This window comes from Sceloporus occidentalis, unplaced genomic scaffold (genome assembly GCF_023333645.1).
Source record: "Sceloporus occidentalis isolate IW3139 unplaced genomic scaffold, rSceOcc1.0.p SCAF_21, whole genome shotgun sequence".
NCBI lineage: Eukaryota > Metazoa > Chordata > Lepidosauria > Squamata > Phrynosomatidae > Sceloporus > Sceloporus occidentalis.
In genome coordinates, this window is record NW_028317001.1 from 12,389,346 (window position 1) to 12,533,524 (window position 144,179).

The window sequence follows — 144,179 nt, forward strand, 5'->3', positions numbered from 1 at the left end:
TCAAGTTTGTACACAGACAAATACAGATATACTCTTGGTTACAATTAGTTAGTTTGTTACATTAAGTATAATCCCCAGTAGAAATAGGACTCTCAAAATTCTTTGCCAAGTATTTATGCCAAACAATTCATTAAATGTCCCCAGCTGATAATAAAAATTTCATAAACAAGTTACACTATTGGTGGAAGAGAAAGATTTAGTAATTTTAACTCTATTTTTATCCCTATGAGTCACAGTCCAAACTTACAAAATCAGGTGCTGGAGATAGGTGTGGGCACCATATCTTCTTCTTTCACTCTCACTCCTTAGACCACGTTTCTCCACAACTATTTCCCCTTCATTATTGTCCAACTAACGTCAAGCTCCACCTTATCAAATCAGCTTAAAAGTCAGTATTTGTTTCACCTTTAGTTTCCCTCCTTTAGATGTTAATAATAGTTCCTTTCAGACCTAGAGTTCACTTTGTTTAAGAATATGTAGTAGCTTTCTGTTTCTTCTCTTCTCTTCGTCCTCGCTAGCCTCCTCTCTCTCTCCTCCCACGCCTTGCCTCCTTGCTGATTCAGCTTCTTAACTTACAGCTGGGCTCATTGACCTTCCCTCCGCACCTGTGAAATAACAAAAAGGCAAGAAGAGGAGAAAATGGAGGACAGGGGCAGAGGGGGAGGGGAGGAGAGGAGAGGAAAGGGAGAAAGAAAGGAGGGAGAAAGAGGGAAAAAGAAAAGCCAAGCAGAGAGGAGAGGGAAGACAGTGCTAGGCAGCTCCAATCTGGACAAAGTTGTCTTGTTCTCCTAGTCCTCGGGGAGTCTCCTCTATAAGTAGGCTTCCTTAAGACTGGTTATCCCTCAGGTTTGCCCAGGACCACAGGCTGCTAGGGCTGGATCCTCCTGCAGAAAGTACTTTTCAAGATAGGTTTCTTCTTCTTCTTTAGTTAGGTTTCTTCAGTTTGGTGTAAAGTGGTGGCGGTGCCTCTGCTTTCAAGCCACGGCTTGAAGCACCTCCGCTCGCAGGCGTGGCTGCTCGAGCCCCGCGCTCTTCCCGGCTCTCCTCAGTGCCTGAACTCTGAGTCAAATGGGCCGTTTTTCCCCGCCGTTTTTGGCGTTTGGGGGTTTGCCGAGCCCCTCTGCCTCCCTCTTAATAGGGGGATTCTTCTGGGTAGGGGTACCTTACCCCACCTACCCCCGTCCCCGCGAGCTGTTAGCGTCCTCCGGTGCCTTTCCTGGAGGAGGCTATTCACGCCGCCATCGCCACCGGAAGTCTCCTGTCTCTCTCTCTCCCTTGAAGGCCTCAAACTGCCAACTGCCAAGCGCTGAGGAAGAGGCAGACATTTTGTGTGCAGTTTATGACTGTGAACTAGCGAATTCTGGCCCCACTTTCTTTTCATTCGAAATTAAGAGAAATTCCTCACATGTGATAAAGTCCTTAGAAGGGAAAATTTTCTGTGGGGTTTTTAAGGATTTGCTTTTTTAGCTTTGCCTCCAGCCCCCAAAGCTGCCTCCCTACAGAAGACCCTCCAACCTCCCATTATTGATCCCAAAATGGGGGCCCTTCCCCCCTCAGTCAGCATTCTCACAGAGGAACCAAATTGGGGAGTCCTCCATCGCCACCTCAATCAAGGCACCTGCCTTCCCTTCCCTTCCTGTCAAGGAAACCCAGAAGGAGCCCTTCTTCTTCCTAACCAGCCAACAGTCAAACCCACCAGCCTTCTAGAACCCTATTAAGAATCCAAGTCAACCGCCAGCCTCCCAGAATTCCATGCTCTCCCCTCCCAGCAGACTCCCCAGAGACCGGGAGATGGAGCTATGGGTGCAAACCCTGGAAAAGGGATCCTTCCCCAAGATTTCCCCCTTCTTCCCATTTCATGTCCCTTCCATGTCTATCTGCTTCCACTTTCCAGAGGGAGAGCTGAGTTGATTTAATACTGTTTTAATTTCTACGTTTCTATGTTTCAATTCTATTTTAATAAATTTGTAATATGCTGTGTGTCCCCATGTGGGGGAAAAGCATTATTATTATTATTATTAGTCTCTTGCTTCCAAAACCACAGAGCCTTGTGAAAACTCAAAGACTAACAGAGGTCCAAAAGACACTGCATAAATAATCTACTTTGGGACTGCTTTAATAGCCTTGGCTCAATGCTAGGGAATTCTGGGAAGTGTAGTTTTCTGAGACATTCAGCCTTCTCTGTTAGAGAGATCGAGTACCACAACAATTCCCAGGATTTCCTAACACTGAACAAAGGCAGTTAAAGTGTTCTCAAACTGGATTATTTCTGCATTCTGTTTTGGACCTCTGTTAGTCTTCCAGCTTTCATAAAGACCTGTGGTTTTGAAGGGAAGACAATCATCATCATCATCATCAGCAGCAGCAGCAGCATTTCTGCAGTGTGGTTTGAACCAAAGTTCACTGGGATCTAACTTCCAGAAAAAGGGGCCAGGATTGCAGTCCTAGGGTTGGTCCAAGCCTTCCTCATCCCAAAAAAGTCAATGGGAGGAGGGCTGGTAGCACTCATGTCTTTCATTGATTTCAATGGATCCATTTCTTTTCTTTTTTATTCCAATAATCTATATTAAATCATATTGTACAGATAATCAGACAGCAATAATAATAACTCAACAAGAACAAGAATAGTAAATGTAAAATTTAATAGATAGATTTATATTCTAACATTTCTTCCTAGTTTGTTGTTAACTTTCTCAATGTTTAATAAATTGTTATGATTACATTTTTGTGACTCCATTATAAACATTTTTCCCCATTTGAGTTCTATCCACATCTAATAGCTGAACCTCATCTAATCTAGAAATGGTACAATCTATAACAATTTTCCTAAACACAAGTTGAGAGGTTCGTGTATCAAAGAGAAACTTTTCAATGGGTCTGCTTAAAGCATGGCTAAAAAATCAAACCAGGAGCAATGGAAATGGAAATGAAAATGCTGATTCCTTTTTCTTCGTGACTTAGAGTAAGGAAATACCTTCCGTTTCTGAATCCTGAATCCTTTGAAGACGCCTTTCGTTGGTCCATGAAATGCTTTGGACGGAGGGAGCGGTGAATGCCTCAAAATGCCTAAAAGAGGAAGATATAAAACCTTTAACGCTCTGTAATGGACGTTCTCTGTTAATGTAGGTTTTAAAGGTTGTTTTAAAAATGTGTCTTGAATACAGATATTATATAAAATATACTTCATGCATGTAGTTCTCTCTCTCTTCATGCAGAGACATGAATGGATAGATTATAGATAGATAGATAGATAGATAGATAGATAGATAGATAGTATCCCCCCCCCCCCCGAAATGTATACCAACTGGGCAGCTTTTTTCTCTTAAGAGTCAGAGATATTGCCACAGAACCCAATGAACTTGGGGAAGAAGGCAAGACAAAAAGGGTAGAGAAGGGTTTTGTGGAATTGGAAGGGAAGCTTTTTTGTGAGGTTTTTAAGGCTGTGCTTCTTTGGCGCAGGGAGGGCAGCCCCAAGGCCTCCCAGAAAACCCTCCTTTTGGATGGGGCCTGTCCCTCTGAAGAAACCCTCCCCATGGCACTGGTTCTCCCATACAAGTGCATTGGGAGCCCAGCCACAATCCCACAACCCCCATTTGGACAATATTGGAATATTTTGGGATTCCAGATCAGGGAGATGCAATCTGTTCCTCTTCCTGAAATTGCAAACCCCCAAATTCCCTCAAATGGAGCCATGGCAACCAAAGAGGTATGTATCTGAGAGAGCCCTGCAGCCTGGATCTGCCCAAATCCCAAATATTGCCCTCTCAGCAAAGTATGGAGAAATTAACTTTTAAGGACCAGAACGCCTCAAAGGCTGACTTTTCCAATCTCTCCTGAGAGACCCTCCTGGCCCCAGAGCAGCCCCAAAGGAAGGGGTCCCATTGAATGGGGGTTCATGTCTTTCTGAGCCTGTGGGTCCAGAGAAAGAGGACTGCGTTCCAGGACCCTTTTCCTGAACTCACAAGGCAGCTCTTAGCATCTGCCCAAAACTGCTCTTGAACATGGAAAGCTCAGGCAAGGAATGGCAAAGAATTTTGCTCTTTGCAAAAAAGATGGGAAAACAATGGGCCCTTGGTATCTGCTGGGATTTGGATAGCAGAATCCGTGGGTGCTCAAGTCCCATTATATAAAATGGATGATCTTTGGCAAGTCACACTGTCTTAGCCTCAGAAGAAGACTAATGGCCAGCAGGAAGGTGCATAGATGGTACCTCACACCATACAACTTGCACTTACTAAGAGCTCCACCTATGCTGTTGGAGAGGATGCAATAATAGAGGTACCTTCCTGCACAGATTCAAAGTGATCCAGTATGATCTCATTCACAGAGTCACTGGACACCTGACCTATGGCCTCTGCAATAATGCTGGCATCCAAGTCAGCTCTTATCATTTAAAGCCTCAGACTCCACCCTCCAGATGTTTTGGACTTCAGCTCTCAGAATCTCGGATCATTGGCCAAGCTGTCAGGGAGGGCATTATGAGGTAGGAAGGAAATTTGCATGTGGATGGTGATTGGCTGAGGGACAAAGAGGAAGGAGGAGCCTTTGTGGGGCTCTGGAAGTCTATTCAGATTGACTGTAGACTACTGAGGTAGGAAGGAAATTTGCATGTGGATGGTGATTGGCTGAGGGACAAAGAGGAAGGAGGAGCCTTTGTGGGGCTCTGGAAGTCTATTCAGATTGACTGTAGACTACTGAGGTAGGAAGGGAATTTGCATGTAGATGTTGATTGGCTGAGTCTTCTGGGAGATGAAGTCCAAAACACCTGGAGGGTTGGAGTTTGAGGACCCCTGATTTAAAGCATCACAGTGAGCTGTGATAGCTCTTACAATGGGTCCTGGGGGGTGGGTACATCAGTCTGGTCCAGGATACCCCCACCTCGCTCCAATAGTCCCATTATGCTTCTCTTCCCTTGGCACTTTCACTCCTTCCTTCCTTCCTTCCTTCCTTCCTTCCTTCCTTCCTTTCACCTCCAGCCAGCCAGGCAGAGAGCTGAGCCAAGCCAGAAGCAACCCTTTCTCTCCCCCAATTCCTCCAGGGGCCAAGGAAGGCATCAGAGGCAAGGCAGCAGTGAGAGGGGCATGACCAGGACTGTAGATACCCCCGAAGCCAGAGGACGCTGGCCAGGAGACAGCCTTCTCCCTTAACATCCCTGGCTCCCAGTGGCAGGGATGAAGTGGTGAATGGTGGGTGAGGCTGTGGGTGCCACTTTAAAGGGTCCCTTCAGTCTGCCCTGGGAACAACCCTCACCCGTCCGTGGACAGACGATGCCAACTGGCTGGTACCTTTTTCCTTGTGTACTTTTATTTCATATGTTCTTGGACAGATCTGTGGTGGGACACTTGGAGGGAGATGGGCATGGGCCAGGAGAATATCATTCAGATGGTGAATTGGGGGGGGGGGGGGGGAGATATTGACTGTGGAGCGGCTATACAAGATGTACATGGTGTGCTAACAGAGTGAAATGTCCTTACAGCGGAAGGAGAGATTGATGTTTGATATCTATCTCCCCTTCCATTCATGCTGCTATCCCAAAGGAACTGGAGAGCATACCAAACCAGCCCCAGAACCTTTCCCTGCTCTTGTGTAATGCCAGGTCTGTCAAAAATACAACGCAGATAGTCCATGATCTCCTACTGGATGAAGAGGCTGACCTGGCTTTTTTCACGGAGACCTGGCTGGGTGATGAGAGCTCAGCCACCTGGGATCAGGCCTTACCAGCCAGGTTCGCTGTCAGTGAGCAGGTAAAGGGACGTTGCTTTGGCCAGGATACCTATCTGTAAGATGGACCACATCGAATGTATTTGCCTCAGCTTAAAGACTAGGGAAAGTCTGGGGATTCTATTGGTTTAATGTCCACTTGTTGCTTAACATAAGTACTCCTTGGAAAAGATAACATCAGAATTAACACAAACCAGGGAAAGAGTGACATTCCTGGAGGAAGAAAATAAAAAATTGGCGAAAGAGATAGAGAGATTATCAAAAGAACATACTGAAGATACAGCAGAAAGAATTAAAGTAGAGCAAAGATTTAGGGAGAGATGTCTTAGAATAAGAAGTCTTTCCGAACAGAAGGATCTATATAAAAGGATAATACCAGCCTTGGCTGAATTTATGGACCTAGATAATGAAACTTTTCTCCTTGAGGTGGACAAGATGTTTAGAGTAAGCTCCTGGGTCGCAAAACAGAAGAGACTGCCCAGAGATATCGTGATTTATTTTGTTAGGACTCAAATGAAAGAAGCAATTCTCCAACAACACTTTCATACAAGATTCAAAACTGAAGAAAATGAAATTTTAATGTTTAAAGCTATCTCTGGGATACTGTTAAGGAAGAGGAAGGAATATGGACCACTGAGTAAGGTGTTGCGCTGCAATGCAATCTACTGCAAATGGGAACTAAGGGCCTATCTTTACAATTCAAGCAAAAAAGATACCAATCAACTCGGTACAAAAAGGAAGACATTTTCTACATGAGAATGAAAAAGAACTTAATAAAAGGGACAGTCAGAAAAAAGAAAGAAACAACTCCAGAAAAGGAGAAGAGGAAAAGGAGGAAGAGAGCTTAGAAGAAGAAACAGAAGAAGGGGAATTGCTTAGGAAACCAGATCCAAACACAAGAGAGGACGATATAGATGGAGAATATGACGATGAAATGGGAAAAGACGGACATCCTATCATCGAATGTTAAAGGAATTAACAGCCCAAAAAACCGAGGTAAACTTTTTCATTATTTAGGGAAACAGAGACTTGATGTCATTTGCCTTCAGGAAACCCATATAAAGAAAGAGGATATAAGATTGCTGAAAAACGCCAAATTGGGGAAAGAAAACAGAGCAGCCTCAAAAGAGAGGAAAAAAGCTGTAGTGATATATGTAAAGGATAAATGAGAATCTAAAGAGGTATTCTCAGACCCCAATGGATACTTGGTTGGTGTAGAAGTTACTTTACAGGACCAAAGGATCCTAATGGTGGGAGTTTATGTACCCTTAGGAAATAAAGGCCTGTTCTTTGAAAAATGGAAAAGACAAATGCCAGAACGTATGTGCGATAGGACCTTAATGATGGAAGACAGGAATAGACTAATAGACCCCCAGATAGATAGAAAAGCAGACAACAAAACATACTCAAAGCAAGGGAAATCTTTCTTTGAGTTAAAAGCAGCCTTTGCATTAGAATCAAGTATGGTCTGTCTAAGGGATTCACGTTCTTTTCAAACACCCATCAATCCTGGTTGAGAATAGATATGTTCTTCACTTCCCCGACTATTAGCACAATGGTGGAAGCAGGAGAAACCCTACCAAAAATCCTGTTGGTTCACAACCCAATTTTATTGTCTTTGAAGAATAAACCTAAGGAACTGATATGGAGACTAGATGAGACTTTGTTAAAAGACGGAAAAAATCTAGATAAAGCAAAAACAAACCCACTTAAATCCTTCTTTGAATAAAATCTGAATGGAGAAGTCAGCCCAGAGATCGTCTGGGACACAAGGAAAGAGGTAATGAGGGGTTTCTATATGAAGCAATCTTACGAAAGGGAAAAAAATAAAGAATGGGAAAGAACTACAGGAAAAGTTAAAGGATAAGGAACAATTACTTAAAGAAAACCCCCAAAACAAAATGATTCAACAACAGATTAAGAAGATTCAAACGGAAATATCCAGATGGCTAATAGAAGACCAGGAGAAAAAATCAAGATACATCAAACAGAATCACTTTGAGAATGATAATAAACCTGGCAAATTGTTAGCATGGAAACTGAAAAAGGAAAAGGAGAAATGAATCTTTTCAAGTGTTAAAGAAGGGGACGAGATTTATTCCAACCAAAAACATATGAAAGAATGTGTATATAAATATTTCACAAATCTATACAAAGAAGAATATATTTCCCAGGAGAGGATACAAGAATCTTTGGACAGAAAAGGTGTAGTAAAGATTGATGAAGAACAGAGAATCGAACTTAATAAACCAATAACGGCTCCTGAGGTGCTAGAAGCAATCAGTAAAACCAAGGTATCCAAAGAGCCAGGGCCGGATGGCCTAAGCGCAATCTATTACAAGAGCTTACAGAAAGAGCTAATTAAACCCCTAGTAGAAATCATGAATAGAGTCTCACAAAGAAGAACGCCTGACTCTTTGAAGATAGATGATATTGTACTGATTCCTGAAGAAAGTAAGGAGCTGCTGGAGGTGAAACATTTCAGACCCATTTCTCTCCTTAACAACGATTATAAAATCTTTGCAATGGTCTTAGCAGAAAGATTTTTAAAAACCCTACAAAATATCATAAACGAAGACCAAACGGGATTCCTCCCAAAAAGGCACCTTAGAAACAACACGAGGAATTTACTAGATATTATAGACTTCTATGAGAAGAAAACAGATTAAAAAGCAGCTATGATTTTTCTTGAGGCCGAAAAGGCGTTCGATGAAGTTAATTGGAGCTTCATGTTGGAAACCTTAAGAAAAATGGTTCTAGGAGATAACTTTATCAGCTGGATAGATGCAATCTATAGAAAACAAACAGCAAGACTTATTATTAATGGGGAAAAGCGAAGGTGTTACCTGTAAGGAGAGATACCCCTCTCACCTTTGTTATTTATGGCCACTTTAGAGACTCTGAGTCCTAGCATTAAAGAAGATAAGAAGACCAAAGGCCTGGAAATGAAGCAGGAAGAGTACAAACTTAAAGTATACGCGGGCGATGCGGTGATATACTTATCTGACAAAGTAGAAAGTATTAATCCCCTGCTTTATAAATTAGAGGAATACGGACAGCATTCAGGTTTCCAGATTAACAGGGATAAGACAAAAAATTTACCAATGGATTTAACAAAAGAATGATCAGGAAAATCTACAAGAGGTGACTGGCTTTAAAGTAGAAAAAAGGTCAAATATCTAGGTGTTGAGTTCACCTCTAAAAACTGAGACCTCTTTAAAAACAACTACAAGAAAATATGGGGTGATATCAAACAAGGTCTCGATAGATGGGCTAAACTCAACCTGTCCGTCTTGGGAAGGATCGCGGCAGTTAAAATGAACATACTGCCTAAATTACTGTTTTTATTTCAGACTCTACTATCCTTCTTAATGACAAGCCATTTTTAGAACGGCAGAAGGACCTGCAAAAATCCATCTAGGCAGGGGAAAAAAACCTAGAATCAGATTTAAGTCTCTAATAGATGATAACAGGCAAAGAGGAGGTTTGGGTTTACCATCTTTACAAATCTACTTTTGTGCAGCTAGTCTACAATGGCTTAGGGAATGGATTACTCTAAGAAACAGAAAACCTTTACAATTAGAAGGTGTGGATAATTTCTTTGGTTGGCATGCATATATGTTTTACAACAAGGTGAAAGCCAACAAAGAATTTTTGAACCAGTTTGTCAGACGAACATTGTTTAGAGCCTGGCAGAAATGTAGAAACCATATTAATAGGAAGATCCCATTATGGGTCTTTACCAATGAGGCGTTTTATCAAAGAGAAGAGGCTGTGAAAGGAAGATGGGTAACGTATAAGGGATTACTAAGAGAAGACGAATTAGGTGACCTTATTATGAAATTCCCTGAACGATGGGAATCACAAGGTCTCAGGTACCAGCGGTATATTTATAGACAACCTTCTGAAAAATTAAGATTAGACAAGAAGACAGAAGGCCTATCTGGGTTAGAATCAGAAACAGAATCAGAAAAGATATTACTGGGAAATGAAGATAAGATTATTTCCATGTTGTATAAAGAACTACTTAAATTAGACACAGAACCATAGACTATTAAAGACTCTTTGGTAAAATGGGAGAAGGACTGCGGGGAAAACATTTTACTAGAGGAATGGGAGGAAACTTGGCCAAAAAGGCTCAAACATAGGCTCTCTATGGATCTGAAGGAACAATATTTTAAGATGAGTTCAGGTGGTACTTGACCCCCTGAAGACTAGCCCATATGTATAAGGACACAAGCGACAGACGCTGGAAATGTGGGGAAGGAAGAGGGTCCATGAGACACATCTGGTGGAACAGCTGAAAGACCACACAATTCTGGGGGAAATACAGGCAGCTATGTCAGAGATCCTTCAAATAAAGATTCTAAAACATCCTAAGATATTCCTACTTGGAATACTTAGTAAAGAAATGGAAAATGAATTTGGAAGGATTTTGTTTTATTGGATCTCTGCTGCCAGACTGATATACGCGAGAAGATGGAAAGAGTAGAGATACCGGGTATTTCAGATTGGGAAGAGGAACTCTACGATTTAATGGAGAATGATAAACTTGCTTGTCTGATCAGATCTGGTTCACTAGATAAATCCAGGGAGGATTGGTATCCGGTGCAGGCTTATTTGGGAAAACAAACTTGTGAAAGGAACTAGAGAAAATACTACGCAGTTACTGGTTGAGCGAGTAAATAGATGAGGTACTTAAGATTACAAAGATATCTGATAAGCGTTAAAGTTATCTGCGTAGATATAAGAGGATACTCTTGAAAGCATTATGCGTTTATTTTTATTTTATTTTATTTCTTTTCTCACCATATTATATCATATATTTAGATAGTATCAGTAAAATAAGGGAAATCTATTGTATTGAATATTTGAATATTTGAAGGATGCAATGGAGGAAAATGATATTCTCATTTTTGCATATTCGTAGTTAATAAGAAACGCAAAAGCAGTACTGAAATTAAGTACAGTTGTGTATTTCTTTTCTTTTCTTTCCCTACTAATACAGTTTGAAAATCAGGAGATCGATTTAAAGGATCAGTCAAATACCCCAAATAGCGACTGCTTTGGACTTTGGAAGCCATTTTAATTTGTGTGACCGTTTGATTTTGTCTATGTTTCATGTATGTATGTTATATTTGATGTTTGTACTCTGTTTTTAATGCAATGAACTTAAAAAAGGAGGAAAGTCTGGGGATTCTGTAGGTTTAATGTCCTCTCCGTTGCTTAACAGATTCCCTAGCGGAGCTGACACAACTGGTCTCAGAGCTGCTGCTAGAGTCGCCTAGGCTTTTAGTCCTGGCCAACCTCAACATCCCCCTCGAGGCCGGTTTAATGAAGCTATCTGGTGCAGATCGGGAGTCCATGGTCAGCATGACAAAATGGGCAGAGGTAGTCAGTATCTCCACATTGTCATGGACCATGGATCATTTCCTGGTCAAGGTCGGGCTGAAAGCCACTATTTCCCCCATTGGGGGTGGAGGACCTATTAAAATGGTCCGCCCTCGAAGGTTGATGGAACCCACTAGGTTCCCAGAGGCCTTTGAGGGTTTGATGGCTGGTAATGCTGGTGATTCTGCTGAAGCTCTGGTCAATACTTGGAACAATGGTCTTACCAGAGCTATAGACACTATCGCTCCCAAGTACCCTTTCCAACCCTCTTCAAATCACATTTAGTGGTATACTAAAGATCTCAAAATCATGAAGGGGGCTGGACAACAGCTAGAGCACTCTGGCAGAAATATCGACTCTTACCTGATAGGGGTTTTTCTTAAATCCTATGGAGTGGCAATAGATGCAGCTAAGAAGTCCTTCTACTCTGCATCTCTTGCGTCTGCAAAGTCTCGTCCTGCAGAGCTATTCAGGGTGGTAAGGGACTTTACTCAAATGCCCCCCTTTATTAGAACTCTTTATTAGAACTTACAAAAGCCTGCTGTGATGCTTTTAATAACTACTTCGCAGACAAAATCTCTTGGATAAGAGCCAATTTGGATGCCAGCCTTACGACAGAGGCGACAAGAGAGATATCCAGAGCCTCTGCCCATACTGTTCTTCTGGATCAATTTGAGTCAGTTAGTACAGAGGATGTGGACAAGCTCCTTGGGAGTATGAAAAAGAGGACTTGCTCTCTCGATCCTTGCCCGTCTTGGCTGGCTGTCCAGGAAGGAGATACTATCAAGATGCTGCTAAAAAACATAACTAATGCATCCTTGAGGGAAGGCTGTCTTCCATCTTGCCTCAAAGAGGCGGTGGTTAAACAACTTCTAAAAGAGCCTTCCCTTCACCCACTGGACAGAAACAATTACAGGCCAGTTTGGCTCTTACCATTCTTAGGAAAGCTAATCAAGATGGCAGTCGCCATTCAACTTAAAGCAGTCTTGGAAGAAACAGATTTTCTAGATCAATTTCAAACCGGATTTAAGGCAGGTTACGGAGTTGAGACTGCCATGGTCGCCTTAGTCGATGATCTCCATCTGGGCATCTGTAACAGAAATTTCAGGAAACTTAAATTTCTAGGACTGACAGAGCAAGGATTGGCAAGAGGACCTAGTAATTGAAAATCCATAAGTTTATTTCCAATTGTCGACAAAGGAAAACAATGAACTCAGTGGAATTCAAGTTCCAAAAGCTGAGACCCCGAACAAGACAAAATGGCTCTTTTTATATTATTCAAGACAAAGAAGCTTCTTCAATACACCTGATTGGCTAATTACAATTTAAACATACAGAATTCTTACAATCAGAACAGAAATACATGCATACATTAAAACTGCATCATCACTCCTTACCCCCTCCTGTAGCCTTCCTCCTAACCTTGCTTCTGAATGTCCTTATCTCAGTAGTTTATGTTATGTCTTTTTACTGGTGCCAGCTTCCATCCAGGTCAAGATGCACTCCTTATTCCTTTGCTCTAGTTTTCTAAACTCCAAGCCTTTATTTCAAAAACCATCTCTCTGGCTGACAAAGGTGACTCCATCTTTCTATAGCTTTTTTATTTCAACAAGGAATATTTCCACCACAATCGAAAGCTCTTTGAAAAGGGGAAGTGTGACCCTGCTGGTGCTCTTGGACCTCTCAGCGGCCTTCGATACCATTGACCACGGTATCCTTCTGGAAGGCCTGGGAGAGTTGGGAATTGGGGCACTGCTTTCCAGTGGTTCTGGTCCTACTTCTCGGGCAGATTCCAGATGCTGTCACTTCAGCTCAAGTTAAGCATCCCTCAAGGCGCGATTTTGTCCCCAATGCTATTCAACATTTTACATGAAGCTGTTAGGTGAGGTCATTCGGAGACATGGGGCGGGGAGCAGGAAGACCTTGAAACAGTAGCACATGCGCTGGTCACTTCTCGGCTAGACTTCTGTAACGCACTCCACATGGGGCTACCCTTGTGCCAAGTTTGGAAACTTCAGTTGGTACAGAATATGGCAGACAGGTTGGTTACTGCCACTTCTAGAACTGCCCACATTACACCGGTTCTTAAATCTCTCCACTGGCTGCCCATCAGTTTCCGGGCAAGATACAAGGTGTTGGTTTGATCTGGATGGACCTACCAGATGAGATCCGTCCTATTAACACCTTGGAAGCCTTTAAGAAGGATATTAAGACGGATCTCTTTCCAGACTAGATTAGATCTATTGACTTTCCTCTCCCTACCCCTGACCCTTACCCTTGCCATCATTACTGTTATGAAAATTGTTATCTATCGTTCCTGCCCTCCCCCCTCCCCCCTCCCCTTCAGAAAATGACCCATTTCATGCACAAAAAAACCTTTTTTACTATATTGTGTTTGAAATGTTTAATAGCTTTTTAGGGGTTGATTAATGTTTTTATAATTGGGAGGAGTTTTGGAGGTTTGGGGTTTTTAATAGTATTTCTTAAATTGTATATTATTTTATTACTGTAATCTGCTTTGATTCTTTTGAGAAAAGGCAGAAAATAAATATATTATTATTATTATTATTATTATTATTATTATTATTATTATTGCATCCCTTCAAGGGGGTCCAAGGCCATTTCAGTAGGCTCCCAGAACTAGGAGGGGGGGACAATCTTTCTGGGGCTGTGGTTCTCTCTGTTGGTCCTCCTCTGCAAGGTTGCTGTGAAGGAAAGGGTAAGTATTTGAGGGGGGTGCCCAATCCGGATCCTGTGGGTCTCTAAGCCTAGTTCCCAGGTTGACAGGGGATTGCCAGAGTTTTGAGGTCCCTCCATCTCCCTCCGCTTGGCTTTGGACTAGATTTTGGCTCTTCTCTCCCCCCCAGAGCCCCCTCCCCCAGGACACCAGAGAAAACTCCTCCCCCCCCCCGAAAAATGTTGCTTCCAATGCTATTGAATCCTATTCTGTGTGATGCTTTCTATTTGGCACAATACTCTTCTCCAAATGAGGCATCAGAAGGGAGGGTCTCTCCTCTGCCCCACTTTCCAGGAGGGAGGGAGCTCCTCAAAGCCCCTTTTACCTTTGGATCCCCCTCCCATCCATGGCCATGCCTCTCTCCAAGGGTCCCCCCCTGCCCTCTCTTATCATAATAACTCCCCAAGTACATGGGCCCTAAGGAATCCCCTGAGGAGGGGACAGGGAAGGAAAAAGGGACAGGAGGCCTGGCAGGACCCCTGCCTTTCTTTGGTGGGGGGAGCAGAGGGGCTTCCTTCCTTCTTATAACCCCCTCAAGGTCCCCCCAGAAGACTCTCCAGCCATTCCTCTGAATGAACAAGGGCTCTCCTCCCATCCCTCCCTCCTCAGAACAGATTATGAGGGCAGCAATGTATTTAGGGGCTGAGACTGTGCATGCACAGATGCTCCCAAAGGCCCCTCCTCAGCATGTGCAGGGATTGCCAGGGCCTAGCTGCTGCTGCTTATCCCACTATCGGCCTTTGCGGGAAAGGAAGGTATGCGCTGGGGGTTCAGTGGCCTCCCCTTCCTTCCCTCCTTTCTTCCTTTGAGGAAACCGCAATAGAGCCCAAGGTGCAGAGCTGGACTCAGGAGGGAAAGGCAGGAAAGGAAGGCTCTAGTTTAGAAATAAAGCTCTCTCTGTGTATCCTGTATGTTTGTGTGTTTGTGTGTTTGCCTCTGGTGAACTTATGTCTGGGAATGGAGCTAAGGGCTGAGGAGAGAAGAAAGGGTCAGTTTTGTGCAAATTCAGAACTTCTGTGCATCAAATTGTCCAGTGTGTTGAAATAGCAAAGAACTTCATTGAGAACACATATAAATCCAGTGTTTAAGCCAGAACTGCCCACTCCAATCCAAACAATACATTAAAACCCCAAAATTAAAACATCACCCTCTTTCAAACCTAGCCCCACCTCCAATTCCCACAGTCTATGCCCCACAGCTAACAAGGACCCTTTGCCATTCCCAGAATCTAGCCCATTCTGTTAATACCTGCCCCCAACTTTCTTAAACCAACATCCCACGCATTGCAAAAGCTATCATTCCCATAACTATTCTGGACAGCTGCAACAAATCCCAGCCCCCCATTTATCTAACCTATATCATGACCCACAATCCCCAGCCGAATTTACAACCCAAAGCCATTATCTATACTATTAGCAATTAAAACCTAATCTTAACAAAATATAACTTTAAAACATAAATAGACATATGGACAAACATTACAAACAAAACCACAACAGCCTTTTCTTAGCACTGCTGGACTGAAAATATATTGTTTGCATTCCTTACTGGCAAAAAGAGTGTTAGTTCATTTCTGGAATTCATATGGCTTCTCTCCAGTGTGGCCTCTCTGATGTTTCACTAAGTGAGACTTCTGAGAAAAACATTTCCCACAATGCTGGCATTTGAATGGCTTCTCTCCTGTGTGGACTCTCTGATGTGTCACTAGGTTTGATTTCAATGAAAAGCATTTCCCACAATGCTGGCATTTGTTTGGCTTCTCTCCTGTGTGGACTCTCTGATGGTTCACTAGGTCTGACTTTGAAGAAAAACATTTCTCACAACGCTGGCATTTGTATGGCTTGTCTCCTGTGTGGACTCTCTGATGTCTCACTAGGTGTGACTTCAAAGAAAAACATTTCCCACAATGCTGGCATTTGTATGGCTTCTCTCCTGTGTGGATTCTCTGGTGTATCAGTAGGATTGACTGCCAAGAAAAACATTTCCCACAATGCTGGCATTTGTATGGCTTCTCTCCTGTGTGGATTCTCTGGTGTATCAGTAGGATTGACTGCCAAGAAAAACATTTCCCACAATGCTGGCATTTGTATGGCTTCTCTCCTGTGTGGACTCTCTGATGTCTCACTAGGTGTGACTTTGAAGAAAAACATTTTCCACAATGCTGGCATTTGTATGGCTTCTCTCCTGTGTGGACTCTCTGATATCTCACTAGGTGTGACTTCAAAGAAAAACATTTTCCACAATGCTGGCATCTGTATGGCTTCTCTCCTGTGTGGACTCTCTGATGCAGGACAAGGATTGACTTGTAAGCAAAATGTTTCCCACAATGCTGGCATTTATGTGACTTCTTTCCTGTGTGGACTCTCTCATGACTCAAGTGTTCTTCTGCAAAGAAAGACAATGACAGATGAGACTGAAAATCTGAGTTAAGAGAGGAGGGTGTTACCTCATGATTTAGCCCTCATTAATCCCTCCTTATTAGAGAGTAAATTAAGCAAGTTTCTCTGAGTAACTGAAGCATGACCCTGCTGTTTATGGCCCTAAATCCATGGAACAATTTACAAATTTACTTATAGGAGTTAACAAAGAAGAGATTGGAGCGGGTCTACCTTAAGGGAATCACTGAAAGGAGATATTCATACAAAGGACTGTAGAAAAAATATACCATTAAACATGTGCAAAAATACTTTGATTGATAGGCGGCATCATATCCTGCCATAGAGTCCTGAGTCAGAGCCCAAGGCATGATGCAAGCTAACTGCAGAGGTAATTAGCTACTTGCTAATTAGCTTACTTGCTGTTCACCGCTATGATCTTTGGAATAGCGGTATATAAATAAAACAAATTATTCAAATTATTATTACTTCATGCTGCTTGGCACCAGGAGATGACTCACAACAATACAGTATGCAGCTCACATGTGGATTGATCTGCAAGCGTCAACCTCAGATTGTAGTGTACATTGGCTTTTGAAAGCAATCGAAATTCAGAGCCAAGAAGGACCTGAGAGTCAGTGTGCTAATCATTTTTGTCTGAGATATTTGCACCAAGAACCCATTGCATTCAAATTGGTTTCAGAGCATTTCCCCCCCACAGGAAACATTCTAAAGTGACTTAAACCTTTTTGAACACTTGGGTGGGTTACAGCCCGCCAAAAAGTGGCAGCCTGTGCCCGCCCCTTTCCCCGCCGGATTAGGGCCTCAGTGGCCAGAGCGGCAGCCGCTGAGGCCCCGATACGCCGCTTTCCAGGCCGCGGGGAAGCTGCAAAACGCTGCTTCCCTGCTGCCTGGAAAGGAGTGTCCTTGGGGCTCCAAGCCCCAAAGACACCCCGCGATGGCAGGGAGGAGGAGAAAGGGGCCGCTTGGCCCCTTTCTCCTCTGCATCGCTGGGTGCAGCCATCTAAAGGCTGTGCCCAGCGATGCAAAGCCAGGAAGGAGCTCCGAAACGGAGCTCCTTCCAGGGTCGCGGAAAGGCGCAGCCCCAATACGTCACAACTGCGCCGCCTCGTTTGGAGGCAGCGCGGTCGTGACGTAATCATTGCAGCGGCCGTGTGGAACGGCCACCGCCATTTTGTGCATGCGGAGCACGTACTAGGGTTAGGGGGTACGTACTTTATGGCGGTGTGTAACCTGCCTATATTACATGGATTTGTAATTGGTTGACTGGCCGAAACCAAAGGGTGCTCAATAATGGCTCCATTTAATCCTGGAGAGAAGTGACCAGTGGGGTCCCACAGGGTTCTGTCCTGGGCCCAGTGCTATTCAGCATCTTTATCAATGACTTGGATGACAGAATTGAGGGTATACTTAACAAATTTGCAGATGACACCAAATTAGGAGGAATAGCTAATACTCCAGAGGACTGGATCAAACTTCAGAATGACCTGAATCGACTAGAAAGCTGGGTCGAAGCTAAAACAATGGATTTCAACACAGATAAATGTAAGGTACTGTACTCAGAGCAGAAAAATGAAATGCACATATAGGATGGGTGACACCTGGCTGAATGAGACTAGATGTGAAAGGGATCTAGGAGTCCAAGTAGACCACAAGTTGAACATGAGTCAACAGTGTGATGCGGCAGCTAAAAAGGCCAGTGCAATTTTCGGCTGCATCAATAGAAGTATAGTGTCTAGAACAAGGGAAGTAATAGTGCCACTCTATTCTGCTTTGGTCAGAGCCCACCTGGTGTGAAACTTGGAATTGCTCTGACCAAAAAATCCACAGCAAACTTCAGTTAGATCCAAAAGTTTATTGTAAGAACTAAGTAAGTAAGAAGCATTCTTGGTCACGTCTTTGAAAAGTCTAAAGCACACAAAGGAAAAGCCTCATTTTAAAAGGACACATTCCCCCCACCCTTTTTTTCCCATTCGCTCCCAGATGTTCTCTCCAAATCACCCCCCCCCCTCACTCAGCGGATGCTTGGAGCCCTATATCAAAGCAACCCAATGCGGACACCATTTGGTCTGCGGAGATCCTCTGTCTTGTAAAAGCTATTCATGCTTGATTGATGGCTTGTACCTGTGGAACCTCTCTCAGTCGTAATTCTTCCTCAGGGTGTGAAAGAAAGATTCCTTATCTTGTTAGCCTATGTTTTACTTACGTGACACCTTTGACTACAAATCTTGGCTGCAGATGGGCATTTCCCATAATGCTTATTCAATTGAGTCCTACCGATAGATACTTTTATTTAATCCATATATATATATATATATATATTGCTAAGACACTCTAATATCTATATTTATATATGATAGTATATATATATGTATGTATGTATATATGTTCACTACTAAATATGATCAACAGCTTTACCCAATCTGCCTTCAAACATTCCAACATACAACAAGGTAAAGATGGTATATACATATCATCAATGTGCATGTAACTAATTACTAACTTAGATGACTTAATCTAAACTCTTTACACCATCATGACAGAACCCAGAATGAATAAATGAATGAAAGGGTTCTGACACCTGGAATATTGTGTCCAGTTCTGGGCACAACAATTCAAAAAGGACAGAACAATGGAAGCAAGGCACAGGAAAAGAGGTTCCACCTAAACATTAGGAAGAACTTCCTGGCAGTAAGAGCTATTCAATAGTGGAATATACTCCCTCAGAGCATGGTGGTGTCTCATTATGGTTATTAATATTATTATTAATTTCTAAAGCACTCATTCTTTGAAGGGTTTTAAAGGTCTTTGAAAGTCTTTAAACAAATGCTGGGTGGTCATCTACTGGGGATGCTTTCAATGTGTATTCCTGCATGGCAAGGGGTTGAACAAGATGATCCTTGTGGTCTATTCCAGCTCTATGATTCTATGATTTTAAAGTGGAATCATAGTGCCATGATAATGTAGTATGAAAGGGACCTCAGTCTTCATAGGACAATGAAGTCAACTTCCTTACCCACAGAGGCCACATTCTTGTAATTCTCCATCATCACATAATTGTACATTAGTCGCTGCTTCTTCGTCAACAGATTCCATTCGTCCTTGGTGAAATATATCGCCACATCCGCAAAGGTCACCTGCAACAGAAAATAGCCCTCATCCACAGAGTGACTAAGCAAAAGGGGAGGAAAGGACATGGTGCATCCAAATATTATTTGATCACTTTAGAATTCAGTCCAGCAAATAAACTTTAAATTCTGTCAGCAAGAAAAAAGCTACTGCCTTTGAGATCCAGTTTGTCTCGAATCTTTTCAATATAATACACAATATAATTTAGGCCATAGCTGGGATATTGAAGATGGATTAGGATACTGACTATCCCAACACATACACTACATTTAGCCACCAAAGAATTATGGTGCATTTAGACATTTCTTGCCACATTTCAGAGGCAAACATCATTTTTAATAACAGTTCTGGGGAGCACTCTGGGCTTGAAGGCCACTGGGCCCACCCCATATTTAGATCCAGAGATGTTCTCCCATAGCTCCCAACATTTCACAGATTGGAAAAGTAAGACACATGTGGATAAGCAATCCAGAAGGCAATGAAGATGGCCAAAGTTGTTTATGAGGAAGATCACACAAGCTAGGAAGGGCACAGCAGTTTCCTTTTGCTTCAGCCTCCTGGGAAGGGCCATCTCCTTCTTTCCTCTTCTCTCACCACTTTTTTTTAATTAAATTTTTAATTTTATTATTAAAACAAACAAACAAACACACACACACACACACACACACACATATATATATATATATATAGAGAGAGAGAGAGAGAGAGAGAGAGAAACATTACAATCGATTTCATCTATATACATCAGACAAACAAATAACAAGTAAACAAATAAATAAAAAAGGGGGGAAAAGAGAGAAAAAAAGAAGAAAAAAATATATAGGAAGGGAAAAATAAAAACAAAAAGACACATAAAATGCCAGATATACAATTATCCCAACGATCCATTCTCACTTATTTACCAGGATACACAAGAGGAAATCCTTCTTATGGTTACATTTACCCTCCGAACTTTAAACCTTCCACACTGTACCTTTCTCAATCTGTCTTCTTCCTTACTTCCCTACCACCTCTCCTTCAACTATCCTAACTTCTAATATTTAACCTACTCAAACCCTCTACACTTACTTCTCCTACCCACTATAATATTTTAACATTCCCATTTTTTCCTCTTGGTGATTCTTCAGTAAATAGTTAATACCCAACCAATCTAATTCACGTTCACACAGACACAGAACTTCCCTTCACCAGCATTCGCATTATTCTTGATTAGCATTGCCTTTCTTAAAATACAACAAAATAACAATCCAGATCCACTCACCCTTATTAAAATATATCTTCATTAAAGTATATCTAATGTACTGTTTAGAATACCATTTGTAGAGTGGTACTATACAATATATCGTATCTCATCTCAAATATATAGCCGTAATACCCCACTTAAGATCCAAGAATTTGAAGAAACCTTCCCAGTTTTCTTCTATCTTATTTGTAGATTTGTCCCTCAAGATTTGAGTCAGTCTGTCCATCTCTATCCCTTCGTAGATTTTATGAATCCATTCTTCAGTTGTCGGGTTTGTTTGACATTTCCAGTATTTTGCATAACATATCCTGGCCAAGACCACTAAATAGTACAATAATTTTTCTTCTTTCCCCTTTATATTTTCCTCAAATATTCCCAACAAAAAACATTCTGGTTTGTGTTCGATTACTCTACCCATAATAAGATTGATTTGATTGTTAATGTTTTTCCAATATTCCTTAGCAAATTTGCATGTCCACCAACAATGATAGAAGGTTCCCACCTCCTTCCTGCATTTCCAGTATATATTGTTGGAATTTTTGGACATCTTAGCAATTTTAACTGGGGTTAAATACCATCGGAAGAACATTTTATAAATGTTTTCTCGTAGATTCTGAGAGACCGTAAATTTGAAGTTAGTCCTCCAAGTTCTTTCCCATTGACTCAGGTATATGGGGTGCCCAGAATTGTTGGCCCATGTAATCATTGGCTGTTTTACCACTTCTTCCTCCATTTCCCAATTTAGTAATATTTTATAAATCTTCCCGATCATTTTCGTCGTGTCGCCAATTATACATTGAATTAGATCTGATTTGTCACTGGGGGAGGCAAACCCATATTGTTTACCATCTTCTCGAAATCTTCCTTGAAGTTGTTTATAGGTAAACCAATTTATATTCCATCCCTCCATATTTAATTGATCCTTAGATTTCAAATTTGTTACAGAGTTCCCTTTATTGATTAAATCTCTATATCTAATCCAATCATCCTCTTTTATCATTTCTTTTCTATAGAAAGCTTCTTGAGGGGAGGTCCAATCTGGGATTTTTGGAATTGGCCCAGCCCTGCATCTGCTCCAGACCCCAATCAAAGATCTTCTTATACAGTGTCTAACAAAGGATTTGTTTTGTTTTTCTTTTCCATAGATCAAATAGGCATGACATCCATAACTCATCCCATCTGCTTCCATGTCTAACAAAGTGTCGTTTTCCAACAAAATCCAATCCTTAATCCATAGCAAGCAGCATGCATCATAGTATAGCCTCAAATTGGGTAAATTTAGTCCACCTCTCTCCTTTACATCCTGCAATAATTTAAATTTAATTCTCGGTTTGTGACCTCTCCAAATGAAATGAGATATATCTTTGTCCCAATCTTTAAATGTTTTGTTAGAAATAAAGATAGGTAGGGTCTGGAACAAGTACAGAACCTTAGGGAGTACCATCATTTTTATTGTTGCAATTCTCCCCATCGGAGATAACTGAAGTTTGTTCCATTTAATCAGGTCCTTTTTAATGTTACTTCACAATTTCTTGTAATTGTTTTCGAATAATTCCATTGTTTTGTTGGATATTTGAAGCCCTAAATAATTGGTTTTTTTGACAATTCGAATACCGGATTCTTTTTCTAGTTTTATTTGATCATCTTTATTCAAATTTTTAACCAGAATACCAGATTTACCTTTATTTACTTTACATCCGGACACTTCACTAAATTTGTCCAATGCTTCTACAATATTTTTGATGTTGTCTCCTGGATTTCCACAGAGAAGAATGATATCATCCGCGAAAACCCTGATTTTATAATTATTTCTTTTCAGCTTTAGTCCCTCAATTTCTTTAGTTTCACTGATTTTTCTAATCAAGATTTTTCTAATCACCACTTTTGAGTTGATGGGCTGCAAACTCAATTGCACTCAGGAAATGAAGTGAACTGAGAAGGAAAAAGTGGGAGGAGGAGAGAGCAACCGGGACATTTTTAAAAGCCGCTGAAAAAGTGGTTTGACAGAAGATTAACCAGGACTGTCTCTGCCAAACTCGGACAGTGTTTTATTTGCTTCCTTTCATAAATTGGCCCAGCAGTGGCACAGATGAAGCTAATAAGATAGTGACTCACCAAAGGCTTGTTGTACCTCGGCATCCTCTTTCTGTTGGAGCCCAACTCCCTCTGCTTGGCCTCTGTGTCAGCCATCAGGTGGGCAGGGGTCCTGGTGGCCCTGAACTTGGTCACTTCCAGCAAGAGAGGCCCCAAAGCCGTGTAGAAGGAGGCCGAGATGAAGTTCCTAAGAAAAGGGACCAGGCTTAGGATTGGCTTGGCAAGAAACCCTGCAGCACTCAAAGACACAGAGAACAGCATCCTGCTGGTGAGATACGCAGGTGACATATAGCTCCTTTGGGCCGATGCAGAGGTGGGCATCCTCTTCCTTTCTCTGCACCAAACAAAGCCCCTGGACTTAGCATAGATTCACTGCAGCTCCCTTACACAACAGACACTCCATGTCTTCTTAGAGTGGTGGGGGATTAGGGGATGGGGAATTGGAGAGGGCCCTGGTTATGTCCCTGTAGCTAGATGTGAAATGAGTGTATCATTTGTTGAAACCTCCCCAGAGACCCTCAGAGGAAGATGTCTTCATTTTGCTTCTCACAACATAAACATAGCTGGATGCTTCTTCAATAACTCACACCCAACACTCTCACTAGGCATGAAATGGCCATGTGGGATAGCTACCACAATTCTATGGTAGGACCTGTGTTCACTTAATGGCCAGTTGTAGCCTGATTCCACCTGGAGCAATACTGGAGAATAGAGGGTTCTGCTGGGTCAGGCTGTCTGGCCTGCTGGCCTCTCATTCTCCCAATGGCTCACTCTCTTTCCATACAATCCTGGACTGAAACATTTAAACAGAGGTCCTCTTCCAGCTCCAGGAATAAAGGCCTACCTTCAGTACAAAGACCCCGATTCCTGCAGCCCCAGAAAGGCCTCTCCTGCAGTCCTTTATGGCTGGAGCTTCCCTGGGTCAGAGGCCGTCTCCTCAGCCATAGAGAAGGGTTGCTCTGAGTGCGAAGGAGGCGGAGGTCCAAGGGCTGAGGGAGGGAAGGCAATGGGAAAAGGTCAGTGCCAATGGCCATGGAGGGCAGAAGGTGACGATGCCTAGGAAACTCCTCTGAGTCCCAGCCATTCTAGGAATGAGTGGCAGGAGTGAGTCCAGGGGGCTGAGGAGGTCTCCTTTCCCAAAGGGGGAGGCAAGGACCGATGGACCCTCCCCAGCTAGGGCCCAAAGGGAGGGTCTCTTTCCCAACTCTCTCTCCCAGCCCCCAAAGCCCAGCCTCCCCACTGGCCCAGTCCCTGCCTCCCCTTCCTCAGACCCCCACAGGCCCCTTCCTTCCTTCCTTCCTTCCTTCCTTCCTTCCTTCCTTCCTTCCTTTGCCCCAAAATGGAGGGCCAGAGGCACAAAGGGACACACTTCTTTCCTTTTGGCCCAAGAAGCCTGGCCTCCTTCTGACCCTAGAGCCTCAGGAGAAAAAGAGGAGCCTTTCAGTTCAACTGAGGAGGCCTCAGAGAAGGTTCCGGAACATTATTCCCCACAGTCACAAGAAGCACAAAATGGCTGTTGGAATACAAAATGACTTCTTCTGCCTCGGCGCTTGGCAGTTAGCAGTTTGAGGCCTTCAGGGAACCCAGAATAGAGGATGAAAGGGCCCCAAAGTCAGAAGGGACCCCAAACAGGATTTCTGAACCTAAACAACACAGAAAGGTTTTCCAGATGGCACCCGATGGCTGTGAGAACACAAAAAGTCCCCAAACAGGATTTCCAAACCTTACCAACACCTAAACATTTTCCTGATGCTATTGAAAGGAGGAACCTGATCCCCTCCTTAATTACAATCAATAGTGAAAGATATTACTATTAATATTAGCAGTGCTCATCGTCCACAACCCAGCTCAGGTCTTGACCGCTCAGGGAGGCCAGTCCAGCTGCAGGTGGCCCTCCGTCCGTCCATCCTCCTTTCCTTCTGCATTCCTCCTCTTTTCCCCAGCATCAACCCCTTTCCCAAGAAGGCTGCATCCGCACTATAGAAATAAGACACTTTGACACTGCTTTAAGCGCTCAGTGCTATGGAATCCTGGGATTTTACCTTTGGACACTTAGCCTTCTCTGCCAGAGAGCTCTCATGCCACAACAAACTACAAATCCCAGGATTCCATAGCATGGAGCCAGGAGAGTTAAAGATGATTCGAACTGGATTATTTCTTCTGTGAAGATAAATCAAAAGTCGGTTGTAAAAGGATAGAAGCACCCAAGTTGAATTTTTATCCTGTTTAATATGGTTTTGCTTTTTTTAAATATAAGCAGTTTCTTTTTCTGTCTAATCCTTATTCTTGTTGTTGTTGTTGTTTGTATGTATGTTTGTTTGTTTCATTCTTGGTAATATGAGTTATTCTGGTCTGTCTCCTTCCTTCTTGCCTGAAAATCCATTAATAAGGAAACTGGGGCGACTTTTAAAACCTCCCAAAGGAGCCACTTTTGGCCTTGTTTGGGGGACTAGCCTCCTCTTAGAAGCCAAAGCCCAACGTTTGTGAAGAAGAAGAATAAGGATTGTCTTAAAACTATCCTCCCATTTCTGATCCCTTTTAAAACCCATGTTCCCCAGAAGGAGCAGAGCTGTGTAATAAGAAAACCCTCTCAGAAAAGAGACACAAAAGACACACAGAAAGACACACTTCCTTCCTTTTGGCCCAAGGAGCCTGGCCTCCTTCTCACTCTGGAGCCTCAGGAGAGAAAGAGAAGCCTCTGTTCAACTGAGGCCTCAGAGAAGGTTCCGGAACATTATTCCCCACAGTCACAAGCAGCACAAAATGACTACCAGAACACAAAATTGCCGCCAGAACAGATTCTGTATGCCAGAACACAAAATGGCCACCAGACCACAAAATGGCGGCCTCTGCCTGAGCGCTTGGCAGTTGGCAGTTTGACGCCTTCAGGGGAGAGAGAGAGACTGAGGGGAAGAGTGCAGGGACATAGCCTTAAATTCCTGAAATCTTCCTTCCTTCCTTTCTCCCTAGCTGCATTGTGTTAGTGGTGTTACTGCTCTTGTTGTTGTGTGCTTACAAGTTGTTTCTGACTTATGGCGACCCTTCGCAGGGTTTTCTTGGCAAGAGTTGTTAAAAGGAGGTTTGTCGTTGCCTTCCCTGAGGATGAGAGAGTGTGACTTCTCTCCCAAAGGACCCAGCTGGTTTCATGGAGGAGTGCAGCACTCCTTAGTCACTCTCTGGATGCACTGGCTCAGTGCTAGAGAATTCTGGGAAATGTCATTTTGTGAAACATTGAGCCTTCTCTTTCAGAGACCTCTGGTGCCACAATAAACTCCAGTTCCCAGGATTCCCTAGCACTGGGCCTGGGCAGTTAAAACACTCTCAAACTGGACTATTGCTGCCGTGTGTTTTGGACCTTTCTTGGCCGCAAACTGTCCATAGCCTGCAATGCATCTCCTAATTCTGTTGGCAGTCCCTCCCTCCCAACACTTTCTCATTTCCCCCAAAACCAGCACAAAGCTGACAGATGGAAAGAGGTTTTAAAGCAGCATTTAAATCTGCCATATTTGTTTTTAAAAGACTAAATGTCCCAAATGCTATTATCAGTTTTATAGCTATTATTACAGAAAGACGCAGAGTGCAAACTCCTCAAGTACCTTTATTTTCAGGAGTGAGATGGGCTTTTCCAAATGACTCACTGTGATGATCTCCGGTGGTCCAAGCAGCCAAACTGCGGCCCTGTAACAACAACAATAATAATAATAATAATAATAATAATAATATGTTATACCCCTCTTCAGCCAAAACCCTCCCAACACTTTCTCATTTCCCCCCAAAACCAGCGCAAAACCAGCGCAAAACCAGCGCAAAACCAGCACAAAGTAGTAGTAGACACTCTAAGGAGGTATTTATTATAAGTAACAGAATATTACTAAAATCATACAGGATATTAAGAATCTTGCAGGTACAATATTTGTAAGTATATAATATTCAGTTCATACAAGCTATTAAAATAACAAATAAACCCAATTGTCCAATTCTGAGACTAACTTCCAAGATCCGCTCTTTAACTCTCTCTCTCGATCTCCAACCGACACAATTCCCCCAACTGTCTCTTGGTCTCTCAGGCCTTATACCTCCTTCTCACGGAAGCTTCCAGAAGAACCTTTATCTTGCTCTCTGATTGGTCAAGAGAGCCTTCCGTAGCAGTGATGTCATTCTGCATTTGCATAAACCTCCCTTTACTGCCTGAAGAAGACCTCCATTGAATGGAGCCCAGTCATTACACTTTCCCAAGGCAAGGCTTGCACCTCTTTCCCAATGTTGTTCTTGGTGTCTGCCTTCCAGTTGTTTCCAGGTCTTATGGTGACCTTATGGGAGTCTCTGAAGGGTTTTTCTTGGCAGGTTCCTTCAGAGTGGGTTTCCCATGGCCATCCTCTGAGGCTGAGAGAGTGCAACTTTATCATCATCATCATCATCATCATCATCATCATCATCATTTATTTCTATAGCGCTGTAAATGTACACAGTGCTGGACATACAAATGATCAAGTCAATAAAAATAAAACCTGCCAATCTACAAAATATGTATAAAACAATAGGCAATAATATAAAATAGAATTGGTTAAAATAAGCAAGCAACAGTTACAAACATCAACATCAACATGAGGGACCTTTTCGCCATGCTTCTGGGAAGCGAGCGGAGGACACCTCATCTTATGGCGTTATATTGACCCAGGGGTCCCACAAAACATATGCCCCTCACACCCCAAGATCACAAAAAGACCCCAGACATTTTTGACTGCTGTGGGTTACAGAGAAGTCCCTGATGCATGGAGCCGTGGGTCATGCTTTGCCCACCACATTTTAACCTGAAAGGGAAGCCCAGGTGGGATGGGGAGAATCCGGTGTCACTTTTAAGGCATGTATTATTTAAGCATGAGCTGTTTTGCATGATTTCAAATGTGTATTTTTATTTCTTGCAACGTAGTAGGGCCCAGGGCAGTTCACCAATGCTCCCAGAAAGGGTTCTTGGTGGGAAGAAGCAGTTGTATTCAATGGGCACAAAAGGAAGGTCCCAGAAGGTCCAATGCTTAGACAGCGACTCCTCCCCAACCGCAGAGGCCCTGCTCCTAGGTCTCTGGCCTCTCATCCTGGAGAGACACAGCTTCTTTCCCAGGGAGCTCTCCATTCGGCCTCCCTCTCTCCTCTCCCAAAATGGAGGACAAAATAAGGGTCTGGCTACTAGGGTTGTCATGACTCTCTTCCACAAAACTCCAGACGCAAGTCCACAAAAGCATATGCTACAACTTTTTTCACTCAGTTAGTCTCAAAGGTGCTACAAGATCCCTTAGGATACTGATATTCCTGAATAACATGGCTTATGGTTGAATCTGCACTGCAGAATTCATGCAGTTTGACATCGCTTTAACTGCCATTTCTCAATGCTATGGGATTCTGGGATTTGTAGTCTCTTTTCACACTAGAGTTCCCTGAGAGAGGCTACATAGCTCACAAAACTACAGATCCCAGATCTCCATAGAATTGACCCATGGCAGTTAAAGCAGTGTTGAAATGCATGATTTCTGTAATGCAAATTAAACCTCTGTCTCTGAATCCTAGCCTCTTGGAAGAGACCTTAGCAAAGGTGAGTCCCCCTTGACTTCTATGGGGCAGAGAGGGAGGGAGGGAGGGAGAAAAGCCCCAAACAGCCATGAGACTAAGAAGGATTCCTACTCTAGGGATGATATCCAAAGGTTGCCATGCTAGCCGGACCATACAGCAAACCACAATAACACCCACAATCCACAAAACAGGGATACCTTTAGTGGCCAACCAAAATGCACAAAATAGATAAAACAAGCTTTTGAAGCTCAACTGGGTTCTTCATTGGGAAAAAGTGTTAAACATCAAACAGGAGAAAGGTATCTGTTTTGTGGATTTTTGGATGTTATTGTTTGCAGTGTGGCCAAAAATACCTTCTCCTGGATATGCTTTCTAGATTTCAGGATTCTGTACTTTTTTAAACTTTATTGGTAAAAGGGGAAAAAAACCTATGGGACCAACAACAATAACACAGATACAATTAAAAGACTTGACAAATACAAATATTCACAAGCGACAAAACTTGTAAAACATACTAAATTACATCCAAACTCACCATACACCCAACCTCAGATTCCACAACAAACAAACTAAAAGACTTCCAAAGTGTATGTTCTTTGCTGTGTCTTTGTTTTCTCTTTATCCGTTGTTTGCCCTTTAGTCTTCCTTTCTTTTTTGATATAGTCCAGCACTTTATCCCAGTCTTCTATCAATCTATACATTTTAGTTTTGTTTTGTTTCTGTAAGATCCTTGTGAGTTTATCTGCTTCCAATGCATCAAATAGTCCTAACAGCCTTCCTCTACTTCAAGAACTTTCCTTTGTCTCCATTCTTTTGCTAGGGTCATCCTTGCTGTTTTTGCTAGGGTCATCCTTGCTGTTTTTGCTAGGGTCATCCTTGCTGTTTTTGCTAGGGTCATCCTTGCTGTTGTGTCACACCTTCCCCCGTCAATCACTGGGCAGTGAATCCTATCTTTCCCATGGCTCCCCACATTTCTCCTAACCTGATCCCCATTCGGCCTCTCCCTGTCTCCCTGCTTCCCTTCCTCTGTTCCCTCTGGAACTGCCACTCTGCTGCCCCTAAAGCAACAGCAATTCATGACCTTTTTCTCTCTAAATCCTTTAACCTCCTCGCTTTCACAGAAACCTGGCTCCCAGCCCATGATACTACAACCTCCGCTGCCCTTTCTTTTGGTGGTCTCTCCTTCACCCACTCCAGCCGCCCTGAGGGTCGAGGAGGAGGGGTTGGTATCTTGCTATCTAACTCCTGCCAGTTTCAAGTTCTATCTTCCCCACCAGCTATCATTCCTCTTCTTTTGAGTTTCATCCTGTTAGACTCTTTTCTCCTCTACAGCTCCGTGTTGCAGTTATCTATCGCCCTCCTGGTTCTGCCACCCAGTTCCTCTCAGACTTCGAATCATGGCTGACATTCTTTCTTTCAGATTCAGTCCCCACTTTGATCCTAGGTGACTTTAATATCCACGTTGATGATTCCAATAACCTGACAACATCTCGCTTTAACTCTCTCCTGGCTTCTTTTGGCCTCCAACCACACTCCAACTCTTCAACTCATTCTCTTGGTCACTGTCTTGACCTGGTTCTTGCTGCAAACTGTGCCATTTCTGACTACCTGGCACCTGACTTTCCACTTTCTGACCATCATTTAATCTCCTTTCCTCTAGATGGATTAGGGGGGGAAATAGACAACTTAGCTAAAGAGATATCAGGAGTGAAAGTGGAGGTGGAGGAAGTATTAGAAAGAACGGAAAGTCTGGAGAAAAAAACAGAAGAATTGGAAAAGGCTCAATTAAGGGAACAACAGAGTAATCTTCTGCAGCAGGTCAGATATAGGGAAAGGGCAATTAAAATTAGGGAAATTAAAGAAGAACAAGACAAACAAATATATGACAAAATTATACCTATGCTGGCAAAATATGTGGATATTGAGGAGGATTTGATGGAGGCACAGATTGATAAGATGTTTAGACTTAGCTCAAAGATAGCAAAGGAAAGGAAATTGGACAGAGACATTACGGTATGTTTTACAAGATCAAGGATGAGAGAGCAAATATTGTAAATATGAGAAAAATTGATTGTGGAAGATAGAATAGTGGAAATTTATAAGGATTTATCATTGCAAATAATTAGAAAGAGACAGGAATATAAATTCCCAACAATATTCTTTTGCAGTAAGAATGAGATACTGTACAGATGGGATAAGATAGAAAGAGTGATCTTTCATTACCATCAGAGGAGATATAGGATAAGTACAATAGAACAAGCAAAAGCCTTTTATGAGAGATTAAGCAGAGATAACAGAGAGCAAGAAGAAAGAAATAAAGAAAGGGACAAGAAGGAAGGAGAAAGTGTAAATAGACAAAGAGAAGAAAAGACCCAGAGAAAAGGGCAAGGAAGGAGAGATAATCTAGGGATTAAGGAGGTAAATACTGACAATTTGGGAAACAAAAGCTCAGAAGAGGGTTACTCAGGAGAGATAGGAAAGTCTACATAAAAGACATAAGAACCTCTCTAAAAGGAAAATGGGGCTTAAAATAGTTTCGTGGAATGTAAAAGGAATAAGCCAAGAGAGAAAGAGAAAGCATGTAATGCAGTATCTAGGGAAGAATAATTTTGATTGATTGTGTTTACAGGAAACAAAAATAAAAGATGGAGATATAAAATATTTGAGAAATAGTAAATTGGGGACATTATTTTGTGCCACAGTAAATAAAAGGAAGAGGGGAGTTGCAATCTTTGTGAATAAAAGGTATGCAGCAAAGCTACTGAAGAAAGATAAAGACGGTAGATTCTTGTGTGTGGAGATTTTGATAGATAATGTTAAATATGTACTGATTAATGTTTATGGGCCATTAGAGAAGAAGGAAACCTATTATAGAAATTTGGCGGAGGTTATGAGAGAAGCTGATAATGACAAATTAATCTTGACAGGAGATTTCAATGGAGTTCTCAATCCAATTTAGGACAGGAAATCCCAGAAAAAAGTAATTAAGAAAAGACAAGGAAAATTACCAAGAGGTTTTTTGTTTTAAAAGAGGAATTTAATTTGTTAGATGTTTGGTCACATTGTAATGGGAACAAAGGAGGGTATACCTTCTATTCAGATGCACATAAATCCTTCTCAAGGTTGGATATGTTTTTCGTGACGAAGCAACTGGTTACTAAAGTGAAAAAAATGGAAATTTGGCCAAGGACGATGTCGGATCATAATATGATAGAGCTGGAATTAAATATAAATTGGGACAAAAATATAGGATGGAGAATGAAAGAGGATAGCCTGGATGATGATGAATTTGTAAATAAGGTAAAGAGAGAGTTAAAGATGGTTTTTTAAAGAAAACAGTGGAAAGGAGGTAAAAATGAAGGTTGTATGGGATACTAGTAAGGCATTTGTAAGGGGACTATTTATACAAAGAACAATGGAAATAAAAAAACGACAAAAGGAGAAAGAAGAAAAAATTAGGAATGAATTTTAAAATTAGAGAACAAAAACTACAACAAACAAAAGGGGATAAAAAATAATGAATGAAATAAAACTATTGAAAGAACAATTAGAGAAAAAAAATGACAGAGGAAATAGCTATAAATTTAAGAAGATCAAAGCAAAATCAATTTGAGAATGCTAATAAAATAAGCCGACGGATGGCTAATAGATTAAAGAATGAGAGAGAAAAGAAAATGATAACTAAAATTAAACAAAATAACACAATCATAAAGGAACAAGGGAAAATTAAAAATACTTTCACTACATATTTTGAAAAATTATTTGAGGAAAAAGGTGAGCAGATATATTCAGAAAATCAGTTAATAGAAATAATTGATAAATATAATGAAATAAAATTAAGATCAGAACTATAGTGTTTAGGTCTTCAGCTTCCAGGACTGGGTGCAGTTAGCATATCAACTGAAGGAGATAATAGGCACTCCTCGCCATGACATGTATCTGAGCTGACATCTGGAGTGATGGATCCAGGAGCATCCCCCAAACTACTAACATAGTCCTTTAGGGAAAGTGTGACCCCTTATACAGGTGGATCACACGTGTCAAACCTCCATACCTGGATTAGGATCTCCAGCATTACGCAGCTCTGTCTTATCTGGATTCAGCTTCATTCTGTTTTTTTCTCACCCAGCCCATTAATTCTTCAAGACATTCATTCAGAGGGGAGATGCCTTTCTTAGTTGACGCTGAAGTCCGGGACATGGAGAGATATATCTGGGATTCCTCAGCGTACTGATAACACCCCATGCCATGTCTCCAGATGATCTCTCCCAGCAGCTTCATGTTTATGTGTCCTAAGGAACATCAGATTTAAGCTCCCTCTTAGAGGACCAACTATCCCCAAGAATCTCCATCTAGAATCTGCCCAAGAGATAGGACCAGAACCACTGCAATGCATTGCCTTCTCGTCCCCAGTTCCTTCAGACGTTCAAGAAAGATGCCATGGTTGATGGTATCGAAAGACCCTGAGAGATCCAAAAGCACCAGCAGGGTTGCACTTCCCCTGTCCATACTCAAGCGGAGATAATCTACTAAGGCGACCATAACAGTCTCGACTCCGTATCCCATCCTGAAGCCAATTTGAAATGGGTCTAGATAATCTGTTTCATCCAAGACCACGTGGAGTTGAAGAGCAACAGCTTTCTCAATCACCTTGTTTAGAAATGGAAGATGGGAGACCGGTCTGTATTTGTTCATGTCCAAGGGATTTAGGGAGGGCTTTTTCAGAAGCGGCTGTACCACCGCTTCATTTATGGAAGATGGAAAATAGCCCTCCCTCTGAGATGCATCTATGATATATCTCAGGTGAGTCCTAAGTGCATCTCCTCCTTGGATGACTAGCCATGAAGGGCAAGGGTTGAGAGGGCAAGTTGTCTTCTTCACACTTCCAAGGAGCTTGTCCATGGCTTCAGTACTCACAGATTTAAATTGATCCAGGATGATCCCATTCACAGAGTCACTGGACACCTCACCTATAGCATCAGCAATAATGTCAGCATCCAAGTTGGCTCTTATCTGAGAGATTTTATTTGCAAAATGGTCATTTAAAGCATCACAGTGAGCTGTGGAAGGCTCTAATAATGGGTTCTGGGGGGAGGAGTGCCTGAGTCAGGTCCCAGATTCCCCCCTCCTCCCCCCAAGACCCCAGAGAAAACTCCCCCCCCCCAAATAATGTTGTTTCCAATGCTATTGAAGCCAAATCTTCTCCAAATGAGGCATCAGAAGGGAGGGACTCTCCTCTGCCCCACTTTCCAGGATAGAGGGGGCTCCTCAAAGCCTTTTTTTAATCTTTGGACCCCCCTCCATGGTCATGCCTGTCTCCAATGGTCCCCCTTCCCTCTCTTCTCATGATAACCCCCAAGTACCAGGGCCCCAAGGAATCCCCCGAGGAGGGGGCAGGGAAGGAAAGAGGGAGAGGAGACCTGGCAGGCCCCCTGCGTTTTGGTTGGGGAGAGAAGAGGGGATTCCTTCTTCTTATAATCCCCAAGCCCCCCCCCCCCCCCCGAAGACATTCCAGCCATTCCTCTGAACAAAGAATGGTTTCCCCCCATTTCCATCCTTCCTTCCCTCAGAACAGAGTGTGAGGGCAGCAATGGCTTTAGGGCTTTACTGCTCCTGCTGTTTATTCCATTGGCGGCCTTTGAGGGAAGGGAAGGAGTGTGCCGGGGGTTCAGCAACCTCCCCTTCCTTCCTTATTTTGAGGACACTTCGAAGAGGCCACAACGGAGCCCAGGAAAGGCAAGAACGGAAGACTCTGCATTGGAAATAAAGTCTATGTACACACACACACACACACACACACACACACAAATGTATGTGTGTTTGCCTCTGCTGTTCTTATAGCTGGGAATGGAGATGATGGCTGAGGAGAGAAGAAAGGGTAAATTTTGTGCAAATGCAGAACTTCTGTACACCAATGAGTCCAGTCTGTTGAAACAACAAAGAATTTTATTGAGAACACATAGTCAGAAATTCAGCGTTTACGTCAGAACTGCCCACTCCAATCCAAACAATACATTAAAACCCCCAAACCTAAAACTCCACCCTCTTAAAACCTAGCCCCCACCTTCAATTCCCACAGTCTATGCCCCACAGGTAACAAGCCCCCCTTTGCCATTCCTAGAAACTAGCCATCTTCCTGTTAATATCAGCCTCCACTTTCTTCAGCCAACATCCCACAAATTCCAAACGCTATCATTCCCAAAACTATTCTAACCAACTGCAACAAATCCCAGCCCCCCATTTAGCTAACTTATACCACGAGCCACAATCCCCAGCCAAAGTTACAACCTGAAACAATTATCTATTCTATTAGCAATTAAAACCTAAATCTAACAAAATACAATTTTAAAACATAAACAGACATATGGACAGAAAAACAAAATCACAAGGGCCTTTTCTTAGCACAGCAGGATTGCAAATATATTTTTTGTATTCCTTATTGACAAAAATAATGTTAGTTCACTGCTGGCATTTTTATGGCTTCTCTCCAGTGTGGATTCTTTGATGTCTCACTTGGTGTGACTTTGAAGTAAAACATTTCTCACAATGCTGGCATTTGTATGGCTTCTCTCCAGTGTGGACTCCCTGATGTCTCACTAGGTCTGACTTCTGAGAAGAACATTTCCCACAATGCTGGCATTTGTATGGCTTCTCTCCTGTATGGACCCTTCGATGCATGACAAGGATTGACTTGTAAGCAAAATGTCTCCCACAATGCTGGCATTTATGTGACTTCTTTCCTGTGTGGATTCTCTCATGACTCAAATCTTTTTCTGTAAAGAAGCACAGTGACAGATAAGACTGAAAATCAGCGTTAAGAGAGGAGGGTGTTACCCATGATTTAGCCCTCATTAACCCCTCCTTATTAGAGATTAAATTAAGAGAGTTTCTGTTAGTAACCCAAGGATGACTGTACTACTTATGCCCCTAAATCCATGGAACAATGGTATCCTTATTTATAGGAGTTAACAAAGAAGAGATTGGAGGGGGACTTAAGGGAATCACTGGAAGCAGATAGTCAGAAAAAGGAATGTTGCAAAAATATTCTATTAAACATGTGGAGAAATAGTTTGATTGGCAAGTGGCTTTATATCCTGTGAGACTGCCATAAAGTCCTGAGTCAGAGACCAAGGCATGATGGAAGGTAACTGCAGAGGTCCCTTCATGCTGTGTGGCACCAGGAGATGACTCACAACCAATACAGTATACAGCTCACATGTGGATTGGTGTGGATTAGAGTTGTGTGTACAAGGGATGGTGAAGTTGATGGAAGTCGGAGAGGAGAGCTTGCAAATAAATGTATTATTAGGAGCAGGTAACTGTTAAAGTTGCCAGATATTGTGCATCTGCGATTATTTGTAGCAGATTTTTTTTTGGAACAGATGTAGAAACACCCATGTAATATCTTGAAATAATTATGACCCAGAGTCAGGTTATTACATTTTTATACAACTTCCATTTTGGAATTAATAGGATTGTATACGGTGTTTTCTGCACTATATCCATTTGACTGTTCTGTTTTATATGAATCATTTTAGACGTTTGAAGTTAATGAGTGGGTTGCCACTATAAACACTATAAACACGCCATGTGCAGCTTGTATTCTGCTTGAAATGTTATATAACTCAGCTTGGGAGATACTCGATTAGGATACAACTTTCTAAGCAACCGTGCCAAAGCCACTATTTTAAGTCTATATTTCTCAAAGTTATTTGGGACAATTTTTACCTGCCAGGTTTAGGATTTCATTTTATGGATTGATGTTTACCCTTATTGCTACAATACAAATTACTTCTTGTGATGCTTTGTGTGTTTTTCAAGCTAGGCGATCCTGGCTTTGCTCCTGCCTTCCCCTCCTGGATCCCAGAGGCCTGATCCCCTTCCTTTTCTCCCTCCGCTCTCCAACCCTGCCTCTTGCCCATCTGCACTGCTTTACCATTTGACCTTCAGCATCTCTTCCCTGCCTTTCTGTTTTTCACATTGCCTCCATCTCTCTATCACAGACACACACCCACAGAGTGTGATGCACAAAAGGGACACTTTGAGGCTCATTTCTTGAGAAAGGCAAGACAATCACTATACAACTAATGCATTAGGAAAGGCAGAACAAGGAGTCTGGGACCTGGTTTCTGATATTAGTGAGGGTCAAGTGTGAGGGATGAGCCTTAAAACAACCTTAAGGCATCTCTAAGACAGAGATGGACTACTGTTCGGAAGTGGGGTGGTCACATTGGACCCCAGGGGATCTCAGGGGAAACCCCAAATTGTGTTGCCTAAAAATATGGTATAATGTTTTGCCCCTCAATATCCCACAGCGTCCCTTTGTGGAAGTGGAGGCCATTTTGCCACTGTTGGGCCCTCTCTGATCCATTGCAGGGCCAAGGGAGGCCTTTTTCCCATGAAGCCTCTCCAGAGCCTCAAAAGGCTGGAAGAGGGGCCACAAAAGCCAGGAAACTTGCTCAGGAATGGGCTGAGGACCATTTAGGGGCAAAAAGCATTAATCTCCATGGCTCCTTCCCACAAAATTCCAGAATTGGCAATTTAGGATTGGATATTGAGAATCCATACAAAGTGGAGAATCGTGCCTCACTAAAACTAGAAATTCCAAGATTCCACAGGAAGTTCTTATGGCAATTAAATTATGTGTGAAAGGGAACTAGGAATGGTAGTAGAACACAAGTTGAACATGTGTCAACAGTGTGATGCAGCAGCTAAAAAGGCCAATGTGATCCTAGGCTGTATCAATAGGAGTATAGTGTCAAGATCAAGGGAAATAATAGTTCCACTCTATTCTGCTTTGGTCAGGGCTCACTTGCAATAATCCTGTGTCCAGTTCTGGGCACCACAGTTCAAACAGATGTTGAGAAACTGGAGCATGTCCAGAGGAAGGAAACCAAAATGGTGAATGGTCTGGAAACCATGCTCTCTGAGGAATGACTTAGGGAGCTGGGTACGTTTAGCTTGGAGAAGAGAAGGTTAAGAATGGATATGACAGCCCTGTTCAAGTATTTGAAGATATACTGAGTATGGAGCAAGCTTGCTTTCTGCTGGTCTAGAACAAAGGACACAGAACAATGGACGCAAGTGTTAGGAAGGATCGAATCAGAGGAATTTAATTACCTCAAATTTACAAGAGGCGTGTCCTAACAACACACGCAGCGGATTGGGTCCCTATGTGTATACCAGAGGTCATATAGTCCAACCCCAAGAAACAGAGACTGCAATGTCAATGAGTTGCAAATAAAATATAAACATTTATTAAAACCACACAACCAAAAAGGGATCACACACGCACACGCACATTCAATGCTAAAGCAAGGGAGGGGAAGAGTTGGGGGTAAAGGAGAAAGGATAGAGGCACTGTTGAAATATTTACCTTAGGAGTCTTCTCCAAGCGACAGATGTGAGGGATGTTGGTAAGTGAACACGGCAGCGGGGAACAGAAAGCAAGCGGCAACCGCGATGGCTAGGAGCTAAGTTCCAGCGGGCTAAGCTAACAAGAGGCCCAAAAGAGACAGTGGGCTTTGGCTTGCCCAAGTGATTTCAGCAGGGCACAGTGCCCAAGAGAGCTCCGGAGCGATTGCTCGACAGAGTTGAGGTTTGGAACTGTAGCTCACAAAGCCCAAAGGAGGGCTGGAATCTGGGTCTTATTTATACTGCGAAACGTATCCTCAGGCTATAGCTACCTGCAGAACAAAGGTCTTCATGGCTATCTATTGACTAAGACTAAAGTTAAACAATGGATACACAAAAGGGTCTGCCACTTCTTTGGGAGAAGACTACTATGTAGATGGCTGGGTACTTAATACCATCAATAGGTGAGGCAAACTTCCTTTGTCCTCATTCAGGTTGCCTGCGACAATGGCAACTCCCAGAACTGGTTTTAAAGGTTTAAATCTACCTTTCTGCTTTAGCCATGGCCTGCTAGGCTTGTCTGGCTACGTGGTCAGCTCGCTTTTGGGATAATGGCGGCTGTGATGGGGTCAGTCAGGGGTCATGATTTTTGATCGCTTGGTACCCAAAATTTATATAAATCCAAACTCGATCACACAAGCCACAGGAAAAAAGGTTCCACCAAAATATTAGGAGGAACTTCCTGTCAATAAGAGCTATTCAACAGTGGAATATACTCCATCAGAGCATGGTGGCATCGCATTACGGTTTATTATTATTATTATTATTATTATTATTATTATTATTAATTTCAAATTAATGGACATGGAACAATGGATGCAAGCCACAGGGACAAGAGATTCCACTTAAACCTTAGGAGGAACTTCCTGATAGTAAGAGCTCTTCAAAAGTGAAATATACTCCCTCAGAGTTTAGTGGAGTCTCTTTCTTTGGAGGTCTTTAAACAGAGGCTGGATGGCCATCCCTTGGGGTTGCTTTGAATGTCTATTCCTGCATGGCAGAATATTGAACCGGATGGTCCTTGTGGTCTATTTCAACTCTTTGATTTTATAATTCTAACGTGAAATCATAACACTCTGACAGTGAATTATGAAAGGGCCCTCAGTCTTCACAGGAAGTGAAATGGATTCAGGTTCCTTACCCACAGAGGCTACATTTCCATAATTCTCCATCATCACATAACTGTACATCAGTCTCTGTTTCTTCGTTAACAGTTTCCATTCCTCCTCAGTGAAATATACAGCCACATCCGCAAAGGTCACCTGCAATAGAAAATAGCCCTGATCCAGAGAGTGACTAAACAAAAGGGGAGGAAAGCACATGGTGCATTGCAAATATTATTTCAACACTTCAGAATTCAGTCCCGGAAATAAACTTTAAATTCTGCAAGAAAGCAAAAAGCTACAGCCTTTGAGATCCAGTTTGTCTCGAATCCTTTCAATATAATATACAATATGATAAACAATATAATTTCGGCCATTTCTAGAATATTATTGATTGATTAACATACTGGCTATTCCAACATGTATATTCGTTTTCATTTAGCCATATTTCACCTAATTTCAGAGGCAAATTTCATTTTTAATAAACAGTTCTGGGGAGTACTCTGAGCTTCAGGGCCACTGGGCCCACCCTCAATTTAAGCCCAGAGATATTCTTCCATATCATCCAGCATTTCACAGATGGGGAAAGCAACACACATGTGGACAAGCAACACCAGAAGGGGGTCAAGATGGCCAAAGTTGTTAATGATAAAGATCACACAAGCGAGAAAGGGTACAGCATTTTGCTTTTGGCTCAGATTCCTGGCAAGGGCAAGACCCTGCCCCCTTCTCTCCTCCCCTCTCCCCTCTTTTGCATTGATGGGCTGTAGACTCTTTTGAACCCGGAATGCACTTTGCAGCAACTGAACGGACCTGAGGAGAAAGGAGGAAATGGGAGGAGAAGAGTGAAATAGGACATTTCCTAAGCCTCTGAAAAAATGAGGAGACAGAGGATTAACCAGGACTCTCTCTGCCAAACTGGGACAGTATCTTCTCTGCTTGCTTTCATGATCCAGCCCAGACACAGATGAAAATAACAGTCGGGATGGCAACTAACCAAAGAGCTGTTAACCCTCGGCAGCCTCTTTCTGTTGGAGCCCAGCCCCGTCTGCTTGGCCTTTGTGTTGGCCATCAGGTGGGCAGGGGGATCCTGGTGGCCCTGCACTTTGGTCACTTCCAGCAAACAACGTCCCAACGCTGTGTACAAGGGGATCGCAATGAGGTTCCTGAGAAAAGAGACCAGGGTAAGGCTTGGTTTAGCAAGAAACCCTGCAGCAGTCAAAGACACGGAGAACAGCATCCTGCTGATGACATATGCAGGTAACATATGCCTCCTTTGGGCCGATGTAGAGCTGAGCATCCCCTTCCTCCCTCTGCACCAAACAAAACCCCCTGGACCTAGCACAGACTCACTGCAGCTCCCCTACACATCAGTTACTCCATGCCTTGTGAGAGTAGCTGGGGATCAGGGGATGGGGAATTGCAAAGGGTCCTGACTATGTCCTCATAGCTGGATGTGAAATGAGTGCATTATCTGCTGAAACCTGCAGAGGTCCACAATGCCCTCAGAGGAAGATTTCTTCAGTTTGCTTCTGACTGCAGAAACACAGCTGGATGCTTCTCTAATACCTCACACCAACACTCTCACCAGGCATGAAGTGACCATGCGGGATGGCTTCCACAACTCTTTGGTAGGACCTGGGGCACTGAATGGCCAGTTGTAGCCTGATTCCACTCGGAGCAACACTGGAGCATAGAGGGTTGTGGTGGGTCAGGCTGTCTGGCCTGGTGGTTCCTCATTCTCCCAGTGGCCAAACCAGCAGAACTCTCTATGCTCAAGTGTTGCTCTGGGTGGAATGCGTCTAAAAATGGCCCTTCCCCAGGGAGGCCCTCAGTCAAGAAGGGCAGGAAAGGAGCTCTCTCTTCTCAGGTTGCTCCCCTTCCATGGGATCCAGCCCTTCTCCCAGGATCAGGGGGCACCAGAGGATTGAGCTGATGGAAAGGGAGCACCCAATTCCCATGGCAGCCTTCTGCATGCAGAGAAGTCACAATTCTGATAGTGTCTCTGCCCATGTGGAGAGTGCCCATTTTCCACACTGTTGTCTATCCATCTTGTCTTGGGAATATCCTGTTCCAGCCACATGCAGAACTAAATCCTATCCTCTATCTTGTGCCTAGTCCTGATCAGAGTAGAATCACTGAATCAATTGGGTTTATCTACATGCTGACCCACCAGTCACTTATGGTTTCAGTGGGTCTACTCTCTAGGGTTAACCAACAGGATTCTGGACTCCTCAGATTTTTAAATGCAGGAATGCAAATTTTTCATGCTGTGTCATCCTCAATGATGAGAATTTGACTTCTCTTTCACACAGAGGAGGAGGGGAGGACCTGCTTTATGTCCCAGGTGGAGAAGCTCTAGCTCTTGGGCTGGATGAGACATGAATTACCTTACAGATCTAATCCATGCCCTTCCATCATCGTGGCCTCCTTCCCATTTAGAAACTAGTCAAAAAAATTATTTCATTTTTGCAAATGAGACTATTTTTCTAAACTTAACAGACTGGATTTGGGGCTTTATTCCTGCAAAGCATGGGCTCAGTCTCTCAGCTGAAAACCTTCCACACCATCCTGGACTGAAATATTTAAACAAAGATCCTCTTTCAGCTCCAGGAATAAAGGCCTACCTTCAGTACAAAGACCCTGATTCCTGCAGCCCCAGAAAGGCCTCTCCTGCAGTCCTTTATGGCCAGAGCTTCCCTGGGTCAGAGTCCGTCTCCTCAGCCGTAGAGAAGGGTTGCTCTGAGTGCGAAGGAGGAGGAGGTCCAAGGGCTGAGGGAGGGAAGGCAATGGGAGAAGGTCAGTGCCAATGGCCATGGAGGGCAGAAGGTGACAATGCCTAGGAAACTCCTCTGAGTCCCAGCCATTCTAGGAATGAGTGGCAGGAGTGAGTCCAGGGGGCTGAGGGGTCTCCTTTCCCAAAGGGGGAGGCAAGGACCAGTGGACCCTTTCCAGCTAGGGCCCAAAGGGAGGGTCTCTTTCCCAACTCTCTGTCCCAGCCCCCAAAGCCCAGCCTCCCCACTGGCCCTGAGTCCATGCCTCCTCTTCCTCAAACCCCAACAGACCCCTTCCTTCCTTTTGTCCCAAGGAGCCTGGCCTCCTTCTGACTCTGGAGACTCAGGGAGAGAAAGAGATACCTCTGTTTAACTGAGGCCTCAGAGAAGGTTCTGGAACAAAGTGGTCACTGTAACACAAAATGACCAGGGATGGAGGGAGGGTCTTGGATTCCAGCCAATCAGGGCCAGGGATGGTGGGAAGGACTGGAATTCCAGCCAATCAGGGCCAGGGATGGAGGGAGGGACTGGGATTCCAGCCAATCAGGGCCAGGGATGGAGGGAGGGACTGGGATTCCAGCCAATCAGGGCCAGGGATGGAGGGAGGGTCTTGGATTCCAGCCAATCAGGGCCAGGGATGGTGGGAGGGACTGTAATTCCAGCCAATCAGGGCCAGGGATGGAGGGAGGGACTGGGATTCCAGCCAATCAGGGCCACGGATGGTGGGAGGGACTGGGATTCCAGCCAATCAGGGCCAGGGATGGAGGGAGGGACTGGGATTCCAGCCAATCAGGGCCAGGGATGGAGGGAGGGACTGGGATTCCAGCCAATCAGGGCCAGGGATGGAGGGAGGGTCTTGGATTCCAGCCAATCAGGGCCAGGGATGGTGGGAGGGACTGTAATTCCAGCCAATCAGGGCCAGGGATGGAGGGAGGGACTGGGATTCCAGCCAATCAGGGCCAGGGATGGAGGGAGGGTCTTGGATTCCACCCAATCAGGGCCAGGGATGGTGGGAGGGACTGGGATTCCAGCCAATCAGGGCCAGGGATGGTGAGAGGGACTGGGATTCCAGCCAGTCAGGACCAGGGATGGTGGGAAGGACTGGGATTCCAGCCAGACAGGGTCAGGGATGGAGGGAGGGACTGGGATTCCAGCGAATCAGGGCCAGGGATGGTGGGAAGGACTGGGATTCCAGCCAGTCAGGGCCAGGGATGGTGGGAAGGACTGGGATTCCAGCCAGACAGGGTCAGGGATGGAGGGAGGGACTGGGATTCCAGCCAATCAGGGCCAGGGATGGTGGGAAGGACTGGGATTCCAGCCAATCAGGCCAGGGATGGTGGGAGGGACTGGGATTCCAGCCAATCAGGGCCAGGGGTGGTGGGAAGGACTGGGATTCCAGCCAGTCAGGGCCAGGGATGGTGGGAAGGACTGGGATTCCAGCCAGACAGGGTCAGGGATGGAGGGAGGGACTGGGATTCCAGCCAATCAGGGCCAGGGATGGTGGGAAGGACTGGGATTCCAGCCAGTCAGGGCCAGGGATGGTGGGAAGGACTGGGATTCCAGCCAGTCAGGGCTAGGGATGGAGGGAAGGACTGGGATTCCAGCCAATCAGGGCCAGGGATGGTGGGAGGGACTAGGCTTCCAGCCAATCAGATCCAGGGATGGCGGGAGGGACTGGGATTCCAGCCAATGAGGGCCAGGGATGGTGGGAAGGACTGGGATTCCAGCCAGACAGGGCCAGGGATGGAGGGAGGGACTGGGATTCCAGCCAATCAGGGCCAGGGATGGAGGGAGGGACTGGGATTCCAGCCAATCAGGGCCAGGGATGGTGGGAAGGACTGGGATTCCAGCCAGACAGGGCCAGGGATGGAGGGAGGGACTGGGATTCCAGCCAATCAGGGCCAGGGATGGAGGGAGGGACTGGGATTCCAGCCAATCAGGGCCAGGGATGGTGGGAAGGACTGGGATTCCAGCCAGACAGGGCCAGGGATGGAGGGAGGGACTGGGATTCCAGCCAATCAGGGCCAGGGATGGAGGGAGGGACTGGGATTCCAGCCAGTCAGGGCCAGGGATGGTGGGAAGGACTGGAATTCGAGCCAATCAGGGCCAGGGATGGAGGGAGGGACTGGGCTTCCAGCCAATCAGGGCCAGGGATGGTGGGAGGGACTGGGCTTCCAGCCAATCAGATCCAGGGATGGCGGGAGGGACTGGGATTCCAGCCAGTCAGGGCCAGGGATGGAGGGAGGGACTGGGATTCCAGCCAATCAGATCCAGGGATGGAGGGAGGGACTGGGATTCCAGCCAGTCAGGGCCAGGGATGGAGGGAGGGACTGGGATTCCAGCCAGTCAGGGCCAGGGATGGTGGGAAGGACTGGGATTCCAGCCAGTCAGGGCCAGGGATGGAGGGAGGGACTGGGATTCCAGCCAGTGAGGGCCAGGGATGGAGGGAGGGACTGGGATTCCAGCCAGTCAGGGCCAGGGATGGTGGGAGGGACTGGGCTTCCAGCCAATCAGATCCAGGGATGGCGGGAGGGACTGGGATTCCAGCCAATGGCAGCCCCTGGGAGTGTCCTTAGGAGGCAATCATGTGGAAAGTACATATCATAAAAATGTTCTAGCAGAGTTTCTCTCTGACATTTCCCCATCATCTGTGGCTGCCATCTTCAGAGAAGGAAAATTGGGGATATATATATACTGTGTTCTCCTGGGAATGCAGGAGTGATTTGCATGTGTCTTGTTCTGTGATGATGGCCGGCCTCAGCCTGGGAGGCTAATGCAAAGGAGGATTAATGTCTGCTAATTGGTGATCATTATCTGCTGGGAAAGCCCCTGACTCTGAATGGTTTCCCATTTGCATTTGCTGAGCCCTTATTTTGCTATTCCTCAGGACTGCTAGAAACATTTGTTCACTTTAAGGGTTTCTTCATTCCAGTTGGAATTGTCCAGGTGTTTGTGGATCTCAGTGGCTTCCCTGCGCATCCTGAGATGGTAGTGGTTGGCATGGTCCAGAACTTCAGTGTTTTCAAACAGTATTTTATGCCCAGGATGGTTTGTGGCATATTCCTGTACAGTTGATGGTCCCTATGTAGACTTGTCTGCAGCTGCATGGTATGCAGCAAACTCCTGCGGCTGTGAGAGGGTCTCTCTGGTCCTTTTTCCAGGCAAAGCATTTTTACAGGCAAAGCATTCTCTGAAGATGCCAGCCACAGATGCTGGAGAAACGTCAGAAAGAAACTCTGCCAGAACATGGCCACATAGCCCAAAAAAACCACAAAAAACTGTGTATGCCGGCCATGAAAGCCTTCGACTTTACATATCATACAAACATCACAAAGTATAAACATTCCAGTTACAGTAATCGCAGGGCAGTTATGCTGTTATGACCGGAAGTAAACATATATACAGTTATAATTATATATACATGCTGATGTTGTTAAGGAAAAAGCAACATGGGACATACAGTGAATGAAATAAAACATATATGTGAGAGTCAGGGTGACTCAGCAGAAGCAATTAGAAGCCACACAGGTGTAAAAGGTAATGGAATTAACAAGTCCTAAATGCCAAGGACAGAAATGCAAAGTGGATAATTGAACACACCTGAGAATTGTTAAGTGGTCAAGGCTGAGATGATGAAATCATTAATTCTGGGTAGAAACAAGAGAACCAATGAGAGTGGATGTACACGCCCACTGGGTGGATACTGACAAGAGTGGGTGGTATGATCCAAGGACTATAATAATGGCTATGAATCCCAATGTATTTTGTAGGTAGTAGTGGATAGGAGTATTGGAGTAGTGAGGAGTATTGTTGTATTGGATAGTTTTGGAGCTGTATATAGTAGAATAAAGTAGATCTTTTATATAAGACTACTGAGTTGTCTGGTGTCTTGAGTGAAGATACAAGAGCCAGCTGGATCCTGAAGAAGTGGGAAGACTTCTGTGGAAGCAAGAGTGAGAAGGCTTGGAGAGTTTGTCAGGGTCTTCAGCCTATTCTCTGTAACTCTGCTGCTTTAGAGCAAAGCTTTAACCACTGGCCAAAACTGGTCAGCGCCGGTGCGTAACAAGGTGGTGAGTTCGAGCCAGAGGTGAAGAGCAACAACTCCCATCATCCCTGACAATTTCTTCATCTGTTGTTGTCCATTGTTCTGGTGCATTGTTCCAGGTGATGCTGGAGAAGAGGCCCTGCCTCCAGCGGAACCAGAGGCTGCAGGCGATGAGGAGAGGGACTCCTTGCCTGATGCATTGCTCACCTGGAGGGCCAGCACCAGGAAGGTCATTCCCTCCACCTTCACAAAGGCCCCATTCCCACTCCCTCATTTGCCTTGGATAGAACTGGGCAGATCCGGGTGCCCCATATCGAATCTCCCCGGAAACAAGTTCCTACTACCCTTTACCTCAATCGGGGGAATCTACCCCTGAACTTGATCCGATCATGACTGGGGCTGAGTTCATATTTGCCGGCAGCAGGGAAGAGCCAGTTGTTTCCAAAAAGAAAGGGTCAATAGTCCGCTTTCAGAAAAACCACGCTAAGGGGGATTTGCCCTGGATCTCTTGTGCAAGCCCCTGATGGAGTTGTGTTAAAATCGGCGTGAGTGTGAACTTCTAACTTTTAAACCGGTTTCGGAATCGGGGTAAAATGTAGTCTGAATGGACCCTACATTTAAGGGTGAAGGGAGCAAGAAACAACAAGCAAAGTCTAAACACTTCCTTTCACCATTGCAGCGTTGGAGCGTGTCGCCACCCTCGTACTGTCAATGGCTCACCTGCAGCAAGGCCAGGAGCAGCACAGAACGTGGCTATACAACTCGGTGTGTGGCGCTCCCCACAACAATGATGTTGGTCTTCCTTTTTTACCTTAAAAATGTTTATTATACTGAGATATTCCCATGATAGCATTTAAATTACTAAATATCAACCAAATATTAACTATTGATTTAACCGAATGTTATCGCCCTTTTCTTCAAATGTTTCAAGACAACTCCATTCCATTTCTAAATATCCTTTTGGTTTCCCTCTTAGTAAGGCAGATACTATATCCACATTTCTAGCTTCATGTATCTTAATCAACCAATGTTCGATAGAAGGATTCATTGTAGATTTCCAAACTTGAGCAAATAAGATCCTTGCACATGAGACCATATATAAAACAATTCTATTGTATTTTACTGACTTTATGTTGTGTGTCATGTTTAGTAAAAATAAATTGGGTTCAAAGGGAATATTTATATCCAGAATGTTTTGGATGCTTCCATGAATCCTTTGCCAGAATCCTTTAGCTTTAATGCATGTCCACCAATATGAAAGAAGCTTCCCTCGGGTTCCCCGCATTTCCAGCACTTAGTATTGCCAGTTTTGTATATCTCCTGGGTTTTTTGGGGGGTTAGATACCACCTGTATAACATTTTGATATCATTTCCTATATAGTTTTGGCACAGAGTGAATTTATTTGTTCCTTTCCATGATTTTCCCGTTCCTCTATAGTTATAGATTTATTTATATCACGTGCCCATCTTACAATGCTGTGTTTAATAATTTCATCTTCTAGATCTCTTTCTTTTAATAGTTTATAACATTTGGATATGTGTTTACCTTTTTGGTCCATCATAATTTTATCTATTTCATTGTTATCCATCGTTAACTCAGGAGCTTTATTGTCTGCCTTAAAACGATTGTTTAATTGGTTGTATAAAAACGAATCCTTCATGTTTCCTCTTTCATTAACTTCTTCCATAGATTTCATATTGTATTTTCCTTCTGGTGTTTTGTTTATTAAATCTCCATATCTTAGCCATGGAGTATCTTTGTCCTTTGTTCTATTGTAATAGGCTTCTTGCAATGACCCCCAAAATTGATGACTCATTTTATACCATACTTTAAGCAATGTTCTTCTTATAACATGATGGTTAAAAGCATTATTATATTTTGGTTTTGTATACCACATATATGCATGTATACCAAGATTCAGGTTAGCTTTTTCTGTATTCAATAAATTCTTGTTTTCTAATTTGAACCATTCTTCTAACCATTTGAGACAAGTTGCATAATAATACACCTTAAAGTTTGGTAAGTTACCTCCCACCTTGAAGCAAAGATCATTTACTAAGGCAACCATAACAGTTTCGACTCCGTATCCCATCCTGAGGCCAGTTTGAAATGGGTCCAGATAATCTGTTTCATCCAAGACCACTTGGAGATGAAGAGCAACTGTCCTCAAAATTATGTTGGTTAGAAATGGAAGATGGGAGACCGGTCTGTAATTGTTCATGTCCAAGGGATCTAGAGAGGGCTTTTCCATAAAGGGCCGTAGCACCGCTTCTTTTAAGCATGATGGAAAATAGCCCTAACTAAGTGATGCATCTATGATATATCTCAGGTGATATAAAAAGGGCAAGGTTGGGAGGGCAAGTTCTCCTCTTCACACTTAAAAGGAGCTTGTCCACATCCTCAGTACTCAGATTCAAATTGATCCAGTATGATCTTACTCATGGACACCTCACTTATAGCCTCTGCAATAATGCTGATGTCCAATTTGGCTCTTATCTGAGAGATATTATCTGTGAAATAGTCATTTAAAGTATCATAGTGAGCTGTGGAAGGCTCTAATAATGGGTTCCAGGAGGAAGGTGCCTAATCAGGTCCCAGATCTCCACCCACCCCCCCCCCACCGACTTCAGCAGTCCCTTTATGCTTCTCTTCCCTTGGCACTTTCATTCCTTTCAGATGCCCCAAAGACCCCTTCTCAGCATGCGCAGGGATCGTAAGGCCTTTGCTGCTGCTGCTGTTTATTCCATTGTCGGCCTTTGGAAGAAGGACTACAGCCTTGTTTCCTTCCTTCCAGAATGGAGCCCAAGCTGCAGAGCTGGACTCAGGAGGGAAAGGCTGGGAAGGCTCTGCTTTGTACATATAGCTCTGTCTCTCTGAGTATATATGTCTGTTTGCCTCTGTTTTTATGGCTGGGAATGGAGCTGAGGGCTGAGGAGAGAAGAAAGGGTACATTTTGTGCAAATGCAGAATTTCTGTACCCCAATGAGTCCAGTGTGTTGAAACAACAAAAACTTTATTGCAAACACATAATCAGAAATTCAGCGCTTAAGTCAGAGCTGCCCTCCCCAAACCAAACATTAAAACCCCAAAACCTAAAACATCACCCTCTTCCAAACCTAGCCCCCCTCCAATTCCCACAGTCTATGCCCCACAGATAACAAAGCCCCCTTTGCCCTTCCCAGAAAATAGCCCTTTCTGTTAATACCTGTCCTGAACTTTCTGCAGCCAACATCCCACAAATTCCAAATGCTATCATTCCCATAACTGTTCTAACCAGCTGCAGCCAATCTCACCCCTCTGTTTAACTAACCTATTCCACCACCCATAATCCCCACTCAAATTTATAAACTAAAGCAATAATCTATACTAATGGCAATTAAAACCTCAACTCAACAAAATATAACTGAAAAACATAAAGAGACATATGGACACACAAACCTAACACACGAAATCACAAGGGCCTTTTCTTATCACCACAGGATTTAAAATATATTCTTTAGTATTGCTTATTGACAAATATAAGGTTAGTTCATTTCTGGGATTTGTGTGGCTTCTCTCCTGTGTGGACTCTCTGATGTCTCACTAGGCTTGATTTCGATGAAAAACATCTCCCACAAAGCTGGCATTTGTATGGCTTCTCTCCTGTGTGGACTCTCTGATGTGCCAATAGGTTTGACTTCGAAGAAAAACCTTTCCCACAACGCTGGCATTTGTATGGATTCTCTCCAGTGTGGACTCTCTGATGTGCCAATAGATATGACTTTGAAGAAAAACATTTCCCACAATGCTGGCATTTGTAAGGCTTCTCTCCTGTGTGGACTCTCTGATGTGCCAATAGGTTTGACTTTGAAGAAAAACCTTTCCCACAACGCTGGCATTTGTATGGATTCTCTCCAGTGTGGACTCTCTGATGTGCCAATAGATATGACTTTGAAGAAAAACCTTTCCCACAACGCTGGCATTTGTATGGCTTCTCTCCTGTGTGGACTCTCTGATGTTTCACTAGGTCTGACTTTGAATAAAAACATTTCCCACAATGCTGGCATTTGTATGGCTTCTCTCCTGTGTGGACTCTCTGATGTTTCACTAGGTCTGACTTTGAATAAAAACATTTCCCACAATGCTGGCATTTGTATGGCTTCTCTCCTGTGTGGACTCTCTGATGTGCCAATAGGTTTGACTTTGAAGAAAAACTTTTCCCACAACGCTGGCATTTGTATGGCTTCTCTCCTATATGGACTCTCTGATGTGCCAATAGATATGACTTTGAAGAAAAACATTTCCCACAATGCTGGCATTTGTAAGGCTTCTCTCCTGTGTGGACTCTCTGATGTGCCAATAGGTTTGACTTTGAAGAAAAACCTTTCCCACAACGCTGGCATTTGTATGGATTCTCTCCAGTGTGGACTCTCTGATGTGCCAATAGATATGACTTTGAAGAAAAACATTTCCCACAATGCTGGCATTTGTATGGCTTCTCTCCTGTGTGGACTCTCTGATGTTTCACTAGGTCTGACTTTGAATAAAAACATTTCCCACAATGCTGGCATTTGTATGGCTTCTCTCCTGTGTGGACTCTCTGATGTTTCACTAGGTCTGACTTTGAATAAAAACATTTCCCACAATGCTGGCATTTGTATGGCTTCTCTCCTGTGTGGACTCTCTGATGTGCCAATAGGTTTGACTTTGAAGAAAAACTTTTCCCACAACGCTGGCATTTGTATGGCTTCTCTCCTGTGTGGACTCTCTGATGTTTCACTAGGTCTGACTTTGAATAAAAACATTTCCCACAATGCTGGCATTTGTATGGCTTCTCTCCTGTGTGGACTCTCTGATGTGCCAATAGGTTTGACTTCAAAGAAAAACCTTTCCCACAACGCTGGCATTTGTATGGATTCTCTCCAGTGTGGACTCTCTGATGTGCCAATAGATATGACTTTGAAGAAAAACATTTCCCACAATGCTGGCATTTGTAAGGTTTCTCTCCTGTGTGGACTCTCTGATGTGCCAATAGGTTTGACTTCGAAGAAAAACCTTTCCCACAACGCTGGCATTTGTATGGATTCTCTCCAGTGTAGACTCTCTGATGTGCCAATAGATATGACTTTGAAGAAAAACATTTCCCACAATGCTGGGATTTGTATGGCTTCTCTCCTGTGTGGACTCTCTGATGTTTCACTAGGTCTGACTTTGAATAAAAACATTTCCCACAATGCTGGGATTTGTATGGCTTCTCTCCTGTGTGGACTCTCTGATGTGCCAATAGGTTTGACTTTGAAGAAAAACCTTTCCCACAACGCTGGCATTTGTATGGATTCTCTCCTGTGTGGACTCTCTGATGTGCCAATAGGTATGACTTTGAAGAAAAACCTTTCCCACAACGCTGGCATTTGTATGGATTCTCTCCTGTGTGGACTCTCTGATGTGCCAATAGGTATGACTTTGAAGAAAAACATTTCTCACAACGCTGGCATTTGTATGGCTTCTCTCCTGTGTGGACTCTCCGATGCATGACTAGGACTGACATGTAAGCAAAATATTTCCCACAGTGCTGGCATTTATGTGGCTTCTTTCTTGTGTGGACTTTCTCATGACTGACAAATTCTTCTGTAAAGGAGGACAATGACAGGCAAAACTGAATATCAGTGTTAAGAGAGCAAAGGGTTACCCCAAGATTCAGCCCCACGTTCACCCCTCTCTATTTGAGATTAAATTAATAGAATTGGTGTGAATGACCTGAGCATGACCCTGTTCTAGATGCCCCCAAATCCATATAATGACTATTCTTACTCATAGGAGCTACCAAAGAAGTGATTGAAGGGGAACTGCCATGAAGAAATCAGGGAAGGAGATAGTCAGGCAGTTAAAAAATATTCCATTAAATGTATATAAAACTATTTCAATTGAAAAGTGGCATCATTTCCTGTGAGGCTGCCATAGAGTGTTGAGTCAGAATCCAAGGCATGATGGAAGCTAACTGCAGAGGATGCTTCATGCTGTTTGGCACCAGGATATGACTCACAGCCAATACAGTATGTAGCTCACATGCGGATTGGTGTGGGTTGGAGTTGGGTGTGTAAGAGATTGTGAAATGGATAGAAGTCAGAGAGGAGAGTTGGTAAATATTTGTTTTATATTGCAACTCAAGATAAAGAACCTCTAAGGACTTGGAGGAAATCAAGTGTGTGTGAGTTATTTTTAAGTGTGGAAAGTGGTTTGTGCATTGCCAATGCCTATATCTGGAGATTTGCTTCTGTACTCTGCTATGTTATTGTTGAGTTCTGGGAGTGTCGCCTTCAGACTGTGCTATACATTGGCTTGTGAATGGGATCAGAATTCAGAGCCAAGAAGGACCTGAGAGCCGGTGGGACAATCCTGTTTGGCTGAAGTATTTCACCAAGCACCCATTACACTTATTTCAGTTTCAGACAATTCTTTCCTCACCCAGGAAACATCCTAAAACAATTTAAACCTTTTTGAATGCTCGGTTTCTGCCCCCAAGCAACGACTTCAGTATAAATATCAGCCCCAACTAGCTGTTCTTTAGTTTCAGTCCAGTTGCAGACAGACAGTCCATTGGTGTACATCTCACTACACTCGCCAGCCCCACTTGCCACAGGACTTACTAACTTCTCTCCCCTTTCTGGACCTTCAGCAATTGGAATCAAGATCCATCTAGGTAATGTATTACCATTTGCAAAGCCTCAAAGTATTCGCCACTCTCACCTTTGTTACTCAGTTCTTGTGTGTATGCGTGAACACCTATATTTGTATATGTCTATGTATGCGTGTATTTTGCTTTTCCCCTAAATAAAACACAAAAAACTATTTGAAATGCCTCTGGAGTTCTGTGTGCTTCTGGGCCTGGTATAGTTGGGATGAATCCCGAGGTCACTGTTGCCCCAATCTCTCCTTTGAGCTAAGTATGAAATTCCCCTAAAAGCATAGCACTTGTGGGTGTCCTCCCCAGACTCCAGCATTTCGAGTGACAAAGGGCCTCTGGAATCAACCACGGAGCTAAGCAAGCTTAGGATGGAAAAGAAACATTAGAGAAAAAGGAGTTTTTGCCTTACCCTTTCCTCTCTTCATAGACATTGCTTATAATTGCTAAATGGAACCCTTAATATGTATGAAAACAAGGGCCTGATTTCAAGTTCAGTTCTTAAGTTCAGTGCTCTACAAGGGGCTACCTTTGTCCCAAGTTCGGAAGCTTCAATTAGTTCAAAATGCTGCACCAAATTGGTCACCGGAACATCTAGGTCAGACCATATAACACCAGTTCTAAAATCTCTATATTGGCTGCCAATTAGCTTCCAGGTGCAATACACAGTGATGGTTATTACTTTTAAAGCCCTACATGGCTTGGGCCCGAGCTTCTTGAGGGAAGGCCTCTCCCTACACAATATGCCCCATACTCTCAGAACATCTGGGAAGACTTTATTAGATTACCCAAAGGTCAGGCTAAGAACAACTTCCCACAGAGCGTACATAGCCATGGCCCCCAAGTTATGGAACAACTTGCTGGAGGAGATCCGTCTTATCACCACCTTGGATGCTTTCAAGAAAGCACTTAAGACAGATCCCTTCCGGCAGGCTTACCCACCCGACCTCTTGCAAAAAACTTAAGGAGAAATCCCACTTCTGATCGCAATTGTGCATTTTATACAATGTTTTTATTTGTCCCGAATTGAGTTTTAAGCAACTTGTTTTTTTACTGTGTGTAAAAAGATGCTATTGTTGTTTTGTGGCTATTTTACAGGTAAATACAAATAAAACCTATTATTATTATCTGAATGGTTGGTGGCTGCCTCCCAATCCCCAAGGCCCCTCTTCTGGCCCTTCCCAGAGGTCCCTTCCTCTCCGCACAGAGCCAGGCGATCCTGGCTTTGCTCCTGCCTTCCCCTCCTGGCTCCCAGAGGCTTGATCCCCTTCCCTTTCTCCCTCCGATCTCCAACCTTCCCTCTTGCCCATCTGCACTGCTTTACCATTTAACCCTCAGCATCTCTTTCCTGCCTTTCTGTTTTTCACATTGCCTCCATCGCTCTATCACAGACACACATCCACAGAGTGTGATGCATAAAAGGGACACTTTGAGGTTCATTTCTTGAGAAAGGCAGGGCAATCAATATACAACTAATGCATTAGGAAAGGCAGAACAAGGGGTCTGGTACCTGGTTTTTGGTATTAGTGAGGGTCAAGTGCCAGGGATGAGCATTAAAACAGCCTCTTCAGAGCCAAAAAAGGCTGGAAGAGGGGCTACAAAAGCCAGGAAACTTGATCAGGAATGGCATAAGGACCATTAGGAGGCAAAAAGCATTAATCTCCATAGCTTCTTCCCACAAAATTCCAGAATTGGCAGTTTAGGATTGGATATTTAGAATCCTTACAAAGTGGAGAACAATAGTGCCTCACTAAAACTAGAAATTCCAAGATTCCACAGGAAGTTGTTATGACAGTTAAATTACATATGAAAGGGAACTAGGAATGGTAGTAGAACACAAGTTGAACATGTGTCAACAGTGTGACGCAGCAGCTAAAAAGGCCAATGTGATCCTAGGCTGTATCAATAGGAGTATAGTGTCAAGATCAAGGAAAGTAATAGTGTCACTCTATTCTGTTTTGGTCAGGGCTCACTTGCAATAATCCTGTGTCCAGTTCTGGGCGCCACAATTCAAACAGATGTTTAGAAGCTGGAGCATGTCCAGAAGAAAGAAACCAAAATGTTGAACAATCTGGAAACCATGCTCTCTGAGGAACAACTTAGGGAGCTGGATATGTTTAGCTTGGAGAAGAGAAGGTTAAGAGTGGATATGACAGCCCTGTTCAAATATTTGAAGAAATGTCATATTCTGGATGGAGCAAGCTTGCTTTCTGCTACTCCAGAGAAAAAGACATGGAACAATGGATGCAAGCCACAGGGACAAGAGATTCCACTTAACCTTTAGGAGGAACTTCCTGAGAGTAAGAGCTCTTCAACAGTGGAATATACTCCCTCAGAGTTTGGTGGAGTCTCTTTCTTTGGAGGTCTTTAAACAGAGGCTGGATGGCCATCTCTCGGGGGTGTTTTGAATGTCTGTTCCTGCATGGCAGAAGATTGAACCGGATGGTCCTTGTGGTCTATTTCAACTCTTTGATTCTATCATTCTAAAGGGGAATCATAGCGCTCTGACAGTAGATTATGAAAGGGCCCTCAGTCTTCACAGGAAGGGCAATGGATTCAGGTTCCTTACCCACAAAGGCCACATTCTCATAATTTTCTATCATAACGGAACTGTACATAAGTTTCTGCTTCTTTGTCAATAGTTTCCATTCCTCCTCGGTGAAATATATTGCCACATCCGCAAAGGTCACCTGCAATAGAAAATAGCCCTGATCCAGAGAGTGACTAAACAAAAGGGGAGGAAAGCACATGGTGCATTGCAAATATTATTTCAATACTTCACAATTCAGTCCAGGAAATAAACTTTAAATTCTGTAAGCAAGCAAAAAGCTACAGCATTTGAGATCCAGTTTGTCTTGAATCCTTTCAGTATAATATACAATATAATAAAGAATATAATTTAGGCCATGTCTGAGATATTATTGATTGATTAGGATACTGACTATCCCAACATGTATAGTACATTTAGTCACCAATGAATTATAGTGCATTTAGCCATATCTCACCTAATTTCAGAGGCAAATTTCATTTTTAAAAAACAGTTCTGGGGAGTACTCATGGCTTGAGGGCCACTGGGCCCACCTTCAATTTAGGTCCAGAGATATTCTTCTATAGCCCCCAGCATTTCACAGACGGGGAAAAGAAGACACATGTGGACAAGCAACACCAGAAGGGGATCAAGATGGCCAATGAAGATCACACAAGCGAGGAAGGGTACAGTAGTTTGCTTGTGCATCCGACTCCTGGCAAGGGCTAGACCGTGCCACCTTTTCGCCTCCCCTCTCCCCTCTTTCGAGTTGATGGGATGCACACTATTTTGAACTTGTAACACGTTTTGCAGCAACTGAACTGACCTGAGGAGAAGGGGGAAAGTGGGAGAAGCAGAGAGAAATAGGACATTTTCAAAGCCCCTGAAAAAATGAGGTGACAGAGGATTAACCAGGACTCTCTAGGCCAAACTGGGACAGTATGTTCTTCGCTGGCTTTCATGAGCCAGCCCAGACACAGATGAAACGAACAGTCAGGATGGCAACTTACCAAAGAGCTGTTGTTCCTGGGCAGTCTCATTCTGTTGGAGCCCAACTCCCTCTGCTTGGCCTCTCTGTAGGCCATCAGGTGGGCAGGGGGCCTGGTGGCCCTGCACTTGGTCACTTCCTGCTAGAGAGGCCCCAAAGCCGTATACAAGGAGGCCGAGATGAAGTTCCTGAGAAAAGGGACCAGGGTTAGGATTGGCTTGGCAAGAAACCCTGCGTCACTGAAAGAGAACAGAATCCTGCTGGTGACATATGCCTTCTTTGGGCCGATGCAGAGGTGGGCATCCCCTTCCTCCCTCTGCACCAAACAAAGCCCCCTAGACCTAGCATAGATTCACTGCAGTTCCCCTACAAAACAGATACTCCATGCCTTCTTAGGGTGGTGGGGGATCAGGGGATGGGGAATTGGAGAGGGCCCTGGTTATGTACCCATAGCTAGTTGTGAAATGAGTGCATCATAAATAAATAAATAAACAAATAAATCATCTGCTGAAACCTCCAGAGGTCCCCATTGATTTTCTCCAGCATCAACCACTTTCCCAAGAAGGCTGCATCCACACTATAGAAATAAAGTACTTTGGCACCACTTAAACCTTCAGTGCTATGGAATCCTGGGATTTTACCTTTGGGCCACTTAGCCTTCTGTGACAGATAACTGATGCCACAATGAACTACAAATCCCAGGATTCCATAGGATGGAGCTAGGAGAGTTAATGCGGTTTCGAAGTGGATTATTTCTGCAGTGTAGATACAGCGTGAGTCGGTTTTAAAAGGATAGAAAGCACCCAATTCTTCTTTTTACCCTCCTAATAATGGTTTTCCTTTAAAAAATAAGTAATTTGTTTTAGTGCCTAATCCTTATTTTTGTTGTTATTTGTTTATATGTTTGTTTGTTTCATTCTTGGTAATATGAGTTATTCTGGTCTGTCTCCTTCCTTCTTGCCTGAAAATCTATTAATAAGGAAACTGGGGAGGCTTTTAAAACCTCCCAAAGGAGCCATTTTTGGCCTTGTTTGGGGGACTAGCCTCCTCTTAGAAGCCAAAGCCCAATGTTTGTGAAGAATAAGAATAAGGCTTGTATTAAAACTATCCTCCCCATTTCTGGACCCTTTTAAAACCCATTTTCCCCTGAAGGAGCAGAGCTGTGTAATAAGAAAACCCTCTCAGAAAAGAGACACAAAAGACACAAAGGGACACACTTCCTTCCTTTTGGCCCAAGGAGCCTGGCCTCCTTCTGACTCTGGAGCCTCAGGAGAGAAAGAGAAGCCTCTGTTCAACTGAGGCGTCAGAGAAGGTTCTGCAACATTATTCCCCACAGTCACAAACAGCACAAAATGGCCTCTGGAACACAAAATGGCTGCCGAAACATAAAATGGCCACCTCTGCCTCAGCACTTGGCAGTTTGAGGCCTTCAGGGGAGAGAGAGAGACGGAGAGGAAGAGTGGAAGGAGGTTCTGGAGGGAGGGGGCCTTGGGAGATATAGAGCCTCTTGAGATACTCGGACTTCGCTTCCTAACAAAGGGGTTTCTGGCCTCATAAAGGATTTGAGGCAAGCTACCAATGGGATTTAAAGTATATTTCCCGGATTGGATCTCCCAGCATCCACATGGCCAGAAAGGGGAGGGGTCCTGCCCTGCAGTAAGGCCCCTCCAATCTCTCTGAACCAAGGACTACAACTCCCACATCTTCCTTCTTTCTTTCTCCCTCCATAGCTGGCTTGTGAGGTGTGATTCAGCCCTGTTAGTGGTGTTACTCCTCTTGTTGTCGTTGTGTGCCTCCAAGTTGTTTCTGACTTATGGCGACCCTAAGGGAAGCCCTTTGCAGGCTTTTCTTGGCAAGATTTGTCCTGAAGTGGTTTTGCAAATGCCTCCTTCTGAGGCTGAGAGAGTGTGACTTCTTGCCTATGGTCACTCAGTGGGTTTCCATGGCCAAGAGGGCATTCGAACCCTGGTCTCCAGGGTCATAGTCCAATGCTCCAGCCACTGAACCACGCTGGCTCTTTCTTGAGGCTTTGTAGTGTTTTGTGGAGTGGCTCCAAGTCATTTCCGACTTCTGGGGAGCCTCTCCTGGGGTTTTCTTGGCAAGAGTTGTTCAGAGGAGGTTTGCCATTGCCTTCCCTGAGGCTGAGAGAGTGTGACTTCTTGCCCAAGGGGCCCAGCTGGTTTCATGGAGGAGTGGGGCACTGGACCCTGGCCTCCAGAGTTGTAAGCCAACACTCAAAGCACTGGACCACACTGCCTCCCATTCCCATGTACAATCTGTGAAATAAATGCAGACTTTTTCTGTTCATGTGTGTCTTCAAGTCGTTTCCAACTTATGGCGACCCTAAGGCAACCTTATCATGGGGTTTCCTTGGCAGGTTTCTTCAGAGAAGGGTTGCCATTGCCATCCTCTGAGGCTGAGAGAGTGTGACTTGCCAAGGATCGCCTAAGGCCAAAACACACTATAGCAATAATCCAATCTGAGACCGCTTTACCTGCCCTGGCTCAGTGCTAGGGAATTCTGGGAAATATAGTTTTGTGAGACATTTAGCCTTCTCTGTCAGAGAGCTCTGGTGTCACAATAAACTCCATTTCCCAGGATTCCCTAGCACTGAGGCAAGGGCAGTTAAAGCACTCTCAAAATGGACTATTGCTGCCGTGTCTTTTGGACCTTTCTTGGCCGCAAATTGTCCATAGCCTGCAATGCATCTCCTAATTCTGTTGGCAGTCCCTCCCTCCCAACACTTTCTCATTTCTCCCCAAAACCAGCGCAAAGCTGGCAGATGGAAAGAGGTTTTAAAGCAGCATTTAAATCTGCCATATTTGTTTTTAAAAGACTAAATGTCCCAAATGCTATTATCAATTTTGTAGCTATTATTACAGAAAGACGTAGAGTATAAACTCCTGAAATACCTTTATTTTCTGGAGTTGAGATGGGCTTTTCCAACTGACTCACTGCACCCCTGTAATAATAATAATAATAATAATAATAATAATAATAATAATAATAATAATAATTTTATACCCTCTCTTCAGCCAAACCCCTCCCAACACTTTCTCATTTCCCCCCAAAACCAGCACAAAGTAGTAGTAGACACTCTAAGGAGGTATTTATTATAAGTAACAAAATATTACTAAAATCATACAAGATATTAAGGATCTTGCAGGTACAATATTTGTAAGTATATAATATTCAATTCATACAATCTAATAAATAGACCTAAGCGTCCAATTCTGAGACTAACTTTCAAGATCCACTCTTTAACTCTCTCTCTCTCTTGATCTCCAACCGACACAATTCCCCCAACTGTCTCTTGGTCTCTCAGGCCTTATATCTCCTTCTCACGGAAGCTTCCAGAAGGACCTTTATCTTGCTCTCTGATTGGTCAAGAGAGCCTTCCGTAGCAGTGATGTCATTCTGCATTTGCATAAACCTCCCTTTTCTGCCTGAAGAAAACCTCCATTGACTGGAGCCCAGTCATTACACTTTCCCAAGGCATGGCTTGCCCCTATTTCCCAATGTTGTTCTTGGTGTCTGCCTTCCAGTTGTTTCCAGGTCTTATGGTGACCTTATGGGAGTCTCTGAAGGGGTTTTATTGGCAGGTTCCTTCAGAGTGGGTTTCCCATGGCCATCCTCTGAGGCTGAGAGAGGGAGACTTGTCCAAGGCTTCAGTTCTTTTGGAAGCCTTTTTGCTTTATCTTCTAGAAGACAGCGGAAGTGTTGCTTCTTGCATTAAAGAATGAGAGGAACCTTCTGGCATCCAAAAGGCTAACATTCTCTGGAGTTATGTCTGATAATATGTATAGATAGGATTGCAATCCCTGTTCATTTATTAAAAGGTTTCATATCAAAGAATTTCATAGCTATGCACCTTAATAGCAGTTAACCAAATTAAACAGTATATAAAACAAAAACATGAAACAATATAGACAAGGTAACTGTTACATGGATTTGTAATTGGTTGACTGGACGAACCCAAAGCGTGACTAGTGGAATGTCCAGTGGGGCTCTGTCCTTGGCCCAGTGCTATTCAACATATTTCTCAGTGACTTGGATGACAGAATTGGGCGCATATTCATCAAATTTGCAGACGAAACCAAATTAGGAGTAGCAGCTAATACTCCAGAGGACAAGATCAAAATTCAAAAGGACCTGAATAGACCAGAAAGCTGGGCCAAAGCTAACAAAATGAAATTCGACAAGGAGGAATGTAAGGTACTGCATTAAGTGCAGGAAAATGAAATGCACAGATATAAGATGGGGGACACCTGGCTGAATGAAAATACATGTGAAAGGGATCTAGGAGTCCAAGTAGACCAAAAGTTGAACCAAATGAGATTATAGGCACATATCAGGCTTTAATATCACAAATAAAACCTTTATTATGTTCAACCTATGTGCCCCAAAATACCAGAATCAATCCTAAGACATGGTTTGACCAGGAATGTAAAGAGTTTAATAAAGTTTAGTTAATGAAATCAGAAAACTGAAGACAAAGGGCATCAAAGGAAACACCTCAAAACAGATAGCCCAACTACGGCAAAATTATAAAAAACTACTTAAAGAAAAGAGACAAAAATACCATGAAGCACAATGGAAAGAACTAGGAGAGGCAGCTATTCAAAAAGACTCCCAGAAATTTTGGTGCTTAATAGCCCAGGGCTCCAGAACATCAAAATATGTACTGGAGGCCGCAGTGCAAGGAAGAGACTGGGTGAGGCATTTTCCCAACATCTATAAACCTCAATACGACCCGTCACAATCAATTTGTCTTGCCAAACCACTAGATACCCCTGAATGGCCCGATGTCACTGTGAATCAAATTAAAGGCATAATCACCAGACAATCTACCAACAAAGCACCCGGTGAGGACATGATACCAATTGAATTATATAGGGCAAAATTGGAATATTGGTCCCCGATTCTAGCAAAACTATTTACTCATATAAATCGCTCTGGATGTATTCCTGAAGGTTGGCAATTGAGTATTATTGCCCCAATATATAAAAAAGGTGACAGGAAAGATCCAGCCAATTATAGGCCCATTAGTCTCTTGGATATTGCTTCTAAATTATATGCTATGTACCTCTTGGGAAAAATTGAAGACTGGGCAGTTAGTAATAATCAATTGACAGAAGTACAAGCCGGTTTCCAAAAGGGGAAGTCAACAATTGATTCGTGTTTTGTGTTGAACTTCCTCATGTGTAAATATGTTCATAACCTGAAACAAAAATTGTATGTTGCATTTGTTGACTTGAAATCTGTGTTTGATTCAATCTCTAGATCTTTGTTGTGTCAGAAACTGGAAAAAACAAATATTGACCATTGTTTATTATTTCTTGTAAAGTCATTGTATTCCGATACATCGTTACAGGTTAAAGTGGACCTGGTAGGACATCTTACTCCAAAGATTGGTACATCCATAGGAGTTAAACAAGGTTGCATTTTAGCTCCTTTCTTATTTAATTTTTTTTATTAATGACATTGTAAAGGATCTGGAGGGTTTGCAATATGCCCCTGTCACAATTCTTGATACAAAAATTTCTTTGTTTATGTACGCGGATGATATTGTATTGATTTCTAGAACGGAGGTAGGTCTAAGGAGACTTCTTGCAAAACTATGCACATATTGTAAAAACAACAAACTAACAATTAATTATGACAAAACCCAGGTTATGGTCTTTGGAAGACGCCCCAAAAAACATGTTTGGCACTTAGATGGAAACATTATAAGTCAAGTAAAATCATTTAGATATTTAGGCCTAGTATATTCAGACACAACATCTTGGAAAGAACAACTGTTAAATTTAAAAGTAGAATCCTATAGATCGGCAAAAGCTACATTAAAGTTTGCGGCAACTAGAGGGGGAAATTTAGTAAATCCTGCCTTAATAGTATATAAAGCCAAAACAACGGCACAGTTTCTATATGGGGCAGAGGTTTGGGGTGCCACAGGTAAACCAAATATAAACCTGGAACCCCCCCAGAACTACTTCTTGAGGTCGTTGCTGGGTCTCCCCAGAGACACACCAACTGCCATGCTTAGATTGGAAACCAACATGCTTAGTATAGAAAACCTTATAGATAAGAGAATTTTATGTTATTGGCTCAAAGCACAGAGGATGGATAATAATAGACTTCCAAAAAAATGTTTGATAGAATTGAATAACAGCATGCCCAACAAGAACTGGGTACATCAGGCTGCGCAATTAATGATCAAATATGGAATTTCATTAGCTGAAATTAATGAACTCCAATTGGAAGCACAGATAAAGTCTATCAAGAACATAATAAGTGAAACATCGATACAAAAAGATCTCCATACTGCTTATCTGTCCTCATGTGCCCCCCTATACTATAAACTCAAGAAGTCCTGTATTTTACCAGATTACTTTGTTAGTTTAACATTTGCAAATTTACGGAAAGCTTTTACCGAATTAAGATTAAATATGATGGATACAGCATACAGAGACAGAAGATATAGAGGTATTCCTGCAAAAGGACGTACTTGTGTATATGGTTGTCAAGAGGTAGAGGACCTTGTTCATTACATGTTATTTTGCCCTCTCTACCAAGAACCAAGAGAAAGATTCGTTATACCTATAATAGAAACCAGTCCCAGGCAAAATCCACAGGATATGATTTTCTATCTTCTATTGGACCTGAATAAATATGTAACCTGGAAAGTAGCTTTGTTTGCCTTAGCAGCTAAAAAGATCAGGAATAAGTATATAACAGGGATAGCCATAAACTGTAAAGGTGATGACTATATTTGACAAAATTTTAATGCATTATGACAATTGTTACTTGTTTGTTTAGAAATTCTATACAAGATATGAGATACTTGCATTTTAGATATAATTTCCATGTATTTTTATATGGTTATATTGTTGTATGTATTGTTATATTGTTGTGCTGTGCAATGACCTTTGGTCAAAAGCAATAAAGTTTGATTTGATTTGATTTGATAAGAAGTTGAACATGAGTCAACAGTGCGATGCGGCAGCTAACAAGGCCAATGCGATTTTAGGCTGCATCAATAGAAGTATAGTGTCTAGGATCAAGGGAAGTAATAGTGCCACTCTATTCTGCTCTGGTCAGGCCTCACCTGGATTATTGTATCCAGTTCTGGGCAGCACAATTCAAAAAGGATGTGGAGAAATTGAAGTATGTCCAAAGGAGGATGACTAAAATGGTGAAGGGTCTGGAAAGCACGCCCTATGACGAATGACTTAGGGATCTGGGGATGTTTAGCCTGGAGAAAAGAGGGTTAAGAGGTGATATGATAGCCCTATTTAAATTTTTGAAGGGATGTTGTATTGAGGAGGGAGCAAGCTTGTTTTCTGCTGCTCCAAAGAACAGGACCTGGAACAATGGATGCAAGCTTCAGGAAAATAGATTCTTCCTCAACTGACAGTAAGGGCTATCCGACAGTGGAACAAACTCCCTCGGAGTGTGGAGGATTCTCCTTCCTTTGAGGTCTTTAAACAGAGGCTGGATGACCATCTGTCGGGTATACTTTGATTGAAATTTCCTGCATGACAGGGGGTTGGACTGGATGGCCCTTGTGGTCTCTTCTAACTCTACGATTCTACGATTCTATGAATTCAATGAAAAATCATAAATCATAAAGATGTAACCACAGTTGCTCACAGCTTGTAATTCAAATATTCACAGTATACTTTTCCGTGTGGAAATGAAGGGAGACATTTTTAAAGGTCTATTCCCAAATCCAGGGGAAATGAGAGGATTATTCTTTCTCACTTAATTTAGAAACAGGATAAAGAGCATTTAATTTGGCATCCTTCTTTCTAGCCAGATGGCGAATGCAGAGAATAGTAGTGAGCCCTTGTACCACCACAACTGAAAGAAAGCAAGAAAATGAACCAATCCATAGACCCCTGCAATTTTTCTAGTTGAAGAAACCAATGAACTAAGCCTCGCAAATTATAATAAGCTACTGCTCTCACATCTGATCTGGATGTTTGCACAGAGCCCTTTCCTCTTTCCTGGAATTGGGCTCCCTCCAAAATGGAGAAGAGGCAGCCTCATCTCCTGTCTGAAGATCATGCATGAAAACTGGAAGCTCAATGCCAGGCCCTGCTGTATCGTATCTTTACTGCCACGTGTAAAAAGGGCAAGGAAAAACACCTGTTACAGGAGAAGAAAGCAAATAAAACCTGATCCTTTCTGGTCCAGGTTTAGGTCCTGGGCAAAAGAAGGGAAACCAGGATTTGACTTGGGAGTGAGCGAATGTTGTGTGGCCTGCCCTGCCTGCCCTGGGGCCTCCCTGGGGACCAAATCCATCACCTTCTCTTCCCCCTCAGTCAGCATTCTTACAAAGGAACCAAATTTAGGGGTCTCCCATCGGCATCTTGAGGCACCCACCTTTCCTTTCCTTTCCTGCCAAGGAAACCCAGAAGGAGCCCTTCTTCCTAAGCAGCCAATGACCAAACCCATCAGCCTTCTAGAACCCTATTCAGGCTCCAAGCCAACCACTAACAATGGTCCAAGTTCAGGAATGCTTTATTTGTCTGGCTGAATGCTAGGGAATTCTGGGAAGTGTAGTTTTGTGAGATATTTAGTCTTCTCTGTCAGACAACTTAGATGCCATAATAAACTGAAATTCCCAGGATTCCCGAGCACTGAACTAGGGCAGTTGAAGTGGTTTAATTTCTGCAAACTGGATTATTTTTGCAATGTGTTTTTGGCCACTGTTACTATTTGAGCATCCAAAGGCTCTGTGGTTTTGAAGGGAAGCATCATCATCATCATCATCATCATCATCATCATCATCATCATAATTTCTGCAGTGTTTTTGAACCATGTCTGAGAGAGACCTGCAGCCTGGATCTGGCCAAATCCCAAATATTACCCTCTCAGCAAAGCCTGGAGATATTAACCTTTAAGGACCAGAACTCCTGAAAGGCTGACTTTCCCAATCTCTCCTGAGAGACCCTCCTGGGCCTAGGGCAGCCTCAAAGAAAGGGGTCCCATTGAATGGGGGGCCCATGTCTTTCTGAGTCTGTGGGTCCAGAGGAAGAGGACTGTTTTCCAGGAACCTCTTCCTAACCTCACAAGGCAGCTCTTAGCATTTGCCCAAAACTTCTCTTGAACATGCAAAGATCAGGCAAGCAAGATCTGCTTTGCTGTTTGCAAAAAAAGATGGAAAAACAATAGGCCCTTGGTATCCTTTAGGGTTTTGGTTTGGATAGCAAAATCCATGGGTGCTCAAGTCCCATTATATAAAATGGGTGACCTTGGGTAAGTCACACTCTCTCAGACTCAGAGGAAGACCAATGGCCAGCTGGAAGGCATACAACACACACACAAACACACATCTAAATGATGAAAATGGCATTCATTTTGGGCCATGAAACCCACTGTGGGGAACCTTGGGCAGCAGACACTCTCTCAACCTCAGAGGAAGACAAAGGGCAAAGTGGAAGGCAAACCTGAAGGCAAGGAAAACCTGGGAATAGGGTCACTAGACACGAGTTCAAGGCACGCAGCACACCCCCAGCCCCCAAGGCACACTCTCTCAGCCTCAAATGATGGCAATGGCAAACCCCCTTCGACTAAACCTACAAAGAGACTCCTGTGACAGTTTTGCCTTAGGATCCTCAGGAAGGAATTGAAGGCACACAATTCTCCCCCAAAGTCTGGGAGGAAAAGGAGGAGGAAAGCTTAGAGGAAGGTCCTGAGGAAGAGGAGGAGGAGGAGGGCTTAGAGGAAGGGCTGGAGGAGGAGAAAGGCTTAGAGGGCCTGAGGAGGAGGAGAAGGAGGAGGAAGAGGAAGGGTTTACAAGAAGGGCCTGAGGAAGAGGAGGAGGAGGAGGAAGGCTTAGAAGAAGGACCTGAGAAGGAGGAAGGCTTAGAGGAAGGGCCTGAGGAGGAGGAAGAGGAGGAGGAGGAAGAGGAAGGGCTTACAGGAAGGGCCTGAGGAAGAGGAGGAGGAAGAGGAAGGCTTAGAAGAAGGACCTGAAGAGGAGGAGGAGGAGGAGGAAGGCTTAGAGGAAGGTCCTGAGGAGGAGGAGGAAGAGGAAGGGCTTACAGGAAGGGCCTGAGGAAGAGGAGAAGAGGAGGAAGGCTTAGAAGAAGGACCTGAGGAGGAGGAGGGGGAGGAATAGGAGAAAGGCTTAGAGCAGGGGTAGGCAACCTGCGGCCCGCAGGCCGGATGTGGCCCGGCAAGGCCTTGGGACCGGCCCCAGCCCTGTCCTGCCACCGATTGCCACCGGGGCCTTTGGCCTCTCGCACGCAGGGGCAATTGTCTAGATGCCTCAGAAACATGCATTTATACAGTGGAACCTCGCCATACGCGCGCTCGCAATACGCGGCCTTGAGCACACGCGCTTATGATGCAGTGCGCGCGCGGGGCGGAAGGGGCGGCGCGTCCCATTCAATTGAACGGATCCCCCGCGTATGGCGAGGTTCCAGTGTATTAACATTTTTTTAAAAATCAGCAAATTTTTTCATGTGTCCTCCACTTTTTTTAAAAAAGTGTCCACCATTTGAAAATGTTGTCCTACATTTGTCCCAGTTTATTTATTTATTTAATTTTTTTAAAAAAGTATTTAATTATTTCTTTTTTGGCTTCGGCCCCCCAGTTGTCTGAGGGACAACAACCTGGCCCCCGGCTCAAAAGGGTTGCCTACCCCTGGCTTAGAGGAAGGGCCTGAGGAGGAGGAGGAGCAGAGAGACCTCTGGAGGATTCTGTAGAAGAAGAAGAAGGGGCTTCTGAGCATATGCAGAGGCCTCTGGGGGAGAAGCCACAGGGAGAAATCTCCTGGTTGTAAATTATTATTACTATTATTAGTAGTAGCATTAGTATTATTAAATTTTATTTATTTATAAAGACATGTAAAGACGTATTTATAAAGAGTATCTCAGGGAGTCTCTGAATTATAGCATCAGGAAAGATTTTAGGTGTTGTTAAGGTTTGGAAATGCTTCTGACTTTGGAGCCCTTTCATCCTCCATTTTGGGTTCCCTGAAGGCCTCAAACTGCCAACTGCCAAGCGCTGAGGCAGAGGCATCCATTTTGTGTTCTGGCGGCCATTTTGTGCTGCTTGTGACTGTGGGGAATAACGTTCCAGAACCTTCTATGAGGCCTCAGTTGAACAGAGGCCTCTCTTTCTCTCCTGAGGCTCCAGAGTCAGAAGGAGGCCAGGCTCCTTGGGCCAAAAAGAAGGAAGTGTGTCTCTTTGGTCTGGTGTGGAATGCAGCTTTGCTTCTGCTCTCTTTCACCACTGCAAACCCCCCGGCTGCAAATTTCCCATGATGCAGTGCTGCAATTCCCCCCATTTCCTTCCGGTGGTTCTTTCACTTTCAGGGCAACCGAGGGGGGGGTGTTGTTCTCTCCGTTGTTGCTGGGATAAGGCTGAACCCTTTGGTGGGGAATAGGCAGCCAATGGGAGCAGAGGAAGGTCCAGGTAGAGCAAAGGAGGCCACACCCCCGCTTGAATGGGGAGCCAATGGGAAAATGACATTAGTCCCCATAGACTAGTTTTATCAATCAAGAACATTCCTAATACAACGTCGCCCTCTTGTGGACACTCAGGGCACTGCCGCCTCCTTGGGCTTCTCACCAACTTCTATCCTGGACCGCCATCTGGTGGCCACTCTTGGCAATTCACTAATAGGATACTGTTCTCTGTGTCTTTGAGTGCTGCAGGGTTTCTTGCCAAGCCAATCCTAACCCTGGTCCCTTTTCTCAGGACCTACACCTTGGCCTCCTTGTACACAGTTGTGGGGCCTCTCTTGCTGGAAGTGAGCCAAGTGCAGGACCACCAGGATCCCCCTGTCCACCTGATGGCCAACACAGAGGCCAAGCCGAGGGAGTTGGGCCCCAAGAGAAAGAGGCTGCCAAGGTACAACTATTCTTTGGTGAGTCACTATCCTATTAGCTTCATCTGTGTCACTGCTGGGCCAATTTATGAAAGGAAGCATATAAAATACTGTCCGAGTTTGGCAGAGACAGTCCTGGTTTATCCTCTGTCACCCATTATTTCGGGGACTTTTAAAATGTCCTGGTTTCTCTCTTCTCTTCCCACTTTCCCCCTTCTTCAGCTCACTTCAATTTCTGCATAATGAATGCCAAGGAGTTTGCACCCCATCAACTCAAAAGTGGAGAGGGGAGAAGAAAGAAGGGGGCAGGGACTTGCCCTTGACAGGAGTCTGAGGCAAGAGCAAACTGCGTTGCCCTTCCTTGCTTGTCTTATATTCCTGATAAACAACTTTGACCATCTTCACCACTTTCTGGTGTTGCTTGTCCACATGTGTCTTGTTTTTCCCATCTGTGTAATGTTGGGGGATATGGGAGAATATCTCTGGATATAAATTGGGGGTGGCCCCATGGCCCTCAAGCCCAGAGTGCTCCCCAGAACTGCTTTTTAATACTGACATTCGCCTCTGAAATTTGGCAACAAATGGCTAAATGCACTATAATCTTTGGAGGCTAAATATACGATACGTTTTGGTATAGTCAGTATCCTAATCCATCATCAATATCACAGCCATGGCCTAAATTATATTGTTTATTATATTGTATATTGTATTGGAAGAATTTGAGACAAATTGGACCTCAAAGGCAGTAGCTTTTTTTTTTTTTTTTTTTTTGCTAACAGCAATTAAAGTTTATTTCCTGGACTAAATTCTGAGGTGATCAAATAATTTTTGGGATGCATCATGTGCTCCTCCCCCCCTTTTTATTAGTCATTCTCTGGATGAGGGCTTTTTTCTTTTGCAGGTGACCTTTGCGGATGTGGCAGTATATTTCACTTTGGAAGAATGGAAACTGTTGACAAAGAAGCAAAGACTTATGTACAATTATGTGATAATGGAGAATTACGAGAATGTGGCCTCAGTGGGTAAGGAAGCTGAATTCATTGCCCTTACTATGAAGACTGAGGGCCCTTTCATTCTACATTATCATGGCACTATGATTCCACTTTAGAATTATAGAATCATAGAGCTGGAATAGACCACAAGGACCATCTGGTTCAACCCCTTGCCATGCAGGAAACACATTGAAAGCATCCCCGACAGATGGCCACCAGGCCTTTGTTTAAATATCTTCAAAGACCTTTCTTTAAAGACCTTCAAAGAAGGAGTGCTTTAGAAATTATTATTAATAATAATAATAATAATAAGATGCCACCATTCTCTGAAGGAGTATATTCCACTGTTGAATAATTCTTGATGTCAGGAAGTTCCTCCTAATCTTTAGGTGGAACCTCTTTTCCTGTAGTTTGCATCCATTGTTCCCTGTCCTTTGCTCTAGAGCAGCAGAAAGCAGGCTTGCTCCATCCTCAGTATCTCTTCAAATATTTGAACAGGGCTATCCACTCTTAACCTTCTCTTCTCCAGGCTAAACATTCTCAGCTCCCTAAACCACTTCTCATACAGCTTGATGGTTTCCAGACCCTTCATCATTTTCATTGCTCTCCTTTGGATACACTCCAACTTCTCAACATCCGTTTTGAATTGTGGTGACCAGAAGTGGTCACAGTATTCCATGTGAGGGCCTGACCAAAGCAGAATAGAGTTGCACTATTACTTCCCTTCATCTATAAGATAGAATCATAGAGTTGAAAGAAACTAGAAGGGCCATCCAGTCCAACCCCCTGCCATAACACTATACGCACATTGATGTCGCCTAGGATCACATTGGCGTTTTTAGCTGCTGCATCACACTGTTGACCCAGGTTCAAGTTGTGGTCTACCAGGACTCTTAGATCCCTTTAACATGTAGTTTAAGTGTCATAGCAACTTACTGGGAAATCTTGGAATTTGTAGTTTAGCGAGGCACTATTGCTCTCCAGTTTCTAAGAATTCTAAATATCCTATATTCAATTTTTAATTCTAGGATTTTGTGGGAAGGAACCATGGAGATATATGCTTTTTGGCTCCAAATGCTCCTCAGCCCATCCCTGACCAAGTTTGCTGCTTTTTTGGCCCTCCTTCATCGTTTTGATACTGTTGTGTAAAATGGCTCCCTTGTCCCTGCAATGTATCAGAAAACAGGGGCAAAAGGGATGCTGTCAGATATTGAGGGGCAAAATATTGTTTATCCATCCTCAAGGGAATACAATGTGGGGGTGCCCTTGAGATCCCCTGGGGGGCAATGTGACCCCTTCCCCACATCAACAACAGGCCATTCCTGTCTTAGAGATGTCTTAAGGCTCTTTTGAGGCTGCTCTCTGGCACTTGACCCTCACCAAAATTGGAGTACAGGTCCCAATCCCCCTTGCTCTACCTTTCCAAATGACTTATTTGTATATTGATTATCCTGCCTTTCTCAAGAAATGGGCCTCAAAGTGTCTCTTTTACGCATACACACACTCTGTGGGTGTGTTTCTGTCTGTGATAGAGAGATGGAAGGAATGTGAAAAATAGAAAGGGAGGGAAGAGATGCTGAAGGTGAAATGGTAAAGCAGTCCAGATGGGCAAGAGGGAAGGTTGGAGAGCGGAGGGAGAAAGGGAAGGGGACCAGGCCTCTGGGATCCAGGAGGGGAAAGCAGGAGCAAAGGCAGGATCGCCTAGCTCTGTGCGGAGAGGAAGGGACCTCTGGGAAGGGCCAGGAGAGGGGCCTTGGGGATTGGGAGGCAGCCACCAACCTGACAGATTTTAAGAACTGGATTGAGTGTACTTCTGAGAACCAGCTCAAATCCTTGTTTTCAGACATATTTAGGGGTTCTATTTAGAAATTATGAGTAATATCTGTGAAGGTAGGAAAGGGAGACACAAAACCTGTTTGTTCTCTAATGTTTCTTTTCCTACCTGAACTTGCTTAGTTCCATAGTTGATTCCAGAGGCCCTTTGTTATCCAAAATGCTGGAGTCTGGGGAGGACACCCGCAAGTGCTCTGCTTTTAGGGGAATTTAGTACTTAGCTGAAAAGAGAGATATAGTTTGGTTGGGGCAAGAGCGACCTCGGGATTCAGCTCAACTATACCAGGCCCAGAAGCACACAGAACTCCAAAGGCATTTGAAATAGGTTTATGTTTTAGGGGAAAAGCAAAACACACACACGTAAGGGTTCCCACACATGCACAAGAACTAGATAACAGGTGGGAGTGGTCAAGAGATGTAAGACTTTCATAATGGTAATAGTTTACCTAGGCGGATCTGGATTCCAATTGCTGAGGGTTCAAAATGGGAAGAGAAGTCAGGAGCTCCTGCGACAAATGGGGTTGGTGAGTGCATTGAGGTGTTTAGCCATGTAAACCGACAGACTGTCTGTCTGTAATTGGACTGAAGTCAAAGAACAGCCAGTCAGGGCAGATATTTATACTGTAATTGTTGCTTGGAGGAACAAATCGAGTGTTCAAAAAGGTTTAAATTGCTTTAGAATGTTTCCTGGGGGGAAAATTGTTTGAAACCCAACTGAATGCAATGGGTGCTTGGTGCAAATATCTCAGATAAAAAGGATTAGCATACTGGCTCTCAGGTCCTTGTTGGCTCTGAATTCCAGTCGTGTTCTCTATCTCGAGTTGTAAAATAATACAAATATTTGCAAGCTCTCCTGTCCAACTTCCATCAACTTCACCATCCCTTGTACATACAACTCCAATCCAACCCACATCAGTCTGCATGTGAGCTGCATACTGTATTGGTTGTGAGTCATCTCCTGGTGCCAAACAGCAGGAAAGGACCTCTGCAGTTAGCTTGCATCATGCCTTGGGCTCTGACTCAGGACTCTATGGCAGTCTCAAAGGATATGATGCCGCCTGTCAATCAAAGTCCTTTGACTGTCTGCTTCCACGGATTCCCTCAAGGCAGTCCCCATTCTTTGCAAGCACCTATAAGTAAGGATACAATCGTTCCATGGACTTAGGGGCATAAGCAGCAGGGTCATGCTTGGGTTACTCACAGAATCTTTCTTAATTTAATAGCTAATAAGGAGGAATGAATGAGGGCTAAATCATGGGTAACACCCTCCTCTCTTAACTCTGATTTTCAGTTTTATCTGTCAATGTTCTTCTTTACAGAAAACCATTTGAGTCATGAGAGAATCCACACAGGAAAGAAGTCACATAAATGCCAGCATTGTGGGAAACGTTTTGCTTACAAGTCAATCCTAATGATACATCAGAGAGTCCACACAGGAGAGAAGCCATACAAATGCCAGCATTGTGGGAAATGTTTTTCTGACAAGTCAGCCCAAGTGAAACATGAGAGAGGCCACACAGGGGAGAAGCTACAGAAATCCCAGTAATGAACTAAAATTATCTTTGTCAAGAAGGAGTACAAAGAATATATTTTTAATCCTATGGTAATAAGAAAAGGCCCTTATGATTTTGTTTGTAAGGTTTGTCTGTCCATATGTCTGTTTATGTTTTAAAGTCATATTTTGTTAAGTTTAGGTTTTAATTGCTAATAGTATAGGTAATTGCTTTGGGTTGTATATTTGTCGTGGATTGTGGTATAGGTTAGGTAGATGAGGGGTGGGATTTGTTGCAGCTGGATAGAATAGTTATGGGAATGATATCTTTTGCAAAGTGTGAGATGTTGTCTGAAGAACATTTTGGGGTATTAACAGAAAAGGCTAGTTTCTGGGAATGGCCAAGGGGGCCTTGTTCCCTGTGGGGCATAGACTGTGGGAATTGGGGGTGAGCCTAGGTTTGGAAGAGGGTGATGTTGAACGTTTGGGGTTTTAATGTATTGTATGGATTGTAGTGGGCAGTTCTGGCTTAAACACTGGATTTCTGTGTGTTCTCAATAAAGTTCTTTGCTGTTTCAACACACTGGACTCTTTGATGCACAGAAGTTCTGCATTTGCCCAAAACTGACCCTGTCTTCTCTGCTCAGTCCTCAGCTCCATTCCCAGCCATAAGAACAGAAGGGGCACACACACACATACGTGCACAGAAACACACAAACATACAGGATACACAGAGAGAGCTATATTTCAAAACTAGTGCCTTCCTTTCCTGGCTTTCCCTCCTGAGTCCAGCTCTGCACCTTGGCCTCCATTGCGATCTCCTCAAAGGAAGAAATGAGGGAAGGAAGGGGAGGCTGCTGAACCCCTGGCGCATACCTTCCTTTCCCACAAAGGCCGCCAGCAGAATAAGCAGCAGCATCTAGGACCTGGCAATCCCTGCGCATGCTCAGGAGAGTGCCTTTTGGTGCATGTGTGCATGCACAGTCTCAGCCCCTGAAGCCATGGCTGCCCTCACAGTCTGTTCTTATGGAGGGAGGGAAGTGGGCAGAGCCCTTGTTCATTCAGAGGAATGGCTGGAGGGTCTTCTGGGGGGCCCTTGGGGGGTTATAAGAAGGAAGGAAACCCCTCTTCTTCTCCCAAAGAAAGGCAGGGGGCCTGCCAGATCTCTCCCTCTTTCGTTCCCTGCCCCCTACTAGGAGGATTCCTTGGGTCCCAGGTACTTGGGAGGTTATTATGAGAATAGACGCCGTGGGAACCATTGGAGAGAGGCATGGCCATGGAGGGGAGGGGGTTTTGGACTTCATCTCCCAGAAGCCTCAGCCAATCACCATCCACATGCAAATTTCCTTCCTACCTCAGTAGTCTACAGTCAATCTGAATAGACTTACAGAGCCCTACAAAGGCTCCTCCTTCCTCTTTGTCTCTCAGCCAATCACCATCCACATGCAAATTTCCTTCCTACCTCATAATGCCCTCCCTGACAGCTTGGCCAATGATCTGAGATTCTGGGAGCTGAAGTCCAAAACATCTGGAGGGCCGGAGTTTGAAGACCCCTGATGTAAATGATAAGACCTGACTTGGATGCCAGCATTGTTGCAGAGGCCATAGGGCAGGTGTCCAGTGACTGTGAATGAGATCATACTGGATCAGTTTGAATCTGTGAGTACTAAGGAAATGAGAAGAAGACAACTTGCCCTCTGGACCCTTGCCCTTCATGGCTGGTCATCCAAGGAGGAGATGCACTTAGGACTCACCTGAGATATATCATAGATGCATCTCTTAGGGAGGGCTATTTTCCATCTTGCTTAAAAGAAGCGGTTATACAGCTGTTTATGGAAAAGCCCTCCCTAGATCCCTCGGAGATGAACAATTACAGACCAGTCTCCCATCTTCTATTTCTAAACAACATGATTGAGAGGGCAGTTGCTCTTCAACTCCAAGCGATTTTGGATGAAACAGATTATCTGGACCCATTTCAAACTGGCTTCAGGATGGGATACGGAGTCAAGACTGTTATAGTCACCTTAGTAGATTACCTTTCCTTGAGCATCGACATGTGAAGTGTGACCCTGTTGATGCCTTTGGATCGCTCAGAGGCCTTCGATACCATCGACCATGGCATCCTTTTGGAAATCCTGAGGGAATTGGGGATCAAGGGCAATGCGTTGCAGTGGTTCTGGTCCTATCTCTCAGGCAGATTCCAGATGGAGATGCTTAGGGACAGTTGCTCCTCTAAAAGGGAGCTTAAATCTGGTGTTCCTTGGGGAGTCGTCCTGTCACTAATGCTGTTTTTTCTTAAACCTTAAAAAACAACTTCAAAAATTCAAGGTCACATGGGATGTAAAAGGGCAACATTACATAAAAACAGGGATGGACTCAGAAGACAGAGATACCTTCTTTGCACCAGTTCAGTCCTCAAAAGGGAATCATATTACAAAGGAAGGCCCACTTCTGCTCCAAAGTGGTTGAGATCAGATATAAGTGGCACCATCGTTCTTCAAAAGGCAGAGGAAGAGTCACCCCGCAACCTTCTAGATTGATCTGTGAGCTTTTCCATAAACCAAAAATCCCAAAATCAAGACCGCCAATCAGTCATATTGACCTTTCCAGTTTTCCAAGCCCTGGCAATTTCAATCCTAGCCAATGCCAACAAAAATGCCACAATATCTTTATTGTGTAACGTCTTGTTTTCATTAATAAACATTGAAAGCAATAAAAGTTCTGGAGAAGGGACAATCTTTTGATCACTGATTTCTGAAATTAAGTTAACTACTGAATGCCAAAATGCAAATACACTTGGACAATCGGACCACATGTGCAGGAAGGTACCTCTAGTATTACATCCTCTCCAACAGCATGAGATGGGGCTCTTAGTAAGGCCTGCAAGTTGTCATGGTGTTAGGTACCATCTATGCACAACTTTAAGGATGCTTTCGTTCAATGCTGTTTAACATCTACATGAAACCGCTGCGAGAGATCATCCAGAGGCATGGGGCGGGGTGCTATCTGTATCCTCATGACACCCAGAGATATCTCAGCGTCAACTAAGGAAGGCATCTCCCCTCTGAATGAATGTCTTGGGACAGTAATGGGCTGGATGAGGAAAAACAGACTGAAACTGAATCCAGATTAAACGGAGGTGCTGATTGTTGGAGGTCCTAATCCAGTTACGGAGGTTTGTCAACCGGTCCTGGAAGCGGTCGCACTTCCCCTAAAGGACTATGTTTGCAGTTTGTGGGTGCTCTTGAATCTGTCGCTCTAGATGTCAGCTCAGATAGACGCAAAAACAAGGAGTGCCTGTTATCAGCTTTGGTTGATACGTTAACTGCGCCTCTTCCTGGAACCTGAGGACATCAAAAGTATGATGCATGCGCTGGTAACCTCATGTCTTGACTTCTGCAATGAGCGCTACATAGGGCTACCCTTGCACTTAGTCCGGAAACTTCAACTAATCCAAAATATGGCAGCCAGAGTGGTCAATGGAATATCTAGAGGTGTCCATATCACACCTATAATGGCTGCTCATTAATTTCCTGGGACAGTACAAGGTCTTGGTTATAACCTTTAAAGCCCTCCATGCCTTGGGTCCAGCTTACTTACGGGATCGCCTTCTCCCATACAGTCTGCCCCACACTTTGAGGTCCTCTAGTAAAAACTTACTGCAGCCAGCAATAACTAGGCTCTCTGCAGTTACACAAAGGACCTTCTCCCAAGATATGGAACAGCCTCCAGAAGAGATCCGATATATCACCAGTCTTTAAGGCTTTAAAAAGCTCATCAAGACATATCTCTTTCCAGATTAGCATTCCAGCAATCTCTTATTAATTGAATTGCTCAGCAACTGCTCTAACTGCTTCTGCTCTATTTTTAATAATTGTTTTAATAATTGTTTAAGAATTTAATTATATTTTATTGTGGATGGGAGGAATTGGGAGGGTTTGGGACACAACAATGACAAGTTGTTATTGTGTTTTATCAGTGCTTTTACTCTTAGTCGCTTTGATCTGTTTTTAGAAGCCTTTAGAAGCCTTTGAGGCACCTTCGTCACGTGTGAGGGTTGCCTGGTAGGCGGAGTGCCCACACAGCTGGCAACCCTCGCAAGTGACGAGGGCGCCGCAGCTGCAGCACACCCACCATACGCGGCGCATAATGGTGATGTTGCAGATGTGCCACCTCCAAATAGGGAGGCGCAACTGCAATGTACCCTCGCCATCGCTGGCGCTTCGGGGCGGCAGAAGTGCAGCGCAAAAAGGAGCCACTTCCACGTGCTCCTTTTTTGCTCCGCAACAGCACTGCTCAATTTGGTTGTTGCGGCGCTTCTGCGGAGAAAAGAGTAGGACCAGGGACGCGCCTCTTTCTGGCGGCCTGTACCCCGCCTTAGTATGTTTCACAAGTTTTGTTGCTTGTGAATATTTGTATTTTGTCAGGTCTCTTAATTGTATCTGTGTTATTGTTGTTGGTCCTATTTGGTTTTTTTCCTTTTAGCACCAAAGTTAAAAAAACGTAGTATCCTGGAATCTAGAAAGCATATCCAGGAGAAGGTGTTTTGGCCACACTGTAAACAATAACATCCAAAATGCACAAAACAGTGGTGCCTTTCTCCTGTTTGATTTTTAACACTTTTGATCATAGAATTATAGAGTTGAAAGAGACCGCAGGGGCCATCCAGTCCAACGCCATTCTGCCATGCAGGAACTTTCAATCAAAGCATCCCTGACAGATGGCCATCCAACCTCTGTTTAAAGACCTCCAAGGAGGAAGACTCCACAAAAATCTCTGAGGGGATTTGTTCCACTGTCAAACAGCCCTTACTGTCAGGACGTTTCTCCTAATGTTGAGCTGGAATCTCTTTTCCTGTAGCTTGTATCCATTGCTCTGGGTCCTAGTCTCTGGAGCAGCAGAAAACAAGCTTGCTCTTTCCTCAATATGACATCCCTTCAAGTATTTAAACAGGGCTATCATATCACCTCTTAACTTTCTCTTCCCCAGGCTAAACATCCCCAGCTCCCTAAGGTGTTATTCATAGGGCATGGTTTCCAGACCCTTCACCATTTTAGTCGCCCTCCTGATAAAAATCTGATAAAGAAGACCCTCTATTTTTTCATGATGATGAGGAGGAGGACGATGATGGACCTCTCTATCTACAGATTTCTTTACCCATGGATTGAACCATCCAAAGCTTGAAAACATAGAAACACAATGTAAATTCCAAGAGCAACTCTTGTTTTTGCCATTTTATATAATAGACATTGCTTTTGTTGTTGTTATTATTGCGTGTCTCCAAGTCATTTTAATAATAATAATAATAATAATAATAATAATAATATTAATAGGTTTTATTTATATACCGCCCAATCACTGGGAATCCGAGCGGTTTACAATAGAGGGGATAACAGACAGTTCCCTGCCCACAGGCTTACAATCTAAAAGACACGACACAAAAGGAGAAGGGAATGGTGAGGGAGGGAGGGAATCAGGTCCAGCATTCTTCTCTCCCTCTGAGGCCTGGACCAAGGCAGATGGACCGGAGGGAGGGCTCTGCTTCTTCAGGCTAGCCCCTGATGGAACTGGGCCAGCCTCCTCTCCCCCTCAGAGGCCGGACGATGACAGTTAGGGAGGGAGGAGCCTCTTTCCTCAGGCTAGCCCGATGGTACTGGGCCAGCCTTCTCTCCCCCTCAGAGGCCGGACGATGACAGTTAGGGAGGGAGGAGCCTCTTTCCTCAGGCTAGCCCGATGGTACTGGGCCAGCCTTCTCTCCCCCTCAGAGGCCGGACGATGACAGTTAGGGAGGGAGGAGCCTCTTTCCTCAGGCTAGCCCGATGGTACTGGGCCAGCCTTCTCTCCCCCTCAGATGCCGGACGATGACAGTTAGGGAGGGAGGAGCCTCTTTCCTCAGGCTAGCCCGATGGTACTGGGCCAGCCTTCTCTCCCCCTCAGAGGCCGGACGATGACAGTTAGGGAGGGAGGAGCCTCTTTCCTCAGGCTAGCCCGATGATACTGGGCCAGCCTTCTCTCCCCCTCAGAGGCCGGACGATGACAGTTAGGGAGGGAGGAGCCTCTTTCCTCAGGCTAGCCCGATGGTACTGGGCCAGCCTTCTCTCCCCCTCAGAGGCCGGACGATGACAGTTAGGGAGGGAGGAGCCTCTTTCCTCAGGCTAGCCCGATGGTACTGGGCCAGCCTTCTCTCCCCCTCAGAGGCCGGACGATGACAGTTAGGGAGGGAGGAGCCTCTTTCCTCAGGCTAGCCCGATGGTACTGGGCCAGCCTTCTCTCCCCCTCAGAGGCCGGACGATGACAGTTAGGGAGGGAGGAGCCTCTTTCCTCAGGCTAGCCCGATGGTACTGGGCCAGCCTTCTCTCCCCCTCAGAGGCCGGACGATGACAGTTAGGGAGGGAGGAGCCTCTTTCCTCAGGCTAGCCCGATGGTACTGGGCCAGCCTTCTCTCCCCCTCAGAGGCCGGACGATGACAGTTAGGGAGGGAGGAGCCTCTTTCCTCAGGCTAGCCCGATGGTACTGGGCCAGCCTTCTCTCCCCCTCAGAGGCCGGACGATGACAGTTAGGGAGGGAGGAGCCTCTTTCCTCAGGCTAGCCCGATGGTACTGGGCCAGCCTTCTCTCCCCCTCAGAGGCCGGACGATGACAGTTAGGGAGGGAGGAGCCTCTTTCCTCAGGCTAGCCCGATGGTACTGGGCCAGCCTTCTCTCCCCCTCAGAGGCCGGACGATGACAGTTAGGGAGGGAGGAGCCTCTTTCCTCAGGCTAGCCCGATGGTACTGGGCCAGCCTTCTCTCCCCCTCAGAGGCCGGACGATGACAGTTAGGGAGGGAGGAGCCTCTTTCCTCAGGCTAGCCCGATGGTACTGGGCCAGCCTTCTCTCCCCCTCAGAGGCCGGACGATGACAGTTAGGGAGGGAGGAGCCTCTTTCCTCAGGCTAGCCCGATGGTACTGGGCCAGCCTTCTCTCCCCCTCAGAGGCCGGACGATGACAGTTAGGGAGGGAGGAGCCTCTTTCCTCAGGCTAGCCCGATGGTACTGGGCCAGCCTTCTCTCCCCCTCAGAGGCCGGACGATGACAGTTAGGGAGGGAGGAGCCTCTTTCCTCAGGCTAGCCCGATGGTACTGGGCCAGCCTTCTCTCCCCCTCAGATGCCGGACGATGACAGTTAGGGAGGGAGGAGCCTCTTTCCTCAGGCTAGCCCGATGGTACTGGGCCAGCCTTCTCTCCCCCTCAGAGGCCGGACCCTTTGAATTTATGGTGACCATAAGGCAGACCTATCACAGGGTTTCCTTGGCAAATGTCTTCAGAATAGCTTTCCCATTGCCTTTCCCTGAGGCTGAGAGAGTGTGACTTGCCCAAAGTCACCCAATGGGCTTCCATGGCAGAGCTAGGATTCCAAATCTGAACTCCAGAGTCGTAGTTCCACTATGCTCAAACCACTAGGCCACACTGGCTCCTACAACATGGACATGGTTTCACTGGGCCATTGTATGCCATGGACTTGGCCCAGCTTCCTCATCCATGGAGGTCATTTTATAAGCCCCCTTCTCCATTTACAGGCCCAGCTCCTTCTGAATGCCCTCCAACTCTCCCAGTTTGGCAGGGACCCTCCCCTGGTTCATCCTCTACCCTCCCACTTTTTCAGCTGCTCTTCAAAGGCCACAGTTTCCTTCTCCTGCTGCCATTTCTCCCCTTCTTTTAAGCTCACTGCCATTGCTGCAAACTGAGTCCAAAGGGCAAAAGGAGTCTGCCCTCCATGAAGACAGCCAGGGAGAAAGGAGAAGAGGGGCCCTTCCCAGAGGCTCAGGCAAAAGCAAAAGGCTGTATCCTCTCCTAGTTTGCTTCTCCTTCCTGAGAAACAACCCTGTAATCTTGATCATACTCTGAGGTTCCATAGTTTCTCTGGGATTTCCCCCCCCCCCCAAAAAAAAAATCTCATGGCCCCACAGAGACTCCCAAGAAAGGAGAGGACTAGACACACAAAGAGACACACTTCCTTCCTTTTGTCCCAAGGATCCTGGCCTCCTTTTCTCTCTGGAGCCTCAGGAGAGAAAGAGATGCTTCTGTTCAACTGTGGCCTCAGAGAAGGTTCTGGAACATTCTCCATAGTCGCAAACAGCACAAAATGGCCCCCAGAACACAAAATGGCCACTGGAACACAAAATGGCTGCCTCTGTCTGAGCGCTTGGCAGTTTGCAGTTTGAGGACTTCAAAGGAGAGAGAGAGACATGGAGGGGAAGAGTGGAAGGGGGTCCTGGAGGGAGGAGGCCTTGGGAGATATTGTCAGAACCTGTTATTGAGATCAGTTATAATGCTCTATATATTCAGTTCATATATAATCACTTCATGTATGTCTTGAGATATCTGACCTATATTGTTCTGTTAGCTAAGATGTTGGGGGGTGGAGAGTATATGGGTAGAATATTAAAGTGGTGTTAGTTTCTAAGTGGGGCTCCATTAACTGCTTTGGAGTGTTGTCTTAGACAACTAGCTGGCATGTTTCAAATGTCTTGAGTGAGGCTAGGTTGTGATGGGGACCTGGCTAAGTGTTTCTGGGGTGGGGAACTAGCAGGGGGGGCATTTTTGTATGTACAACGCTGTGTAAATTTACAGCGCTTTATAAATAAAGGTTAATCATAATAATAATAATAATTTTAAAAGTGTACATTTTTCTCTGAAGCCTCAGACTCCGCAAAAAAGTGTTACAGATCACTACTGCAATGCTCTTACAATAGACTTCCTACTTTTGGTATACGTTTGGATGTGGGCCATTGATCAGAGGATTCCAACCCTCACAGATATAGAGCCTTCCTGAGATATTCGGTGTTTGCTTCCTAACAAAGGGGTTTTTGGCCTCATAAAGGATTTGGGTCAAAAGAGGAGGGGTCTCTAAAAGGAGGGCCACTGAGATGACGATTGTCCCCCAAACTATGCCACAAGTAGCTCCTTTGGGAGGTTTTAAAATCAAGTGAATGTACATGAACTGAAAAGATATAACCTTATTACTGATCTTAATAACAGGTTCTGACACCTAGTGAGACATCAGAGAGTAGTAGTAGCCTTTTCTCTTGCTAATGGGATTTAGAGTGTATTCCCTGGACTGGATCTCCCAGCATCCACATGGACAGAGAGAGGAGGGTCTTGCCCTGCATAGGGCTGCCATTTCATGGGTCTTGGGCTTTGGGAACGTGTGCCTTTGGCCAGTGTCCGTGTGGCTGGGGCTCCAGGGTCCCTCAGTCCCTCCTGCCTTCTTCCATATTAACTGCAGGAGGAGCCTGTGAGGGTGGGGCAGGGGGCGGGGCCTTCCAGCTCCTCTGCCCTCATTGGCCAGAATGAAGAAGGGGAGGAGCTTCTGCCTCTCTATTTAGCTCTGCGCCTGGAAGAGTGAGCGAGGAGCAGAGAGTGAGAAATGGACAGAGAGATAGAGACAAGGAGGGAAGGAAGGAGGGGAGTGGAGAGGGGAGGGACAAGGCCTGGAAGAGGTAGGCTTCACTGCTGTGCTGAGGCCTCCAACTGCCAAGCGCTGAGGTGGAGGTGGCCATTTTGTGGTTCTTGTGACTGTGGGGAACAATGTTCCAGAACCTTCTCTGAGGCCTCAGTTGAACAGAGGCTCCTCTTTCTCTCCTGAGGCTCCAGAGTCAGAAGGAGGCCAGGCTCCTTGGGTCAAAAGGAAGGAAGTGTGTCTCTTTGTGTCTCTTTTCTGAGAGGGTTTTCTTATTACACAGCTCTGCTCCTTCTGGGGAACATGGGTTTTAAAAGGGATCAGAAATGGGGAGGATAGTTTTAATACAAGCCTTATTCTGATTCTTCACAAACATTGGGCTTTGGCTCCTAAGAGGAGGATTGTCCCCCCAAAAAGGCCAAAAATGGCTCCTTTGGGAGGGTTTAAAAGTCTCCCCAGTTTCCGACTTCCGGGCAGGGAGGCGCTGAAGGAGGACGCAGGTTCGAGTGCTCTGTGACCTGGCCTCCTACAACAGTGGTACTTGGAGGAACGGGGCCAATTTCAACCCGTCCTTAACCACCTCTGAGACGAGGGGTTACCCTAATGGTTCACTGGGGGTTTCCTGAGGAAGACACAGATTTTTGGAGCCTTACCTGGCGGTTTGACTTCAAGGCAGCGCCCTCAGGGGCCGAAGAACCAAAGCCTCCCACTGTTGTTGCTTGGGCGTGCCCGAGACCAGAAACGCCCCCGCCTATATCAAGCTTCACAAATAAATAAACTAAGAGAAGAGAGAGAGATAATTTCTCTACCTGGATATATGAGATTTCCCCATGCTTCCAGCCAAGGATAGCTTCCAGGGAGTGACGAACTTTAGGAGAGACTGAGACTGAGACGGAGGAGGGGAGTAAAGCAAAGGAACTGTTGCAAAGGAACTGCAGCAAAGCAGAAAATTGTTGCAAAGAATGCGGAAGTCATAGACTCAGAGGGACTACAAAGTACAAACTGACTCAACTGAAAGCGACATAAAGAAACTGAAAAACTGAGGGTTGGAAAGAAAGAGAGAGAAACAAAAAGACAGTGAGTACAAAAGTATTAAGAGAGGAGGAAGGAGGGAAGGGAAAATATGAGTAAAAGAGAACTGGAGAAGGGACAATAACGGAAGAGAAGGCAAAACAATAACAACAACAGCAAATAACAGCAACAGCAAACAACATAAGAGCTGCCTACTCCCTAAATAAACTGTAGGGAAATTTAAAGGAGACACCGACTGGTTGAGAGATTTGGACAACGCCCTTTGGATCAGCTACTTAAGCACACCTAGAGTAAAGCAAAGACAGTTTAAGCAGCCTTGAGAAAGACTCTTTTCCTTCCAGTCATCTTGCCTTTTGGGGAAAGAACATAGACACTATTGGATGGAAACTAGAAACTCCAAATTAAGGAGAGAGAAAGTAAGGGAAAAATGCCAATGAAAAGATAAAAAAAAAAAAAGACTGTTGAAGTGGGCCACTATATCTCTTTATGGGGTAACTGGGTGTTTACTTAAGAATTTGAAAAATCCTTGCAGAGAATATTATATGTTAATGTTACAACTCATATTAAGAGGATATATAAGTGGATATATAAGTGGATATACGACCTTTTTGTTTATATTTATAAAACATCTATGAATTGCAAGCTCTAGAATGTATTATTACTCATAGAAAAATTGAATATATCTAGTTAAGGATAATAAACTCTAGAACTATGGAACAAGTTAAAGTTTAATTAAAGAAGGAGAAAAGGAGAAAAGGGAGAAGAAGGAACAGAGGGGAGGAAGGGGAGGGGAAGGGAGGGGGAAGAGAGGGAAGAAAAAGAAGTGAAAAAGGAAGGAAAAAAAGGGAAAAAAAAGGAAGGGGAAAACAAAACAAAACAAAAAACCCTTTTTCCCTCTCTCCTGACACATAGATAATGGTTTAACTTTGATATTATGAACTGTGATTAAAGAAGCAGAATTTGGCTTAATACAGTAAAGCATTAAAGGGAAATCTTTATATAACATACTGTGAAACTTAACTTTAAAAAATTAAAGAATTTAAAGAGAAGGGGGAAAGGAAGGAAAGGGGGGAAAAAAGAAAAAGAGAAATGTCTAAGGAAGGAGAAGTCTAGAAATGTTTGGACATAGAATTTAAGAAAAATATAACAATTGAATTATTTTACCTCCTTTTTTGAATATCTTAAATATTTCCCCATTTGTGAACACTGCCTTGTCATAAAACAACGGGAGGAGCAAGGAAAAATGGCAACCTTTAAGAAAACTCCAAGCCAAACTCAGATGCAAGCTCAAAGAAGAGGATCTTCAGAGGGCACTATAAAGATTACAGACCCGATAATGCATCTAATTGAAGAAGTGGGGAAAATCAGGCAAGAAATGAGAGAATTACGACAGGAAATGAAGGGAGATCTAAGGGGATCTAACCAGGAAATCAGAGGAGAAATTAAGGAAATGAGAGAAGAGATAAGGAAGGATTTTAAAAAAGAACTGGATAACTTTGGGAAGAAAATGGAAAGGATGACATCAGATATAAAAAACACTCAGAAGGAGATGGAAAAAATAAAGGAAAGAACGGGAGACCTGGAAAACACCTCGAGCGAAATCTTAAAAAAACAGGAACAACAACAAGTGAATGAATGGAATAACGAACTTAGATACAGAGATAGATGTATTAAAATTAGAGGGCTGTCTGAAAAAAATAACAAAGATCTCACGGAAAGATTATTACCAGACTTAGCTAACTATGCAGGAATCCCTGCTGAGACAATGGACCAGGAGATTGATAAATTATTCCGTGTGAACTCAATTCAAGCTCGGGAAAAGAAAATTCCTCGGGACATAGTGATCTGTTTAGTAAGAACGAAATTAAGAGATCGGATAATTCAAAAGAACTACGAAGAGAAATTTATAGTAGAAGATCAAGAATTAAAAATTTTTAAGGACCTGCCACCTCAAATTCTGGCTGCCAGACTTAAATATAAGACTTTAACTCAAACTCTTAAACATCTTGATATCAACTACAAATGGGAGCGTATTGAGGGATTATCCTTTTACTATAATCAAAAAAGATATAAAATAGACAATGAGGAAAAAGCCCGGGACATAGAAAGGAAATTAAGAAGGGAGGCAAGAGAGAAAGAAGAAAGAGGTAAAGGAAAACAGACACAAGCAAGAGAATGGAGACCGAGATACAACAAGGGGGAAAAAAATGATGAAAAGGACGAAAATAACAAAGACCTAGAGGAAGGAGAACTAACAGATAAGCCATTCCCTCAGGAAGAAGTAAGAGAGGAGTTAGATCTATCTCAGGAGGAACATAACCCTTTCTTTGATTTGACAACCTGACCCGTTTGATTAATTTCCAGCAACTAATTGGACCTAGAACTAGAACTAGGTCTTTCTCTTTTCCCTTTTTTTCTTCTTCTTATTTTTAACTACATTACACAGGACAAAGAAATAAAGATAATAAACAAAGGGGAGGAAGGGGTGGAAATATAAAAAAAAAAGAGGAGAGTGAGAAAATTGGATTAAAAAGCGATTCCTACAAGATTATTGAATTATTTTTATAAACAGTATGCCTCTTAAAATAACGTCCTGGAACGTGAAAGGAATAAACTCAAAATACAAGAGGAGCATTGTGTTTCATTACTTAGAAAAACTCAGAAGCGATATTAGTTGTCTACAAGAAATTAAGATTAAGAAAGAGGAAGAGAGATACATAAGAAACCCTAAACTAGGACACTGTTACTCGTCTTTATCAGACAAAAGAAAGAAAGGGATATCCATCTTTGTTAATAGGAAATACAAAACCAAAGAGATATTCAAAGACAAAGAAGGCTCATATATCGCTGTGGAAATAACACTTAAAAATATGACTATATTGGTATTAGGAATCTATGCCCCTGCTGAAAATCAAGGAAAATATTTTACAGAAATTAACAAACATTTAAAAGACACCAATTATTCTAATGTTCTTGTACTGGGTGATTTTAACGCAGTACCGGATCCAATAATTGACAGAAAATCTAATACCGGGAAAAAAATAAGAACGAATCAAGGGAAGTTACCGCTCTCCTTCTTTGAACTGAAGCAAGACAATGTCTTAGAAGATGTCTGGAGACTCAAAAATAAAGATGAAAAAGGCTTTACCTTCTTTTCAGAAAGGCACAACTCTTTCTCACGTATAGATTTATGTTATGCATCGAAAAATCTATTACCACAGATTCAAAAAATGGACATCCTCCCCAAGAGAACCTCGGACCATAATCCTATAAGTATAGAGCTGATCGAGAAGAAAACGGAGTATAATTGGAGATTGCAAAATAATTTATTAAAAAATGAAAACATTAAAGAAAAAATTAAAGAAGCCTTAAAACTATACTTTAAAGAAAACAAAACGGAAGGAATGGCGAGTAAGATTATCTGGGATGCAGGGAAAGCCGTCATCAGAGGGACATTAATAAAAATACAGAAAGAACTCAAGAGGAAGGAGAAACAAGAAGAGAAAGTATTGATGGAAGAGCTAAAAACTAAGGAAGAAGAATGGAAAAAGACAGGAGATGTAACACTTAAACACCAAGTGAAAAAGCTTCAGCATCAATTAAAGGTAATCACACTCAAAGAAATAGAAAAAAAATTAAAGAAAATCAAACAAAATCACTTTGAATCAGGGAACAAAACTGGAAAATTACTGGCAAATAAATTGAAAGAAAATCGCGCGAAAACAATTACGACAGAACTAATTTACAAAGGAAAAGGATTAACAGATCAGGGACGCATTTTAGAGGCATTCAGAGAATTCTATGATAATCTGTATAGAGAAAACTCAAATAATGAACGGGATAAAAAAGACATATGTAGTTACCTGAACAAACAAGAAATTCCAAAATTAAATGAGGAAGAAGAATTGAAATTGAATCAACCATTCACCAACGGAGAGATTATACAGGCAATACAAAGAATGAAGGCCAATAAAACTCCGGGACCGGATGGCTTCCCCGCAGTCTACTATAAACATATGCAAGAAATTCTGGTAGAACCCTTGAAGGAAATGTTAAATGAGATCCAAACTGACGGGATCCCTGAATCATGGAAAATGGCCTATATCTCCTTGATACCAAAGGAAAATAAGGATAAAAAAGATATAAGAAATTATAGACCAATATCTCTACTCAATGTGGATTATAAGATCTTTTCCTCCATCATTTCAGAGAGATTAAAAGAAATCTTGAGTAGAATAATCCATGAAGATCAGAGCGGCTTCCTTCCAAGAAGACTTCTAAAGGACAACATTAGAACCACTATTGACATCATTGAATATTTTGAACATCATAACGGAAAAAAAATGGCCATGGTGTTAGTGGGCGCGGAGAAGGCATTCGATCGGGTAAATTGGCATTTCTTACTAGAGACTATGAGAAGAATGAATGTGGGAGAAAATTTCTTAAATTGGATCAGGAATATTTATGGAGAGCAAAGAGCCCAAATTATCGTTAATGATGAAAGAACTCCCAACATTAATATTCAAAGAGGAACAAGACAGGGGTGTCCTCTTTCACCATTATTGTTTATAACAACATTAGAAATTCTAAATAATATAATTAGGAAAGACCAACTAATAAAGGGAGTGCAAATAAAAGAACACTGCTTCAAATTAAGAGCATATGCAGACGATATAATTTTTTATTTGGAAGATCCTTTGTCATCAATCAAACACCTAAAAGAAACTTTGGCAGAATATGGAAAAGTTTCTGGATTTAAGGTAAATCAAGAAAAAACATCAATGCTGACCAAAAACATGACGCAGAAGGAAGATGAAGAACTTATGAAAAGGTCAGGTTATAGAGTACAGAAAGAAGTGAGATAACTGGGTCTAAACCTAACCAAAAGGAATATAGAATTGTTTCAAAATAATTATTTGAGAACCTGGAAGGAAATTCAAAATGACCTAGGGAAATGGTCTAAAATACAACTCTCCTTCCTTGGTAAGGTAGCAGTTATAAAAATGAATGTCCTACCCAGATTCATATTCCTTTTTCAAAACCTCCCTATTGTTTCACGAATTCGTTATTTCGCAGAATGGCAAAGAGAACTCTCTAAATTCCTGTGGTCCGGCAATAAAGCCAGAATAAGTTGGAAGATCTTAACTGATGATCCTAGAAGGGGAGGTTGCGCCCTACCGAATTTAAGATTATACTTCTTTGCAGCCTGTTTATGTTGGATTGAAGACTGGATCAAACTAGAGAATAGAAGATTACTATGTCTTGAAAGTATCAAATTAAGATTCGGATTCCATGCCTTCCTGTGGTATGGAAAACAAAAAGAAAATACTGACTTCTCTCATCACTTTGTAAGAAATGCACTATTAAACGCCTGGTTAAAAATCCAAAAAACCTTCTATCATAAACTACCACAATGGGTCTCTAGTCAAGAAGCTTTTTGGCAAAGATCTAAAATAAATCAAGAAGACAAATATGCAACTTACAAATCTTTATTGGAAGGAGGAAAAACCATTAAATTAAAATCATTGGAACAAATGCAAGCTGAAAAATTAATCCCTGACTGGTTTACATACAGACAAATAACAGAAAGGTTTAAAATGGACTCCAGAGACTTTGGAATTAGTGTGAAAAATAATGAAATAGATGAAATAATATTTGATAAAAAAGAGAAACATATCTCTAAATATTATAAATTACTAAAAAGGAGAGAACTGGAAGATGAAGCGATCAAACACACTATGATAAAATGGTCACAAGATTTGGGGAAAGTTGTTGAACTGGAAAAATGGGAGAAAACTTGTTCGATCTCTAATAGTTTTACGTTATGTCAAAACTACAAAGAAAATTTCTTTAAAATGTTACACCGCTGGCATATTTCTCCCCATAAGATTAATTTAATATTTAAGAAACAGGACGCAGCTTGCTGGAAATGCAACAAAAAGGATGCAAATTTTTTCCACATGTGGTGGGTATGTAGAGAAGCGGAGAGATATTGGAAAGGGATAAACCAAACAATGTGTGAAATCTTAAATCAAAACATCCCGTTGGATCCATGTTTATTCCTGTTAAACATAACCTCGGAGTTGAATACCATAACAGAAAGGAAACATAAACGTATAATTCTATACATGATCACAATAGCAAGGATTGTTTTTGCTAAAGCATGGAAAAATCCAGTAACACCCAAACTAGAGGACTGGCTTTCAAAATTATACGAGGCCATGGAAATGGACATTTTAACTGCAATGATGAAAGGGAAGACTAAAGATACAGTTGAAGAAGAGTGGGTATGCGTAATAAAGTATAGAGAAAATTAAAAAATATAAATAGAGAGTCAGAAACCGAAATTGGGAGTCTCAGGCAATCTTTCTCCTTTCTCCCTCCTTATAATCCGCTATCAATTTTAAGTTGCATAACAAAGGAATATAAATGCAAGAACTAAATTGGCTAACACTCCATACGTAACTTGAGTCTCACTCTATATTTTAATAAAATCTAGTATATGTTAATCTTTTGGGGCTAATAGGAAGCATATTTACACAAAACCATAACAAACCACATGGGAAATGATTTGCAAAATACAGATAAAGGTTAGAGATATTACCTCGAAGGAAGTAAGAAATTTCTATTGTAAATATCATATTAAAGGTACCATGTATTACTGCTACTGATGGTAGAGTAATAATGTTTGTCTTGTACATGTGTTTGTATGTTTAATGTTGTTTATGTGTTTTAAAGTTTAAATACTGTAAATATATAAGTCGCGAATTTCTATGTGTATGTGAATGTCTTGCATATGTTTAATAAAAAATTAAAAAAAAAAAAAAAGTCTCCCCAGTTTCCTTATTGAGAGATTTTCAGGGAAGAAGGAAGGAGACAGACCAGAATAACTCATATTACCAAGAATGAAACAAGACATGGGCACTTCTACCCTTTTACAACCGACTCAGGCTGTTTCTGCACTGAAAAAATAATCCAGTTTGAAACCGCTTTAACTCTCCTGCTCCACTTTGTGGAATCCTGGGATTTGTAGTTTGTTGTGGCACCAGAGCTCTCTGGCAGAGAATGTAAAATCCCAGGATTCCATAGCACTGAGTGGTTAAACTGGTGTCAAAGTGCCTTATTTCTATAGTGCGGATGCAGCCTTCTTGGGAAAAGGGCTGATGATGGGGAAAAGCACTGGGGACCTCTGGGGCTTTCAGCAGATGATTTATTTATTTATGATGCACTCATTTCACATCTAACTACGGGGACATAACCAGGGCCCTCTCCAATTCCCCATCCCCTGATCCCCCACCACTCTAATAAGGCATGGCGTATCTGTTGTGTAGGGGAGCTGCAGTGAATCTATCCTAGGTCTGGGAAGCTTTGTTTGAAGCAGAGGGAGGAAGGGGATGCCCACCTCTGCATCGGCCCAAATGAGGCATATGTCATCTGCGTGTGTCACCAGCAGGATACTGTTCTCTGCGTCTTTGAGTGCTGCAGGGTTTCTTGCCAAGCCAATCCTAACCCTTGTCCTTTTTCTCAGGAACTCCATCTTGGCCTGTTTGGACACGGCTTTGGGCCTCTCTTGCTGGAAGTGACCAAGTGCAGGGCCACCAGGACCCCTTGACCACCTGATGGCCGACACAGAGGCCAAGCGGAGGGAGTTGGGCTCCAACAGAAAGAGGCTGCCGAAGTACAACAGCTCTTTGGTGAGTCACTATCCTATTAGCTTCATCTGTGTCACTTCTGGGCCAATTTATGAAAGGAAGCAATTAATATACTGTCCGAGTTTGGCAGAGACAGTCCTGGTTAATCCTCTGTCACCCCACTTATTCAGGGGCTTTTAAACATGTCCCAGTTGGTCTATCCTCCTCCCACTTTCCCCTTTCTCAGCTCACTTCAGTTCCTGAGTGCAATTGAGTTTACAGCCTATCAGCTCAAAAGTGGGGAGAGGAGAGGAAAGAGGGAGACTGGATATGGCCCTTCCCAGGAGGCTGAAGCAAAAGCAAACTGCTGTGCCTTTCCTAGCTTGTGTGATCTTCCTCATAAACAACTTTGGCCATCTTCACTGCCTTCTGGGTTGCTTGTCCACATGTGTCTTGTTTTTTCCATCAATGAAATGTTGGGGGCTATGGGAGAATGTCTCTGGATATAAATTGGGGGTGGGCCCAGTGACCCTTAAGCCCAGAGTGCTCCCCAGGACTGCTTTATAAAAATGACATTTGCCTCCAAAATGTGGCAAGAAATGTCTAAATGCACCATAATTCTTTGGTGGCTAAATGTACTGTATGTGTTGGGATAGTCAGTATCCTAATCCATCATCAATATCCCAGCCATGGCCTAAATTATATTGTTTATTATATTGTATATTATATTGAAAAGATTTGAGACAAACTGGATCTCAAAGGCAGTAGCTTTTTTCTTGCTGGCAGAATTTAAAGTTTATTTCCTGGACTGAATTCTAAAGTATTCAAATAATATTTGGAGGCACCATGTGTTTTCCTCCCCTTTTGCTTAGTCACTCTGTGGATGAGGGCTATTTTTTGTTTCAGGTGACCTTTGCTGATGTGGCAGTATATTTCACTGAGGATGAATGGAAACTGTTGTCGAAGAAGCAGAGACTTATGTACAATCATATAATGATGGAGAATTATGAGAACGTGGCCTCTGTGGGTAAGGAACTGGAATCCACTAGCATTATAGAATCATAGAGTTTGAACAGACCACAAGGGCCATCCAGTTCAACCCCCTTCTGCCATGAAGGAATACCCATTCAAAGCACCATCCAGCCTCGGTTTAAAGACCTCCAAAGAAGAGAACTCCACCAAACTCTACGGGAGTATATTCCACTGTCGAAGAGCTCTTACTGTCCCAAAGTTCCTCCTAATGTTTAGGTGGAACCTCTTTCTCTGTCGTTTGCATCCATTGTGGTGTCTCTTTTTCTCTGTAGCAGCAAAAAGCAAGCTTGCTCCATCCTCAATGCCACCCTTTCCAATATTTAAACATGGATATCATATCCGCTGTTAATTTTCTTTTCTCCAGGGTAAACATACCCAGTTCTCTAAGCCGCTCCTCATAGGGCTTGATGGTTTCCAGATCCTTCACCATTTTGGTTGCCCTCCTCTGGGCATGTTCCAACCTGTCAACATCCTTTTTGAACTTCGGAGGCCAGAACTGGACACAGGATTATTCCAAGTAAGGCCTGACCAAAGCTGAATAGAGTGGCACTATTACTTACCTTGATCTAGAAATTATACTCGTATTGATGCAGCCTAGAATCACATTGGCCTGTTTAGCTGCCACATCACACTGTTGGCCCATGTTCAACTTGTGGTCTACTAGGAATCCTAGATCTCTTTCAAGCGTAGTTTAATTGTGATAGCAACATCCTGTAGAATATTTGAATTTCTAGTTTAGTGAGGCACTATTGCTCTCCACTTTATGAGGATTCCAAATACTGCATTGTAAACTGCCAATTGTCAGAAGCAGGTTCTGTGGTTCATCCAGAATGGTATTGGGGTTTAGGGGGGATTGTTAATAGTTTAAATGCTAGTAGTTTTAAGTAGTTGGTAAGGATATTGGGGCCTAGAATGGCTTCGGGGAAGGGAAGCAGTTGTGGAGGATCTTAACTGCCTGGTCTGTGAACTCTGGGTGGCAGACATGCCCCAGGAGGGAGAGGCGCATGTGAACGGTGGAAGAAGAAGGCAAGAGGTACCTTGGCAGCCGGGCTGTTTAGGGGCTGAAGGGGAGGAAAAGGGAGGAGTGTGAAGGTAGTTAATGACGGAGGGAAAAGGTTTAGACGCTTCAGAGACAGCTTAGACTTATTAATGGACGCTTCTGCCTGAGTTTCTCAATAAACCTTTTGGTGGAAGTAAAGGACTTTTTAATTCTGAAACTAAATTCCGCCCCCAGATATCTCACCAATGCTAGGATTTTGTAGGAAGACAGCATGGAGATTACCAGTAATGCATTTCTCATTGAAATGGTAGCACATCTCTGAGTATGTTTCCTTTTTTGGCCCTCTTCCAGCCTTTTGAGATTCTGCTTCACTTCCCCAAAGGGATGCAATGGGATACTGAGGCACAAAACTTTATTCCTATTTTCAGGCAATACAATGTGCAGTTGCCCCTGAGATCCCCAGGGGGCCAATGTGATGCCCCCAATCCCCAACAGTAGCCCATCCCTGTCTTAGAGATGTCTTAATACTGCTCCCTGGTGCTTTATCCTCACCAAAACAGAAGTCCAGGTCCCAGCCCCCTTGCTTTGCCTTTCCCAATGAGTAATTTGTATATGGATTATCCTGCCTTTCTCAACAAATGAACCTCAAAGTGTCCCTTTTATGCATCACATAAATGGGTGTGTGTCTGTGATAGAGAGAAGGAGCGAATATGAAAAACAGAAAGGCAGGAAAGAGATGGTGAAGGTGAAATACTGAAGCAGTGCAGATGGGCAAGAAGGAAGGTTGGAGAGTGGAGGGAGAAAGGGAAGGAGATCAGGCTTAAGAGGGAGATGAAATGCACAGATATAGGATGGGGGACACCTGGCTGAATGAAACTACATGTGAAAGGGATCTAGTAGTCCAAGTAAACCACAAGTTGAACATGAGTCAACAGTGTGATGCGGCAGCTAACAAGGCCAATGCGATTTTAGGTTGCATCAATAGAAGTATAGTGTGAGGATCAAGGGAAGTAATAGTACCATGGTATTCTGCTTTGGTCAGGCCTCACCTGGAATATTGTGTCCAGTTCTGGGCACCACAATTCAAAAAGGATGTGGAGAAACTGGAGCATGTCCAAAGGAAGGCGACTAAAATGGTGCAGGATTTGGAAACTATGAGGAATGACTTGGGTAACTAGGGATGTTTAGCCTGGAGAAGAGAAGGTTAAGGGGTGATATGATAGCCCTGTTTAAATATTTGAAGGAATGTCAAGCTTGTTTGCTGCTGCTCCAGAGACTAGAACACGAAACAATGGATGCAAACTGCAGTAAAAGAGATTCCACTTCAACATTAGAAGGAACTTCCTGACAATAATAATAATAATAATAATAATAATAATTTGTTTTATTTATATACCGCTATTCCAAAGATCATAGTGGTGAACAGCAAGTAAGCTAATTTGCCCCCAACAGTCTGGGTACTCATTTTAGCGACCTCGGAAGGATGCAAGCCTGAGTCGAGCTTGGGCCCTTTTGCTGGTCTTGAACTCACAACCTTGTGGTTTTGAGTGAATGGCTGCAGTACAGGCATTTAACCACTGTGCCACCAGGGCTCCTAAGGTCTGTTCAACAATGGAACAAACTCCCTGTGAGATTTTGGTGGAGTCTCCTTTCTTAGAGATCTTCAAACAGAGGCTGGATGGCCATCTGTCAGGGATGCTTTGATTCCTACGTGGCAGAATGGGGTTGGACTGGATGGCCCTTGTAGTCTCTTCCATCTCTATGATTCTAGGCCTCTGGGAGCCAGGAGGGGGAGGCAGGAGCAAAGCCAGGATCGCCTAGCTCTGTGCGGAGAGAAAGGGACCTCTGGGAAGGGCCAGGAGAGGGACCTAGGCGATTGGGAGGCAGCCACCAACCTCACAGATTATACTGATAATAATAATAAGTTTTATTTGTATTTACCTGCCTCTCTCAATGGAGCGAGGCGGTATTACAACCGTAAAATAGCCACAAAACAACAATAGCATCCAGTTTACACACAGTAAAACAACAAAACACTTAAAACTCAATTTGGGACAAATAAAAACATCATTTAAAATGCACAGTTGTAATCAGAAGTGGAATTTTTCCTTAAGTTCTTTACAAGAGGTCAGCTGGGTAAGCCTGCCGGAAGGGATCCTTCTGAAGTCCTTTCTTGAAAGCATCCAAGGTGGTGTTAAGATGGATCTCCTCTGGCATGTTGTTCCATAACTTGGGGGCCATGGCTGTGTATGCTCTGTGAGAAGTTGTTCTTAGCCTGACCTTTGGTTAATCTAATAGATTCTTCCCAGATGTTCTGAGAGTGTGGGGCGGATGGTGTAGGGAGAGGCCTTCCCTCAAGTAGCTCAGGCCCAAGCCATGTAGGGCTTTAAAGGTAATAAGCAGCGCTTGGTATTGCGCCCGGAAGCTAATTGGCAGCCAATGTAGGGATACTGGTGTTATATGGTCTGACCTAGATGTTCTGGTGACCAATCTGGCTGGCATGTTTTCAACTAACTAAAGCTTCTGAACTTGGTACAAAGGTAGAGCACTGAACTTAAGAAATGAACTTGAAATCAGGCCCTTGTTTTCATACATATTAAGGGTTAAATTTAGCAATTATGAGCAATGTCTATGAAGAGAGGAAAGGGTATCACAAAAATTCCTTTTCCTCTCATGTTTCTTTTCCAACCTGAGCTTTCTTAGCTCCGTGGTTGATTCCAGAGGCCCTTTGTCACTCGAAATGCTGGAGTCTGGGGAGGACACCCACAAGTGATATGCTTTTAGGGGAATTTCATACTTAGCCCAAAGGAGAGATTGAGGCAACAGTGACCTCGGGATTCATCCCAACTATACCAGGCCTGAAAGCACACAGAACTCCAGAGGCATTTCAGATAGGTTTTTGTGTTTTATTTAGGGGAAAAGCAAAATACATGCACGCACACACACATATACACATATAGGTGTTCACGCACCACATGCAAGAACTAGGTAACAAAGGTGGGACTGGTGAATAGTGTAAGGCTTTGCTAATGGTAATACGTCACCTCGATGGATCTTGATTCCAATTGCTGAGGGTCCAGAATGGGGAGAGAAGTCAGTAACTGCTATAGCAAGTGGGGCTGGTGAGTGTAGTGAGGTGTTTAGCAATGTAAATCAATGGAGGGTCTGTCTGCAACTGGACTGATGCTGAAGAACAGCCAGTTGGGGCTGATATTTATACTGAAATTGTTGCTTGGGGGTAGAAACCGAGCATTCGAAAAGGTTTAAATTGCTTTAGGATGTTTCCTGGGTGGGGAAAGAATTGTCTGAAACTGAATTAAATGAAATGGGTGCTTGGTGGAAATACTTCAGCCAAAAAGGATTATCACACCGGCTCTCAGCTCCTTCTTGGCTCTGAATTCTGGTCCCATTCAATGTAAAGCACAGTCTGAAGGTGACACTCCCAGAGTTCAATAATAACATAGCAGAGTACAGTAGCAAATCTCCAGATATAGGCATTGGCAATGCATTAACCACTCTCCACACTTAAAAATAACTCACAGACACAGTTTATTTCCTCCATGTCCTTGGAGGTTCTTTAGCTTGAGTTGCAATAGAAAACAAATATGTACCAGCTCTCCTCTCTGACTTTCATCAACTTCACAATCTCTTGTACACCCAACTCCAACCCACATCAATCCACATGTGCGCTGTATACTGTATTGATTGTGAGTCATCTCCTGGTGCCACACAGCATGAAGCATCCTCTGCAGTTAGCTTGCATCATGTCATGTGCTCTGACTCAACACTCTATGGCAGTCTCACAGGAAATGATGCCACTTTTCAATCAAAGTATTTTTACATAGATTTATTATTATTATTATTATTATTATTATTATTATTATTATTAACCTTTATTTATAAAGTGCTGTAAATTTATGTACATAATTTTTTTAGTCAGATGGTTCCCTGCCCTCAGGCTTACAATCTAAAAGACACGACACAAAAGGAGAAGGGAGTGGTGGTGGGGAATAGGATCAGGTCCAGCAGATCTTCTCCACCTCCGAGGCCTGGACCAAGGCAGATGGACTGGAGGAAGGGCTTGGCTTCTTGATGGATGGTTAGAAGGAGGATTCCTGGGTCAGAGAGGGGCTCACCTCTGGGAATGCTTCTCTAAACAATATAGTCTTTAATTCAGTTTTGAAACTGGGTAGAGAAGTGATGAGGTGTGCATGTGGGGGGAAGAAGGTTCCAGGAGTAAGGGGCAACAAGCAAGAAGGGACAAATTCGAGAGGGGGCAGTAGTAGTCCTACACTGTGACAGGAGACCCTGACTACCAGAGCGGAGGGTGCGAGTAGGAATGAAAGGAGAAAGAAGGTCAGATAAGTAAGGAGGGGCCAACCCATGGAGGGCTTTGAAAGTCAGTAACAAAAGCTTGTACCGGATGCGGAAGGGGAAGGGGAGCCAATGAAGGGAGGAGAAAAGAGGAGAAACGTGGTCAAAGCGGCGAGCAGATGTGACAATACGGGCAGCTGAATACTGGACAGAGATTAAAGCATGGAGGTGTGAAAGAGGAAGCCCTGTTAGAAGGAGGTTACAATAATCTAGTCGCGAAACCACTAGGACATTGTCCAGAGTCTTGGCAGTAGAGATTGAGAGGAATGGACGGATCTTGGCAATGTTGTGGAGAAAGAATCTACAGGCCTTGGTGGTGGCCTGGATCTGGGGAATAAATGACAGAGAAGAGTAAAAAATGAAGCCAAGACTGCAGGCTTGATCAACCGGTTGAATAGAAGTGTCGTCGACAGAAACAGAAAAGGAATAATGAAGGATGGGTTTAAGTGGAAAGACGAGAAGCTCAGTCTTAGACATGTTGAGCTTCAAGCGCCGAAGCCGTATCCACTGAGAGTTGGCAGTTAGACAAGAAGAAACTTGTTGTTCAAGCCCCGTCGAAAGGTCAGGGGTGGAGCGATACAGCTGAGTGTCGTCGGCGTACAGATGATAGGAGAAACCAAAAGAACTGATGCGTTTACCTAGAGACAGTGTGTATAGAGAGAACAGAAGGAGACCCAAGACAGAGCCCTGGGGAACTCCAACAGATAGCGGAACAGAGGATGAAGTCTGACCACCCGTGACCACTGCAAAAGATCTATCTGACAAGTAAGATTTAAACCAGTCGAGAGCAGAGTCGGCGAACCCAAGGTCAGAAAGTAAATCAACCAGGACAGTGATCAACAGTGTCAAAGGCCGCAGACAAATCAAGAAGAATGAGAATAGAGTAGAGGCCGTTTGCCTTGGCCCGCAAGAGATCGTTTGAGCTCTTGGTGAGGGCTGTCTCTGTAGAGTGCCGTGGGCGGAAGCCAGATTGGAAAGGGTCCAGGATGGAGTTGGCTTCAAGAAACTTAATACAGCGAGAATAAACGACCCGTTCTAGGACCTTAGAAAGAAAAGGAAGAAGAGAAATTGGACGATAGCTAGACAAAGAAGAGGGGTCGAGAGAGGGTTTCTTCAGAATTAGGGAAACGAGAGCATGTCTGAAGTCAGAAGGGAAGGAACCCATAGAGAGAGAGAGATTAAAGATATAGAGGAGCGAGGGCAGAAGAGAAGGGGCTATAGAGATTAGGAGACGGGAGGGAATAGGATCAAGAGAACAGGTAGTAGGTTTGGAAGAATTTAGCAGCTTAGAGAGTTCACCCAGAGAAACAGAGGGAAACACAGAGAGTTTATTAGTAGAAGGTACCTGGAGGTTAGTGTTAGGGGGCAAGTCGGGAGGAACTATTTCAGATCGAATAGTAGTGACTTTTGTGATGAAGTAGTTGGCGAAGTCAGTGGGGGAAAATGAGGAGAAGACAGGGGGAGAGGAAGGTTTGAGTAGTGTATTGAAGCATTGAAAATATTGGAATATTTTTCAAATGCCTATCTGCTTCTCCTGATTTCTTCATGACAGTTCCCCTTCAATTTCTTCGTCGGCGTAGCTCTGAGTAAGGATACAGTCATTATGTGGATTTGGGGCATCCAGAACAGGGTCATGCTCAGGTCACTCACACCAACATTATTAATTTAATCTCAAATAGGGATGGATGAACGTGGGGCTAAATCTTGGGGCAACACTTTCCTCTCTTAACACTGAGATTCAGTCTTGTCTGTCATTGTCCCCCTTTACAGAAGAATTTGTCAGTCACGAGAGCGTCCACACAGGAGAGAAGCCACATAAATGCCAGCATTGTGGGAAATGTTTTTCTTCAAAGGCACACCTAGTGACACATCAGAGAGTCCTCACAGGAGAGAAGCCATACAAAAGCCAGCATTGTGGGAAAGGTTTTTCTCAGAAGTCAGACCTAGTGCGACATCAAAGAGTCCACACAGGAGAGAAGCCATACAAATGCCAGCATTGTGGGAAATGTTTTTCTCGGAAGTCACACCTATTGGCGCATCAGAGAGTCCACACAGGAGAGAAGCGATACAAATGCCAGCATTGTGGGAAATGTTTTGCCTACAAGTCAGTCCTTGTCATGCATCGAAGAGTCCACACAGGAGAGAAACCATACAAATGCCAGCGTTGTTGGAAATGTTTTTCTTCAAAGTCATACCTATTGGCACATCAGAGAGTCCACACAGGAGAGAACCCAAACAAATGCGAGTATTGTGGGAAATGTTTTTCTTCAAAGTCAGACCTAGTGAGACATCAGAGAGTCCACACAGGAGAGAAGCCAAACAAATGCCAGGATTGTGGGAAATGTTTTTCTTTGAGGTCAAACCTAGTGACACATCAGAGAGTCCACACAGGAGAGAAGCCACACAAATGCCAGCATTGTGGGAAATGTTTTTCTTCAAAGTCAAACCTAGTCAGACATCAGAGAGTCCACACAGGAGAGAAGCCAAACAAATGCCAGGATTGTGGGAAATGTTTTTCTTTGAGGTCAAACCTAGTGACACATCAGAGAGTCCACACAGGAGAGAAGCCAAACAAATGCCAGCATTGTGGGAAATGTTTTTCTTTGAGGTCAAACCTAGTGACACATCAGAGAGTCCACACAGGAGAGAAGCCATACAAATGCCAGCATTGTGGGAAATGTTTTTCTTCCAAGTCATACCTATTGGCACATCAGAGAGTCCACACAGGAGAGAAGCCATACAAATGCCAGCATTGTGGGAGATGTTTTTCTAATAAGTCACACCTAGTGACACATCTGAGAATCCACACAGGAGAGAAGCCACACAAATTCCAGAAATGAACTAACATTATATTTATCAAGAAGCAAAACAAAGAATATATTTTAAATCTTGTGGTGATAAGAAAAAGCCCTTGTGATTTCCTGTGTTAGGTTTGTGTGTCCATATGCCTGTTTATGTTTTTCAATTATATTTTGTTATTTTGAGGTTTTAATTGCCTTTATTATAGATTATTGCTTTCGTTTATAAATTTGAGTGGGGATCATGGTGGTGGAATAGGTTAGTTAAACAGAGGGGTGGGATTGGATGCAGCTGGTTAGAATAGTTATGGGAATTATAGCATTTGTAATTTGTGGGATGTTGGCTGAAGAAAGTTGTGGACAAGTATTAACAGAAAGGGCTAGTTTGTGAGAATGGCAAAGGGGGCCTTGTTATCTGTGGGACATAGACTGTGGGAATTGGAGATGGGGGCCAGGTTTGGACGAGTGCGATGTTTTAGGTTTGGGGGTTTTAATGTTTGGTTTGGGGAGGGTTTTTGTTGTTTCAGCACACTGGACTCATTGGTATACAGAAATTCTGCATTTGCACCAAATGTACCCTTTCTTCTCAGCCCTCAGCTCCATTCCCAGCCATAAAACAGAGGCAAACACACACACACACACACACACTCAGAGAGACAGAGCTATATGTACAAAGCAGAGTCTTCCCAGCCTTTCCCTCCTGGGCTCCATTCCGGAAGGAAGGAAAAAAGGCCGTAGTCCTTCCCTTCTTCCAAAGGCCGCCAGCGGAATAAGCAGCGGCAGCAGCAAAGGCCTTACGATCCCTGCGCATGCTGAGAAGGGGTCTTTGGGGCATCTGAAAGGAATGAAAGTGCCAAGGGAAGAGAAGCATAAAGGGACTGCTGAAGTCGGGGGGGGGGGGGATTTGGGACCTGTTTCAGGCACCTTCCTCCTGGAACCCATTATTAGAGCCTTCCACAGCTAACTATGATTCTTTAAATGACTATTTCACAGATAATGTCTCTCAGATAAGAGCCAAATTGGACGTCAGCATTATTGCAGAGGCTGTAAGTGAGGTGTCCATGAGTAAGATCATACTGGATCAATTTGAATCTGACTACTGAGGGTGTGGACAAGCTCCTTGTAAGTGTGAAGAGGAGAACATGCCCTCCCGACCCTTGCCCTTTTTATATCACCTGAGATATATCATAGATGCATCTCTTAGTTAGGGCTATTTTCCATCATGCTTAAAAGAAGCAGTGTTACAGCCATTTATGGAAAAGCCCTCCCTAGATCCCTTGGACATGAACAATTACAGACCGGTCTCCCGTCTTCCATTTCTAACCAACATAATTTTGAGGGCAGTTGCTCTTCATCTCCAAGCGGTCTTGGATGAAACAGATTATTTGGACCCATTTCAAACTGGCCTCAGGATGGGATACGGAGTCAACACTGTTATGGTTGTCTTAGTAAATGATCTTTGCTTCAAGAGGGGGAATGTAACTTACCAAACTTTAAGCTGTATTATTATGCACTTGTTTCAAATGGTTAGAAGAATGGTTCAAATTAGAAAACAAGAATTTACTGAATATAGAAAAAGCTAACCTGAATCTTGGTATACATGCATATATGTGGTATACAAAACCAAAAGATAATGATACTTTTAACCATCATGTTATAAGAAGATCATTGCTTAAAGCATGGTATAAAATGAGACATCAATTTTGGGTGTCATTGCAAGAAGCCTATTACAATGGAACAAAGGACAAAGATACTCCATGGCTAAGATATGGAGATTTAATAAACAAAACACCAGAAGGAAAATACAATATGAAATCTATGGAAGAACTTAATGAAAAAGGAAACATGAAGGATTGGTTTTTATACAACAAATTAAACAATCGTTTTAAGGCAGACAATAAAGCTCCTGAGTTAACGATGGATAATTCGTTTTTTCGGATAACAATGCAATAGATAAAATTATGATGACAAAAAAGGTAAACACATATCCAAATATTATAAACTATTAAAAGAAAGAGATCTAGAAAATGACATTATTAAACACAGCATGGTAAGATGGGCACGTGATATAAATAAAACTATAACTATAGAGGAATGGGAAATATCATGGAAAGGAACAAATAAATTCACTCTGTGCCAAAACTATAAAGGAAATGATATCAAAATGTTATACAGGTGGTATCTAACATCCCAAAAAACCCACTAGATATACAAAACTGGTAATACTAAGTGCTGGAAATGCGGGGAACCCGAGGGAAGCTTCTTTCATATTGGTGGACATGCATTAAAGCTAAAGGATTCTGGCAAAGGATTCATGGAAGCATCCAAAACATTCTTGATATAAATATTCCCTTTGAACCAAATTTATTTTTACTAAACATGACACACAACATAAAGTCAGTAAAATACAACAGAATTGTTTTATATATGGTCTCATGTGCAAGGATCTTATTTGCTCAAGTTTGGAAATCTACAATTAATCCTTCTATCGAATATTGGTTGATTAAGATACATGAAGCTAGAAATATGGATGTAGTATCTGCCTTACTAACATGGAAACCAAAAGGATACTTAGAAATGGAATGGAGTTGTCTTGAAACATTTGAAGAAAAGGGCAATAACATTCGGTTAAATTAATAATTAATATTTGGTTGATATTTGATCATTTAAATACTGTCATGGGAATATCTCAATGTATTAAAAAAAATTGAAAATAAAAAAGGAAGACCCACATCATTGTTGTGGGGAGCGCCACACACCGAGTTGGTATAGCCACCTTCTGTGCTCTCCTGGCCTTTCTGCAGTGGAGCCATTGATGGTTTGAGGGTGGCGACACGCTCCAATGCTGCAATGGTGAAAGGAAGTGTTTAGACTTTGCTTGTTGTTTCTTGCTCCCTTCACCCTTAAATGTAGGGGCCATTCAGACTACATTTTACCCCAATTCCGAAACCGGTTTAAAAGTTAGAAGTTCACACTCATGCCGATTATAACACAACTCAATCAGGGGCTTGCGCAAGAGATCTAGGGCAAATCCCTGTTAGCGTGGTTTTTCTGAAAGCGGACTAGGGACCCTTTCTTTTAGGAAACAACCGGCTCTTCCCTGCTGCCGGCAAATATGAACTCAGCCCCGGTCATGATCGGGTCAAGTTCAGGGGTAGATTACCCTGATTGAGGTAAAGGGTAGTAGGAACTTGTTTCTGGGGAGATTCGATATGGGGCACCCAGATCTGCCCAGTTCTGTCCAGGGCAAATGACCAAATGGGAATGGGGCCTTTGTGAAGGTGGGGGAACTGGCCTTCCTGGTGCTGGCCCCCCAGGTGAGAGATGCATTGGGCAAGGAGTCCCTCTCCTCATTGCCTGAAGCTTCTGGTTCCCCTGGAGGCAGGGCCTCTTCTCCAGCATCACCTGGAACAAGGAACCAGAACAATGGACAACAACAGATGAAGAAATATGGGGTTAAATATGAATACACATGGAGGCACCTGCGCATGTATACACCCCCCATGTTCTGGTCAACATCAGCATGTATATATAATTATAACTGTGTATACATTTACATCCGGTCATAACAGCATAACTTCCCTGCAATTGCTGTAACTGGAATTTATACTTTGTAATGTTTTTATGATAGGTGTTTTACACATGATTGGCGCCAGAAGACACTCTGAAGGTTGCCATTGGCTGGGGTCCCCTGCCTCCCACCATCCCTGGCCCTGATTGGCTGGAATCCCAGTCCCTCCCACCATCCCTGGCCCTGATTGGCAGGAATCCCCTCCCTCCATCCATCCCTGGCCCTGATTGGCTGGAATCCCTCCATCCATCCCTGGCCCTGATTGGCTGGAATCCCCTTCCTCCATCCATCCCTGGCCCTGATTGGCTGGAATCCCCTCCCTCCCACTATCCCTTGTCCTGGTTGGCTGGAATCTCCTCCCTCCATCCATCCCTGGCCCTGATTGGCTGGAATCCCCTTCCTCCATCCATCCCTGCCCCTGATTGGCTGGAATCCCAGTCCCTCCCACCATCCCTGGCCCTGATTGGCTGGAATCCCCTCCCTCCCACTATCCCTGGCCCTGATTGGCTGGAATCTACTCCCTCCATCCATCCCTGGCCCTGATTGGCTGGAATCCCCTTCCTCCATCCATCCCTGGCCCTGATTGGCTGGAATCCCAGTCCCTCCCACAATCCCTGGCCCAGTCCCTCCCACTATCCCTGGCCCTGATTGGCTGGAATCTCCTCCCTCCATCCATCCCTGGCCCTGATTGGCTGGAATCCCCTTCCTCCATCCATCCCTGGCCCTGATTGGCTGGAATCCCAGTCCCTCCCACAATCCCTGGCCCTGATTGGCTTGAATCCCAGTCCCTCCCACAATCCCTGGCCCTGATTGGCTGGAATCCCAGTCCCTCCCACCATCCCTGGCCTTGATTGGCTGGAATCCCCTCCCTCCCACTATCCCTGGCCCTGATTGGCTGGAATCTCCTCCCTCCATCCATCCCTGGCCCTGATTGGCTGGAATCCCCTTCCTCCATCCATCCCTCGCCCTGATTGGCTGGAATCCCAGTCCCTCCCACCATCCCTGGCCCTGATTGGCTGGAATCCAAGTCCCTCCCACAATCCCTGGCCCTGATTGGCTGGAATCCCCTCCCTCCCACCATCCCTGGCCCTGAATGGCTGGAATCCCAGTCCCTCCCACCATCCCTGGCCCTGATTGGCTGGAATCTCCTCCCTCCATCCATCCCTGGCCCTGAATGGCTGGAATCTCCTCCCTCCATCCATCCCTGGCCCTGAATGGCTGGAATCCCAGTCCCTCCCACCATCCCTGGCCCTGATTGGCTGGAATCCAAGTCCCTCCCACAATCCCTGGCCCTGATTGGCTGGAATCCCCTCCCTCCCACCATCCCTGGCCCTGAATGGCTGGAATCCCCTCCCTCCCACCATCCCTGGCCCTGATTGGCTGGAATCCCAGTCCCTCCCACCATCCCTGGCCCTGATTGGCTGGAATCTCCTCCCTCCATCCATCCCTGGCCCTGAATGGCTGGAATCCCAGTCCCTCCCACCATCCCTGGCCCTGATTGGCTGGAATCTCCTCCCTCCATCCATCCCTGGCCCTGATTGGCTGGAATCCCCTTCCTCCATCCATCCCTGGCCCTGAATGGCTGGAATCTCCTCCCTCCATCCATCCCTGGCCCTGAATGGCTGGAAACCCAGTCCCTGCCTCCTGTTCCGGCAGCCATTTTGTGCTGCTTGTGACTGTGGGGAAGAATGTTCTGGAACCTTCTCTGAGGCCTCAGTTGATCAGAGGCTCCTCTTTCTCTCCTGAGGCTCCAGAGTCAGAAGGAGGCTCCTTGGGCCAAAAGGAAGGAAGTGTGTCTCTTTGTGTGTCTTTTGTGTGTATATTTTCTGAGAGGGTATTTACACAGCTCTGCTCCTTCTGGGGAACATGGGTTTTAAAAGGGGTCAGAAATGGGAGGATAGTTTTAATACAAGCCTTATTCTTCTTCTTCACAAACATGAGGCTTTGGCTTCTAAGAGGAGGCTTCTCCCCCAAAAGAGGCCAAAAGGAGCTCCTTTAGGAAGTTTTAAAAGTCTCCCCAGTTTCCTTATTAGGAGATTTTAACTCACGAAGGAAGTTGACAAACCAGACAATCTCATATTAACAAGAATGAAACAAACTAATATAGAAACAAACAACAAAAATAAGGATTAGACCAAAAAGTGCTTATTTTTTAAAAGTAAAACCATTATTAAGAGGGTAAAAACCAGGCTTGGGTACTTCTACCCTTTTACAACCAGCTCAGGCTGTATCTGCCCTGCAGAAATATTCCAGTTTGAAACTGTGTTAACTCTCCTGGCTCCATTCTGTGGAATCCTGGGATTTGTAGTTTGTTGGGCACCAGAGATCCAGATCCACCCCAAAGCAAGGCTCTCCACGGCTCTCTTGGCCCTCCTTTGCTTGCGAATACTGACTATTTCAGGGAGTCTCTATATTGGAGCATCAGGAAAACCTTTAGGTATTGTAGTAATAATAATAATAATACTTTTATTTATATCCCGCTTTTCTGTTACAAGACAATCAAAGCAGCTCACAACATATTAAAATCCACATTTACAAAATTATGACCCAAATTCCCCCCTTAAAACAGGATTAAACATGTACAATTAAAATATCTATTAAAAACACAATAAAAATATAACAAGGAGAGAGCGGTGGGCTAATCCATGATGTGGGGGGCAGTCATTCTGTGGCCAGGCACTTTATTCAGGAAAGGCCTGCCGGAAGAGATCTGTCTTACAGCTTTTTTAAAGCTGTCTAAGCTGGCAATTTGACGGATCTCATCTGGCAGACCATTCCATAGTTTGGGAGCAATTGCAGAGAAGGCCCTCTGGGAGGTAGCAGTTAGTCTGGTTTTTAAAGGCTGCAATAGATTCCTCCCAGAGGACCTGAGGGTGCAGTGGGGCGCATTATATGGAAGCAGGCGATCCTTCAAATAGGTTGGACCCAAGCCATGTAGGGCTTTAAAGGTTATAACAACACCTTGTACTGTGCCCGGAAACTAATAGGCAGCAAGTGAAGAGATTTTAGGATGGGTGTTATTCGGTCACTCCTAGTTTTTCCGGCGACCAGCCTGGCTGCCATATTTTGCACTAGTTGAAGTTTCTGGGCTAGACACAAGGGTAGCCCCATGTAGAGTGCATTACAGAAATCAAGTCATGAAGTTACCAGTGAATGTACAACAGTTTCCAGGTCCTTTACTTCCAGGAAAGGGCGCAGCTGGCGTGTCAGCCGAAGCTGATAACAGGCGCTCCTGATCGTCGCATTCACCTGATTTCTCATGTGAAGCGATGGGTCTAGGAGCACCCCCAGACTGCGAACACAGTCCTTTGTGGAGAGCATGACCCCATCTAGGACTGGAGGTTGCAACCCTGTACCTGGTTTGGGGGCCCCTACTGTAAGTACCTCCATTTTGTCTGGATTCAGCCTCAGTTTGCTTTTCCTCATCCAGCCCATTACCGCTTCAAGACACTGATTGAGGGGAGAAATGCTATCTGTTGTCATAGCTGCTGATCGGGACATGGAGAAATATATTTGGGTGTCATCAGCGTACTGATAACACCCTGCCCCATGTCTGCGAATGATTTCCCCCAGGGGCTTCATATAAATGTTGAATAGCATCGGGGACAGTATTGCGCCTTGAGGGATGCCATATTTAAGATCCGTTTTCAAGGAGCGACTGTCCCCAAGCATCATCCTCTGGAATCTACCCAAGAGGAAGGACCGGAACCACTGGAGTGCAGTGCCACCGATTCCTAACTCTTCCAGGTGTTCCAAGAGGATGTCGTGATCAATTGTATTGAAGACCACTGAGGTCTAGAAGCACCAACAGGGTCACACTTCCTCTGTCAATGTCTAGACGAAGGCTGTCAGCCAGAGCAACCATGGCAGTCTGCACCCCATATCCCGTCCTGAAGCCGGTTTGAAATGGGTCTAGATAATCGGTTTCATCCAAGATGACTTGGAGTTGAAAGGCGACAGCCCTCTCGATCACCTTGCTCAAAAATGGCAGAGGGGATACAGGCCTGTAGTTCTTCATATCCAGGGAGTCCAGGGAAGGTTTTTTCAGGAGCGGTCTGATAACTGCCTCCTTTAAGCAAGGTGGAACACAACCTTCCCTAAGGGATGCATTGATGACATTTCTAAGAAATGCCATCAAGGCATCACCCCCCTGGACAGCAAGCCATGACAGGCAGGGATCAAGGGGACATGTCATCTTCTTCACATTTCCAAGGATCTTGTCTACATCATCGGTATTCACAAGCTCAAACCTATCCAGTTTAACCTCAACAATGGGTTCACTGGACACCTCATCAGTCGATTCTGCTGCAATCCCAGCAACCAGGTCAGCTCTTATCTGAGAGATTTTATCTGCGAAGTAGTTGTTCAAAACATCACAGCAGGCCGTTGTCGGGTTAAGCAAAAGGTTCTGCACAGGTGGAACCTGTGTCAGTTCCCTTACCACCCTAAACAGCTCTGCTGGACGGGACTCCGCAGATGCAATACGTGTAGAGGAGAAAGATCTCTGTGCTGCCTGTACCACCTCTCTATAGGAATGAAGGAATTTCCTATGACGAGTTCTGTCAGATAGGAGTCGAGTGTCACTCCAGTCGTGCTCTAGTCGTTGTACAACCCGCTTCATTTTCCTCAGATATTCAGTATACCATGATTTACGATTAGGAGCGTGTTGGAAAGGACGCTTGGGAGCAATTGTGTCGATGGCCCTGGCGATATTGGTGTTCCAGGTATTAACCAGAGCATCAACAGAATCACCGGCATTACCAACCAAGGAACCCTCTAAGGCTTTCTAGAATCCAATTGGTTCCATTAACCTTCGAGGGCGGACCATTCTAATGGGTCCTCCACCCCCGACGGGGCAGACTGTGGCTCTTAGTTCAGCCTTGACCAGGAAATGATCCATCCACAACAGTGCAGTGGTACAAGTTACCTCCACCCACGGATATTCCTGCTCCATACTGAAGACCGCATCAAGGGTATGACCTGCACAATGTGTTGGCCCAGAAACCAATTGGTATAGGCCCATGCCTGTCATGGAATCCATGAACTCCCGAGCCGCACCTGTTAAACTGGTCTCGAGTGGGATGCTGAAGTCGCCCAGAATTATAAGGCGACTACAACAACAACTCCGAGACCAGCTGTGTCAACTCGGATAGGGAGTCTGTTAGACAACGGGGTGGACGGTATACTAACAGAATCCCTATACTAACCTTGGTTTTCAGGCTAAGGTTGTTAAGGTTGGGAAATCCTGTTTGGGGTCAGTTCTGACTTTAGAGACCTTACACCCTCCATTATGGGTTTCCTGAAGGCCTCAAACTGCCAACTGTGACGCGCTAAGGTTGAGGTGGCCATTTTGTGTTCTGGCAGCCATTTTGTGGTCCAGCGGCCATTTTGAGACTGGCCCATTGTGACCTCAGTCTGATGCTCCTTACCTGAAGCATTGATAGTGTCCCATTGTGATCTCAGGCTGATGCTCCTTGCCTGAAGGACTGAGACTGGCCCATTGTGACCTCAGTCTGATGCTCCTTACCTGAAGCATTGATAGTGTCCCACTGTGATCTCAGGCTGATGCTCCTTGCCTGAAGGACTGAGACTGGCCCATTGTGACTTCAGGCTCATGCATCTTACCTGAATAACTGAGACTGGCCTATTGTGATCTCAGGCTGATCCTCCTTTCCTGAAGGATTTAGATGGGACTATTGTCACTTCAGACTGGTGCTCCATACCTGAAGGAATGAGACCGGCCATTACATCAGACTGATGCTCATTGCCTGAGAGATTGAGATTGGCTCATTGTGACCTCAGTCTGATGCTCCTTACCTGAAGCATTGATAATGTCCCATTGTGATCTCAGGCTTATCTCCTTTCCTGAAGGATTTAGATGGGACTATTGTCACTTCAGACTGGTGCTCCATACCTGAAGGAATGAGACCGGCCCATTACCTCAGGCTGATGCTCGTTGCCTGAGAGATTGAGATTGGCCCATTGTGATCTCATACTCAAGCTCCTTGCCTTAAAGATTTAGATAGGACTATTATGAGTTGAGGCTGGTGCTCTTTACCTGAAGGACTGAGACTGAAACATTGCAACCTCAGGCTGATGTTACTTACCTGAAGGATTGAGACTGGCCCATTGTGACTTCAGCCTGAAGCACCTTCTCTGAAGGAATGAGAATGGCCCATTGTGACCTAAGGCTGATGCTCCTACCCTCATGCATTGAGTCTGCCCATTTTGATTTCAGGCTGATGCACCTTGCCTGAAGTATTCAGATGGCGCTATTGTGACTTCAGGTTGCTGCTCCTTACCTTAAGCATTGAGACTGTCCCATTGTAATCTCAGAATCAGAGAATTAGAGAATCATAGAGTTGGAAGAGACCACTGGGGCCATCCAGTCCCCCCTGCCATGGAGGAACTCTCAATCAAAGCATAGTGAGAGATGGCCATCCAGCCCCTATTTAAAAACCTCCAAGGAAGGAGACTCCAATACACTCTGAGGAAGGAGTGTGTTCCAATGTCCCTCCTAATGTTGAGCTGGAATCTCTTTTCCTGGAGCTTGCATCCATTCCTCCGGTTCTTGTTCTCTGGAGCAGCAGAAAACAAGCTTGCTCCCTGCACAATATGGCATCCCTTCAAATATTTAAACAGGGCTGTCATATCACCTCTTAACCTTCACTTCTCCAGGCTAAACATCCACAGTTCCCTAAGTCGTTCCTCATAGGATATGGTTTCCAGACCCTTCACTATTTTAGTCGCCCTCCTTTTGACACACTCCAGTTTCTCAACTTCCTTTTTTGAATTGTGGGGCCCAGAACTGGACACAATATTCCAGGTGGGGCCTGACCAGAGTAGAATAGAGTGGGACTATTACTTCCCTTCATCTAGACACTATACTTCTATTGATGCAGGCTAAAATTGCATTTGCCTTGTTAGCTGCTGCATCACACTGTTGACTCATGTTCAACTTGTGGTCTACTTAGACTCCTAGATCCATTTCACACATAGTTTCATTTAGCCAGGTGTCCCCCATCCTGTATCTGTGCATTTCATTTTTCCACCCTTAATGTAGTACGTTTCATTTCTCCATGTCAAATTTCATTTTGTTTGCTTTGGCCCGGCTTTCGAATCTATTCAGGTCATTTTGAATTGTGATCCTGTCCTCTGGGGTATTAGCTACTCCTCCTAATTTGGTTTCATCTGCAAATTTGATAAGTATGCCCCCAATTCTGTCATCCAAGTCATTGATAAAGATGTCGAATAGCACTGGGCCCAGGACAGAGCCCCGCTGGACACCCCACTGGTCACTTCTATCCAGGATGAAAAGGAGCCACTGTTGAATATCCTTTGGGTTCGGCCAGTCAACCAATGACAAATCCATGTAACAGTTACCTTGTCCAGCTTGTTTCATGTTTTTGTTTTGTATACTCTTTAATTTGGTTAACTATTGAGGGACATATCTATGAGATTCTATGATATGGGGTGCACTATAAACATTTTAATAAATGAACAGGGATTGCAATCCTATCTATACATATTATCAGACATAACTCCAGAGAATGTTAGCCTTTTGGATGCCAGAAGGTTCCTCTCATTCTTCAGAGCAAGAAGCAACACTTCAGCGGCCTTCTAGAAGATAAAGAAAAAAGGCTTCCCAAAGAACTGAAGCCTTGAGCAAGTCACACTCTCTCAGCCTCAGAGGATGGACATGGAAACCCACTCTGAAGAAAGCTGCCAAGAAAACCCCTTCAGAGACTCCCAAAAGGTCACCATAAGACCTGGAAACAACTGGAAGGCAGACACCAAGAACAACATTGGGAAATAGGGGCAAGTCTTGCCTTGGGAAAGTGTAATGACTGGGCTCCAGTCAATGGAGGTCTTCTGCAGGCAGTAAAGGGAGGTTTATGCAAATGCAGAATGACATCACTGCTACGGAAGGCTCTCTTGACCAATCAGAGAGCAAGATAAAGGTCCTTCTGGAAGCTTCCATGAGAAGGAGATATAAGGCCTGAGAGACCAAGAGACAGTTGGGAGAATTGTGTCGGTTGGAGATCGAGAGAGAGAGTTAAAGAGCGGATCTTGGAAGTTAGTCTCAGAATTGGACGCTTAGGTTTATTTATTTTCTAATAGCTTATATGAATTGAATATTATATACTTACAAATATTGTACCTGCAAGATTCTTAATATCTAGTATGACTTATATTTTAGTTATATTTTGTTATCTATAATAAATACCTCCTTGGAGTATCTACTACTCAGGCAGAGGCAGCCATTTTGTGTTCGGGGGATTTAATACATGCCTTATTCTTCTTCTTCACAAGCATTGGGCTTTGGCTTCTAAGAGGAGGCTAGTCCCCCAAAAAGGCCAAAAGTGGCTCCTTTGGGAGGTTTTAAAAGTCTCCCCAGTTTCCTTATTAATAGATTTTCAGGCAAGAAGGAAGGAGGCAGACCAGAATAACTCATATTACCAAGACAAACATACAAACAAACAACAAAAATAAGAATAAGGATTAGTCAGAAAAACAAACTGCTTATATTTTTAAAACTCAAAACCATTTTTAATAGGATAAAAATTCAATTTGGGTGCTTCTATCCTTTTCCAACCGACTCAGGCTGTATCTGCACTACAGAAATAATCCAGTTCAAAACCGGTTTAACTCTCCTGGCTCCATCCTATGGAATCCTGGGATTTGTAGTTTGTTGTGGAATGAGAACTCTCTGGCAGAGAAGGCTAAGTGTCCCAAAGGTAAAATCCCAGGATTCCATAGCACTGACTGGTTAAAGCGGTATCAAAATGCCTTATTTCTATAGTGTGGATGCAGCCTTCTTGGGAAAGGGGCTGATGCTGGGGAAAAGAGGAGGAATGCAGAAATAAAGGAGGACGGACGGATGGATGGATGGACGGAGGGCCACCTGCAGCTGGACTGGCCTTCCTGAGCAGTCAAGACCTGATCTGGGTTGTGGACAATGGGCTCTCTTAATATTAATATCAATATCTTTCACTATTGATTGTAATTAATGAGAGAATCAGGTTCCTCCGTTCAATAGCTTCCAGAAAATGTTTTGGTGTTGTTAAGGTTTGGAAGTCCTGTATGGGGACTTTTTGTGTTATCACAGCCATCGGGTGCCATCAGGAAAACCTTTCTTTAGGATCAGAAATCCTGTTTGGGGTCCCTTCCGACTTTCATCCTCCATTTTGGGTTCCCTGAAGGCCTCAAACTGCTAACTGCCAAGCGCTGAGATTCAGGAGGCCATTTTGTGCTGCTTGTGACTGTGGGGAATAATGTTCCAGAACCTTCTCTGAGGCCTCAGTTGAACAGAGGCTCCTCTTTCTCTCCTGAGGCTCCAGAGAGAGAAGGAAGCCAGGCTCCTTGGGCCAAAAGGAAGGAAGTGTGTCCCTTTGTGCCTCTGGCCTTCCATTTTGGGGAGAAGGAAGGAAGGAAGGAAGGAAGGAAGGAAGGAAGGAAGGAAGGAAGGGGCCTGTGGGGGTCTGAGGAAGGGAGGCAGGGGACCCAGGGCCAGTGGGGAGGCTGGGCTTTGGGGGCTGGGAGAGAGAGATGGAGAAAGAGACCCTCCCTTTGGGTCCTAGCTGTGGATGGTCCCAGTGGTCCTTGCCTCCCCCTTTGGGAAAGGAGACCCCTCAGCCCCCTGGACTCACTCCTGCCACTCATTCCTAGAATGGCTGGGACTCAGAGGAGTTTCCTAGGTATTGTCACTTCTGCCCTCCATGGCCATTGGCACTGACCTTTCCCCATTGCCTTCCCTCCCTCAGCCCTTGGACCTCCGCCTCCTTCGCACTCAGAGCAACCCTTCTCCACGGCTGAGGAGACGGCCTCTGACCCAGGGAAGCTCCGGCCATAAAGGACTGCAGAAGAGGCCTTTCTGGGGCTGCAAGAATCAGGGTCTTTGTACTGAAGGTAGGCCTTTATTCCTGGAGCTGGAAGAGGACCTTTGTTTAGATGTTTCAGTCCAGGATTGTGTGGAAGGGCTGCAGCTGAGAGAATGAGCCCATGCTTTGCAGGCATAAAGCCCCAAATTCAGTCTCTGGCAGCATTGTCTTCCCAGAAGGTGGAAGTGAGATTTCCAGACCCAGACACACAGTAAGTCCTTTGTGTGGGGACTGTGTGTACGTGTTGTTTACTAGAGCTTTGTGAGATATTTGTTTCATGGAATTTACATATGATTTCTCTTCTCAAGAATGACCACAGTCCAGGGTGCAATGTTCCATCAAAGACCTATATATTTATAGACTTTTGTTTTTTCAAATGCACCACATTCAGCATTGTGCAGACTTTTTAAAAACATGCAAGGTAAAGTGAAGTGAATGTGATTTTGACAATAGGTTCATTCAGAAACAGTGCACACAAATGTACATGCATCAATTTCTGCGTGCCTTCAGGAAACAAAGAGAGGTGATGCACACCTCATGCTCCATCTCTGACCGAAATATAAACACAGCAGTTAAGCTCAGATAAATGGTCTCATTTGCAAAAATAAAATAATTATTTTCACCAGTGTGTAAATGAGGAGGGGCTATGATGAGGGGAGGCCATGGATCAGATCCTTAAGGTAATGTAGGTCTTATCCAGCCCAGGAGCTAGAGCTTCTCCACCTGGGACATTAAGCAGGTCCTCCTCCTCTTCCTCTGTGTGAATGAGAAGTCAAATTCTCATCAGTGATGATGACACAGCCTGAAAAATTTGCATTCCTGCATTTAAAAATCTGAGGAGTCCTGAATCCTGTTGGTTAACCCTTGAGTGTAGACTCACTCAACCCATAAGTGACTGCTGATGTCCACATATAGATAAATCCAACCGATTCAGTGATTCTACTCCGATCAGGACTAAGCATAGGATACAGACTAGGATTTAGGCCAGCATATGCCTGGAACAGGATACTCCCAAGCCAAGATGCCATGGGAATTGGGTGCTCCCTTCCCATCAGCTCAATCCTCTGATGCCCCCTGATCCTGGGAGGAGGTCTGGTTACCATGGAAGGGAAGAAACTTGAGAAGAGAGAGCTCCTTTCCTGCCCTGCCTGGCCAGCGGCTTCACTGGTCAATGGAGTGCAACTGGTTTGGCCACTGGGAGAATGAGGGTCCACCATGGTGAGAGAGTTGGGTGCGAGGTATTAGAGAAGCATCCAGCTGTGTTTCGGTAGCCAGAAGGGAAGCATATGTGACCTGCATATGTCACCAGCTGATCTCTGTGACTTTGAGTGCTGCAGGGTTTCTTGCCAAACCAAGCCTAACCCTGGTCTCTTTTCTCAGGAACTTCATCTTGGCCCCCTTGTACACTGCTTTGGGGTATCTTTTGCTGGACATGATCCAAGTGCAAGGCCACCAAGACCTCTCTACCTAATGGCCGACACAGGGGCCAAGCGGAGGGAGTTGGGCTCCAAGAGAAAGAGGTTGCCGAGGTACAACAACTCTTTTGTAAGTTGCCACCCTGACTATTAATTTCTTTTTTAAAAGTTTTTATTGAAAATATTAAAAATTACAAATGACAAAAAGACATATGACAATCCAATTACATTATGAAGCAAACCCTTTTATCTATTAGACTTATGTAGATTTCTTTAAGTAAACTTCCTGGTTCTCCAGATCTCTCCAAAAATAAAAACCATTTTATTTTAACTGAACTCTTATCTCTTTACCAACTATTTACCAATGGCTTCTTAATATTTCTGAATAAAGGCTTGTATACCTGTTATCACGTTACTTTTCTATACTTTTTTCATTCCACCTTATACCATATACTATGTTATCAATATCACCACTGTGTTGTTTATTTATTTTTCTTCATATATTTACCTTCATATGTTCTATATTTCATATTTTCCAATATCATTTCAACTCTTTTGGCATATTCTACAGGACTCATCCCAAAAAATTCCATTCCTTAATATATTCCTTCCAAACATTCCACTCTTTATAGAAATTATCTAATGATTTATTATTTACAAAGTAAGTCAATTTATTCATTTCGAAAAAATCTTAACATTTTCAATCCCCATTCTTCAATTGTAGGACATTCTTCTTTTTTCCATTGTTTTGCAAACACTGACCTTGCTGCTATTATAGCATAGAGAAGAATTTTCTGACTATTAGTTTCATTTGTGTCCCTGCTGGGCCACCTCATGAAAGCAAGCGGAGAACATACTGTCCCAGTTTGGCAGAGAGAGTCCTGGTTAATCCTCTGTCACCTCATTTTTTCAGGGGCTTTGAAAATGTCCTAGTTCTCTCTCCTCCTCACACTTTGTCCCTTCAGTTCAGTTGCTGCAAAATGTGTTCCAAGTTCAAAAGATGTGTGCAGCTCAACAACTCAAAAGAGGAGAAGGGAGGAGAGAAGGAGCAGGGTCTTGCCCTTGCCAGGAGTTGGGGGCCAAATCAAACTGCTGTACCCTTCCTCACTTTTGTGATCTTCATCATTAACAACTTTGGCCATCTTGACCCCCTTTTGGTGTTGCTTATCCAGATGTGTCTTTCTTTCCCCATCTCTGAAATGCTGAGGGATATGGAAGAATATATCTGGAGCTAAACTGAGGGTAGACCCAGTGGCCCTCAAGGCCAGAGTACTCCCCAGAACAGTTTTTTAAAAATGAAATTTGCCTCTGAAATTAGGTGAGATATGGCTAAATGCACTATAATTCATTGGTGACTAAATGTACTATACATGTCTGGATAGTCAGTATCTTAATCAATCAATAATATCCCAGAAATGGCCTAAATTATATTCTTTATTATATTGTATATTATATTGAAAGGGTTCAAGACAATCTGGATCTCAGAGGCTTTAGCTTTTTGCTTGCTTGCAGACTTTAAAGTTTATTTGCTGGACTGAATTCTGAAGTGTTGAAATAATATTTGCAATGCACCATGTGCCCCCCCCCCCTTTTATTGGTCATTCTCTGGATGAGGGCTATTTTCTATTGCAGGTGACCTTTGCGGATGTGGCGATATATTTCACCGAGGAGGAATGGAAACTGTTGACAAAGAAGCAGAAACTTATGTACAGTTCTGTGATGATGGAGAATTATGAAAATGTGGCCTCTGTGGGTAAGGAAGCTGAATCCATTGCCCTTCCTGTGGAGACTGAGGGCCCTTTCATAATTCAATGTCAGAACGCTATAATTCCACTTTAGAATTATTGAATCAAAGAGTTGAAACAGACTGCAAGGACCCTCCGGGTCAATCCTCTGCCATGCAGGAATAGGCATTCAAAGCATCTCCGAGAGATGGCCATCCCATCTCTGTCTAAAAACCTGCAAAGAAAGAGCACCAAACTCTGAGGGAATATGGCGCAGTACAGACCGTCAACAAGCGGCATACCAGCACCGGTATTAGGGTTGGGAAGAGCGCATCATGTACATGCTCCCTAACCTTAATACATACCAGCAGCGCCATAATGCCAGCGCCCTGTGTACATGGGCACTGCTATTATGATGTCACGCACGCACCATATCTAAACCTGAAAGAGCTCCTTCTGGGCACGCACCTCGTTCTCACAGCCACCAAACGGCTGCGAGAATGATGGCAGGGAGAGAGGCCCCTTTCTGCCATAGCTCTGGCTCCCATGGTGTCCAGGGGCATGAAACCCCAAGGACATCCATTTCCAGGCCACAGGGAAGCAGCATTTTGCCGCTTCTCCATGGCCTGGAATTGTGGTGGATTGGGGCCTCTTGGCTGCCAGTATCGCTGCCCTGGCTCAAATCCTCCATGGAAAGGGGCAGCTGCAGACCACCCCTTTCCCATGGTCAGTACTGGGCCTATATTCCACTGCTGAAGAGCTCTTACTGTCAGGAAGATCCTCCTGAAGTTTAAGTGGAATCTCTTGTCCCTGTGGCTTGCATCCATTGTTCCATGTTCTTTTTCTGGAGTAGCAGAAAGCAAGCCTGCTCCATCTTGAATATGACATCTCTACAAACATTTCAATAGGGCTGTCATGTCCCCTCTTAACCTTCTCTTCTCTAAGCTAAACATACCCAGCTCCCTAAGTCGTTCCTCAGAGAGCATGGTTTTCAGACCATTCACCATTTTGGTTTTCCTTCTCTGGACATGCTCCAGCTTCTCAGCATTTGTTTGAATTGTGGTGCCCAGAACTGGACACAGGATTATTGCAAGTGAGCCCTACCAAAACAGAATAGAGTGGCATTATTATTTTCCTTGATCTTGACACTGTACTCCTATTGATACAGCCTAGGATCACATTGGCCTTTTCAGCTGCTGCATCACACTGTTGACACATGCCCAACTTGTGCTCTACTACCATTCCTAGTTCCCTTTCACACATTATTTAATTGTCAAAACATATTCCTGTGGAATCTTGGAATTTTTAGTTTTAGTGAGGCACTATTGTTCTCCACTTTGTAAGGATATCCAACCCTAAACTGCTAATTCTGGAATTTTGTGGGAAGGAGCCATGGATATTAATGCTTTTTGCCCCTAAATAGTCCTCAGCCCATTCCTGAACAAGTTTCCTGGCTTTTGTTTCCACTTTTCCAGGCTCTGGAGAGGCTTTGTGGGAAAAAGGCCTCCCTTGGCCCTGCAATGGCCCAGAGAAGGCCCAGCAGTGCCAAATGGCCTCCACTTCCCCAAAGGGATGCTGTGGGATATTGAGGGGCAAAATATTATGCCATATTTTTAGGCGACACAATGTGGGGTTGCCTCAAGATCCTGTGGCAGCCAATGTGACTCTCCCCAATCCCCAACAGTAGTCCATCCCTGTCTTGGAGTTGTCTTAAAGCTGTTTTAAGGCTCTCCTTGAACCTCACCAAAATTGGAATCCAGGTCCCAGCCCCTTTATTCTGCTTTTCCTAATGCATTATTTGTAAATTGATTGTCCTGCCTTTCTCAAGAAATGAGTCTCAAAGTGTCCCTTTTGTGCATCACACTCTGTGGGTGTGTGTCTGTGATAGAGATGGAGGCAATGTGAAAAACAGAAAAGCAGGAAAGAGATGGTGAAGGTGAAATGCTGAAGCAGTGCAGATGGGCAAGACTGAAGGCTGGAGAGCAGAGAGAGAAAGGGAAGGGAATCAGGCCTCTGGGAGCCAGGAGGGGAAGGCAGGAGCAAAGCCAGGATCGCCTAGCTCTGTGCAGACAGGAAGGGATCTCTAGGAAGGGCCAGGAGAGGGGCCTTGGGGATTGGGAGGCAGCCACCAACTCGACAGATTTTAAGACCTGAACTGGTGAGAACTGGTTCAGGCCCTTGTTTTCTAACATATTTAGCAATTATGAGCAATGTCTATGAAGAGAGAAAAGAGGGACACAAAAAATTTCCTTTTTCTCTAATGTTTCTTTTCCAACGTGAGCTTGCTTAGCTCCATGGTTCATTCCAGAAGTGCTTTGTTACCCGAAATGCTGGAGTCTGGGGAGGACACCCGCAAGTGCTATGCTTTTAGGGGAATTTCATGCTTAGCTCAAAGGAGAGATTGGGGCAACCGTGATCTCGGGATTCATCCCAACTATATCAGGCCCCAAAGCACACAGAACTCCAAAGGCATTTCAAATAGGTTTCTGTGTTTTATTTAAGGGGAAAGCAAAACACACACACACACATACATCTAAGTGTTCATGAACATACACAAGAACTAGGTAACAAAGGTGGTCGTGGTGAATAGTGCAAGGCTTTGCTAATGGTAATACATTACCTAGATGGAACTTGATTGCAATTGCTGAGGGTCCAGAATGGGGAGAGAAGTCAGTAACTCCCATGACAAGTGAGGCTGGCGAGTGTAGTGAGGTGTTTAGCAATGTAAACCAATGGAGTGTCTCTCTGCAACTGGACTGATGCTGAAGACTAGTCAGTTGGGGCTGATATTTATACTGAAATCGTTGCTTGGGGGCAGAAACGAAACATTCGAAAAGGTTTAAATTGCTTTAGAATGTTTCCTGGGTGGGGAAAGAATTGTCTGAAACTGAATTAAATGCAGTGGGTCCTTGGTGGAAATTCTTCAGCCAAAAAGGATCATCACACTGGCTCTCAGGTCCTTCTTGGCTCTGAATTTGGGTTCCATTCACAAGCCAATGTATAGCACAATCTGAAGGCGACACTCCCAGGGATCAACAATAACATAGCAGAGAACAGAAGAAAATCTCCAGATATAGGTATTGGCAATGCACTGACTATTTGCCACACTTAAAAATAACTCATAGACACAGTTGATTTCCTCCAAGTCCTTGGAGGTTCTTTATCTTGAGTTGGAATAGAAAACAAATATGTACCAGCTCTCCTCACCGACTTCCATCAACTTCATAATCTCTTCTACACCCAACTCCAACCCATATCAATCCGCATGTGAGCTGTATACTGTATTGGTTGTGAGTCATCTCCTGGTGTCACACAGCATGAAGCATCCTCTGCAGTTAACTTGCATCATGCCTTGGGCTCTGGATCAGGACTCTATGGCCGTCTCACAAGATACGATGCCACTTTTCAATCAAAATGTTTTAATATATTTAATAGAATTTTTTAACTGCCTGATTTTCTGCTTCGACTGATTTCCTTATGGCAGTTTCCCTACAATCTCTTCTTTGCAAGCTCCTATAAGTAAGGATACAACCATTATATGGATTTGGGGGCATCCAGAACAGGGTCATGTCGGGTCACTCACACCAACTTTATTAATTTAACCTGAAATAGGGAGGGGTGAACGTAGGGCTAAATCTTGGGGTAACACCTTCCTCTCTTAACGCTGAGATTCAGTCTTCTCTGTCATTGTTCTCCTTTACAGAAGAACTTGTCAGTCGTGAGCGAATCCACACAACAAAGAAGTCATATAAATGCCATCACTGTGGGAAAAAATTTGCTTACAAGTCAGTCCTAGTCATGCATCGGAGAGTCCACACAGGAGAGAAGCCATACAAATGCCAGCATTGTGGGAAATGGTTTTCTTGCAAGTCAAACCTAGTGACACATCAGAGAGTCCACACAGGAGAGAAGCCATACAAATGCCAGCGTTGTGAGAAATGTTTTTCTTCGAAGTCACCCCTAGTGACACATCAGAGAGTCCACACAGGAGAGAAGCCATACAAATGCCAGCATTGTGGGAAATGTTTTTCTCGGCAGTCACACCTAGTGACACATCAGAGAGTCCACACAGGAGAGAAGCCATACAAATGCCAGCATTGTGGGAAATGTTTCTCTCAGAAGTCAGTCCTAGTGATGCATCAGAGAGGCCACACAGGAGAGAAGCCATACAAATGCCAGCATTGTGGGAAATGTTTTTCTCGGAAGTCAGTCCTAGTGACACATCAGAGAGTCCACACAGGAGAGAAGCCATACAAATGCCAGCATTGTGGGAAATGTTTCTCTCAGAAGTCAGTCCTAGTGATGCATCGGAGAGGCCACTCAGGAGAGAAGCCATACAAATGCCAGCATTGTGGGAAATGTTTCTCTCAGAAGTCAGACCTAGTGACACATCAGAGAGTCCACACAGGACAGAAGCCATACAAATGCCAGCATTGTGGGAAATGTTTTTCTCGGAAGTCAGTCCTAGTGACACATCAGAGAGTCCACACAGGAGAGAAGCCATACAAATGCCCGCATTGTGGGAAATGTTTTTCTCGGAAGTCAGTCCTAGTGACACATCAGAGAGTCCACTCAGGAGAGAAGCCATACAAATGCCAGCATTGTGGGAAATGTTTCTCTCAGAAGTCAGACCTAGTGACACATCAGAGAGTCCACACAGGACAGAAGCCATACAAATGCCAGCATTGTGGCAAATGTTTTTCTTGGAAGTCAGTCCTAGTGATGCATCGGAGAAAAGCCACACAAATCCCAGAAGTGAACTAACATTATTTTTGTCAAGAATTGTGATGTTTTGTGTTAGGTGTGTCTGTCCGTATGTCTGTTTATGTTTTTAAATTTTATTTTGTTAGGTTTAGGTTCTAATTGCTATTAGTATATATCATTGCTTTAGTTTATAAGATTGACTGGGGATTATTGGTCGTGGTATAGGTTAGCTGAATAGAGGGGTGGGATTTGTTGCAGCTGGCTAGTATAGTTATGGCAATGATAGCTTTTGGAATTTGTGGGATGTTGGTTGATGAAAGTTAGAGGCCAGTATTAACAGAAAGGGCTAGTCTATGGGAATGGCAAAAGGGGCCTTCTTACCTGTGGGGCATAGACTGTGAGTATTGGAGGTGGGGGCTAGGTTTGAAAGAGGGTGGAGCTTTAGGTTTTGGGGTTTAAATGTATTCTTTGGCTTGAGGTGGGCAGTTCTGACTTAAATGCTGAATTTCTGACTATGCGTTCTTAATAAAGTTCTTTGTTGTTTCAACACACTGTACTCATTGATGCACAGAAGTTCTGCATTTGCACAAAATCGATACTTTCTTCTTTCCTCAGGCCTTAGATCCTTTCCTAGCCACAAAAACAGAGGCAAACACACATAAATTTATACACACACACACACACACACACAGAGAGAGAGAGAGAGAAAGAGCTATATGTACAAAGCAGAGCCTTCCCAGCCTTTCCCTCCTGAGCCCAGCTCTGTAGCTCGGGCTCCTTTCCGGAAGGAAGAAAGGAAAGAAGGAAAGAAGGGCGTACTCTTTCCCTTCTTCCAAAGGCCGACAGTGGAAAAAGCATAAGCAGCAAGGGCCTTTCGATCCCTGCGCATGCTGAGGAGGGGCCTTTGGGGCATCTATGCATGCACAGTCTGAGCCCCTGAAGCCATTACTGCCCTCACAGTCTATTCAGAGGGAGGGAGTGAAGTGGGGATAGCCCTCGTCCATTCAGAGGAATGGCTGGAGGGTCTTCTGGGGGAGAGTTGGGGTGTTGTAAGAAGGCAGGAAGCCCCTCTTCTTCCCCCAAAGAAAGGCAGGGGGCCTATCAGGCCTCCTGTTCTTCTTTCCTTCCCAGCTCCTCCTTGGGGGTTTCCTTGGGACCCAGGTACTTGGGGAAGGGGGTATAAATAATAAATAAATAAATAAATCTTTTATTTGTATCCCACTTTTCTGTGACAAGACAATCAAAGCAGCTCACAACACATTAAAATCCACATTTACAAAATTATGTCCCAAATTCCCCCCCTTAAAACAGGATTAAACATGTTAAAATATCTATTAAAAACACAATAAAAAATACAGTGAGGACAAAGCAGTGGGCTAATACATGATGTGGGGGGCAGTCATTCTGTGGCCGGCACTTTTATTCAGGAAAGGCCTGCCGGAAGAGATCCGTCTTGACAGCTTCTTTAACGTTGTCTAAGCTGGCAATTTGACGGATCTCGTCTCACAGACCGTTCCATAGTTTGGGAGTAATTGCAGAGAAGGCCCTGGTTTTTAAAGGCTGCAATAGATTCCTCCCAGAGGACCTGAGGGTGCGGGGCAGATTATGTGGGAGCAGGCGATCCCTCAAATAGGTTGGACCCAAGCCATGCAGGGCTTTAAAGGTTATAATAATAATAAGTTAATAATAAGTTTTATTTCTATACTGCTATTCCAAAATTAGATCACAGCGGTGTACAAAACATTCAATATGCAATACAAGATAAAAATGCAATGATCAATACTCAATTCATACAAAGGCTAATAAAACAATACAAAATACACATTCCATATTAAAACTGATAAAACACAATCACGCCAGCTGAAATATTTGAAGTTATCACACAATTATAGGGAAGGATCACGTTAACATGGGACTTCGGGGAAAGCTTGATGAAATAGAAAAGTTTTCAATCTCTTTTTAAAGAGATCTAAAGTGGAGGTGGCACGGAGATCCTCTGGAAGGGTGTTCTAGATCCCAGGTGCCGAGATGGAAAAAGCTCTCTGTGAGTTTGACTTATATCTGGAAGAAGGGATTTTCAGCAGATCCTTACCAGATGACCTGAGAGTGCGGGGCGGATTATATGGGGAGAGGCGGTCCTCCAAGTACCCCAGGCCCAAGCCATTTAGGGCTTTATAGGTCATAACCAACACCTTGTATTGTGCCCGGAAGCGAACAGGCAGCCAATGAAGGTCTTTCAGAATCAGTGTTATGTGGTTGGCCCTGGAACATCCAGAGACCAACCTGGCTGCCATATTTTGAACTATTTGAAGCTTCCGAGTTTGGTAGAAGGGTTGCCCCATTTAGAGCGCATTGCAGAAATCCAATCGAGAGGTTACCAGAGCATGTACCACAGTTTCAAGGTCCCCCCGGTCGAGGTAGGGTCGCAGCTGGCGTATCGGTCGAAGCTGATAACAGGTGCCCCTGACCGTCGCATCCACCTGAGAAGTCAAGTGGAGCAACGAATCCAGGAGCACCCCCAGACTGCGGACTGTGTCCTTCAGGGGAAGCGTGACCCCATTCAGGACAAGTGGACAAATTACCTCACCCCGACCAGGAGAGCCTATCACAAGTACTTCCATTTTCTCTGGATTCAGACTGAGTTTGTTTTCCCTCATCCACCCCATTACCAACTCCAGACAAGCATTTAGAGGAGAGATGCCAACCCTAGTCACTGCATCAGTCGGAGACACAGAGAAACATATTTGGGTGTCATCAGCATACTGATAACACCACGCCCCATGTCTCCGGATGATCTCACCCAGTGGTTTCATGTAGATGTTAAATAGCATGGGGGACAGAATGTCTCCCTGAGGGACAACAGATGTAAGTGCCCTCCTGTTGGAGCACACGTCCCCCAGCTGCACCATCTGGAATATACCCGAGAGGTAGGAACGGAACCACTGGAGTGCAGTGCCTCCGATTCCCAACTCCCCCAGGCGTTCCAGAAGGATACCATGGTTGATGGTATCGAAAGCTGCTGAGATGTCCAAAAGCACTAACAGGGACACGCTTCCCCTGTCCATGCCCAGACGGAGGTCATCGACTAAGGCAACCATGGCCATCTCAACTCCATAGCCCGCCCAGAAGCCGGTTTAAAATGGGTCTAGAAAATCTGTTTCTTCCAAGATCCCATGAAGCTGGAGAGCAACCGCTCTCTCGATCACCTTCCCCAGGAAAGGCAGCAGTGATACCAGTCGATAGTTATTCGGGGATAGGGGGTCCAGGGAGGGCTTTTTTAGTAATGGTTTTACTATTGCTGTCTTTAGACTTAATGGAAATTGTCCCTCCCTGAATAATGAATTAATTATACAGCGGAGCATGGAAGTAACTGCTGTTCCTCCTTGGGCTGCCAACCATGAAGGACAGGGATCGAGAGAGCAAGTCGGCTTCCTTACGCTTTGAAGAATCTTGTCCACTTCCTCGGTACTCACAAACTCAAAGTGATCCAGTTTAATAGAGTCCTCAGAGTCTCTGGATACCTCTCTTATAGGTTCTGGCAAAATACTGGCGTCGAGATCAGCCCTCAGCTGAGAGATTTTATCCGCGAAGAAGTTGTTAAATTCATCACAGCAGGCTATCGATGGTTCTAAAATAGGGTTCAGGGGAGGGGGCAGTTGAGTCAGCCTTGTAGTTGAGTAACCAACACCTTGTACTGTGCCTGGAAACGAATAGGCACCCAGTGTAGAGATTTTAGGATGGGTGTTATTTGGTCACTCCTATTTTTTCCGGCGACCAGCCTGGCTGCCATATTTTGCACTAGTTGAAGTTTCCAGACTAGGCACAAGGGTAGCCCCATGTAGAGCGCATTACAGAAATCAAGTTGTGAAGTAACCAGTGAATGTACAACAGTTTCTAGGTCCTTTACTTCCAGGAAAGGGTGCAGGTTGACCCTTGGAGGGCGGTATGGCCATGGAGGGGAGGGGGATCCAAAGGTAAAAAGGGCTTTAAGGAGCCCCCTTCCTCCTGGAAAGTGAGGCAGAGGAGAGACCCTCCCTTCTGATGCCTCTTTTGGGGGAGATTTTTGTGTCAAATAAAGAGCATCACACAGCATAGGCTTCAATAGCATTAGAAACAACATGGGGGGGGTATCTCTGGGGGAGGGGGTATGTCTGGGGGGAGAAGAGATGTAGAGGCCAAATCCAAGAGGAGGGAGATGGGGGAAACAACTGACACCCCCCTGGCAACCTAGGAACTTGGCTTGAAGGCCCACAGGATTAGGCACCCCCACACATACATACCTTTCCCTTCACAACAACCTTGCGGAGAAGGACCAGTAGAGAGACCCTCAGCCCCAGAAAGAATGTCCCCCGGGGGGGGGGCTTGGACCCCCCTCAAAGATATCTGGGTTAAAGGAAAAGAATGAAGGAATGAAGGAGTGAAAGTGCCAAGGGAAGAGAAGCATAGAGGGACGGTTAAAGGGGGGAGGGAATCTGGGACATGACTCGGGCATCTTCCCCCATGAACTCAATATTAGAGCCTTCCACCCCTCACTGTGATGCTTTAAATGACCATTTCACAGATAACATCTCTCAGATAAGAGCTGAATTGGACGCTGGCGTTATTGGAGAGGCTATGAATGAGGTGTCCAGTGACTCACTGAATATGCTTTTTAAATGACACATGTATCTTAAGAGGCCAGAAGCTGCACCAAAGCTACCCTCCAGTCCTTAGGACTGGAGCATGCCTTTGGTGTGGCTTCTGGTATCTTAGGACGCATGCAGCATTTAAACAGCATACCTCCAAAGTGTTCCGAAGCAGCTTTATTTTGGCCTGTCTGTTCAGGGAGGGCTATTTTCCATCTTGCTTAAAAGAAGCGGAGGCACGGCCACTTCTGAAAAAACCCTCCCTAGATCCCTTGGACATGAACAATTACAGACCGGTCTCCCATCTTTCATTTCTAAACAAGGTGATTGAGAGGGCAGTTGCTCTTCAACTCCAAGTGGTCTTGGATGAAGCAGATTGTCTAGACCCATTTTAAACTGGCTTCAGGACCGGATACAGGGTCGAGACTGCTATGGTCACCTTAGTAGATGATCTCCGCTTGAATACTAACGGAGAAGTGTGACTGCTGGTGTTTTTGGACCTCTCAGTGGCTTTCAGTACCATCAATCATGGTATCCTTCTGGAACGCCTGAGGGAATTGGGGATCGGGGCACTGCATCGCAGTGGTTCTGGTCCTATCTCTTGAGTAGATTCCAGATGGTGATGCTTGGGGACAGTTGGTCCTCTAAGAGGGAGATGAAATCTGGTGTTCTCCAGGGTGCCATCTTGTCCCAAATGCTGTTTAACATAAACATGAAACTGCTGGAAGAGATCATCTGGAGGCATGGAGTGCTATCAGTACGCTGATGACACCCAACTATACCTCTTCATGCCCCAGACCTCAGTGTCAACTAAGGAAGGCATCTACCCTCTGAATGAATGTCTTGAGAAAGTAATGGTCTAGATGAGGAAAAACAGAATGAAGCTGAATCCAGATGAGACGGAGCTGCTCGCTGTTGGAGATCCTAATCCAGATATGGACGTTTGTCACCTGCAATCCATCTGTGGACGGGGTCACACTTCCCCTAAAGGACTGTGTTTGCAGTTTGGGGGTGCTCCTGGATCCATCGTTCCAGACGTTGGCTCAGATAGATACGATGGCCAGGAATGTCTGTTATTAGCTTCAGCTGATACGCTAACTGCACCCCTTCCTGGAACCTGAAGAGCTGAAAACTATGATGGTAATATCCCCCAACCCTGAGGCCAGGCCATCAACAACAGAACAATACACAGATTAACACGGGAATCACTTCCCCTTACCCAGGATCACACAGTGTGTGTGTGTGTGTGTGTGTGTGTGTGTGTACCCATTCTCTTCCAGGTCAGCATTCTCTAAAGATGGCAGCCACAGATATCAGCGAAACGTCAGGAATAAACTCTTCTAGGACATGGCCACATAGCCCAAAAAAGTACTCCTGGTTTGATTTTTTCTTTTAGCCAGACTCAAAATGGACCCATTGAAGAGCTTCTCTTTGATACGTGAACCTCTCAACTTGTGCATAGGGAAGATATTACACATTATACTATTTCTAGATGAAATGAGATTCAACCATAACAGGTGGAACTGACTGGATAGAAGTCAAATCGGGGAAAATGTTTATAATGGAGTCTCAAAAATGTAATAATAACAATTTATTAACCTTTCCACTGCTATTTATAATTTTCCTGGAGGTACTGTTAAACAAAATAAGAGAAGATTAATCAATTGAAGGATTTAAACTGAAGGGGGAAGAGTATAAATTAGGTGCGTATGCAGACGATTTGGTCCTGACTATTTCAAATTCAGAAGAGAGCATTGAACATATTTTAAAAATATTAAAGAAATTTGGAAAAGTAGCAGGTTATCATGTAAATATAGAAAAAACAAGCATTTTGACGATGAATCTGAATAAAGAAGAAAGGAAGTCCCTACAAGAAAAATCAAGTTTCAATATAGTTAAATCAGTAAAATATTTAGGGGTAATATTAATATCAAAAATATAGAATTATTTAAGAACAACTATGAAACGATGTGGAAAGGTATCAAATTAGATTTGGAAAAATGGGCTAAATTACATATTTCGTGGATGGGTAAGATAGCAATAATTAAGATGGCGGTGCTTCCCAAATTTTTATTTTTATTTCAAACTCTCCCAATAATTGGCAATGACTTGACTTTTAAGAAATGGGAAAAAGAAATTTCTAAATTTATTTGGGATAGGAAAAAAGCAAGAATAAAAACAAAAGTACTACAAGACTCAGTGGTTAGAGGGGGTCTTGCCCTCCTGAATTTAAAATGGTATTACCATGCCTGTGTGTTGGATTGGGAATTGGACTGGGTTAAACTTCAAAATGAAAGAATAATACATTTGGAAAAAATGGATTTAAAATTTGGGATTTACGGATACTTATTCTACAACAAAATTAAGATAGACGCAAATTTTAATAATCACATAATCAGGAGAATCCTTTTAAGAATTTGGAATACAGTGGACCCTTCTTATACGCTGGGGTTTGGTTCCAAGATCCCCCGTGTATAACAAAATCCGTGTATGCTCAAGTCCCATTACATATAATGACATAGCAAAATGGTGTCCCTTATAAAAAATGGAAAATCAAGGTAACTTTATACTTTTTTGGAACATTTTCAAACCGTGTATGCTTGAATCAGTGTATAAAAAATCCGTGTATAAGAAGGGCCGACTGTACATACAGGAATAGATGGTGTCCCCAATTACCACTTTGGACCTCGTCTAATGAGGCACTATTTAAGAGAGAGGAATTGGAAAAAAATCCCTGGGTGGCATATAAGGATATCTCTAAACTTCAAGAATGGGAGAGAGTTATGAAAACTCAGGAAGAGTTGATTGAAGAAGGCTTCTCATGCAACTGGTTCACCTACAGACAGTTGAGGGAGAGATTTCTAACGGATATTAAGGTGGAATTGGTTCGGTCGAGAGAGAATCAGAAAAAATAATAGAAGACCCCACAAAACAAATTTACAGATTATACAATTTAATTAGAAAGTATGAATTAGAACAAGAAACAGTCAAGGAATTTATGATGAAGGGGGCACAAGATTTGAAGGAACAGATTCAATTGGAACATTGGGAAAATTTGTGGCAGACAAAAATTAAATATACACAACGTGTAATGTTAAAAGAAAATGTATACAAAACAATGTATAGGTGGTATTTAAAACCATATAAAATATCAAAAATGTGTTGGAAATGCAAAACAAAAGTAGGAACATACTTACACTGTTGGTGGGGCTGTAGTAATTCAGAAAAATATTGGAGGAAGATACATAAAGAGATTGGAAAAATAATTAAGATTAGAGAAAAAGCTGTATCTCTTAAACTTGACAGATACTTTAGATTTGAATAAAGAAAATGAAAAATTGCTTTTCTTTCTGATCGTGGCGGCAAGAGTATCATTCGGCAAATATTGGAAAGTGGAGGAAAGTCCGAGGATAGATGAATGGAGACTGAAAGTCATGGATTATTTAGAGATGGACAAACTGACTACACTACTCAGGAAAGGCACCTTGAATAAATTTTACCAAGTATGGAAACCTCGGAAGGAATACTTACAGAGAGAAAAAGCGGTTACAATACAGACGGGGCTTGAAGTATAAGCGAACAGTATATGAAGGAGAAATTAGTTCTGGGGGGTAACACTCTAAAGGGGTAATTAAAGGAAGTTTAGGATTCCATATTAATAGGAAAAGGATTCTATGGAAAGTCATAAAAGAAAAAAGATGGGAGCTAGTGGATGTAGTTTAGGAGGTAATGGAGGATAATGGTAATTAGCCTTAGGAAGAGATAGGTAGAATTAGATAATATAGTAGTATTCAAAGATGTACATAATGTATATATCAGAAGTAATTTAGGATGGGTATGTTTTATTATCTGTTTTTGAAAAGGATCTGTAGATATCAATGATTGTAATTTCTCATAAATAAAGGATATTTGAAGAAATTTTTAAAAATTAAGCTTTCAGAAAGTTAACAACAAACCATGAGGAAATGCAAGAATATAGATCTATAGGCATTTCAATGTTGCATTTACTATTGTTATTGGATTTAATGTTGTGCTTATTCCTCTGCGATTGTCTGTACAATAGGATTCTATTTTTTATTATTATTAAATTTTTTATTGAAAATTAAAAACACACAACAACAATAACAAATGTATCTCGGTACAGACTCACTAGTCCTTATATCGAGTTGTACATCAAGAGGAAATTGGACAGAGCAGAGATCTAGAAAGGATTACGTAACCCAAGGGGGGAGATATACATGTACAGATATATATACATATATATATTTACGTGTTGGAGAAGTGAGTCTTTCTCTATTCCCATAAAGTTTAGATGTTGTATCTTATCTTCTTTCTTTAGTGTTTTTGTTTCCCCTTTACCTCTTGTCTTCCGTTACATCCCTCCTTGTTCCTTCTGTTTTAGTTGAACTCCTTCCTACTGTTACCTTCTACTTCTTCCATCCTCTCCTTAGATCCCTTCTTCTCTTCCTCCCGTCTAATTACCTTCACCACTCCTCTTCTCTCCTATCTTTACTACATACACTCACCTTCCAACACCTACTTTACCTTCATTCATTCATTCTCTTCCCTCTTCCACTCTTCCACCATCTCTCATCCCATTCTTACCAGACTTCTCTCTCTGATCCTATTGGGTATAGTTGTTTTTGTTTTCCACCCTTTTGAACTTACTTCAGATTTATGATATCGTTATTATTTTCCTTTCAAAGGTCCATCCACAGCGATGGTATGATTTCTAAATCTTCCCTTTCCGCTTATTCTTGATCTTACTGCTATCTATTTATTGATCCTATACGTAATTCATTTTAAACCCATCTAATATCTTTTATTATTTTTGGTCGTCGAGATTTTTTCTTTCGTCTTAACTCTCCAACTCTTATAATCTACTAGAAATGATATGTGTACTCTACTATTTTATTTATTACTATTACTTACAAAAGCTAATTGTTGATATCTTTCCCCATTCCTTGTTCAAACTTTCCAAAACTTTCGCCCATTCTTCATTTACTTCCTCTAGAGATTGATTTCTGAGCAATTGTGTCATTTTATCCATTTCTATTGCATCATAAACTTTCATTAGCCAGTCTTTTTGGCTTGGAAACTTTTTCCCTTTCCATTTTTGCGTTAGAGCCAATCTCGCCATTGATATTAGATAATACAAAACCTTCCCATGTCTTCTGTCTACATCCTCTTCCCACATATTTAATAGGAAAGTTTCAGGGAGAAATTTGATTTTTGTTGGTAGAGTCAGGTTTATCGTCTCGTATACCTTTTTCCAGAAATTCTTAACTAATTTACATGACCAGAGGCAATGATATAAAGTTCCAGGTTCTTTTTGGCATTTCCAGCATAAATTGTTTGTTGATTTATAAATCTTGGATATCTTTTCTGGCGTTAAGTACCACCGGAAATAGGTTTTATAATAGCTTTCTCTCAAATTATGTGAGGCCGAATATTTTAATCTCTTTTTCCACACCGCTTCCCATCTATCTAAATTTAGAGGATAACCAATATTTTTTGCCCATTGTATCATATTTTCTTTTATTACTTCTTCTTCTTGCTGCCAACTAAGCAATAATTTGTAAAATTCTGATATCCATTTTGGGTTTTCTTTTTCTATTATTTTCCCAAATTCATTAGATTCGGCCTCAAAATTTGCTATTTTGGAATCCACTTTGAATCTTTCTCTTATCTGCCAGTATCTAAACCAATCTAATTCTATCCCTTCCTCAAAGAGTTCCTTTTGTGTTTTGAATTCTACACTTTCCTTTTTCTCTTTTTTTAATAGTTTTGAATATGTTAGCCATTCTGTTTTTTGTCTCGTTTCTGATTTTTGAATAGCTTCCTGGGGGGAAAGCCAAGTAGGACATTTTGCCATAATTCTAAATTTATATTTATTCCATGTTTTGAGTAGTGACCTTCTAATGTAATGTAAATTAAAATCTTTATTTGCTTTTATTTTATCGTATCCCAAATAAGCATGCCATCCAAATATTACTTTGTCACCCTCGATCTCTAATAGTTCTTCATCTTTTAGCAAAATCCATTCTTTGATCCACATTAAACTGCATGCCTCAAAATATAATTTTAAATTTGGTAGGCCTAATCCACCTCTCTCTATTGAGTCTTGCATTGTTTTTAATCTAATTCTAGGTCTCTTTTTTTGCCAAATAAAATTACTTAAATCTCTTTGTCAGATTTTGAAAAAATTGTCTTTGATTACGATTGGGAGTGTTTGGAATAGATATAAAATTTTCAGAAGAACCATCATTTTTATTGCTGCTATTTTCCCGATGAATGATAAATTTTATTTTCTCCATTTCTCCAATTTCAATTTAATTTCTTTCCATGTTTTTTTATAGTTAATGTCGAATAGCTCATTCAGATTGCTAGATATTGTTATTCCTAAATATTTTGTGTTTTTTTCTATTTTAATCTTTAACATTTCTGATAATTTCCTTTCTTTGTCTGGAGACATGTTTTTAGTTAATATCGTGGGTTTATCTTTATTTAGCTTACAACCTGTTATTTCTCCAAATTCTTCAACTTTTTTTACTAATTCTATTGCGCTTTTACACGGGTCATTTAAAAAAATTACAAGGTCAACGGCGAAAGCCCACACTTTGTATTCGTGTTTTTTTTATTTTTAAACCTTGGATATGGTCATTATTCTTGATCATTTTAATCAGTCTTTCAATTGTAAGTATAAATAATAACGGGGAGAGGGGACAGCCCTGTCGTGTACCCCTGTTAATTTTGATAAAATTGGATTTTTCGCCGTTCACCATAATTCTTGCTTTTTGGTCTTTATATATTTCTCTAATCCATCCTATACACTTGGTGCCTAATTCCAATTTCCCTAAAATTTCAAAAAGTGTCTCCCAACAAACTGTGTCAAATGCTTTTTCTAGATCTACTAATAATAAGCCTAATTCTCTTTCGTTGTGTTTTTCATAGAATTCCAATATGTTTAATACTAATCTTGTGTTTTCTCTTATTTGTCTGTTGTTGTCCATTGTTCTGGTTCCTTGTTCCAGGTGATGCTGGAGAAGAGTCCCTGCCTCCAGGGGAACCAGAGGCTGCAGGCGATGAGGAGAGGGACTCCTTGCCCAATGCATCGCTCACCTGGAGGGCCAGCACCAGGAAGGCCAGTTCCCCCACCTTCACAAAGGCCCCATTCCCTCTCCCTCATTTGCCCTGGACAGAACTGGGCAGATCCGGGTTCCCCCATATCGAATCTCCCCAGAAACAAGTTCCTACTACCCTTGACCTCAATCAGGGGAATCAACCCCCTGAACTTGACCCGATCATGACCGGGGCTGAGTTCATATTTGCCGGCAGCAGGGAAGAGCCGGTTGTTTTCAAAAAGAAAGGGTCAATAGTCCACTTTCAGTAAAGCCACGCTAGGGGGGATTTGCCCTGGATCTCTTGCGCAAGCCCCTGATCAAGTTGTGTTATAATCAGCGCGAGTGTGTACTTCCAACTTTTAAACTGGTTTGGGAACCAGGGTAAAATGTAGTCTGAATGGCCCCTACATTTAAGGGTGAAGGGAGCAAGAAACAAGCAAAGCCTAAACACTTCCTTTGACCATTGCAGCGTTGGAGCATGTCACCACCCTCAAACTGTCAATGGCTCACCTGCAGCAAAGCCAGGAGCAGCACAAAATGTGGCTATAATAACTCGGTGTGTGGCGCTCCCCACAACAATGATGTGGGTCTTCCTTTTTTGACTTTCAAAAATGTTTATTACACTGAGATATTCCCATGATAGTATTTAAATTACCAAATATCGACCAAACATTAACTATTAATTTAACGGAGTGTTATCATCCGTTTCTTCAAATGTTTCAAGACAACTCCATTCCATTTCTAAATATCCTTTTGATTTCCCTCTTAGTAAGGCAGAAACTATATCCATATTTCTAGCTTCATATATCTTAATCAACCAATCTTCGATAGAAGGATTAATTGTAGATTTCCAAACTTGAGCAAATAAGATCCTTGCACATGAGACCATATATAAAACAATTATATTGTATTTTACTGACTTTATGTTGTGTGTCATGTTTAGTAAAAATAAATTTGGTTCAAAGGGAACATTTATATCCAGAATGTTTTGGATGGTTCCATGAATCCTTTGCCAGAATCCTTGAGCTTTAATGCTTGTCCACCAATATGAAAGAAGCTTCCCTCGGGTTCCCCACATTTCCAGCACTTAGTATTGCCAGCTTTGTATATCTAGTGGGTTTTTGGGGGGTTAGATACCACCTCTATAACATTTTGATATCATTTCCTTTATACTTTTGGCACAGAGTGAATTTATTTGTTCCTTTCCATGATTTTCCCCATTCCTCTATAGTTATAGTTCTATTTATATCATGTGCCCATCTTACCATGCTGTGTTTAATAATTTCATCTTCTAGATCTCTTTCTTTGAATAGTTTATAATATTTAGATATGTGTTTACCTTTTTTGTCCATCATAATTTTATCTATTTAATTGTTATCCATCGTTAACCCAGGAGCTTTATTGTCTGCCATAAAACGATTGTTTAATTGGTTGTATAAAAACCAAGCCTTCATGTTTCCTTTTTCATTAAGTTCTTCCATAGATTTCATATTGTATTTTCCTTCTGGTGTTTGGTTCATTAAATCTCCATATCTTAGCCATGGAGTATCTTTGTCCTTTGTTCTATTGTAATAGGCTTCTTGCAATGACCCCCAAAATTGATGTCTCATTTTATACCATGCTTTAAGCAATTATCTTCTTATAACATGATGGTTAAAAGCATTATTATCTTATGGTTTTGTATACCACATATATGCATGTATACCAAGATTCAGGTTAGCTTTTTCTATATTGAATAAATTCTTGTTTTCTAATTTGAACCATTCTTCTAACCATTTGAGACAAGCTGCATAATAATACAGCTTAAAGTTTGATAAGTTACATCCCCCCTTGAAGCAAAGATCATTTAATAAGGCAACCATAACAGTTTCGACTCCGTATCCCATCCTGAAGCCAGTTTGAAATGGGTCTAGACAATCTGTTTCATCCAAGACCGCTTGGAGATGAAGAGCAACTGCCCTCAAAATTATGTTGGTTAGAAATGGAAGATGGGAGACTGGTCTGTAATTGTTCATCTCCAAGGGATCTAGGGAGCGTTTTCCCATAAATGGCTGTAGCACCGCTTCTTTTAAGCATGATGGAAAATAGACCTTCCTAAGAGATGCATCTATGATATATCTCAGATGATATATGAAGGGCAACGGTCGAGAGGGCAAGTTCTCCTCTTCACACTTCCAAGGAGCTTGTCCACGTCCTCAGTACTCAGATTCAATTTGATCCACTATGATCTTACTCACAGTCACTGGACGCCTCACTTATAGCCTCTGCAATAATGCTGACGTCCAATTTGGCTCTTATCTGAGAGATATTATCTGTGATATAGTCATTTAAACCATCATAGTGAGCTGTGGATTCTGAGGGGAAGGTGCCTGGGTCAGATCCCAGAAAGCTTCAGCAGTCCCTTTATGCTTCTCTTCCCTTGACACATTCACTCCTTTATTCCATCCTTCTTCTCTTTTAACGTAGATCCCTTCAAGGGGGCCCAAGGCCCTTTCAGCATGGTCCCCGAACTGGGGGGTTCCTCCAAATGACCAAGGGCTCTCCCCACTTCCCTCCCTCACAGCAGGCTGCGAGGGCAGCAGCTTAAGGGGCTGAGAGTGTGTATGCGCAGATGCCCCAAAGGCCGCTCCTGAGTATGTGCAGGGATTGTAAGGCCCTTGCTGCTGCTGCTGTTTATTCCACTGTTGGCCTTTGGAAGAAGGGAAGGACTATTACCTTTTTTCCCTCCTTCCGGAATGGAGCCCAAGCTGCGGAGCTGGACTCAGGAGGGAAAGCCTGGGAAGGCTCTGCTTTGTACATATAGCTCTGTCTTTTTGAGAGTGTGTGTGCGTGTGTGTGTTTGCCTCTGTTTTATGGCTGGGAATGGAGCTGAGGACTGAAGAGAGAAGAAAGGGTCAGTTTTGGGCAAATTCAGAACTTCTGTGCATCAAAGAGTCCAGTGTGTTGAAACAGCAAAGAACTTTATTCAGAACACATAATCAGAAATTCAGCATTTAAATCAGAACTGCCCTCCCAAAGCTAAACAACACATTAAAACCCCAAAACCTAAAAGTCTCCTCCCCATTTCTGATCCCTTTTAAAACCCATGTTCCCCAGAAGGAGCAGAGCAGTGTAATAAGAAAACCCTCTCAGAAAAGAGACACAAAAGACCCACAAAGAGACACACTTCCTTCCTTTTGGCCCAAGGAGCCTGGCCTCCTTCTGACTCTGGAGCCTCAGGAGAGAAAGAGATTCCTCTGTTCAACTGAAGCCTCAGAGAAGGTTCCGGAACATTATTCCCCACAATCACAAATAGCACAGAAAATGGCCTCCAGGACACAAAATGGCCTCCAGGACACGAAATGGCCCCCAGGACACAAAATGGCCACCTCTGCCTGATCACTTGGCAGTTTGAGGCCTTCAGGGAACCGAAAATGGAGGCTGAAAGGGCTGGAAAGTTGGAAGGGACCCAAAACAGCATTTCCAGGCCTTAACAACATCTAAATGTTTTCCTAATGTGATGCTATAGAAACTCCCTGATTATCCTTATAAATAAGTCTTTATAAACAAATAAATTAAATTTAATAATAATAATAAGCAACAACCAAAAAGTACTCTGCCCAGGAGTTGTTTCTTCTTCTCCTTATTCCTTTCAACCTTCCTCCTCCTCCTCCTCCTCCTCAGGCCCTTCCTCTAAGACTTCTTCCTCCTCCTCCTCCTCTTCCTCAGGCCCTTCCTCTAAGACTTCCTCCTCCTCCTCCTCCTCAGGCCCTTCCTCTAAGACTTCATCCTCTGCCTCCTCCTCCTCAGGCCCTTCCTCTAAGCCTTCTTCCTCCTCCTCCTCTTCCTGCTCAGGCCCTTCCTCTGAGACTTCCTCCTCCTCCTCCTTAGGCCCTTCCTCTAAGACTTCTTCCTCCTCCTCCTCTTCCTCCTCAGGCCCTTCCTCTAAGACTTCCTCCTCCTCCTCCTCCTCCTTAGGCCCTTCCTCTAAGACTTCTTCCTCCTCCTCCTCTTCAAGCCCTTCCTCCAAGACTTCCTCCTCCTCCTCCTCCTCCTCCTCCTCCTCCTCCTCCTCCTCTCCCTCAGGCCCTTCCTCTAAGACTTCCTCCTCCTCCTCCTCCTCCTCCGGCCCTTCCTCTAAGACTTCTTCCTCTTCCTCCTCCTCCTCGGGCCCTTCCTCTAAGCCTTCTTCCTCCTCCTCCTCTTCCTCCTCAGGCCCTTCCTCTAAGACTTCCTCCTCCTCCTCCTCCTCCTCCTTAGGCCCTTCCTCTAAGACTTCTTCCTCCTCCTCCTCTTCAAGCCCTTCCTCTAAGACTTCTTCCTCCTCCTCCTCCTCAGGCCCTTCTTCTAAGACTTCCTCCTCCTCCTCCTCCTCAGGCCCTTCCTCTAAGACTTCTTCCTCTTCCTCCTCCTCCTCCTCAGGCCCTTCCTCTAAGCCTTCTTCCTCCTCCTCCTCTTCCTCCTCAGGCCCTTCCTCTAAGACTTCCTCCTCCTCCTCCTCCTCCTCCTTAGGCCCTTCCTCTAAGACTTCTTCCTCCTCCTCCTCTTCAAGCCCTTCCTCTAACACTTCTTCTTCTTCCTCCTCCTCCTCCTCCTCCTCCTCTTCCTCAGGCCCTTCCTCTAAGACTTCCTCCTCCTCCTCCTCCTCAGGCCCTTCCTCTAAGACTTCTTCCTCTTCCTCCTCCTCCTCAGGCCCTTCCTCTAAGCCTTCTTCCTCCTCCTCCTCCTCCTCCTCTTCCTCCTCAGGCCCTTCCTCTAAGACTACCTCCTCCTCCTCCTCCTCCTCTTCCTCCTCCTCTTCCTCCTCCTTAGGCCCTTCCTCTAAGACTTCTTCCTCCTCCTCCTCTTCAAGCCCTTCCTCTAAGCCTTCTTCCTCCTCCTCCTCTTCCTCTTCAGGCCCTTCCTCTAAGACTTCCTCCTCCTCCTCTTCAAGCCCTTCCTCTAAGACTTCTTCTTCTTCCTCCTCCTCCTCCTCCTCAAGCCCTTCCTCTAAGACTTCTTCCTCCTCCTCCTCCTCCTCAGGCCCTTCCTCTAAGCCTTCTTCTCCTCCCTCCTCTTCCTCAGGCCCTACCTTGCCCTCTTTCTTGTCGGATTTTCTTGGCTATTCTTCAGACTTCAAGGTATATCTATATCTATATCTATATCTCTATATCTCTATATCTCTATATCTCTATCTATATCTATATATATGCGCACACACATATACACACACATAATATATACATATATTACATACACACACACACACACACACACACACACACATATATATATACAGTCAAACACACACACACACACACACATATATATATATACATACATGTCACAACAAACTACAATTCCCAGGATTCCCTGGTTTGAGGTTCCAGATCACAGCCCCAGAGAAAGAGTCTACAGTATATCAGTGTTGCCAATTTAAATCCATTTCTTCAGCTGCATTTGGATTTAATAATGATAATAATAATAATTGTGATGATAATAGAGAGATAGATCTTGTAGCACCTTTGAGACTCACTGAAAGAAAAGTTGGCAGTGTGAGCTTTCCTAGACTTAAGCGTACTTCCTCAGATGCATGGGAATTGTAGTTTATTGTGGCTCCAGAGCTCTTTCTCACAAAACAACATTTCCCAGAATGCCCTAGAACTGAGCCAGGGCAGTTAAAGTGGTCTCAAAGCCTTGTGGAAGCTCAAAGACTAACAGAGGTCCCAGTCACACGGCGGAAATAACCCACTTTGAGATTGCTTTAACTGCCTTTGTTCAATGCTAGAGAATCCTGGGAATTGTTGTTTATTGTGGCCCCAGAGCTCTTTGACAGAGAAGGCTAAATGTCTCACAAAACTACAGATCCCAGAACTCCCTAGCATTGAGCCAGAGGAGTTAAACAGTCCCAAACTGGATAGTGTGTTTTGGATCTCTGTTAGTCTTTCAGTTTTCACAAGGCTCTGTGGTTTTGTGGACAAGAGACATTATTATTATTGTCATGCCTCCAGAGCATCTTTGATGCTCTTGAGACATATATTTAGTTGAGATTATATTAGGCTTTCTATGTATCAGTTTAGGAGGGGAAATAGAAATCTACAGCTTTAAGAATGACAAGGATTTTGGGAAATCCCAGGGTCTTATGCTGTCTAGTTAGTTTCAGTGTGTAGTAAGATTTCAGCCAAGTCATACCTGGAGAGAGTATTTTCCTTTGACAAAAAGATAAGTCCACAAAAGAAGAAAGATAGTCCTCAGAAGAAGAAAGATAAGAGTCCACCAAGAAGAGAGAGCAAGGTATTTAGGAAGGACTACTGAGAAAAAAGAGATCAGTTTCATGTTTTTGTGTTATAACCAGTAAAGCCTTTGAAAACTTAAGAAATTTGTGGACAAGCCTTTTGTTCTGGCTGTGTTTCTGAGAGCCAGAGGCCTTAGTACACCCAAAGTACATAGCATGCTCTTGGGACAAAACACTGCCCCCTCCTTATGGGATTCCTTGGGGCCCAGGTACTTGGGGGGGTTATTATGAGAAAAGAGGGCAGGGGGATCTTTGGAGAAAGGCATGGCCTTGGGGCCCAGGTACTTCAATAGCATTGGAAACAACATTATTCGGGGGTGGGGGGCGGGGGGTGGAGTTGTCTCTGGGGGGATGGGGCTCTGTCTAGGGGGAGAGAAGACCCAAATCTAGGCCAAAGCCAAGAGGAGGGAGATGGAGGGACCCCAAAGCCCCTTCTGGGGTGACTGACACCCCCCAGCAACCTGGGAACTAGGCTTAAAGGCCCACAGGTTCCAGATTAGGCACTCCCCAACATACATACCTTTCCCTTCAAAACAAGCCTGTGGAGGAGGACCAGCGGAGAGACCCTCAGCCCCAGAACGTATGCCCCCCCCCCCCCCCCGTTTCTGGAAACATGCTGAAAGGGCCTTGGACTCCCTTGAAGGGATGTATATTAAGGGAGAAGAAGGAAGGAATGGAGTGAAAGTGCCAAGGAAAGAAAAGCATAAAGGGAGTGCTGAAGTCGGGGGGGGGGGGGACATCTGGGACCTGACTCAGGCACCTTCCCCCCAGAACTCATTATTAGAGTCTTCCACAGCTCACTGTGACAATTTAAATTACTATTTCACAGAGAACATCTCTCAGATAAGAGCCAAATTGGACACTGGCATTATTGCAGAGGCTATAGGTGAGGTGTCCATGCTGGGTGAATTTGAACCTGTGAATATCGAGGACACGAACAAGCTCCTTGGAAGTGTGAAGAAGAGAACTTGCCCTCTGGACGCTTGCCCTTCATGGCTGGTCATCCAAGGAGGAGATGCACTTAGGACTCACCTGAGATATGCTTCTCTTAAGGAGGGCTATTGTCCATCTTGCTTAAAAGAAGCAGTGGTACAGCCGTTTATGGAAAAGCCCTGCCTAGATCCCTTGGACATGAACAATTACAGATCGGTCTCCCATCTTCCATTTCTAAACAAGGTGCTTAAGAGGGCAGTTGCTCTTCAACTCCAAGTGGTCTTGGATGAAGCAGAGTATCTAGACCATTTCAAATTGGCTTCAGGATGGGATACAGAGTCGAAACTGTTATGGTCGCCTTAGTAGATGATCTCCACTTGAATATCAACAGGGAAAGGGTGACCCTGCTGGTGCTTTTAGATCTCTCAGCGACTTTTGATACCATCGACCATGGCATCCAGAAGGGTCTGAGGAAACTGAGGATAGGGGGCAATGCATTGTGGTGGTTCTAGTCCTAGCTCTCAAGCAGATTCCAGATGGAGATGCTTGGGGACAGTTGTTCCCAGGGCCGGCTCTAGGTATTTTGCCACGCTAGGCGAGAAATATTTTGGCACCCCTGTCGCTCCTCATAATTATTTTCACTCCTTGATTTCCTCTGTTTCATTTGTTAAAGCTAAACATGACATAAAACGTAGGTTCCAATCTCTCGTCACAGTATTGCGAATTAGTCAAAAAGCCAATTAGGTTTTTACAGGTTAATTGACTGCTGTGATATTTGGAATGGCGACTAATGCACACATCTTCCTTTTGCAATCTGGAAGCATTATTCATTCTAATGATGTGGAAAAATCTGGGTCCCATCCCATGAATTTATGGGGTAGTAGTGGTCCATGTATGACCCCTAAAAACTAGAAATCTTCACCCAAGGGGCAGAAAAGGGTGTCACAAGAAAGAAAACCCATAGAGTCACCAGGTGAGAGGACCAGGGCTGCAGTTTGACACCACTTTAGCTTCCTTTGGCTCCCATGGTGACCAGTTGTACTAACCGCAAAGGAGGACAAGGCACTGCAAAATGTAGGGCTTTCAAGTAAAATGGAGGACATGACCAGTAAAAGCTGAAACCCTTCATATAAATATAAATTCATGCTTCTTAGTGATGCTCAAAAGTGAGGACATTTTTGGAATTCCTCCTGGACAGAAGACTGAAATGTAAGGTATACCCCAGAAAAAGAGGACATCTGGTCATCCTGGGGTTCCATGCTATGGAGCCCTGGGATTTGTAGTTTGTTGTGGCTCCACTGCTCTCTGACTGAGAAGGCGAATTCTCCTCCCAAAATTTAAATCCCAGGATTCCATAGCATGGTGCCAGAGCAGTTAAAGCGGTGTCAAATGGCATTACTTCTGCAGTGTAGATGCAGCCTATGAAAAAAGGATGGGAATGGCTCCAGGTTGAGAAAGAAAAGACACATAGTAGGCACAGCCACCAAGAGTGGCAAGCCACACTCTCTCAGCCTCAAAGGAAGGCCCTGGCAAAGCTTCTCTGAACTCATATTGCCAAGAAAACCCCATGGTAGGTTGACCTCAGGGCAGGACAGACCTCCTCCTCTTCCAGGACATGTCCTCCATTCCAACCTTCTGTCCTCCATTCTGAGCATGACTAAGAAGCATGCATTAACATTGTTTGGAGCTTTTCTTGAGTCCTGTCATCCCCTTTATTTGAATGTCTTCCATTTTGTGGTGCCTTATTTTGCAGTGAAGACATCTGGACACCCTGGGAAGGAGACCAAGCTTTTAAAGTGTATTGTTGGAGCCAGTGTGGACTATTTGTTTGAGCACTGGACTATGACTCTGGGTTCAAATCCCAGCTTGGTCATGGAAACCCACTGGGTGACTTTGGGGGAGTCACACTCTCTCAGCCTCAGAGGAAGGCCATGGCAAGCTTCCTCTGAACAAACCTTGCCAAGGAAACGCCATGAGAGGGTGGCCTTAGGCAGAAAGGACTTGAGGACACACAGCAACAAACAACAACAATAACAAGGGGGTCTATGAATCAGAGAAAAGGGTGGGTGAGTGGGAAGGGAGGCAAAAGTGGGTGGATAGAGAAGGAATAGGGCCAAAGTCTGGGAAGGAGAAGGAGTTAATGGGGGGGGGGGGGGAGGATGGGGCCATGGAAACCCACTGGGTGGCTTTGGGGGAGTCACACTCTCTCAGCCTCAGAGGAAGGCCATGGCAAGCCTTTCCTGAACAAGTCTCTCTCTTGGCAAGAGAGAGAGGTAGAGAGGAAGGAAGGAAGGAAGGAAGGAAGGAAGGAAGGGAGGGAGGGAGGGAAGGAGTTAGTGAAGGAAGGAAGGAATGAAGGAATGAAGGAAAAGGGAAGAAAGGGGAAAGGTAGGAAAGAAGGAAGGAAGGGGAGGGAGAGAGGTAGGGAGGGGCAGGAGGAAAGAAAGAGGGAGGGAAGGAAGGGGGAAGAAAGGGGGAAGGTAGGAAAGAAGGAAGGAAGGCAAGAAGGAAGGGGGAGAGATTGACAGGAGGAAAGAAAGAGTGAGGGAAGGAAAAGGAGAGAAGGAAGGAAGGAAGGAAGGAAGGAGAAAGGAGGTGCTCGGCACTCCACAACAAACTCCAACTCTCAGAATTCCATAGCCTTGAGCCAGAAAGAGTTAAAGCAGTGCCAAACCAGGTTAATTCTCCAGTGTGGATGCAGCCCAGGAGTTGCAGAGTGCAGCAAACTTCTTCCTCCTTCCAGCCTCAGCAAGCAGGTCTCTCTTCCTGCTACTTAGAGGCTGGTGGGCGTAATAGTACGGACTGGGTCCATACTAGGGTTAGAAAGAGGCATCACTTCTTGACGCCCCTAACCCTAGTACGGACCCAATCCGTACAAAATGGCGGCACCCGTTCCACAAGGGGCCCACCATTATGACGTCACCACCATGCTGCCTCCAAATGATGCGGCGCGGTGGTGACATCGTTGTGCGATGCGAGGGCACCTAAAGCGCCATTTCCACGGCGCGAGAAGGAGCTCTGAAACGGAGCTCTTTCTGCGGTTTGCGTCGCTGGCATAGCTTTTAGATGGCTGCACCAGCAAGGTAAGGGAGAAAGGGGCCAAGTGGCCGCATTCTCCTCCTCCCCGCTGCCGTCGGGTGTCCTTGGGGCATGAAGCCTGAAGGACACCCCTTTCCAGGCCGCAGGGAAGCGGCCTTTTGCCGCTTCCCCACTGCCTGAAAAGCGGCGGATCGGGGCCTCAGAGGCTACCGTTGTGGCAGCTGAGGCCGCGATACAGCGGGGAAAGAGGCGGGTGCAGGCTGCCCCAAACGGGCAGTCTGTAATGCGCCTATGATCCTCAGGTTAACGCCACTATCTCTCTTTCTCTCTCTCTGGCGCCCCCTGCAGTTTGGCGCCCTAGGCAGCTGCCTAGTTCGCCTATATGGATGAACCGGCTCTGCATCCCTTATTCTGTTGGCAGTCCCTCCCTCCCAACACTTTCTCATTTCCCCCCAAAACCAGCACAAAGCTGGCAGATGGAAAGAGGTTTTAAAGCAGCATTTAAATCTGCCATATTTGTTTTTAAAAGACTAAGTGTCCCAAATGCTATCATCAGTTTTGTAGCTATTATTACAGAAAGACGTAGAGTGCAAACTCCTCAAGTACCTTTATTTTCTGGAGTGAGATGGGCTTTTCCAACTGACTCACTGTGATGATCTCCAGTGGTCCAAGCAGCCAAACTGCGGCCCTGTAATAATAATAGTAATAATAATAATAATAATAATAATAGTATTAGTAGTTTTATACCCCTCTCTTCAGCCAAAAGGCTATCAGAGTGGATTACAAATTGTTAATTAGACATTTAGACATTAGGGCTCTTAGCCCAGGAGACCCTTAAATTCCTTAAATCTCTCTGCCATCATCCAGTGAATTATAAAAGGACTTCCCTTAACCTACACTGGGACCAGTTAAGGAACCTTATTTCTCCTTCTTTACTGATCTTTCCAAGCATCAACCGATCCAAAACACGTGTAAAAGGAGCGTCAAGTAGTAGATACTCCAAGGAGATATTTACTATAAATAATAAAATATAACTAAAACATAAGTCATACAAGATATTAAGAATCTTTCAGGTACAATATTTGTAAGTGTATAATGTTCAATTCATACAAGCTATTAAATAAACCTAAGTATCCAATTCTGAGACTAACTTCCAAGATCCGCTCTTTATCTCTCTCTCTCTCGATCTCCAACCGACACAATTCCCCCAACTGTCTCTTGGTCTCTCAGGCCTTATATCTCCTTCTCACGGAAGCTTCCAGAAGGACCTTCATCTTGCTCTCTGATTGGTCAAGAGAGCCTTCCACAGCAGTGATGTCATTCTGCATTTGCATAAACCTCCCTTTTCTGCCTGAAGAAGACCTCCATTGACTGGAGCCCAGTCATTACACAAACACTTCAAGGGTTTCTGCCTAACGACGACTAAACCGCTTCTAAACTGCGTCCAAACCGCTCCTAGTCTCCTGGACGCTCAGAAATGCCTCACAAACGAAGCCGGAAGTGGTGTACCATAAGTGGAGAGACAAGACGCGCGGCTTAAGGAAAGCTAAGCAACAGCGCCATAATGGAGTCCATTAACGCTAGCTCTGAAGACAAAAAAGGAGAAGCAATTTTGGGGCGATCTATTCTGCCTCTTTTGGATTCTACTCTTCTTTCA

At 43.8% G+C, this 144,179-nt stretch overlaps 2 protein-coding genes across 2 annotated transcripts; one reads left to right on the plus strand and one right to left on the minus strand.

Annotated features, from left to right (window-relative positions):
* Window positions 1-15,416: 15,416 nt before the first annotated feature.
* On the minus strand, window positions 15,417-113,251 carry LOC149301619 (uncharacterized). The gene is made up of 4 exons (XM_089484324.1): window positions 113,240-113,251; window positions 49,182-51,032; window positions 34,790-34,966; window positions 15,417-16,151 (listed from the first exon to the last, which is right to left on the minus strand). Exons 1-4 carry the CDS (start codon window positions 113,249-113,251, stop codon window positions 15,417-15,419), a joined length of 2,775 nt encoding a protein of 924 aa, XP_089340450.1.
* Window positions 113,252-113,367: 116 nt separating this feature from the next.
* On the plus strand, window positions 113,368-120,608 carry LOC149301620 (uncharacterized). Its single transcript, XM_089484325.1, has 3 exons — window positions 113,368-113,385; window positions 115,753-115,873; window positions 119,548-120,608. The coding sequence occupies exons 1-3, from the start codon at window positions 113,368-113,370 to the stop codon at window positions 120,606-120,608; spliced, it is 1,200 nt and encodes a 399-aa protein (XP_089340451.1).
* The last annotated feature ends 23,571 nt before the right edge of the window (window positions 120,609-144,179 follow it).

Excerpts from the sequence above, each read along its gene's own strand:
- LOC149301619 (XM_089484324.1), bottom strand. Across the intron at positions 34,967-49,181 it reads GCCTAGTGAGACATCAGAGA|TCAATCCTTGTCATGCATCG; the intron begins GTCCACACAGGA and ends TTTGCTTACAAG. Across the intron at positions 16,152-34,789 it reads TTACTTCAAAGTCACACCAA|TCAATCCTTGTCCTGCATCA; the intron begins GTGAGACATCAA and ends TTTGCTTACAAG.
- LOC149301620 (XM_089484325.1), top strand. Across the intron at positions 115,874-119,547 it reads TGAAAATGTGGCCTCTGTGG|AAGAACTTGTCAGTCGTGAG; the intron begins GTAAGGAAGCTG and ends TCTCCTTTACAG.